Source organism: Dermacentor andersoni, chromosome 6 (genome assembly GCF_023375885.2).
Source record: "Dermacentor andersoni chromosome 6, qqDerAnde1_hic_scaffold, whole genome shotgun sequence".
NCBI classification, from domain to species: Eukaryota; Metazoa; Arthropoda; class Arachnida; order Ixodida; family Ixodidae; genus Dermacentor; species Dermacentor andersoni.
In genome coordinates this window covers 58,624,147-58,768,325 of record NC_092819.1, presented here as the reverse complement: position 1 = coordinate 58,768,325, position 144,179 = coordinate 58,624,147, and the positions used below count along the sequence as shown (strand labels likewise).

Genomic DNA, 144,179 nt, shown 5'->3' with positions numbered 1-144,179 from the left:
CATCCCCGTAGAGGTTGATGCTTATTTTTCTTTCTGTGCAGGCCATGCATTTTCTTTGTTTCTTGCCGCCTTTTCATCGTCAACGCAGACGACGTAAAAAGATTCACGCAATAAAAGTTTTTTTTTTCTCTCTAGCCCTTCTCTTCACATGAAGGGTAGCAAACTGGACAAAGTTTAGTTAACCTACCGGTCATTTGTTCCTTCCCTCTCCCTCTCTCTTTCGCTCTTCACGTTATAGAGTGGCTTAGGCCGCCTTGTAACCAGCGCTACCACGGGGCGAGCACGGAGAGCAATCGCGCTGCCCTGGAGGAAGGAAATAAACTATTAAAAAAAAACTATCAACTACAGAAGGGAAAATTAAGTCACGCAGTCGGCCTTGGCAAGCCAACTCTCCGTGTAGTCGTTCCCTTCACTTTCCCCCCGCGATAAGTCAGCCCGGTTAGCCGGAAAATGCTGGCTTCAATTGAGTTTTGCTCCTCGGTCGCTGTATACGGTGTGCAGGCGCAGACATTGATAATAAGAAAGGGGAAACAATCTGCATGCATACGATCAGTGCGCAGAATATACCTAAAACATACTATACACCATCCATTATACACATGTACAGTCAACAGCAAAAGTTTACGGGATGTGGTTTTCCCTTCAAATGTGAATTCCTGCACTGTTAAGGCATGACACTTCGTATTTAATGAATCACTGTGTAGGTGGCGAAGGCTACTACATGCTGGAACATTTAATTCGAGGCTGTGTGACCACGGTTTGTGAGAATTCAGCTTCTTGGCAGATCCTGCGTCCCGTAAACTTTTGCGGTTGACTGTACATGTGTGTCGCGCACGTAGATTTAGAATGAGAAGAGCCAAGACTATGATGGGGAAAATACAAAACGCGACGATCGTTGTTGACGACGTTGTTTTACGGATATCTATTTCACCTTCCTTTCTTTCTTTCATCTTTTTCTTTCTTTTCTTTTTTTTGTGATTGAGGCAAGCGAAAGGAGTCCGTCTTCATTCCAATCTAATTGCACGAATTGTCTTCCCCTGTAGATGGCGCTCCTCTACTCATGGCTTGCTTCACAGCAACCCACGCATGTGATAGCGAACCGGGTCCACGCCTCGTTCCCTCGCCTGTGCCTCTATCTGCGAGTCTCAAAGGAAGAGTAAACGTACGAACAGAACGAGATTTTTCGCCCACTTGAGTCTGACGGTGGCTGGTAGGTCGTGGTTGTTTACGTGCCAGGCGTTACGAACGCAAGCATGCAATGACGGAGTCGCGTCACCAGACATTACGTGTATCATTTTGAACCAGAGTTACACCTTAACTATCCGCGACGCCGTAATTGATGACTCCAGAATAATGTTGACCAGTCGGAATTCCTTCACGTACATACATATATCCGTGGGATCGATAGACTGACTGACTGACTGGATGATTTATTTATTTATTTATTTATTTATTTATTTGTTGTAATTTCCCATGCAGAGAAGACAAGAAATATGAGAGAAGCGATGCGGGAGGGCACCGCAATAATTTTGACCCCCTGGCGTGTACTGCACGGAACGTCAGCACGCGATGGATTTCACGCCTCGCTGCCATTGGAATACGGCTGTAGCGAGTAGCAGTCGAGACAGTGACCTTTGACTCAGCGTCAGAATGCCATCAACCACTGAGCTACCGCTACTGGTGCAGAATATAAGAACGCCAGCCGAACCGCTGGCATGTAACCGAGCGCATGACAGAAGTCCATTTCGGGGACGATGGGCGACCACTTGCAACTGTGTGACAGTTACACAATGCTATTCCACTATTTGGAACTGCGTTAACTCGTATTTCTACCGACATTTCTGTCGAATCCCGTTTCAAAGCTTAAAGGAACGCGTCAGTCCGCTTACTATAGAGCGTTATTCCTGTTCCTTTCATAAGCGATCGTTATAAAACAAAGTACGAGCTGTTCGGAGCGCGTCAACGCGATTTTCCCCCTACATTCGAACGCTGGTTAACCTTTCCTCGTTTGCACGGCTATAAGGTCGCTTCAGTTCTCGGAAACTCCGCTGCTTGCTCGACTTGCTCTTTAAATGTTTCCTTATGCGTCACCGTCTGCCAATGACGAAAGTGAATCCAGTATTTACGATCAACTAACGCGCTTACCCCTGCACACTTCTCTCTAAGCCTCTAGCTCGTCATCTCTAGGGGACACTGTAGGAAGTTCAAGTGCACGGCCTTTCATTGGACTCATTCCAAATGCACCTTGCGCTTGTCAGTATATACGTGTATGTATGTATGTATGTATGTATGTATGTATGTATGTATGTATGTATGTATGTATGTATGTATGTATGTATGTATGTATGTATGTATGTATGTATGTATGTATGTATGTATGTATGTATGTATGTATGTGTTCTGTCTGTCTGTCTGTCTGTCTGTCTGTCTGTGTATGAGCGCGGGCGTGCGCCCTCTATCTATTGCGTTGCGTCTCGTTCCAGCCAAACTAGCGCGAGGTTCTTGCTGGCTGCAAAACTTCTGATCTCCCAGGACGCCCTTACGGGCATCTTCGACGCACACCTACGTCTCCGCGCCCCGACCGCAAATCTTCAATACCTCCACGCACCACTTTCGTTGATGTTCATCGGGACCGGCGAGCCGTGTTGGCATGCCGCAGGAATTGTGTTAATTCCAAGTTCCTTTCGGTGGGCGTGCGTCACAAAGGCATGCCACGGCCGGCCGGCCGGTTCGTATTCTTCAAGGTGCTCGCGCGCGCGCTCGTACATCGGCCCCTCGCAAAAAAAAAAAAAGAAAAGAGCGGCGGCATCGCAGGCACACACTGGCCCGCCTCTACCCCCCCCTCCACCCCCCTCCCCCTGCTCTTTCCGTGTGAGCCAACGAGGACGATGGGGAGGCAGCCCAGAGCTGCGGTGTTCGGTCCTTCCTTCGTCCCTCCACCGCCTCCCCGTTCGGCCCGCGGCAGCTTTCTCTGTGACAGGTGTTTCCGGTCGCTGCGGCGGGGCGCTTCGCTGTCGGGCTGCTCGCCGGCGCGGACGCCTGATACCTACGTGTACTGGACCCCTATATACTGCGTAAGCCGCAGGGCTCGTCGACGGGATACCGTGTTTTGTCCCGTATCACGCGCATTTGTATTTCGACAGGCTTATAGGAACGGATTACGGGAGACAAAGTACGGTGACTGTGACACGAGGATATTCAGCCCGCTTACGACGGGCTGTCAGGAAAGAAAACTGCAGATCCTGGATAGAGAAGATCGCTCTCGTTGCCGAACGTAACTCTCGGTTTCGCGGCTGGCAGAAATTTCCCAAATATGGGCTTTGAGCACGTTTGTAGACTTCCTCGAAGAAGTGACGATCTCGGAAAATGTTTGGGGAGCCCTGAAATCAGCGGAGGGTATTATTATTAGCCCTAGCTTTTCAATCTTTTTTAACGCATTGCAAACAACTTGTGGTGTATATAGCTGTGTAGGGGTGACTTGTGAACTGTTAGCAATATGGCTTTCTTCATCTGAAGGTGTTGTTTCTGTTTTATCGCACGTCGGAGCAAAAGAGTAACCGGGGCCTCTTCGAGCCACCAACATCTTAAACACACACACTCACACACACGCAAACCCATATATATATATATATATATATATATATATATATATATATATATATATATATATAGAAAGAAACAAATTTGTTACATTGTTTCTTTGTGACGAATGATCTCATCTTGGGTGGGTTTGAGAACCAGAACGACTACCGCTGCCTACCCTCGAAGGTGCGGATTTTACGCACACTGACATTTTACTCACTTGCGTCTTTCGCAAGAAGATCGCAGACACTTTCGACGACTACAGTAGAAAAGAAAAGGAAAGGAAAAAGAAAGACCAGAGCAAAAAGAAACGAATTACTTCCTCGGAGCGTCTGTGAAAGTGAAGCAACAGACGGTGGAGTCAGGTGCACGCGGTGGCACCGGAAGCGCTCCCTTGCCTCTCCGATCTCATCGGCCCGGCCCGTCGCGCATGGCTTGAATGCAGGATGCAGGCGGACGGCGCTAGGCATCGTGGCACCGCAGTGGTCCTGAGAGTGTCTCGATACCGGGGCTTGTCCTTTGGGGTAGGCCATTCATTACGGAGAGCCGGAAAACACGATAATTATGCATAAAAAAAAAAACCCGGTGTAGTAATTTCACCTACAGTAAAAACTCCACTTATAGTGACCCGAAGCTCTGGTGCAGGTCTAATTCTCCAATCCCCCCCCCCTTTTCTTAAGTGTTTTCTTTTTTTTTTTTTGGGGGGGGGGGGGGGGGAGAAGTCGTGGAGCCTTGATACACGCCACGGTTTACTGTGCGGATGTTGCGTCAGCATTAATTATGAACTACACCGAGTCAGATGGCTTCTGCCCGTCGCTTCAAGGGTTACCTGTACGTGTGTGCGTCGACCCCCTAACCAGAGTGGACTTTTCGTGACACTCGTTCGCCTTGCGACTTTATCTCGGCTTTTATTTTGTGCCAGATGTCGTTGGGAGTTGCTTTCGCGAAAGATTATTCAGCACTCATTGGAATGGGTGACAGTTCTTTAACCGATGTCTGCGGCTGCAACGAGAACGTCGACCAGTCGTGCAGCCCCTCCTGGATTCGAAGTTGCAGAGAGACAATGTATCTCCAATGCTTTAAGACGACAGGAGTGCTGCCGACAGTCCGTACAGATATGCTCTATTCGAACGCCGACATCGCTGTTCGTCCGCCGTCAAGGCAGCAATGGCGCGTTTGCGTGTCTTAATTTTCTTATATTCTGGGGTTCCACGCGCCAGAATCGCGATATGATTATGAGTCATGCCATAGCAGGGGGCCCCAGAATAATTTTGGTCAGCTGGGGGGCTCTGTAACGTGCACCCAATGCACGGTACACGAAAGTTTTTTGCGTTCCACCACCATCGGGATGCGGCCGCCCCGGCGGGGATCGAACACGCGACCTCGTACCCGGCGGCGCAACGCCATATATACCGATGGAGCGACGCCGACGGGTATTTTGTGCTTTTTGAGAACGAGCGGCCTGCGTGAACGGTCTTCTTTTCGGTCTCGTACTTCTTTTCTCTTATTCTCCTTCCCCCAGCGAAGGGTAGCCAACCCTTCGCTCGGGAGGGACTTTTTGTTTTTCTGGTTAACGACACAACATCCCTACCTGATATTTGACGACGATCATCCGCTCGCCAAACCTTACCATAACTCCTGCGTTTGCCTCTTCGGCTTTGGAGGCGGAGAAATCATTTCCTTCTGTACATGTTATCCTCCCTTGCCGACTGCCCCTCCTCACCCTCTTCTGGTGCGCGGTAGCAAACCAGGTGTTCTCATTGGTTATTCCACCTGGCAGCAGTCCACAATGCACATGTATGCTCGAGCGTGTACCCCACAACAACCTACATCAGCATGAAGCAACCTCCTGGAGGAGGCTGCAAACAGGAACACACCCAAATCTAAACACACGAAGCAAGATGTTTCCCACCCAGTATAGAGACATTTGCCCCTGGTGCTGCGCCAAGCCCACCTTATATCATATTACATCGGGGTGCGTTCACAATCAACAATTCCTTCAAATAAAACACCCGAGTGCGGAGCAGTGGGAGAGCGTGCTCTCCAGCAGCGACCCGAAAGTCCAGCATGGACTAGTATAAGGCACGCTCACCGAGTAGCCACCTTCAGTGGTGCCCTGGTATAGGAGCATCGACCCTGCGCAGATGAGGAAGAAGACCGTGAAGACGGCCGACCACATCTGCCACCTCTAATTTCTAACCAATTAGAGCAAATAAAGTTTTCCCTCCTCCTCGAGCGTGTACGTGTGTGATAACTGAGGAAAATTATGGTCTGCGCAGGCCATCCTACGACACCGCCAAGACTGTAGTTCCTCCTCAGCATTATATGTCGCACAACTCCCAGTGCTCCATCTCACGCCGCCTGTCTGCAGCCGCCTGCCGACAGCAGCAAGTCGCGTAGTCAACTCTTGTCACTCTCCGGACCACCGCCTTCCGACGCCTCTCATCTCAGCAACGCTATAGCGTGCCACGCCAGTCTCCTCTCCTGGCGCTCTGACTGCCTACCTGCCTGTCTGCGTGTCTGGGTTGTCGGCGTGATGGTTTGCCTCCCCCCCTCTCTTGGCCCCCTGTTGGTCGCTTCGGTGCCTCGTATAGAAGCGAAGCTCGCGAACGACAGCGCCATTGCATCAGAGAGCAATTCCGCGCAGAGGGCTACTCGCATCCTTGCATGATCAAATTTCGCTGAGTGGTCGTGGGTGCGTATCCTAGATAACGAATCAGGCTGTAGTCAGACGAAGGACGCGGTGGCTTACGTGTGACTACAGATGATAGGGTGGATCGGGAAATAGCCGAGTAATATTGACACAGACAGTAAGAAATCTTGAGAAGAGTTACTGTTGAGTGCTCTACATGAACGGGAAAAAGAAGACAATAAAATAACGCTGCAGAGTAATATTATAACTCATTAGATGGGTCAGTGAACTGCGCTTCTGCAGTAGAACGGACACTGTAACCATGAATGGAAGCTTGGTTTCAATGGCTGGAAAGTCTCAAGAACAACATGCGCTTGCAACGCTGCTCTGAAGTCTTCGCGCAAGTCTGCCGTGACGTAATGGATTAGGATGCGTTGGGGTCTAGTATAGTACTAGAAAGTATAGTACCGGAATTACAAAGAAGGCCAATCATCTATCGTCGGCTCTGAAGCAACCGCCCGCTCCTATTACTGCACCAGACGTATCATGACCGCATATATATATATATAATATGGGTCATATTTTGTGTCTCTAAGGCAGCTCTTCCAAGTATCAAGTCTGCATTACATCACAACACCTACGAGCAGATGATATCTGACATCAGGGAAGTACACCACCATGCTCTGGAAACAGGGCACAACATTATCTTTCAATGGATTCCTGCTCACTGTGGCATCGTCGGCAACAACCTTGCTGACAAGGCTGCCTGGTCTGTCCACGAAGACACCTATAGGCGCGTCCAATACCTTTGGCGAGGTCGGACGCTGCCAGGGAAAGTCGCCTACTTGCACGCGAAAAGTCACAAGATTTCTGGAGTTCAAGTGCCTTCGATTGGCGATTGCATAAGCTGGACCCCATGCTACGGCTACAACTGCCATCTAGCCTTTCCCTCGGCGAAACAACCTTGCTGTGCCGCTTGTGGCTGGGAGTGGCGTTCACTAATGCCTACACTCCTATCGTATGGGAATGGCCGAAAGCTCGATGTGCGGCTCCTGGGGTGCGATCGGAGATGGTTGTTCGGCGCGTTCGTTCGGTTACCGGCGCGCGCGATTGGCCTACTCCGCGCCGACGTCGCCAGCCGCGGGGCGCCGCCCCGTTTTTGGTGACGTCAAAATGACGACACGCTCCTGTCAATCATCCGCCCACCGAGCATTTCGTCCGAACGCGACGGGAGTTGAGAAGTTTGGAGCGATCATAAGGCTTCGCATGGCGCGTCTGGTGGATTGGATTGGATCCAACAGGCGGCCTTTTCGGCTGCGGAATGGCACGTTTAATCCAATCCACAGTTTAATTCTAGAAAATGGCGCTTCCGTTGGAAACTTAGGTTGTTGCGCTGGCGTTTCTAGAGGAAGGAGGAGAGCGGGTGGCGGTGCGAAACGCGTTTGAAGAAATGGCAGAAAGTGAATTCCGGCGTCGTTTTTGTTTCTCGAAACAAATAATTCGTTGGTTGTACAGAGAAATCGACAACATCGTCGGTGCCAGCGAGCCACTGGGATGTTGTCGCTGCCTCTTGAAAAGTGCGCCACTCTTCCCGTCGTTTTTTTTTTCTTTTTCCTTCTCGCTGTGCGCGACACCACCTAGGGACGACGCAAAGAACCTAATCGTTATAAATTGCAGTAGTCACACGTACTACTATTTGAAAACGTGTTTGGGCTTGAAAAGAAAAAATACATTCTTTTAGATAAAGATTTCATTCAATTGGAAGACGAGAAACATTTGGCTTTGTAGTATACTCTTTGCAAGCAGACGACAAACGACGGAGGTAAACTTCCGGGGAGGCCCCCGCTTCCTGATTGGCTGCTCTCTCCGCCCCGCTGTCACAAATTTTGCATACTGCAACTTTGTGACGTTGCAGCAACTGAACAGAACGCGTATCGAACAAAATATCTCCGATCGCGCCCCTGTAGGCTCGAAGAAACCATCGAGCGCCTATTGTGTACCTGTCCTCGCTACGACGTACAACGCCTCTCTCTGCGGGCAACTTTAAACCGACTGGACTCAAGACCGTTCTCCGAATCGAAGATACTCGGACCATGGCCACACCCGTCACTGGCACGAAAAGCGATTCGTGCACTAGTACACTACTTGAAGTGCACCGGCTTAAGGGACCGTTTATAGTGTCCCTGTGCATCCTCCCAGACGCACTCAGTGCTTACTCTCTCCCGTTTTCCTCTTTCTATTCCCCTTTCTTCCGCCCCCAGTGAAGGGTAGCAAACCGGTGCTTCTCTGGTTGACCTCCCTGCCTTTCCTGTCCTTGCTCTCTCTCTCTCTCTCCACTAATATATGTGAACAACATTATGATGTTCGGTATTACTGACTACTGTTACAGACTGCTTGGAAATTTAAGGTTTTGCGAGATCCCGTGCTCCGTAAATGTTGACTGTATCAGTCGTAGCTGATAATTTGTCTTTCATAATAGGGAAGTCTGCGAGGAGACTAGTGGAGGACACAAAGAAGGGAAAGGGAAGAAAGGAAGCACAGTAAAAAAAAAATAGAAAATATGTGGTGGCCAGGTCTTTCTTCTATCTGTGACTTGAGGCATTAACAATACCTTAACTAACACGCACCCGGAAAAAGACCAGTTTTAAACGCTTCAAAAGGGTCCCGATTTGCTCGCATTGTGATAGCGCGACGGCTGTTTCTCACTACGTGGACACTCCGTGAAAAGAACACTTTGAGCCCGCGGAACGACCGATGTAATATATCTTTGCAACGAGGCCTGGCTCCTCAAACGACGCAATAAAACGTCGCCTACCCCTAAAGATATATTGCGTCGTGAGAGATAACAGCGAGTACGCCCTAATAAAGAGCGCACGTGGCGCAAGTAATTTACGGAAAGAGTTTTACACACTCGTTGTGACACGTGGAGGCCTTGTGAGTGCAGAATGTGACCTGCTGGTCGAGTACACCGGGGGAATAAAATTATTCGCGTAAACCTGTTAACAAGCGCCAACGGTGCTTCGACACGTAAACTTGCAATTATGATAGCCCTGGTGTTTATTAAAAGAAAAGACAAAAAAGGCATGATTGCACGAACACTGGGGAACGTTAAGTTAGGCGGTATCAATAAGTTTCGCTGCTAAAAGGCAAACTGTAAGCCTGATGTATCCGCACGAGCTTGCCGCGACGTCACAGATGATTTTGAGAGCGTTTGTGGGCGCCTAGTTTATTGTTCATGGAAAAGATGCATCGAGGACTACAGAAACCAAAGAGCCAACTTGTCACCTTTCGACTTTTCAGCGCCAAAACGGCCTTTGCAAATACGAGAAAGTAGGTTGAAATTAGTGACGTCACACTCACGTACCGGAACTCAGTTGTCAGCATTAAATTTAAGAAAGGAAACTATAGCCATAATTTTCCGCGTAGCATTCCTTACTTACTGCCACATCTAATCATTTTACGCAATATGTTAACGGCATAAACTTACGTAGTGTTGTTCCTTACATTATTCTCTAAAGTTAACGTAAGACAAGACCGAATACAGCACAGAATTTCGTTCTCTCTCCTACCTTATCTTCATCTTGCTTTGCGTACTTTGCCTTTCAAAGACAATGCACCTGCTTCGTCAACAACAGACATAGTTCATGGCGTTTGTCGGCTTCTTCTTCTCGTTGAGAATTCGGAAAATACGCGCCGCTCCTTCGCTTAGATTGGGCAATGTTGTCGTTAGACCGACGCGTACGCACTCAAAACCAGCGCACTCAGGTGTAGCTTCCTACAGCGCGTGAGGAGTACGTGCACGGACACCACATGCACTAGTGGGCGTGCCTGCGCTTGTCTGTTCTCTGAGTTACGAGCGAAAAATACGCGAGAGATTTTGCAACGAGAAACGCAACTGGAGGTGACTGTGCCACGACCACGACTCGTCCAGGCACTGCTGACGGGAGAGCGACCAGCGAAAGCAGTAACGGAAAACCAAGAGCAAAAGATCGTAGTACGGGAAAAGAAGGACTACGCTCTAACGCCAGAGGCGGCCAGCATTGCATTGGCTCTGGGCGCCCGATAGAGCGAGGAATGTAGATAGGAAAGAAAGTCGGGGTGAGCGAAGAGGTTACGAAAGAGAGAAACGGGCGCCTATCTCTGGGCGGGCAGCGAGCGCGCTATAGCTGTGCGCGGGGAGGGAGTGCGACGCCGAAAGAAGCGACGGCCGAGGGATAAAGGATTCTTATGTGTTTTTTCCTCCGTTGAGCCCTTCTCAAATCCCTCCGGAGCCCCAAGGGTGGGGAAAGGAAGGGAGCCTGGACGGAAAGCTACGGCGGCAGTGGCGGGCGCAGCGCACCGCCGAGGCTTGCGCCTTCCCCCTCCTCCCCTTCTTACTGCTGCTGTCGGAAGGGAGGGGCTAGCCGGAGGCCCCGGCAATTTATCATGGAGGCTTACTCCGTTTTGTACAGCGCCGCGCAGGAAGCAGCTATGGGGAGGGGGAGCCCCGGTCTACTGCTGGCGGGAGGGGAGGGTGGGGGCCTAGGGCTCCAGCTTGTGTGCGCGCTCCTCGCTGGCGAGCTCGGGGCTGTGGGGATGCGTTGCGTTGCGCCGGGCAGGGTTCGCGCTCTCCACCCCCCCGCTCTCTGTCGTCCCACATTCTCCTCAACCTTCCCGGCTTTGAGGAGCAGCCTCTCCCTAGGCTGACCCTCCTTGCGGAGGGTACGGCAACGACTGCGGCCGCTGCTCGCCCCTCCCCAGCTCGAAGCCGTTTCCGAATGGGAGGTGGAGGGCTGGAAAGGGGGGGGGGGGGGTCCCGAGAACTATCACCGCGTGGGTTTGCGACGGGGACGAAGGGGGGCGAAAGAGGAAAAGAAGGAACGAATAGTTTGGGTGTGGTAATGAAATAAAGGGGAAAAGAATTTCGCAGTGCTACTGGGAAAGGGGCCACGTCCGAAAAAGAAAACATATACGTATAAAAATTTGTACGTGTGCGCGTAAACGCGCGATGGAGGAGTGGGGTGATGGCGCAAAGCCGTCGGTGGCGGGAGCTTCCCGGGCGCCAGAGTCCAAACATGCGATACGAACGAACCGAACACAAACATCGAGAGGAGGGAGCCCTGCGGGTGTTTCCTAGAGAATAGCAGGCAAACACTGCTTGGCAGCTTTGCTTCCTTGTTGCTTTTTTCTCACTTCCGGTCTTGCCCTGCATGTCTGCTTACCTTTGTTTTCTAGTTTAATTTCTTTTTAGTGGAATTATTCGTTAGTATCTGCGTTTCCTCCTGCACCGTACGCTGCCCGTCAGTGACGTCTGGCAGCCAAATGCAGCGGAAGGCGTTGGCTGCATATGTCAAGGGATTTCTTTCGTTATTTTTTTACCCTATCCGTGCGTCTGCAGTACGACGTTAAGAAGCTGTACTTCGCGCTGCCACTCAAGTAAAAATAGAAATAAGTGGGACGAGAAATTAGAGACATGGCTTGCCTACGCTACACATGTCCCGTCTTTTTTTAAAGGTGTCCTGCGCGTTAAAGAAAAGAAACAAGCATCAAAGCAAATCGGGATCATGATGTAGGCTATCTAGCTTTTCTAGCTAAATGAGGTTCTGACACAGAGGCCGAATATGCGACCAAGCTAAATTCGATTCCACGTACAGTGCCACCAACAAAGCGATTCGGGGCTTTCATCTAGAAATCCTAGATATTGATGCACATACAGTAAAAAAACTTACAGTAAGAAAGAGGATTATGTTAAACCGCATGATTTCGGAGTTTTATTGATGATATCGGAGCCAAGCAATCACACTGCCGAGCGAAACTGTCAAACATGTTTAGCATAGAAGCGCAAATTTGCCTACACTACAAGCGCTGAGCAATACGTTAACAAACTGTTTCATTTCAAAAGTCACCTGTAAAAGAGAATTTCAATATGTATTTCTGCTGGAATATCTTGAGCAGACTCTCTTCCTGACAACTAATACGTTCTTTCTATGTTGTTACTCAATACCCGCATGTCAGTGCCTCCTACATGGTACGCGACTTGTACAACGAACTGAGCCGGTGGCAGGAAATCGGAATCACCCAACCGGCTATCACGAATGAAAATATGTGTACACCTGGATAACGAATGAGTTCCACTCACCAGCTTCTTCATCGCCGCTCAATGGCATCACAAACGACTTTTCGGACGATCTATACACAACGTCGAAGTGGGCCGGCGCCATTAGCAATGCTGCAGGATTGGACATCTAGCTTTAGGCAACCCTCTAAATTTTCCCCCATCCTCCGTAACCCCTGATATTTCTTTTCCTGCGCAGAACAGCAGGCTACACAACTTTGGCTCACGCCGACCTCTCTGCCTTTGTTGGTGTAAATTCCTTGAGACACGCCGTTTCTTCGTCACCGTTACCCATCACAACCACGTCGGACAAAGCGGAGACTTTGTCGTCACGTGTGCACTGTGGTGTCTTCACAATCAGCGCTATGTCATACGTGGTTGACAGTTCGTCTTCAATTTAAAGGTCACCGGTATCGCAACAGTGGCACCGTGGTTGAGCGTCCGCCCCGACTGCGAGAGGGCGTTGGTTCAAAGCCCCGCTGTCTCCGGTAAGCCACCGCCTACAAATACACAGCTCTCCCCAGGGCCACCACTGGAGTTTCTTCGCGGTGAACAGTCCTGGTAATGGAGCCTGCACCACGCAAATTCCGTCGAACCCTGTGAGCACAACAAAGCCCTGTTGCCAAAACACCATTCGTTGCCTAAGAGCGTGATATTTGGTAAGGTAACTTAGAAATTAGAAGGATATGCGACGAAGTAGCACCGACGTTGTAAATTGTTTGTCCAGGCAAAGAGAGCGAAGGTACACGAGTGTCTGAGCTTTCAACTTCAGCACCATCATTTGAACCCCTGTACAATCAGTGCGTAGTGACCATTGTGTTGTAGGCCTGCGGGTGACGTGGCTGCGGCGCCGTAGAGGGAGAAATAGGAGGCGATCGAGGCTCAGTGGACGGCAGAAAAAGAACATTGCCTACATGATACCGCGCAGCGGAGACCCACCTCCACGCTGACGGTGCCAGGGGAACGCAGTTGAAATAATAGAGGGCATTCCTACCTGGACACAACGAATGTGTCGGTCACTCACTGTGCGCTGCATGAACGCTAACATTCCAATCGCTACCGCCACTTGCTTGTATCGCGTCGTATACGGTGTGTAAAACCCTTTCCGCACCAATAAACTGGTTGGTTACCTTCCCCGTTCGTCCCGTCTCCGCGACACTCGGGCCTGCATTGTCTTAGTCTTTCTTCGGCCTCTCCGATGGGTGTCCTTCGACATCAGAGAAAGCGGCTTTGAGAAAAGTTATTTCTGTTGTTACATTAGTACCGGTCAAATGAACGCATCCTCTGTTAAAAAAAATTGCAGCTTGCACCTTCCGCGCATGAACTTGCAGTTTGCAGACTCCAAAAGCCGCGCCCCATTTGGAACGTTTTGCAAGCACGTCCAGCGAATAAGCATGCTTACAGGCCGATTGCCGCGATTGCGTGGCACAACGGATGAGACCATGCATGCCGTAAAACGCAATGAACCAGTGATCGTGTGGATGGCATGCAAGGTAGCGACGCTGAATGGATGCAGCAACCGGTCATTACGGGTAGCTCTCATCACATGTGGTTTTCGAGCGCACTTATAAGTAATAGCACTTCCCACTGTCGGGTCGGCTACATGGGAGGTTTGACCCACACTGCAGAGGCGGAGGCCTTGTGGCGCAGAAGAAAGCCTTACTACAAGCATTCGATAAAGCATAGTTACCAGTGCCCCAAACAGGCCCCGAGTTTCCCCGAATTCGTGCTTTGACATTAACGTCATGTATCGGCCCGCCCGTCACAAAGCGCAAACCCAATTGTGGCCTTGTTTTCACGGATGTTGTAGGGGGGGGGGGGGGGGGGGGGCGGACCTTCGGGCGCAGCTGACAGACGTCCGGCGCCTCGTAAATTAAGCTCCCAAAGACGCCAACCATCGTACGCATTCCATCCACGGCGGCCACGACTCGACGGCCGCAGCGGCAGCAGCAGCGGAGACTTGGCGCATGGACCGCAGATTTCTTTTCCGTCCAGGAGACAGGTCGCTGCCGGGCAAGCGAAAGCAAGACGGATGCCCGCGTCCCCAAGTGGGCCAACAATGCAAAGCGCGCCGTAGCCGTGGCGCCCGCCCGGCGAATCCGACATGATGGAAGGCTCGCACGCGCCGCATTATGGGGCGCCGTGGCGCGCGACACGGGCTCGCGGGACCGGGTGTCTCGGCGAAAGTCTCCCGCCGGGTCCCGTGGCAGCAGCTCGGCACAGGGCGTCTTGCGGGTCTACACTGAAGAGGCGAGCCTGCCAAGACCGCTGGGAAGCCGCCGCCGCGCCCTGGGCGTTTCGGAGAAATCGGCCCTCAGCTTCCCCACCCTCGCTCTCTGTTTCACGTCTGCGCGCGCCAAAGTATGTATACATACCTACATGTAATCCTCCGCCGTGTTGTCTAGACGCGTGCCGTACGAGAATCGCGCGCACCGGGAATCGGCCGCTGTCCCTCGCTTTCAAAAGAAACCTGTTCCACCGCGCGCGCGCGCATCGTTTTGTTCCTGTATAATACATATGCCTCCTCCTCGGAGGCGCTATGCCGTTGTTGGTATCCGTTGCGCCTGTCTTTCTTCCTAGACAGCGTCACCACGCGGTACTCTCGCTCTTTCTCGCGTTCGTTTGTTGCGCTCCTCGTTCTTTCTTTCTCCCTTTGGCTTTCTCTGTCTGCAGTGTAGCTTGCCGCGTGCCGCGATCCATTGAGCAGTGAGGGCAGCGCTGCCGCGCTGAGGAACTCGACACCCCAACAAGATGGCCTGGATACGCTTCGCTGGTTTCCGGGGGGCTGGCCTGGTATGGCTTGGCTAGCTGCCTCTCGCCCTCTCGCTCGCGAGCCGGCGTTATTGCGCCCGTCGCGTGCTACTCGATACCTTTTTCCCTCATTCCTTTCGCTCTCGGCTTCCCACCCACCAGGCCGAGTCATGCACTCTTCTTTCTTATTCCTATTCTTTCTTTCCTGTTCTTTCTTTTATTCTTTCTTTCTTTCCTCCGAGCACGGCATTTGTACACGTACACGCGAGCGTGGAATCATCCTTTGCGCCGACGCAGCGGACGCGGCGGCGGAAACGCGTTTTTTCAGTTTCGCGAGCGACGGCTGATTTCGCGCCCAATTCTTCTCTGATTCTCACTGTTGCATTTGATCTTTTCTCTCTTTTTTTTTCACCCGTGATACGGAGAGAAATACTGGGCGGTGTAGGCGTCGTCTCTGTTGCGTCATAAAGCGGGCGGTGCCACCCGTATAACCTGCCGGGCTAGTTGCGACTGCATGTCACTACTCCCTGCCTTGACTGGCAAATGTCAGAGCTCACGCACTCGCGGTCGCATGTCAAATGTGCAGCGACAAGACTGCACCGAAAAGCTTGCGCGTTCACGTTGCGCTTCGCGCTCATACAGACTGAACCTCGGTATAACGAAGTCGCAAGAGGAACAGAGTTTTTGTTCGCTATATCCGAAATTTGTTACAGATGCGCGCGATAGAGATAGTGCTGGCGGCATGGTTTTTTTTTTTCCCGCAGGTAATAAACAGCTTCATTCATTCTGAAGGGAATCATTGTATCGCAAAGTGCCAAGCCATGGCTATATTATACCGCATATATCATACTTGCTTCCTGTGCATAGACGGTGCAAGGAACCGACCCATGTATTTTTGTGCATAACATGTTTCATATCAACTACAGAGTGTACTTGCAGCATACCTAGCGTTTCGACGTTGATCTGCTAGTTCACCCATTTTGAGATGCATGCATATCAATTTCGCTTCGCTATAGCCGATGCGTCCTTAGTACCTGTAGTTTCGTTTTTGTCGTAGCAATAGAACGTTGAAGGAAAGTACGACCAATGACGTTTTCGATGTAGTTCGTTAATTAACGTTACTAATTTATATCAGCGTTTACTGTGTGAAGGTGCGATATTTTAGTACTATAGTTCGGGCGACTCGGTGCCAGAAATTATTCAGCCATGTCGAGAGAAACTAAGGTAAATCAAATCTAAGTTATAGCTTGGCTTGATTGCTCTCGTTTATGCTGTGCCAGTTCTTACTGGCGTTGTTGCAAGGGAGTTCCGCTTCCCTTATAAATTTGTCAAGCTCCTCAACCTTTTTCACGGCAACCTGCATTCTGTTTCTCGTACCAGTCATGTCGCGGCATTATTGAGTCATTTTCTGCAAAGCAAGACAATTTCCTTATTGTTATTCCACCATTGTCCTTAGATGTGCTATGGTATCGAATAAATTTACCTTTATTTATTGTCTATTGCGCGATGATGTATTCACGCGATTAAACTGGAATGTATAAAGTGATACATGTGTAAATAGCAGACAGACTTCACCTGTGAGTTCAAGGTCGACGACCTAGGACTGTGCTTTGCGTTAACGTCGTGATTGATTTAATGTTACTTAATCGTCTTTCCGGGCACAAGTTCCCCTATAAAGAGTCCGATGAGCTCATACTTTTGACAACATTTGCTTCTTCACCATCCCGACAACGTGAGGTTATGTCACTGTCCTTCAAATGACGATCACGTAGCCTCCATGTGTGGCACTCAGCAATGAGTCGATAACATGGTACATGCCGAGATCCTAGAAACGGAAGTTCTGTAGGCAGAAAGCAAGTACACCTGTGCTTCAACTCGGAGACTCTATCGGTCTTCGCCGTCGCACATGTTTTTGTAGGGATGGCGCATTTATTGACCCTTTATAGTTTTCCGTTTTACTGCGACAGCGACTTAAGAGCTCGAAACCGGGTTTTCTTTGTCCATCCTTTCCGTTACATGTTAGGCTGTCACTGTCGACAGGACATACAATTCATGCTGAGCTTCGCCCTCCACCACACAGCCAAGATAAACTAAGCATTGCCCACCTGCCCTACTGGATATCGAACTCATGCCCTTATGGCAATGTGTAGTTGGGAGCCAGGCGCAGGTTTTTTTTCTGCGCAGGTTTTTTTTTTTGTGCTGGACGCAGGCACCGAAGGGGGTGAAATCTGTGCACGCATTTCGGCGGTCACAGCAGGCAGTGCTGCATATAGCGGACCATGACGACGTGCGCATCGCAAAGTAGGTGTTCTGGAGAGGGTCGGTGCTGTTCGCTGTGACAGCCTGTCACTGTGGCAAGAGCCTGGTTTCACTGATGAGATGGGAATCGGTGAAGTGTGCTTTTTTTTTTCCCCACTCTGTTTACATTCCTTTTCGTGTCTCTTTTCCCCTGCAGTTGGGTAGCCAGCCGAGCGTTCTTTGATTAACCTCCCTGCCGTTCGTTCCCCAACACACACACACACACACACACACACACACACACACACACACACACACACACACACACACACACACACACACACACACACACACACACACACACACACACGCACGCACACACACACACACACACACACACACACACACACACACACACACACACACACACACACACGCACGCACGCACGTACGCACGCACGCACGCACGCACGCACGCACGCACGCACGCACACACACACACACACACACACACACACACGCACACACGCACACACACACACACACACACACACACACACACACACACACACACACTCTCTCTCTCTCTCTCGAGCCCAATCTGATGGGAGTGACCACGAGGCACTCATTATCTGAATATTGAGAAGTTGCTGACACGTGAAGAAATACTGAACATACTATAAAGGCTGACGCATAACCGAGATACGAGAGTTCACTCGAGCGACAACGCTACTCAACCACTAAAGTCATCCAGACCCCTAGTCAGACACACATACACACACCGACCGAAAAACGTACACAACACTCGAATAGTCGGCGCGAAGTACTTTAAACTTTGACGCGTCACTATCTGCGCGCCAGATCTCGCGTCGCGTGCACTCGTTGCGGTATAGCCCCGGACATCCTCCAAGCTTGCCCACTGGCCGGCTGCAGCACTCCAGGCCGCGGCCCACTCGAAAAAACACCGTCCGCACCACTTGCCGCAACGAAGCACGACCCCGCCGCACGGGTGCCTGTGTACAGACACGCAGCCAGCCACCAGACAGTTCTCGGCTCTCGGTCCGCTCATGCATATGCGCGCGTTCGGCCCCCGCCGGGCATACACCGCATACGCACACCCAGGACGGCCCAGATCGGCATCTATAGTTGGCCCCTGCGGAGGGGAAGCCGCAGCATCACGGCAAGCGCAATCGATGCTTTCCAACGCTTGGCGGCGGTTGCGTCTTGCATCCCGCGCGTTTTTCCACGCAAGCTGCAAGTGAGCGCGAGTGTCCGTGTGCCACTACAGACGCGGGGCCCCGGACACCGCATGGGGAGGGCTGGGAAGCAGCACTTGGCGGCTATTAATTTATGCCTTATGGACTCGCGCACGGGATGCGTGACCCGACGCGGCCGCCGCCACGGATGGCTGACCGCGGCACGCAGGCAAGCAGACGGACAGCGGCAGGAGAGAGGGAGAGAGAGAGAGCATCGTGGTGTGGCGGCGCCGACGGCGTGACGCGCCTCTGGAGACGCCGCGCCGCGTTCGGCACCGCCGCCGCTGCTGCTGCCTTGCCACCTTGTCCCTCGCACGCAGCACAGCGAGATCCCCTCCGTCTGAGCTCTTCCTCCCGCTTTCGTTACGTCCTGGAGGGGGGGGGGGGGGGGGGAACCTCCCGTCTCCACCTTCCGTGCCGTCATTATACACGCACCGCAGCGCTATCTCGGATAAGATCCGCAGCGTCCGTCGACGACGACACGCTCTGGACGAATCACGCGACGTCCGAGAGACATGGATATGAGGACAATGTCATTTCCTCTGCCACTGGAGGCGCGAGTGTCGCTGAGAAAAAGAAAAATTTGGTTGCATCACGTCGCGCGTCCGTGAAGCTTACGATCCTGTCGCTACAGCTCCTGCCCGCAGCTGACTCCCCTCGTCACGAGGATATGCTGCGCCCGATCCGAAATGTCAGTCGGGAGTCGCCTACTGCGACTGGCACGCAGCGCGTGCAGTCGATTGAGCAGGGATCGATTACCTGTGATGTGACCGCACTCGATTTGAAGAGCAATGACAATCGCTATCCTACACACCATAATTAGGCGGTCGGCCTTTAGTATGCAGACAGGATCGTAGAACACAGACCTCACCATTCATCGGCACACGAGGCTCAAGAGGCACTAACGTGTGTCTGTGTTTTCTTTCGAAGATCTAAAGTCCGTTGTGAAATCCTTTGACTACGTGACATTTTCCTTGTGAAAGGGAATTTTGCATGTTCTCACTCAAGTCTCTTGGGTTACACAGTAGGAGGCTGACTGCAGATCCTACGTTTACATGAACCCGATAAAGTCGGGACGATTAGGCTTGTCGGGTCCAAAACCGATCGTAGGTTTTTCAGATACCCTATAAGGGCGTCAGCGTGTCGTGACGCACGAGCACCAAGGCGAGTTCGCTCAACGCAACGTGAAAGGGCTTGGTTGACTACTTTTACCCGCTTGGAGAAGATGCGCGCAAACGCAGGCGGGTCAGGTCGGGCTTGGTCAACTCGACTTCTGACTCGACCCGTTCGCGCCCAGCTCATGTAAACCAAGATATAGAGACGTCCCAGAGTCAGCTGTGGTGCCCATGCAGGCGAGTAGCTTCGTTCGGCTTTGAGAAGGCTTGCACTTGGGCTATTTAATCCTCTCTTTCGCTACGCCGCCGCGGTGGCTTAGCGGATGCGGTGTTGCGCTGCTAAGCGCGAGGTCGCCAGACCGAATGTCGGCCGCGGAGTCCGCATTTCGATGAGGGCGAAATACAAAAACGCATGTGTCCCGCGCGTCGGGGCAACGTTAAAGATCCCCTGGCAGTCTAAACTAAACCGGAGTGCCACACTAGCTACGGCGTGCCTCATAATCAAATCGTGGTTTTGGCACATAAAACCCCAGGGTTCATTCATTCATTCTCTTTCTCTCGTGTGGTCACGTATACGGCCGCGTGAGAAGCGACGTTCGTAGCATCTGCGCTGGGGCCGTGTCCCACCTCGACTGCGTAATAACCCGCGTATGCGCGCACCTACGCGAGCACGCGGGCGACCGCGGGATTCGGTGCGGACGTTCCCGCCTTGGGCGCCCTTGGAGCTCGGGGTGCGGGGGTGGGCTCGCGCCCGGCGTTGCGGCAGCGTGGGCGTGGTTGCGTGGCGTGACGTGTGCGCCCACCGCCACCGCCCGCTCGCCCAGCGGTCGCCCTAACGCGAGTCGCTCGGCCAAGCGCCGCTTGACCTCTCCCGGCCAGTCGCCAGATGGGAAACGCAAACAGCCGGCGTGGAGGCGAGCACGCTTGGCGTGTGAGCGACTACTCGGCTGCCCCTCATATGCGTGCTCGGAAACGCGGCTACGCACCGCTACAGAGCGGTAGCTGCGGGAAAATCACGCGTGCAGCACGTGACGATGTGATACGCCATGTGAAAGCGCCGTCCGACGTGTGTCGCCTTGGGAAAGCAGGACAAGTCGTTCGGAGGTCACTCTCACTGGGCATTGTTGTAGATTGCTCTTGACGTTGGTGGAACAAAAAAAAAAAAAAAAAAAGAGGGAGGGCAATGTTGGAGAACACAGCCTTAAACCTTATTGGATGTTTATGGGACTGCTCTTGCGTCATTGTAATCGCTAGTAATTTGTGAAAGTTGCACACGTTCAAAGTTGCGCCAATCAAAAGCAGGCCCGCGTTTCAAGACTTGAGTTTCGTAAGGCGCTGCGGTTGCTTTGCCTGTTGTTTTGTTATTTCCTCATTCGGTGAGCCAATGACTGAACGCAATCGCGCAAGAAGTTTTTTGGATGCAGATGCGCCACACGTAGGCCATGTGATCTCGGCACATTTTATTCCCAGCCATGCGGGGGTCTTCAAATTTTAACGCCTGGAGCAATGTTTCGTAACGCGCCATCATCGGCGAACTCTCCTCTCGTGCACGAAGCCTTCGCTCCCTCATATGAAGCACTCCTCCTACACCCATCCGGGCAGGAAAGAACAACGACGATCCCTACCGCGTTTTCTCTTCAGAAGCACGCAACGCCGACGAGACACAATTCTACAAAACGAGCAGTCGTGCCACCCACACGCGAACAGTATACGTCGTGCCACATCTGCCAGCCTGAGGGATCTACTATAACGCCTCGCCCCCCCCCCCCCCCGCCCCTTTCCCCGCGATTCTCCTCGAGTAACAGTGTCCAGCGTTTCATCCCGGCAGCGGCACACGGTGGCGTTCACAACACGGCCAGACCGAGGGCCATACATACCATGACGGGCTTTCGTAAGTGCGACGGGAAAAGGGATGCCTGCAGCCGCCTCTGGCCTAATTCTCCCCTACAGCAGGCGGGGAACGGAGGAAGCGCCGGGAGAGGGGGGTTTGAATGAGGCAAAGTGCGACGCCACGAAGGCGAGCGTTCGGTGCCACGTGTCGGTGCGCGCGCACGGGGTCCAAGCCCCGAGGCTTAAGTCCCCGGCGGAAACATGTGCGCCGTGCCAGCGGCGCCGCCGCCCATCGCGTCACGCGTTTAGCGCGGTGTGGGGAGAGCGCCCAGTGGCATCATGCAGCCCCCATCTGCAGCTCCCTCGGTCGTGCTCACACTTTCATTCCGCCTCTCGCTGGACCGTGCCAGGCTCGGGGGAAAAAGAAGGCGAAAGTGTTACGAAGATATTGGATTTTTTTACTGAATGTCCTCAGTCTTACATATGACGGCACCCAGCAGTCGCCGTGTTACGGGGTCAGCTATCTATCTATCTATCTATCTATCTATCTATCTATCTATCTATCTATCTATCTATCTATCTATCTATCTATCTATCTATCTATCTATCTATCTATCTATCTATCTATCTATCTATCTATCTATCTATCTATCTATCTATCTCGTGACACTGTGAACTGACGAAAACGTGCAGTAGTATCGGCTGTTTAGTGTCATGCTGGCAAACTGGGTACGGCTGTACATGGACTGGTACCCCCTTACTTTCGAAGTTTACGGGGCACAGGACTCCGAAAGGAGAAAAAAAAGACTCAGTGCCCTTCCACTCTATGAAGAAGGATGACCAGCGAAGCTGTGTATGTGGGCCCCTTAATGGCGAACTGCACCTCCGCCACGGTTCGGCCCGGCATTGCACTATGTTAGAGATCGGCCCACGTATGGGGACTTTTTTTTTGCTTACGACACGAAAATTTCCTTGGACGGTAGAGGTATACGGCATGGCTGCAAAAAAGAAGAAAGAATGAAAAATGATCGAGAAGCGGAAGAAACAAGATAAACGAAAACTTGGGAATTTTCTCGCGGCTAATGCACCTGCCTTCCAATTGAAAGTAGCAGTTGACACTTCCCCGTACCAGTAACACACTGCTAAGAGGAATTCCAGGCTGAGTGTGCGAAACAACGAACAAATTTCACTTTATTCGCGAAATACCGCGATTTCCAAGTTTTCTCAGCGAGCGGCAACCCAATTTTACAGTTGACCAACACGCAGCGCGTTGGGTCTTATGGCCGGGTCTGTCGTCGTCGCCGCGCATACACTTGTCCTTGCCGTTTTTTCCAGGGCCCGTCATTGGCAAATAAACGCCACGCGCTAGACGCGTTCCTAACCTTAGCCACTCGTATTGTTGTGTACGTACGGCAAACAGCAATTTCGAGCGACAAAAGCTTTGGGGGAATAACTCGGCCCCAAGGTTCTAACGAACGATGGTGAATTCATCTCCCGGGCTTCCAGAAGAGGCAGAGAGGGCGTGGCCGTGGCTCCACGCCAGCGAGCGAGGTCGCGCCGCAGCGGGCGAGCGGTCGGATCGCCGCGGCACTTCCTGTGAGCGCGCCTCTGTGCTTCCGCCCTCGCACAAGGTGGGGGGAGGGGTGCGTCCCGCCGCAGGCCTCGACCGTCAGGCCGGGTAGGCGTGGGAGCGGGCGCGCGGCGCGGCGTGGCATTCTCCGGCCGTGTCCACGCTTCACCGAGCAGGCCCGGCGGCGCGAGCGCACGCACGTTCTGGCGACCCCGGTGTGCAGCCATCCGTCGGAGTCCCCGAGCCCGTGGCGCGAGCGGCACGCAGCAGTCACTCCGGGGCCTCGCGAGCACGCGAACACTCGGATGCACGCGGGCGCCCAGCGGTTGCTGCTTCGATTCGGGAAAAAAAACAAAAGGAAAGTTGGAGCGAGCGTCAGCGGCGGTCCAAACGGCGAAGCTCTGGCGCTGGGTGAAATACTCATGGGACGTTGGGGCTGTAGCCGTGGGTTATCACCTGCCGGTTAGCGGTGGGAGATGCGATACTCGGGCATCCCATGCGAGCCGAAATGAAAATAGTGGGGCCAAACAAACAGTTCACGCAGGAGCCGCATAGCGTTTTTTTGAAACTCTGAAATCTGGAACTCTACGACATAAAACTTCGTGGACTCCTCGTCTGTCGCCCACGTTTGTGATGCAAGCAAGACGTCCACGCCTACGCTTTCGATTTCGAGGTAGATTCGAAAGGCTATTGTTGTCAAGCTTGCCATGCCTCTTCGCTTTCAAGGTTCAATATACGACTTCGCTCGCACCCGTCCTCTGAGTGTGCATGCCGGGACCTGTGGGCCGGCTTCCCAAAGTCGATGGATTATCAATTGACGGCGTGTGGACTTGTGGTTTTAGCATGTCAGCTACCATCTATAGATTGCCTCAGCCTCCTGCTCAGCGAGAGAAAGAGGGTGAAATAAAAGAGAACGGAAGGCAGGAAGTTGAACTAGAACGACCTGTGTCTAAACTGTGCTGACCCAACGCACGCTCGATTTGCTATCCTACACACGGAGAAGCGGCGAAAAAAGTAATACAACGGAAAGAAGTCAAGAGAAAAGAGATGATGCCGCTTCACCTTTCAGTGCACAAGGAAAAGTAACGTCTATCAACCCCAACATACCAAAAATAAAACAGACTTGTTAACGACCTTAGTGAATAGAATGTAAGTTTATATTAGCTAGAAAGACAAGCGTTCACAACAAGGCAGAGTGGCTTACAATAAACACATAGGCAGTTCGTGTACACTCTCCCTACCTTTTCGTCTTCGCTCCTCTCTCTCTCTCTCTCTCTCTCTGCAAGTTCATTTTTGTAAAAGGCTGGCTATACGTGCTCTTCTCAGAGATCTGACTCCTGTCTGTATAACGTATTAATTACCCTTTACGAAATACCGGAGACGTAGATGTAAGTAACATCTCCAATGGCGCCACACTGTGACGTTCAAATCAATCAAAGCGCATGAAACTGTTATTGCAACGATGATATATGTGTTACGTAGCCACTGGTGTAAAGACGTCGGAAACAATAGAATAATGAAATTAACGCAAACTCTGGAGTTTCACGTGCCATAAGCACGATCCAATTATGAGGCAAGCCATAGTGGCGAACTGTGGGTTAATTTTGACCACGGGTGGTTCTAATGTGCAGCTAAAGAGAAGTACGTGAGCGGTTTTTTTTTGTTTGTTTTTTGCATTTCGCTCCTATCGAAATGCGGCCGCCGCGGCTGGGGTCGAACCTGCGACCTGTAGCTCAGCAGCGCAACGCCATAAGCAATGCAATCATGTGCATTTGCAGCGACTCTTTTCTCCGCCTTAAGATAATCATGGAACATAAAAAGCTTTTCTAGCCCAGTGTGGTTTAACAGATGGCCGCAAGATATCGCTACCAACGCTCCGGCTGTCGTTCACGTCTACTATGTGTTCGGGCTGGTACTCCGCAAACTGAAACACCTTATAAGGCCTGCTGAAACTCTCTTTTTGATGCTGCAGTGAGCAAAAGGAATTTGATAACTTGCTGCAGCAAGTGGGTTTTCATGTTCGAAACTGATGGCGCCGCCAAGCGTCGACGTGTCTCCCGCTGCGCGGACTCCGACCCCTCACTGGATGCGCAGTGTAGGCCGCGAGTTCGGGTGGGCTGCTTCAATGGGGCTCCAATTTGTAACCTTCCCTCCGTCCCTTCCTCCTTTTTCTTTCTTTCTGTCGCGGTTCCGCCCCTCAATCCTGGCGTTGGTGGCAGCTCGTCGCCTCACTTGTGCGGTCCGTGACAGAAAGGGATAAAGCGGAAGCCTCCAGTGCGGGCCGCACTCAAAGCGACCGCACTCGCCGGCTGCATCCTGATTGAATCTTCCTGTCCCAAACCTCGACCCCCCCCCCCCTCCACCCACCCCCTTTCTACCCCTCATTTCTGCGCATTCAAGTTGTCTTCCGTGGAGAAGTTGAGTTATGTACGCTTCCCATGCGCTCTGCACGTATATCTGCGATTCGGCCAACTCTATTTCCATTCTGAAGTTGCAGGTACATCGTCTGAAGCAGTGAGGTCGAGCGTACACCCTTGAAATTGGTGGTGTAACTTCGAAATTGGTGGTGTAAGCCATTGTTGTGAACTAAAGTCAGGGGCACAATCTTAAAGGTTTTGTTTATGGCCGTTGACTAGTGGGAAAAGGCCGACAGTGCGTGCGCCGCGCACGTGCGCGTGCAGCCTGCCTCAAAATTTTATCGAAGGCTCTCTGCGCTTTGTCAAGTTTATGAAACTGCTCGCGAGTCAAGCATTCCACCGGGAGGTTGCGTAAGCATTTCGAAGCGGTCGATAGCGTCTACTAAAGCCAAAAACTTCTCGGAGAGCCAGCTAATTGAGGTGCGTCAACTAGGAGAAGTGTCGCTATTTCCAGTGAATATTTGTGCCTCGTCCCTCCCGTTTCTAGGACGCTGATCACGTTATGCTAAACTGTGTCCCTTTCCCCTTATTGTTGTTCATTGCTCAGTGATCGAAGGTGAACATGTTGTTGCGTTATCTTGCGACGAAGAGCTCGGTCAAAGGCGTTTTTTGGGCCACCTCACTGGAGGGACCTGACACTACCCGTATTCCTGGTTAGGGATCTATGGATGAGAGACGGTATTTAAGCGGACATGCTGGGTGTTTCGAGTGCGCTCTGACAACACGTAAGGCGTTCCCATGATGATGTAGATGTACGCTTCGATGCAGTCATGTATCAACTGCTCATACATATAACCTGCTACTATTATAGCCCCAGTATAATCATGTAAATATGCGTGCTCCAACGCCTCCTGTACACATGTAAATAAACCAGTCTATGTAAATTCAACCTCCCGATCTCAACTCATCACCAGCATGCAACTGTCGGTATTAGAAACGGACCACAGCGTTGGTCCGCTTAGCTAGTGTATAGTGTCAACTTGTGAAGTTCCGCTAGCGCAGATCAGCTACCACGTTTTCAGGCGCTCTGACGACATAAGCAAGCGACCCTTTGAAGCGACGCTCGACTCCGGAAAACGAAATCCTCCAATAATCCTAACGCCGTCGTAAAGGTTTAATTTGCTTCGTAGTACCAGATATTTCGAAAAGCAGAGTTCGTCCCTCTCTGAAACTCGCTTCTCACTAGCTTGGGGTGACCCGCCGTGCATGACGTATAAGTGGCTTTGGTGTTGCGCCGTTAACCCCGCGGGGGCGCGGGATAGAATCCTGGCCGCATTTCGATGAGGGTGAATTGCAAGGATGCCCGTGTACCGTGCATTGGGGGCACGTTGAAGTACGCCAGGCGGTTGGAATTAACCCGGAGTCCCCCAGCTACGGCGTGCCTCGTAATCACATCGTAGTTTTGGCACGTAAAACCACCGAATCTGATCTTTGTGTGCTACGAGACCTGAAGGACCCGGCGGTAGTTCCGTGTTATTCGCGCAGCGAATCCGAAGCGTTTGGCAATGACCGCAAAGGCCAATCCCCGCGATAAATGAAACCATCCGCCCCATAGCTCTCATATTCTTATTACAAATGGAAGTATTGGATATAGGGTCTGGGACACATATGTTTATAAAAAAGAAAAGGGAAATCGACGACGGCTGCGTTGCGGGCTTGTTGGCTGACCTTGTCAAAAACGAGTTATGGCGAAAGAAAAAAAAAAGCGGGGGGGGAGGGGAGGCGGGGGGGCCCAAGATTATACGCACACTGAGCAGACAAGCACAACGCTATTTTTTAACAACAGTTGTGCTACTACAGCGAAACTGTTGTAGTAGCAGAACTGTTGTAAAGAGCAGCTCCACCTACGGGTGCATAGCCGCCACTGTTAGCCATTATTGCGACTCGGGGTCGAAGGTGAGAGACGGACTCTTGGAGCAGACGAAGAGGGGATGAAAAGCTTTATACAATATGTACATATAGCAGGTAATAGCTTAGAAGTAGCGGTGCCCAAGAGCGCACCAGACTGACGGGGTAGCTGGTGGCGACTCTCTCTTCTAACAATGGGCCGGCTCTGCCTTAAATCCCTTTGGGTGTCCCATCGTCGCCAGAATCGAGGAAGGACCGGTGCTGACGTCAACCGCATCGCTCTCCTCTTTCGTCGAAGGAGTAGTCCAAGCTGCACAAACCGGTCTCCACGGCAAGGGCTCAGCAGTTCTGTGGAATTCTGAAGGCTGCCAGTGGATTCGTCGAGGTGCTCTGTGTCCCCGCACTCGTCAGTTCAACCTACGGAAAAGGTTCGGCAGTTTTCTATAACTTTGCAGGTTATCACCGAGGGCAACCACTTCGGAAGAACGAGGTGGGCAGGGGGAAGCGTGCGCTGCCTCGATGTAGGCAGGCAGGGTTGGCACAACACCATATAATTCGACAGCGGTTATCCTTTCTCAGGCTGTGGCTGGCACACGCTACTGAGCAGTTTTCGGAGCAGTTTCCCGCTTCTTACTTTCTTCGCACCACTGACAACACCCGTAAGGGCCAGATGACAGTCCTGGCTCGAAAAAGAGAACTAAAGACATGATAGAAAACAAAGAAATAAAATAAAAAATACATACAGCAAGCGAATGCATTGCTGGAGCCTCGCGTCACAGCTCCCGATAAGCAGAAACGGTCACCTTGATGATTTTCCGGAACCGCAGGTAAGCGCCGTTAACGCGAGGGGAAAAATACATAGTACACCCACACGTCGAAAACCGCCAGCTGTATGCATACCGTGTCACTGCTGTAGACATGCCGCGGCAACGTGAGACAGTGGCACGCAATTCGTGACGTTGAACGCTTCCCATGCTTTCTTTTTTTCATTCTCATCTTTCCTTATAAAAAAAAAAGAAGGCGTTTAATGCTCTCCAATCATATTACGCGCCAAGCTCATTTATCTTTTCCGTGCCGCGAGGCTCCATTCTTTGGTCCATTTTTCATTTCTACGTGAATCATTCAAGGAAAGGAGCACAATAAACCAAGCTTTACACGGGGTATAGGACGCGTCTCATCTCTTTTGTTGCTTTCCTCACTCGTTTTCCTCACCACCTTCTTCTCCATCATCCCGGAGCATCATCCCGCGGGCGCTCAGCGCAGCGAAGATGGACAGGGCTGTGGAGGATCAAATTTGCGGTCTCTCGCTCCAACGTCCGTTCCGGGAGAAGCGTCATCTTCAGCTCTCTCCGGCGTGCTTCGTTTCTATTTTTGTTCTATCCTTCATTCTTTTTTTGACATTTTTATCGCTTATTCCTTTTTTCTAGTGCTCATAAAGTTTCTCGTTTCCTGAGAGGCAGCGCGCGGCAGACAGAAGAAAGAAAGGAACAAAGAAAAGGAAGAGACGGAGCGATATGGAGAAGACGCAAAAAGAGAGAGCCAGGAAACAAAAGGAGTTGGGAACCGAAGGGTGGGAAGGGAACGCCGAGAAGTGGATACGGAGGGGGAAGTGGGGCGGTATTGCATTGTGAGCCACGTTTCTACTACTCGTCGTATTTCCCTCGCCCCCTTCCCCTTCTCACCCCCCCCCCCCCCCGCGCTCTTCCTGTCGATTGAGGCGCGCTTCGATCGATGCTGCGGCTCGTCCTCCCCATCCCTTTTCTCTTTCTCCCTATTTTGCTTCCTTTTCTTCCCCACCTCACAGTACCGTTATTTCCGGACTACAGTCCACTGATCGTGGACCTTCCGCGATGTGCCGGGTGATCTGCGCTTTGCCCAGCAAACACACGCGGACGTTCCCTTTATTTTGTATTTCATTTTCGTCGTATGCAGTGGAGCCTTGGTGAAGGAGGTATTGGTGGGCTCGTTCGTTTGCCATTGTTTTAAAAGCAGCGCACTGTACGAACAGTGAATTGCTGTAGCCTTGTAAATTGACGAACAGGACATACAGGAGGAAACTTGACGCATGGCTGACTAGCAGCTGTCTCCTATAGTAATCATGAATCAGCATAAGAAACCGTTGCTGACGAACACAGACGAACACGAATCTTGATGCAATACTCGTAAATCTTGAATGTTAATTGAGCTCATGTGGTTGTTTGTTTGCTTGTTTGTTTCTTTGTTTGTTTGTTTGTTTGTTCTACCCGCCGTGGTTGCTTAGTGGCTATGGCGTTGGGCCGCTAAGTACGAGGTGGCGGGATCGAATCCCGGCCACGACGGCCGCATTTCTATGGGGGCGAAAACGCGCGTGTGCTTAAATTTAGGTGCACGTTAAAGAAGCCCAGGTGGTTCAAATTATTCCGGAGTCCCTCCACCACGGCGTGCCTCATAATCAGATCGTGGTCTTGGCACGTAAAACCCCCTAATTTTTTTCGTTCGTTTGTTCGCATATGTGTCTAAATCGGATTGCAGAACATCATTCCACACTCTCAGGCCCAATGAGACTCTGAATGTGTCGACATTTTCTAAGTTCACACCAAAACTGCGAGCGATTGATATTGCGCTAGTTACATGGGTGCGTCAATAGGGTCTGGGCAACGATTACTGTCTCGGGATTCAAGCATGTAATCCACGGCGTATATGAAGCGAAAATAAAATAAAATACGGGAAATGCGTTTTGTAACGATTTATTGCATGTTCTACTCTTCCTGTCCTTTGAAGCAACGTCAGGTGCCGCCACTTCGCCGATACCACGGGACTCCACCCTTTGGCACGAACGGGTTGTAAGAAGGAAAGGTGAAATCGATCGTTGCAAAATACGGCCCCTGGGCCAGTGTTTTGTAACTATCCATTTCGTTTTTTTTTTTTACTTTGTACACGTCCTACGTCATTTGAGCGGCCTCCGCTGTAGTATCGCAATGAGTGGCCGGTCTTGACTGTCGTCAGGACCGGCCACTGAGAGCGAGAGGTGATAAGGAAGGTAGAATGGGAAATAAAATGGCTCGTTACCAAATACCATCTTTCGTTGCCGAAAAACCAGCTCCTGAGACTACAGCAGCGCGTGCGAATGCCTCTGTTGATAGCGCATTCAGATAAGAAAGGGAGGCACGGACAACGCTCGTCCGTGTGTTTATCGGATAAGTGTGAACCACTACCGGTATGAACCAGTACCAACCCGCCCAGCTTTACGTCCTTCTGCAAGTTTGTTTCATCTATAAAGGTTACGTGGAACACGATGCGTGCAATATGAGTAGCAGATTTTCTACCTGCAATTGACACACGTGGAATTATCTCACACCGTGTGCGGGCTGTAGCCCGTAAACTCTGTCTGTCCTTCCCCGGTACACTCGCACAGGCTCGTCGGAACGGTGGGCGTTCGTTCGAGGAGGACGCAACGTTGGCAAGCCAGCGCGTTCCCCTGAAAGAGTGGCTTCCCCTCGCGGCGCCGTCGTCCGTTGAAGTGCGCGAAGGGAGAGCGCGCGGATGTTGGCGGGCGACGCAGCGTCCCGTGGCGGCGTTGTGCGGTGAAGCGCGCCGCACTGGGGAGAAAGGGGATAGAAGGGATGCGGAGGGGGCGGGGGTAGAGGGGGTCATCCTGGCCTTCTCCCGCTGTTCGTGCTGCTGCTGCTTCCGCCGCTGCTGCCGTCACACTGCTCTTCCTATACCGTCCGCTCTTGCCATCTTTCGGCTCCTTGAGCACTCCCCTCAGTTTGTCTCGCGCTTGTCCTTTCTCTCGTCCTCTCCGCTCTCGTATTCGCAGACGTGTCTACTCTTTTTGACAGGAAAGCGAGAAAGCAGAAAGTTCTTTTTTTTCCCTCAGCGACTCCTCTTCGTCCCGTCTCCGTTTGTCGTCCTCCTGGCATGGTCGACCTTGTTTGTTCGGTTTCCTTCTCTTTCCATTCTTTACTTTTTTTATATTTCGATCCTTTGACGCTGTCTCCCAAAGCTTTTTTTTTCTCTCATTAATTCTTACGTTTGAAAGCAGAGCTTGCAGCACCAACGACATTGATTGTTCGTGGACGGGGGAGCCCGTCGGTCACAATTAGGACGTCAAACTTTCCCGCAGAACCCGTGCTACCGCTGTGCCGAAATAACCATCTCGTTACTATTTTATTTTAACCCGAGACAGCTGGGGAATGCGTGCGGCTCCAGAAGACATACGGCTCAGTATAATTCTTCCAGCATATAAGCCTCCCGAGAAGTTAACTAAGTTAATTCTGATGTTTTACGTGCTAGGACCACGATCTCATTATGAGGCACACCAATAGTGGGGTACTCCGCATTGACAACGTGACAACATTGACAACATTGACAACGTGCAACGTGCAACATTGACAACGTGCAACATTGACAACGTGCAACATTGACAACATGCAACATTGACAACGTGCAACATTGACAACGTGCAACATTGACAACATTGCAACATTGACAACATTGACAACGTGCACAGATTCCGGCAAAATGTATACACAGATGGTTCAGTAAAACTCAACAGCTATGCTGCTGCAGTCATCATCCCGGCACAATCTGAGGAAATCAAATTAAGAACTTCATGTGTGACCACATCGACGGGTGCAGAACTCGCGGCGCTCCGTGCTGCACTTGATTTCATTAAGCAGAGGCCACCGCAACAATGGACAGTCTTTAGTGACTCCAAGGCAGCCCTTCAGTGCATACGAAGCCCAATGCGCCACGGACCCAATGAACAACTGGCCTCAGAAATTCGGCACATATATCATCAAAGCTATGACAAGGGACACAACATAATCTTTCAGTGGCTTCCAGGACATTGTAACATCAGCGGGAATGACCACGCCGACGAAGCCGCCCGATCTGCACATGAAAGTGGTCAACGAGTCTTCATTCCGCTTTCGCGAACAGACGCTGCGGCTCAGCTGCGATTGATGTCCCGTGAGTGTACTTTGCCCCTGTGGGACTCAAATGTTTTCACCATGTGTCGGTTGCGTTCGTTGTCTCTGGACATACGGATGCACCTCCCGCCTGGATTACCACGACGTGAACAGACCATGCTCTACCGTCTGTGGCTAGGCGTTGCCTTTACAAACGCCTGTGCTTTCCTCATAGGAATGGCCAACAGCCCCACATGCGACACATGTAACATCGACGAGACGCTCGCACACATTATCTGTGCCTGCCCGCGATACAGTGCTGAGAGACAAGTGATGTGCAGAGTACTGGACCAGTTGGACAATCGTCCAATTTCAGAACTAAAAGCTTTAGGCCAATGCTCCGAAAGAACATCCGCGTTGAAGCCCTTACTCGCGCTATTAAGGTTCTTGCGGTCTACGGGCCTTCACGACAGACTCTAAGAATGCCGCCCCCTACCGCTCTGTAGTGTACGCGCTTTGTTCGTGCTTGTCTCCCTTTCTGACTATCTCCCCCTTCCACTCTGTTTCTCTTTTCATCACCCTTAACCCTTCCCCCTGCGCAGGGTAGCCAACCGGAACTACCTCTGGTTAACCTCCCTGCCTTTCTCTGCATTATTTTCTCTCTCTCTCTACTCTGCATTCCTTCCGACCACGTGGTGTTCTTTGCCGTGCACCTAAATCTAGATACACAAGTGTTTTTTTTTTTTTTTTTTCATTTCGCTCCCGTCGAAATGCGGCCACTGTGGCGAGATAAACGCATTCAGCGGTGCAATCGCATAGCTGCTAAGCTACAGCGGAAGGTAAGCATGTTCAACCGTGCATATGCAAAACTGATATTCAGGTAGCTGCCAAGAGCGTCCCTGCATTTGAGTGGCTGGGCATGCTTCGGGAACCGCAGACGTGACAGACAAAGTAATACAATGGTCGGTTCTTTCTTTTCCCCCCACAACGGGCTTCTCGACAGCTGTCTTAGCATTTCTAGTATCACTGAAAATCAAATATCCGAAACAAAATTTAACATTTTCCTGACCGTGCTTCGCATAGTGGCGGCGGATATAAGAATTTGCGCGATTATTACTAGTACCATGATCCCGCCCCCCCAAAAAAATGAAAGAAATCGTAGGTGATGAACTTTCAACTACATGATTTAATGGGAACGTTGTCACTCGCATGTTTGACTAATAACTGAGTACCACAAGTATAATCTCTCACTGTGAGGCCTATATAGCCCCAGTTTCAAGAAGTACAAACTCGGAATTCTGCAGTAAGAGGCATTGTTGTTTCCCTCTAGAAGTCGTTACAACGTCCTGCATTTTATTTTATTTTTTTACGCGGTGCCGAAATGTGGGCTTGTGTTGCTCAATAAACAGCTGCGCATCCGCGAATGTTTCGGAGGGGAAGCGCATAGAACAGAGCTTCAGTTGCGAAATGGTAATTAACGAACATCGGCCGTTGAATCTTACCCTCCCGAGACAGTTTATTTCGCCAGCGCACATTTTCAAAGGCGCGCGCACGCGTGATGATGCATGAAAACGCATACAGAATGGCAATGAAAGCACCTCACACAGAGAGAAGTGATTAGAATTACGAAAGGAGCGGCACAAGATGCTCGAACTGTCGTCGGAATTTTTTTCGCAGCGGTGTATATGTGCTGAACGTTCGCATAGTCACCGAGAGAGAACTGCAAGGATCTCGGCGTAACGAGCATGTCGTAATTAAGACGGTATTACTTCCAGAGAATTATTTCGTCCACTATACCTGCAGATCATCTACAACGAGCCGCGCCTTCTTTCGCCGTAATTAATGAGCGATGCAGCGCATTTATTTAGTTCATATTTTTAACGTACATTCGTGAACTGTGATTCGGATTTAATCGGCAGCCGGCTAGTCACGGACCAGAACTCGTATAGTCATGTAATAATAATAATAATAATAATAATAATAATAGTAATAATAATAATAAAGTTGATGTGAAATCACTGCGCCGTCTGCATGTAACTGTACCTCTAAAGATTCATTATTACACATTTATCTTCGTTTTTGGGTGAGAGCAAAAAAAGAAAGTTCTTCACAAAAAGGCAGAGTGGTCGACCTTAGCTACAGCTTTCTCTTCCCTGCTACTTTACAATGAGGAAACGGGACGGGGAGGAAAAGGGCTAATAAATTATAACGATTATTATTATTATTATTATTATTATTATTATTATTATTATTATTATTATTATTATTATTATTATTATTATTATTATTTTGGCAGTAGGTGTGCGTATACAAGTCCACAACGTTGTGACATCTCTAAAGCCGTGCGTCTTTGGCCCAGTGGCTTGTGTAAAAGCTATAGCGGTACTTGTAATCAAGGCAGCGCTGCCATGAATTAAGCCAAGGATCCAAAAGAAACTCGTATCACAGCGGCCGCTTAAATCGACGCTTGCGGTGGATGTTTCTGTCGTTCTTGCGCGCGTACGCGGGACAAATGCAAAATATGTGATCAGGCCTCTCTGGCACCTGACAGTGTCCACAATTTGGGCTAGTGTCACTGCAACCTATAGGGTGTCTGCAACGCGTGCTGAGTGATACACCAAGGCCAATCCGGGACACCATGCTTGTTTGGCTTCGTTTGAGTTTGTGAGGCATACAGAAGGGGGGGGGGGGGGGGGGGTAGGGATTTCGTGTCTGGGTCCAACTTATGCACTTCTGTGGCTAAACACAACGCAGATTTTGTCTCAATAACGTACAGGGAACTGTCGCGGAAGTGAAGTGAAGGCCACTCTACCTAACGTGCACAATACACAGTCCACGCGCGTCATTACACTATTGTTAAGACGCTTCTACGTACACGCGCTTGTCCTTTGTCCCACAAACTGTCTCGGCAGCAGACGAAGAAGGATGAACGAAGGGTTAACAAAGACGCTGATTTCACCGCACACAAGTTATAGTTAGTCATGAGCATCTCTGTTTCAGTTGCCTCATGTTTTCGCACAACGACTGTGCCTTTCTAAACGGCGGCGATATCGTTCGAAGACTGTAAGAAAAAGCGACATGTAGACGTTCTTGTGTCTCTTAAGACGAAAACAAAACAGAAGATGAAGGAAACCTTGCTCGCCCGACCTATTGGACGCACTGACGGCCTTGGACTGTTCAAATCAATTTATGTTAGTTTATTTTGGATCAGGCAGCATGATATCCTAGCTCTTGCACAGCTTGTCAATGTCCAGGAAACCATAAACAACTCGTGCAGAATCAGTCTACGCTAGAACATCGTGATACAATCAAATCATGACGTTTAGTGCAAGATATCCACATAAAATGTTTCTAGTTCTTTATTTATTTATTTATTTATTTATTTATTTATTTATTTATTTATTTATTTATTTATTTATTTATTTATTCAGTTACGAGGTGTACTTGAATACATGAAAGTGTGCCGACAAGTCTGAGCTCGGTCGCAGAACGACTCGAAACAGCGTGTGCTTTGACTTCTCCCGGAAAGTGTGCCCAAACATAAAGATACGTGCATAAATTACGGAAGGAAGTGAGACGGCAAGCTTCGTACGCTTTTCAATTCAGTTCAGTTTAATTCAACTTATTTCGCCATCACATCAATACATGATAGCCGAGGAGCTCCCGGCAAACGCTATCTCTCGATAGCCATGGACACCTATGACGCAGCCGCCTGAAATCAGGCAAGATATAAATAAGATGAACATTCGCACAGAGTTACACATTCACACAGCAACGATACAAAGCTCAGTATGATATAAACAGATATGCATGATTAGTAAGCAAAATGAAATTGAGGTAGAGTCCGTGATGTGTTTCGCGGAAAAAGAAAAAGAAAGAAAGAAATGACCTGGAAATGCACACTAGTGGCAAGAAATGATGGAATAATAGTACCCACATATGTCAGTTAACACTGTAATTGAAAAGCAATTAAACATTTAGCCAATAATCGTAAACATCTCGGTAAGTAAAATATTCGACAATTCTTTTGTAAGTCTTTGTCTGGATTCTTTTGGCTTCAATAACAATGTTGTTTGCGCACAAATTGTTCAGGAGCCATGGCAAATTATTTTCTTGTAACTACCGGCCATATTGTTCTTTATGTGTTAGAACGAACCATTTATCGGTTTGTCAAGCTGCGTATAGGCCTGTTCACATGTTGATGACTGAGAATCTTGTCAAAATAAAGATGTTTTCTTTTTGTTATTTCGCGTATCGAGGCAATGGATAGGTGGTAATCATACAATTTTTGAATGGGAAGTTCTTTGTATCTTAGAAAACGCTCGTTAGTATGATGCAAGCTAGGGAAATTTGCGACAGTTCGAAGAAAATTCTTTTGCAGAATATGTAACATTGCTTAATTTTGCTCTGACGCGTTTCCCCAAATTAGATGGCAATAGTTAAGTCAAGGTTGCAAAAAAGTGAGTTGCACAATCACATCATGGTGCTACAGGGAAGGGGTATACTGACCGCGGGAAAGGACACCAATGATTTGTGATAGTTTGGTAGTGACGTGACTGACGCGATCATTCCAGGACATTTTTTCGCTAAAATGGACACCCAGACTTCTAAACGTAAGAACAATATCTGATGAAGTAAAAAGCTGAAATAGATTTCTTTGCCCCAATCGAATAGTTTCATCTCTTGCTCTAAGCATAACAACTTTCGTTTTTGCAACATTTACAGGCAAACCATTGTTTCTCAGTCCATTCGTATACTTATTCAAGTGCGGGATTCGCAGTGCCCACTATGACGTCTAAATCATTCCCGGCGAAAGAACATGCAATTTTGCAGGCGATGTGCGTATTATATCATTAATAAAAATATTGCTGAAACGTCAAGTTTGCTACCCTGCACTGCGGTAAAGGAATATAGGGATGCAGAGAGACAGAGAGAGATAGCGTAGTTTCGCGCACATTTGAAGGTGCGCACCCAGCCTATAAACGGTTGTCAATGTACAATATAACTAATGCGCAGACACTACATGAGTAATAGACGTGGTTAGTAAGAGAGAGAGAGAGAGGAAGGCAGGAATGTTAACCAGTCAAGGGTCTCGTTAGCTACGCTAGGCTGGGGGTAGGGAGAAGGGAAAGAGAGAGAAGGGGGAGAGAAGGTGTAGATACGTGTGCGGACAGTACTTGAGTTAATGCCGCTGGCGCAAACCAGACGTTCTGAGAAAGCACAAAAGTGCCTTCACTGCCTTCTGAGCCCATGATCGGTGGGGACGGTGCTCTAGTACTGTCTGTTCACTGAGAGGACGATCATCTAATTTCCTCAATGTGTTGGACAAGGATTGTCTTTGTGCTTGAATTGAGGACGTGGTTCGTAAAAGTTCTTATATCCTAATGTTACGTATATACGAAATAACAATAATGGCTAGTAATGGATGGACCAGCTAGTACGCGTTACCTGTAGGGCCCACGCGAGCTTTTAGAAGAGCTGCGGGCCGGTTCGTCTATATATACTATAAGCCGCGGGCTGGTGTCGAGCCGAGGACAGCCACGGCTCGAATCGCCAGCAGCGACCCCGTCGACGACGTCGTGCTCGCTTTCCCGTCCGGTGCGCCCACATCGGGGGATTACGTCTTCGTTAACGCTTAATTGAATTCATTAAAGCGGCAGGCCCCGTTCCGCGGATTAGGAGCTTACCGCCGCTATGAGGAAGGGGGGGGGAGGGGGGGGGGCTACGTCCATCGCGGCCGTTCGCCCCCACCTGGCCAGCCATATAAGACCGGCTGATGCATCAATACGCCGCTTGAGAAATTGCATGAGTATACACGCTTTCAGAGCTGCTCATAGAAGCACACGGGCAAAGAAGGGAGGGTAGGAGAGAGGTTATAGAATGTGGCTTCTCCTCTACTGTAAGCGCAGTGAGAGGCGTAGATAGTGTGCATGCGCATGCGGCAGAGCCGGACAACTATAGCACGCAAGGCCGACCAAGCACCAAGCGACGATATATCCTTCTAACCCGCGCATGTATGTGTGTGTGTAAACAGGTGTTTTTTAATACAATAATTCTATTGTTGACGACCCTATACCGTCCCCTTGAGTTTGAATGAGAATGTGTATGCTTCGGTTACTATGTTTTATTTAAAAGTGGAATCCGACAGCTGGATGCAAGCGCTGCCTGAGTCAGCTCGAATGTCTACGCATGGAGGGGGCTTCTGGTGGTGGTTGCGAATCAGGGTCGCATTTAACGTGGGCGGTGAGACGCCGCTATTCCGAAGTAATCGAGATGTAACGAAGTGTTGGGCTTGACGAACGACTGGTTCGCGATGGTTTGTATAGAAATTTCGAGACCGCTGTTATCTGAAGCCGCGCAGTTCTTGAATTTTCATTTCCCTCTTACTGCGGTATCCCGTTATTTAATGCAAGCCCGAATTTCCTGGTTGATTCAAGAAATTAAAGATTATGTTTTGCGATTACGTCGGTTGGAGCGGGCTTTTTAGACTTTACAAAGAACAACGAGAACTCGAAATTCACCTTTCTCTAACGTCAATTCAGAAGTGAGCGCCGAAGATTAGTAATTCTCGTAGGCATTACCTCGACAACAGTGTAGTCGCTTTAGCCCCACCTATTTAGGGCATGAAGAGGGGGGGGGGGGGAGGTGAGGTTGCGAACTTAAACGAGCGACTTTACATGTGACGCGTCCGATGCTCGGTCGGCGTGCTGTTCTTATTGCAGCCCTCTTATCATTGTCACCAGTTATCAGAAGGGAGCGTACTGTCAGTTTTGTTTTGTGCACCAACAAATTAGAGGCTATCGTGAAGCATTTACCTCGGCCGGTGGAACTTTCGTATTCGACAAGAATGGCCTAGCCTATATATACGCAGCAACAACACCGCGCTGTAACTTCAATTTATACCTTACCTTTTTTTACGCAATCTGTGTAAACACAACGACAACGTCCTTGCGTTACATGACTCTTCTTGAAGGAGCACAGATCAACCGTCAACTAAATAACTCATTCATGCTGGTATCGTTGCTGCCAGAACTTTCTCGCCAGCAAAGAAATTCAACACAGGCGCTCATGGTTGTAGAGGTGTCTCGCTATAGGTACTTGCCTGGCTGAGCGTGCCTCGTTGAGCGTGCATGGCTGGCTAGATGGAAGTGCCTGAAGACAGCCTGCCTCATACGATGTTTACACCAACGCTGTTGTCGTCATTCTGACATCACGGGACACGTGACGTCACATACTGTCCACCCCAGGGTGGACAGCACAAACTATATGTTCGAGCGCGCTTGGGTCTGCAGTGCAGCCACCAATGTTAGAACGCGCACATTTGGAAAGTATAAACAACACTCCGCCACGCGGTTTAACGCCGGTGACCAAAAGAGACCCTTCAGTTGTTGAGGAAAACGTGCGATACGAATTTAGTTGAGATTTACAAGCTAGAAAATTCGTCGAAGTTGCCCTTCACTGAAACTTGAAGGAGCTCAAACGAGAAGCATTATAAGAAATTTTTGCTGCGTTGGAAATAGTGATGCTTATCAAGCACGCTTAATAAAAATGACTAGTCTGCACGCTTTGAATCATCTATACCTTGAGCTATGCAAAATCTGATATACTTGATTTTATTAGCCTTTTTATTTAATTGCAACGACTGTTTCGCATTCGGTAGCGAAGAGCTGAATAGCTCTGCCTATCATCCTCCCTAATTTATTAATTTGCTGAGAAGCCTGGAACACACCGTACTTGTCAATATTCCCCATCATCCCCATCAATATTCCACATCAGTTATATCAATTAAAATCAGCCAATAAACGTATACTGAAAGCAGTTCAGTCTTTAAGTTCTTCTTTCTGTAACAAGGTAACCCTCAAAGACAATATTCCCGAGTCCTGTCAGTGCTGAGACAGCTTAATTTGCATAGAAATGCAAATGCGCCGAGGCAAATACATAGTTATGCTTTGCCGCTCGTACACTCCCGTGCCTTCTTGCCGACTTCTAGTATCTCTTCTCCAAAATACGTGTGCCTCCCATCAGATTAGCAGGCAGCCCTGGCGCCCACACTGCAGCTCCGTATGTCTTCCTTCCCGCTCAAAACTTCTCCCCGTTTCACGCGTGCACGCTTCGACGGGATAGCAGAACCATTCCCGAAACTCGGAACGCGCCTTTAGCCGACAGAGCGCGACAGCTAGGGGAACCCTCTGTTTGATATGGGCTCCTCTAAGTGTCTGGCTATTCTTTCATTTTCCATCGTTCTCTTCCGCCCCTCCTTTCTCATTTGCTGGCAGTCGGTGCATAAGTACACAAAGACGCGTCTTGGTACACGGCGCTTCGTGTCCCTCTCTGTAGTTCCTTTTTCTCCCTCTTGTGTCCCGTGCGTCCCGGACACTTCTTCCCGTACGCGAAACTCGAAATAACGCCCCTGCCTGGCACAGCTACTCTAAGCAAGGGTTAAAGGATGAGGGAACGAGGGGATGGGCGATGCCTGTACACGAGGAAGCAGTGCGGGTACCGTGAGAGAGAGAGAGAGAACAGGGAGGGAGAGGAGGTGGTTGGAGCGCAGGACCGTGCCGTGCATCTGCCGAGGCGCATGCGCTCAGGTAGACGCGTGGACAAATATTTACTCAAGAGCGGCGCCTCTGTTTACACAATAAATCGATGTGTTATCATTAGCGGAGCAGGAATTCCTCCCCCCTCCCCGCGCCCTGTCCCTTCGCCGATCCCGTTTCCAGCGCTCTTCTTCGTTTCCCCACTTCCTCCTTTCCCTCTGTCCACACCGAAGACGACGTCGACAACGACGCGAGCGGCGAGGCGCCAACGCGAAGGGCGGAAATTCGGGAAAGAGGGAGCAGCGTTGCTCGTGAGGGCTGCGCAAGAAGAGAGGGAGAGAGTTGTTGAGAACGTGCTCCCGCGCTTTCAGAAAAGCTTGTCCCAATGCCATGTTATTTCTATTCGTTCCTTTTTATTTTCTTTTTCTTTTTTTCGTTTCTTCGCAACGTTCCCTATAGGCTAAAACGATCGGGAACCGCTTTCGGGAGTTCGCAGCAGCGGAATCGCATACATTCGCCGGGTCCCGATTTGGAGCGCGTCACGCCGAGTACACTCGAATACGGCGTCTGTGATACGACGGTGCCATCTTTAGCATCACTAGCGCGAGCACTGTCTGTAGCATAAGTATCAAAAAAGAAAGGTGTTTGCAACTTGTAAAAAAAAAGGCGACTTGGAAAACACGAATCCGGTGCTTCAGAGATCCCCTTCCTGCGCCGCAGTTGAACTCAGCTGAGCTCACATCCTCCCCCAGCCCGCAAATGTATCGCGCTGACGCCTAGTGAAGTGGAGTAAGGGTCCTTTGCTCTCAGCAGAATTGATTCTCTTCTTAGGTTAGATAAAGAAACACAACCTAATAAAAGAACACAGAAAGAATCTCTGCTAGGATGCGAGTGTTTCCTCATTCTTTATTTATTTATCCGTCTATCTATTTATTTATTTTTTGTTTAGGTTTTTCCTATCACAGTTCCCTCGCGAACGGCATGCACATTATATATATAAAAAAAATCATGAGCTATTCCACTATGTGAAGGTGAATGACCAGCGAAGCTGTTTAGCATACGACACAGAGGTGAGTGAGTGAGTGAGTGAGTGAGTGAGTGAGTGAGTGAGTGAGTGAGTGAGTGAGTGAGTGAGTGAGTGAGTGAGTGAGTGAGTGAGTGAGTGAGTGAACAAACCTTTATCTGGTCCAGCAAAACGCGATAATACGCGGTGAGAAAAAATTTTCGACAACCGGTATGGACTGATTTACCGTGATTTTTGTGTACATTCGCGTGGATGACGGGACCGCCGCCCGAGGAGCCGGAGGAAACTAGACGCGCCTGACGATTCGACAGGATCGCCACCACGGGAGAGCGGAAGGAAAGGAAAAGAGATATGCAAGCGCTTGGAACGCCGACAAAGAGAGGACAGTGCGAACGTAGACAGTGCCGACGCGGGTCTGTTCTTAACAGCTAAATATTTGATGCGGGTTGTATTTGGAACCCAGATATCAAGCATATTTTTGAAAGTTGGGGGAGTGCTTGAAGCCTGCTTCATCTTCGCCGCGGGTCGGCCCGGTAATGCAATCTCTTCGGGATCGGCCCACGGTTCTTGGTTTATGGACATCGATCCGCTGGAAAGTAGCCATATACAGCTTCGCTGTAAAAGTGCATTAGAAATGTTCGACACAAAAGCTTTATTGTTCATCTGTATTCTAAGTTTTCTCAGGAGAACCTTAGAACCAGGAACAATAGGTGTGAGACCAGTACTCAAGTGGACCCCTCGACTTATAACTAAGTTTCTTGAGAACTTATTTCGCCAAAGGACAAGCATCGGGTTCTGCACACACTGTTTTCACTCGAGTGATACTGCATGCAGTGGCAAGTTATACAGCTGACGTCATGCAGTCGATAGCTAGCATGGTTATAACGCGAACTCGCCTGTGCCCTGTGCCGCTTTGTGCCTCCCAACTTCAACGCGTACGTCGCGAGCCCTATAGTCTCCACAGTCTCGGCGCTCAGAGTACGCCTCGATACGGTTTTCACTTCACTGTCTCGTTATTACACAAGACACAATAAGTGTCCAGCCATAAGCCTTCCGGGGCATGAGGTATACTTTCGGTGGCTTAAGGGCTATCAACCCGTCAAGTGGCGCCGGCGTCCCGCTTCAAGAATGAGCCTGCTGTCGCATTCATTGTCAGGACGCGTGGCCCGAATGCCTGAAGTTCTTATATAGGAAGGGCTGGCTGAACGCGGAGCGCCGTGGTGTCGGGAACACTCGCGCCGCATGCGTCAAGCTAATGAACTCTCAGGACGGGTTAATCTTGGGATGGACGGGGCGCGGTGGCCATGATAGAAGATCGCACACTAGAAAACGTCCACGGGCATCGTCTGCAACTGCTGAGTATAGTGTGTTCTGATGCAGCGGCAGTTGAATCGGAATTAATTTGCTAACGATGTTCGTAAATGTATAAGCTTGAAGTTCGCCTGTGAGCTACCTGCACGGTCGCAAGTCGGCCTTAATTTATTTCTATAGATATCTTTTCCTCATAATTTTACCCGTGCGCGGCCAAAGAGACACTTTGTAATGTCGTGCTTTATTCATCGCTCGATATAATGCTCCTTTTTTTCATTTTTTCTTGCAGTCATGCGACAGGTAGCTACTGTTTTGGTAATGCGCAATGTGACTGGCCGTTCGCTACTTGCTGACACATCGCGTTCTGAATGCGCATATAGTATATTTCTACAGTATTTGCTTTCGTCTTACCGTCTTCGACCAGCCGTTTCAAGGTATCGTATATGGTTAAATCGTACTTATATAAACTGATCGCCGAGACTGAGAACGTGCCAGTTGCCGTGAAAGCACGTGCCTTCTGTGTTGACGATGCGCCGGCCGGCCCGCAATGCTCAGCGTGTGGAGCCACGAAAGCACAAGAAATGGGAAACCCATACACATTGAAAGGGCGGAGGACCGGCGAACGGGGGACTTACGGGAGAAAACGCGCACATTTCCAGGAAAAAAAAATTGTCTCCGGGGCAACAGCTGCCCACGTGCGGCTTTCTTTCTTTTTTTTTTTGTTCTTTTTGTACCAGGCACGGCGAAGAGCCGAGCGCAGAACGCGCGAGGGCGCGGTATAGCGGGGGTATGAGGCTGAAGCCCGAGGCTTTCTCCTCCCACGGCGTCGTCGGGTTTCCTCTCGCGTACATTGTTTCGACCCTGCGTCCGGGATGCGTCTATTTTAGCGCCAGTCCCCGCGAGCCTGGTTCGTCGGCCTCCAACGTGGAACTCGTGCGTGCGCTATAGCGTGCGTGCGTGGGTTGTGCGTGTTCCGTTTCCATGTGCGTACGCGCGTATTTGTACGCCTGCGCGGGTCTGTGCGCACGGGTGATTATATTCTTGCGCGCTTAAATGTAGTGCGTGTGCGTGCGTGTGTGCGCGATGCAATGCACTCGCATCCCTCCGACGGGAGCCCGTAGTGGTATAGGTGCTCTGGGTGGCCCGATGCACGCGTCAGGCTTGATCTCAAGCTCGCGCGATGTCATATGTACGTCGCCCGGTGGGAAGGCGTGGTGCCATTTCGTTCTCCTCCTTCAGTTCTCCTTTGTTTTTCGCTGGACCTGCTTGAGTACCGGAATTTGTTGCTGGCATCAGTGATATGCCACCGCGGGCCGAGAGAACCCCCGACATGAGCATAGAAACCTAGAATAGTTGTTGGCCTCCAACAATTGTTGCTCTGTGCACCTTACCAAAGTGAATAGTGGAAGAGTGTGTTTATGGTCTGAGAGAGAGAGAGAGAGAGAGAGAAAGAGAGAGAGAGGGCTTGCCACACTGCACGATGCATTGACAGACGGAGGGATAGGTGCAGGGAAGGGTTACATAGATGAAAGGTGAGAAAAAAGCAAGAAAAAAAAAGCAGGAGTTAATACAAGCGGTCACACAGACCGGTGGATCGCAAGAAAGCGCAGTAATGCTCACGATGAGTCCTGTTGATGTTGCGGAATCGTGTCTTCCGACAGGTTCAGCAGAGCAAAAGAGTCACGCTGTCCGCAGAGAGCAATTGTACACCGTGGGCACGTGACACAGAATATGACGGATATAAGTGTTGCCTTGTCACCGCCCTGTGGTGTGGGGTACTTTCGTACTTTCGGCGTGGTGTTGTACTCGCATCTCGTTCCTTGTACGGCCACCGCGTACTCTACCACGTATACCAAGTACTCCCTTGCCTCTGTTTATGTGCTTTTAAGGACCATTGCCACGCCAGTTAAGATTGTTTGGTTTGTTGGTACTCAGGTCACCTGGCTCAACCCACCAATGGGGATAGGCCACCAATTCGGTTGTAGCAGGAAAAAAGAACAAAGAAACTAAAAAGGAATTTTGTGAACTAAATAGAACTTGTTAAAGGGATATAATCGTGTGCGTTAATGCATAGTCGTAGTAAAGCAGCTTAATACACTGAACTATTGTATTGTAAACATTAAGGATTTATTAAAGAACAGATGCTACGAATACCATTAGTCAATTATGATAAAAGCGAGCGAAAGAAAATGTGAAAATTAGCGTGGCAGTTTCTGTTTTGCTTCTATAATTAAATATGGCCTCACACACGCTCTTGTTGCAGCAAGCTAGTACTGACACCCCTAGGGTGAGAGAGAGAGAGGGGAGGGCAGCGCAAACTGGCAAAGGGGACGTACCAGAATTCGTTGCCCTTGAATTCTGTACCTGCGGCTCCAAAAAGGAAATCTTCTATAACTTTATGTTCACTGCAATAATAACAATGAGGGGAATGAGCCAAATCAGACACCTCTTTGAATAAAAAGTAAACTAGTATCGGGCAACGGCCGTCTGGTAAACGAAACTTCAAAATTGCTCAAGGCCTGTATCACATCTGAAGCATGCAATGTTTTGAACTGCTGTTGAGGCCAATTTGCCATTTCTAGAGTCGGCGACCACTGCCGCAAACTATGTACTTGCCAAAGGTCTGCCAACCACTCCGTGTTCACGAGCTCGGTTACAGCAGGTGAGCTTCACCACAACGCACCGGGGACACAAGCAACAGGTTGCCCGGCCTCGCTCGGTTGTAAAAAAACACGTACCTGCCCATTCGAGACTGGGTGACTTGAGAGAGAATTACTAAGAATGACCCGATTGATAGGTCATTTATTCAGGGTTGTCCAGCTAACGTTAGTCAAGCTCTTAAAAAATAAAATATAGAATATACGAGGGCTCAACGAATGGTGTTCTGTCAGCAGTGAAGTACCGCACCAAGACGATTTCTTTTTTCTTTTTCTCATAACTGAACTATCGATAATTAAATGAGGTTAATTAGCGAACTCTAATTACTGAATTGAGGGCGCGAATTCTGATAGAGAACTAATAATTGTGTTTTAAGACACCCGATTCAGTTGTTTTTAGTGTGCTATGTCTTTATTAATTATTTTTTTCCGTGTAGCAAAGAAAACGCGGGAAACATGAAAAATAGTCGCATGATTACGCGTCCGCGCGCCGCGACACCAGCGGTGCCAGGCGTTACTCGGAAGAACTAACGCTGCTCAGTAATGGCCTCCGAGATTTGCACGCGCCGGCTGCGCGAATCTCGAAGGCCATGGCTCGATGCCTGGCTCGGCTGTCGAGTGGCGAGACATCGGCATTGGCGTTGGTCACCGCGAATTGAGAGCTGCGTTTTTATGCGTGAAGCGAGAAGCCGATTGCAGTGCGCAGCGGCATTGAGAAATGGCAATGACATCGAGCAGAGTTGATTCTTCGCAGTTACGCCTGGGACCGCTGGCGCGGATGCCGTAATCATCTGGATATTTTTCATATTTCGCGTCTCTTCTCTACAACGCGAAAAAAAATAAAATAGTTACGCGAGACATAGCACACTGAAAACAACCGAATCGGGTGTTTTCAAACACAGTTATTACTTTTATATCAATATTCGCGCCCTCAATTCAGGGATTAAAGGTTTTGTAAATTAATATAATTGAATTATAGATAGTTCAATTCTGGAAAAAGGAATTCTCCCATTGCGCTACGTCACTGTTGCCAGAATACCATTTTGCGTCCTCGTATATGCTATATTTTTATTTTTAAGAGCGTCGATAACGCTAGCTGGGTCACCCCGTTTAAGAAACTGTGTTCTTCCTTGGTTCTTCTTTGGATGGTTTGGTTATTTTAATTGGTCTTCGGGTGGCGGCCACTACAGAAACCCATTGACGTCGTAGTCGCAGGCGAAGGAAGGCCTACATTAAGCTTTACAGCGTGATACAGCGAAACTATATAGTGCAGTGCAGTGTCATGTAGTGATGACATATGTGGTGTCTTTGTCACATCCACTCCTAAAGTCTTGGTGTTTGTACCGTTATTTCAGTACAGATTGTACATAAAACAAATGAAAAATCGTTTTATTCCGTGCACAAGAGTATCAGTAGCGGTTTAGCCCGTGTTGCCAGATGAATATGCGTTGGCATAACGTCGCGCACCGTCTTCGAGGTCGCGGATCCGCGATCCCACGATTTTAAACCGAGTTCCCTCCAATGCAAAGCGTTTGTTTCAGGAGCTCACTGGACACACGTCCTGCCTCTTCGATGAGCAAAGTGCAGCTGACGGTGGTTGATCGGTTGATCGTATTGCGTGCTGTATATAGGGTGTGGCTGCGGTCAGTATATTCGCCGTATGCTTTGCGGCATGCTCGGCGCGGTCGTAATATTAGTGCGTGCGGTCAGTGCGGACCTTGTTGTAGGCTTTTATACGCCAGCATATGACACGCAGTGGTTATATCGAGAAGAAATGGGCCAGCGTCGACAGTTTAATAACTCGTGTTCTTCTTTTTTTGGAGGGGGGGGGGGACGGGAGGTGGGGGGTGGCGACGGTGGCGTGCCATGACATTGGTGCGCGCTGTTCATCTTGGACGCTCGCTATCGAAACAGCGATCAGAGAGTTGTGATTAAGCGATAAAGTTCCAAACAAGACAAAACTGCGGGAACAACTCTATAAATGACTGGGTCAACGCGAAAAAAAGAGTATCCTGCTAAAAGTAACAAACCTACTGCTAAACATGCATGACAACAGTTGTGGAAACACTGACTCCATACTGTACGCTTGATTTCTTTAAAAATCTACGTTGACCGTATTTTCCAAGCTTAGCAAGAACCACGACGCTTTAGAGTCTTCGGTCAACGTATGTCAGTTGTAAATATTCAATTACAACTCGCCAAGAAGTGCTCCTCTATAGGGCGACATTGGACTCGGTCATGTTCTGAACAGCAATGGTAAAAAAAAAAAAAAAAAAAAAATCTCGCAGTAACTGGACGATAATGTGACTTGTCTCCTGTACCTGACCTACACGTATTACAAGCACGGGATGATGTCGTCACTCGAAACGCAACTGCCTTACTTTTCGTGTTTAGAGTGCCTTTCCCGTTAAAGTTGCTTGCGGAAACTAAAACATGCAGTACGTCTGCGCTCTGAAACCTGGAATATCGTGCCAAGCTTAAAGTTTAACCGGAGACGCGACGTCGTTCTCCGCATTGGCAAAGCAAAATATGAAGTAAAGAAGGGAGCAAATGGAGATGGCTGCTCCAGCCGGCCGTCCACTGACCTGACTGACGGTGGTTTTAAATCCATTGCCAACACGTGTACAAATTGAGCGGTATTAATACGCATGTCCTCAAAATAGATCCTAAGACGTTGTCACATACTCCTTTCTTATGATCTGTTCCTGTGGATAAATATATGTTAGCGTTATTCTAACAAAACGTTGCTCCGACTTTCCCCGGTCTTTTGTTTTTTTTCGTGAGCGATGCACAAATTACTGAAATAATTATTGATTCACCTGTTTATTCCAGTTTCTACGAAACTGAAGCTGGCGAGCAAAATGTACCGCCGCAGCGCCGGTTTAGCAGCCTCGCACAAGCGGTATGCCAGGAGTAGTAAATAACACAAGAAATATTCGCGACACATGCTTACGAATACACACGATTAAGTACAATAACAACGGGGAAACGCATAACATTATAACGGTACTTTCGGTAACACTTGGTCATATTTATTTGTGGGACATTTACGGATTAAGGTAGCTTTAGTATTGTATGTTTAAACGTTGCAAAACAACAGTTAGTTCTGAGTTGGGGCAACGGGAAGGCGTCTAGGATTCTAGCGAAATGAAGCTCATTTTATTTTTTTTTTTTTTACGCGTTCTAGCGTTTAAGGATACTACGAGAATGGATCATCTTTGGCGATTGTATTTTGATGGTAACGCTTTAGAAGCACTCTGCCCTCTCTCTCGCTCTCTCTCTTTGCATATACAAACGCACCATATTGTAATAGCTAACATTCAACGTTTAAATATACTACACGAGTGAATCATCTTTAGCAATTGTCTTTTGATGGAACCGCTTTAGAAGCTCACTGTCCTCTCTCTCTTTTTGCATATACAAGCGCACACATAATAAGATGGAGCATACATCCTATCCACACACGAAGACAGCGAGCTACGGTGCAAGCAAGCACCGCGGGGCGCAAGTTCTCGCCGCACCATGCGTTTGCCTCCCAAATGAAGACGGCCCGACGCAGTGCCCAACTTCCTTCAGGTGCACAACGCGTATAGACTTTCGGCGTGAGCCGACAGCATCGCCTTCCGATGTACACAGCCCGCCCCCGCCTTGGTTGGCTCCAGGACTGCCATCGCGCTGCAGGCGAGCTGCAGTTTACTTTGATCCGCGGAGCAAATCCGATCGAATAAGCTTCTCGCCAGGACTGCAACTGCTGCGAGGCAGTCTCGATTATTAATGACGCTGTCGATAGACTTCACAAAGTAAGCCGTGAGTGAGTGGCGCCGGCGCGTTCGCGAGGCATACGGCCCGAAGAACCGCGCGAGTCGGGTTCCGAGGCCGCGGGGCCTCCGTGAATAAACAAGGCGAAGGGGGAGAGAAGGAGGAGGAGGGGCAGCGAACCGAAGGCAACGCACCACGCAGGCGGCGCCACGAGCGCCGAGCGCGCATCAAAGTTTAACGCGGGAAGCTCGTCATTTATTAAAAAAAGCGAAGCTGAAATTTACGCGAATTTACCCGGTCTTTTTTCGTTCTTTTTTTTTGTTGTTGCTCTCGTAGCTCCTTCCTTCCCTCCGTCCGCAACCAGCATACCGCCACAGAGTCGCTGTAGGCATGCGGCACAGAGTAGGTGGCTTCGGTTTCGGTAGCGCGTTTACACACACACGCCCACGCACACACGCACACGCAAACCTACGCCCACATCGGAGAACGTTTGCTTCAACGCGGCAGGTACGATGCATGCCAGATTCGCACGCGAGCTAAGACGCTCTTGATATTTCTCAAGTAAGCGGCAGGAGGGGAGGGGGGAGGGGGCTAAGATCCAGAGAGAGCTCTCTCTTTTTTTTTTTTTTTTTTTGTCTAGAACCGCGCTTAATAGTAAAGATGGTATACTGAATCGTGACTTCAAACATTGTTAGCTAAGGTGGCCGACCATAGCAAAGAAACACTACGAACGAATACTTAATGTCATTAACTCTTGCCCAGTTTCATATATATCGCGTTGTCTTCGGATGCACATCCAGTCCACAAATACGGAAGAAAGCACCTAAATTTGCATTCAAGAGGCCGTAAGGGCTCAGCATCTCTGCCGAACGAAAAAAAGAAAAGCTTGCTGCATGGAAATGTGGGCATGTTGGTTTTGCGTCTTTAGGTAAGAGGCGTGAAGACGACGACGCACAGATGGGCCGACACACGCAAAGCGGAACACAGGCTAGACACACAAGACCAGTCTTGGTTCTTACTCTTTGCTTCCCTGCATTTCCCTTTTTGCTACTGGCTTCATTTAATCACAAACATGTTCGTTATAGTAAGAACCGGTTCTCACTGACAGGCCTTACTTTCTAAGATCGTTTTAGCTCCTTCGGTTGGAAGGTACCGCCAAACTGCATTCTTGCCCAGGGAGTGGACAAATCGGGTCTTGATAGCAAAAATGTTGCTAGCAAAGGCAACCGAATAACGATTTTGGCCCGCAAGGCACGTATACTCAGAACAGCTCGCGCCGTAGCTAGGTTTGCAAGGACATCAGCGCCAGTAATATTGCGATACCCGTCTTATCAGAACTAACGAAGTCATTGCTGCAATACGAAAAAAGTAAAACGTCACTCACTGACCATCTTGTACGTAGTTCTCTTCTAGAAGAACAGTTAAGACCTCACCAAGATTCTCTTTCCTATCTTTTTTCTGCATTGTTTACTTTGATGAATTTAGGTTCAAGCTAAGTCTGCATCCACCACACGAAAGGCAGACAACTTCGTGCACCAGAATGGTGCACAAACGATAACAGAGACCGGTATCGACCCGTGTCCTTAAAGAAATCAATTAAGGAAACGCAAGCCATTTGATCAATGGAGGAAACTTGAGAGGTGCGCCTTAGGTGCCTCCCCCCATTCCCCCCTTTTTTACGCCTCCTTATTCGATTGGAGGCCTCTACAGCAACGCATATGTTTTCCGTGTCTTTTCGCCGTCATGGGGGCACTCCTCTGCATGGCACTTTGTAAAACAATTTTATGAATTATTGATAACATTGACGGTCGCAACTGCGAATCGTTGTGGCGAGTCGGTAGGGATGAAATGCCATAAATCTGCCCGCGAAAACTTAACAGTCCGTCCAAACACACCCTGCTTCCCGTGCCTTTCCCCGGCTCCCTTTCCCCCACACGTGCAAACGTAACGTTAAAAAAACTTTACCATTCGGGATTCTGCACTTTGGGGTCGGACTCGTCCAAGTTTACACAGCTGCGGGGAAAGCGAAGCTTTTCTCCAAGCAAACCCAGAGATAAAAGGGTCTCTCTCTCCCGCGAGGAGAATATCACGTTGCACGTTCGATCCTACCGAACGAACCTCTCCCGCGCTTCTGTCCCTAGCTGAGTGTCCGTCTCCTCCCAGCGCTGAGCGCGATCGTACGCGCGCGCAACCGCGCGCATGTGCTCGCATAACGGCTCTTTGTAGCTGACAAGCCGATGCCGATGCCTCGTCGCCCCTTCGCATGCCTCCCTCGCTCTCTATCTCCCCAGGGGTGCTCTCGCTCTCTCTTTCTTCTTGGCTTCGAGCGGCGGATAATCCGCTGGGCGAGCGAGCGGCCTACCCTCGAGCCGGCGTGGTTGCGCTCCCCGGGAGAGAGCGGGAAAACAGCGCCCTCCTCTCGCCTCGCGGCGACCCGGAGAGGCCCGCTCGTCGGCAAAATATTCCCAACCAAGGGCAGGCCGACCCCACTGCCCAGCCGGAGGGGAGCACGGCCAAAGAAGGGCCGCCGCGTCGCGCCGCGCCGCGCCGCGCCGGATGAAACGACTTTCCTCTTCCCAGATTATCCTTCTCGTTCTTCTCGATTTCTTCTTTTCTACGCCTCTCCTGTACTTTGTCTTTCTCAATTCTTCTTGCCCGGGCTCTCCCCTTCCTGTCTTTCGCGACCTGCTCTTTCTCCGTTCCGCGAGCGAGCGGCCTCTTCAGCGTCAGCTTTTTCGTCCACAAGTGCTCTTTCTGTCGCTCCTTCGCCAGCGCTCCTTCTCCGTGACGCTCTCACGCTCGCTCTCCCCAGCGGCTCTCGACGGTGGATTCTTTTCCGTCCCATGCGTGCGTGTGCGTGTGTTTGTGTGTGCGCGGTTGCTGCCTGCTGCTAGCCGCTCCAGCTGGCGTTTCCCCTTCTGTCGCCTTTGGTTGCTGTCCCGGTCTTTCTTTCTGTCTTTCTTTGCGCCGGCTTTTCTTTTTCGTTCTTTCTCCGAGGTCGGACTGTTTGGGTGGACGCGACAGTCGGCTTCTGCAACTGCCTCTGTCTCTCTTTCTCTCGGCCTCTCTCTCTTATTCTAATTTGTAGGTAGGTACCTGTAGTGCGCCGCTTCGTCTTACCGGTGTTCTTTTCTTCTCTTTCCCACCTGCTTTGCATTCAGTTTGCTCTACTGTTCTTAACTTCAACGCCGCTTCTTCCTGCTGCACTGCAGTGAAATCGTCGCCCCGACCCTCTCTCCCCGCTGTCCTCGCGCCCGCTTTGTTTTTTATTGGGCCTCCCGCGTAACCTGTAGCTGGGAACAGTTCATTGCTACTTTTGTGCCAACATCTCATCTCGCCTGGGTCTTCCACTGCACCTGAGATCGCGCTGGTGGTTATTTAAACCCTTTGAGTTCTGTTCTCTCTGTATCTTTCTATATGAAATACTCAAATTCTTGGAAACTACTTGTCTGGACGGACAATTAAATCTATTTTTCTTGATGATCAGTACTAAATTTTGTTGCGCTCCCTTGCTAACTTATGCGACGGCGCAACAGAAAGTTCGACCACTAAAAACTTCCACTGTTAGCGCGTTGCAGCTCTAACCGCTGGGGTTTCTGAGCAACGAAAGTTCCACGGGCTGATAAGCATTGCCTAACTACTAATCGCGCGCCTCCAGCAACAGTGTGGACCTTGTTTAAAACCCTACAAAATTAATGCGAGCGAGCCATTCGAAACTCTATAAGCTCCTTTCAACGACCAGAGAGCGCCACGACTTTTCCATTTGTCAGCCCAGCGTCTCCGACACCGGTCGTTAGGGATGCTAAGATATTAGGATGCCATTCCACACGACGACGACTCAGACATCAACGCTATAACAATGAGACGATCTTCTCACTGTTAAGCACCGCGTTTTGCCGAGCTCGACTTCACGAATGTTGTTCCTCTGATATCCATCGGAAACATGCCTAGTGACATGCGGAGCATGCATGCGTGGATATTTTAGCATCTCGGACACTATTGCCTCGTGATAAGCGATCGGGAGTGTATCGGCGAACGTGCAACGCGTGGTTTCTGTATATTGCTTTCAACAATCGCTAGGCTGTGTTGTGGCGCTGCTGTCAGCGCCAAGGTGCCAATGTACCACTGCTGACCAAATAAAACAGACTTCATGAAGACCCAAGACAGTGCACAGGCTTTTACAGACTGGCCCGATCATGGTGCTCCCATACGACGTCCGTGACGCCCGCATGCGTGAAGTGTTCGCTTCCTCCCTTATTTTTTCTCTCTTCGTCCCCCTTTCCTCGCATGTATGATGGTAATTTCAGTAGGAATCAACTTTCAAGCGATAAGCAGCGCTCGTCCCATATTCTTTCCTTGTCCTAGTCTGTTTGCGCGCTGCATGCTTAGAATGGAAAATCGGTTGTTTGTTTAATCTCCATGCATTTCAGCACTTTTCCTTATACCTCGTTTTCTTTGAAGCAGGCTCGACATGAGCATTACTGGCACTAATACAGTGTCATAGTCCACCAAGAGCTGGTGCGACGAACCGGCAATACGGCTGTGTCACATCTGTAGTGGTTGCCCTACCCTTTCGACGTGTGACCGGTAACAAGTGCAAGGTTACTCTCCCGCCATGCATCTGTTCCTGCTTTTTCAGTGCACTTTCTTTTTTCACCCATGAAAATTGCAGAAAGAAGAAAGTAAGGAACATTCATGAGGCGTCTAGCTTTTCTTTAGTATTCATTTCAGCTTCGCGGAAAAGGCGGAACCTTAGTGGGATCAGACGATGAGGACGCAATGTATACTATGCAACCTACTTCACTGCAAGGGCTTGATCAATAATCTCGTCCGACACTGCGTATAGATTCAAAACGAGCGCTATACTTCTGACATGACTTCTGGATGTGACAATGGAAGACCTATGGTTGGCATGATTTTTCACGCGAATGCGAGCACCTCACTCCGCGCCACAGTGCCGAAAGTCAGAGCCCCCTTCACAGATTTCGCTCCACTGCAGTGGCACATTTTCGTTATACTTGAAGAATACCCAAGTACACTTTTCTCCTAATGACAACAGGCAAACAGTGACAAATAAAACATAGGTAGCTAGCCATCGGAAAACGCTGTCCCCGGATTAAGACCGATTTTGGCCACCTTCACTTCTCCATCCGAGTTTAAAGTACTTGCTGTGACACTTACCAGCGCTAACAAGACTAACCACAAGACTAAGTACGTCTGAGCACATGCATCCGCGCTTAGTTTGTGCGCGTCTGCGCGTGCCTGTTTACTGGCCGTCCACGAAGAGAGCGCGCTCTGGAGCACGTACGCACGGGTAACACATAAACACACACACGCACACGCGGACGCGCATACGCGCATTGCTGAGCACGCACTACCCCCAGCCTGAAAAGAAAACGCACCTCGGCCCTGAAGTCTTTGAGTGACAGCTCGCGAGGTGAGGGCACCCCCACTCAACCCCCTTTTTCTCCTCTCTCCTTTCGAACAGCTCCAGACACCCTCTCTCCTCCGCGAGCTTTCCAACTGCTACCCACTACCGCGCCGCTCCGCAAACGCACATTTTGGACGCCTCCTTCGGTATGTGTCTCTTGCCTTCTTTCGTTCTCTTTCGCCTCGGGATCACCGCTCCGCGTGTCGTGTTTCTCTCGGGCTGCATCTTTTGTTTTCTTTTTCTCCGCTCATCTCTCGCTCTCTCGCCTTTATTCGTTATTATTCCTTTCTCCTCTTCCTCATCCCGCACCGCTGCAGCGACTGATGCCGGTTCCCTCGTTCCTCCGTTCCTTCCTTCACCGCGGCTTCTCTCAGGGAGCCTCCACTCATTTCTTTCTTTTTTCTCCGAGGATTGCCTCCCTCCACCATATCTCGCGGCCCCTTTCTCGCCGTCCCGTCTCCTTTGCTTCGACGTCTCCTGCTTTCCTTTACGCCCCCCAACCTACCCCTCCGTTCGACGTCTCAGGCTGCTCCTTTTGTCTTTCGCCCGTTCCCCTCACGCCCTCTTCCCTCATCCGCTTCGCTCGCCCCTAGAGGGAACGCCGCTCTGTGACGCATTTCTCTCTTTGTTTTCCTTTTCCCCACGCATCTCCTCGTTCTTTTCTTTCTTTATTTTCCCCTCCCTCTTTCTCTTTCTTTTTTATCTCGACGTGTTTGCAGTTTCGTGGCGCCCGCCCTTTCTCGGCGTCCGTAATCCCCAGTGGGGCTCTCCGGGTCTGTCCCATTTCGTTTCTCTCTCTCTCTTTCTATTTTTCCCCGTCGTCGTCTTCCTTTTGATCCTTTCTGTAGTGTCTGCGTTTCATCATCGCTCCACGTCCGAATTCGTTCGCTTCTTCTCGCCTGATTCGTTCCACTTTCTGGTCCCCTCCTCCCATCTCCACCTTCTCTTCCCGGTCTTCCCGATCTTCCTTTATTTGATATTCTTCTGGACGTTGCTTTGTCTGTGCTTGCGCAGCAGCCGAGCTACGGGCAAGTTTCTCCTTTCATGAGCAGCCAGCATTTGTTTCTTGCTCGTTTGCGTGTTTTTGTCTGGCGGCGATTTTTGTTTTAGACCTCGTCTTTCTGTCCAAGCCTCGGGTCTATTTCGTGTGCGATATTACGGGCTGCCTTTTATGTGTATGTGCGTGCGTTTTTCACCTGCCTAGACTTTTGTATCGCATGTGCTCGCTCAAGACCATCTCCCTTTTTTTCCCCTCCCTTCCCCTGGAGAGTCATGTGACGTTAGGTCTATCTTACATCATCCTAGTTTTCGACCCAAGTGGGTCTGGGTTCCAGAAGGGACGTGCTTCTTCGTGGAAGTCTGCCGCCGTCAGCCGTACGCAAAACTCGATCCGAGAGAGCATAAATTACCAAGCTATCAGGGCGAGTTTGCGTCAAACCAAGCGTACAGCCTCCCGGACCGCGCTAATTCGATTTATTTGAGGAATCAGCGTTTTTCTTTTTTTTCCCGCATGGTAAGTTGTTTTTAAGCTCGAACCATCTTCTTTTGTTTAGTATCGCTGACTCCACGCGTGTGCCAAGCTATTAAGTGCTACATGTTTGATCAGCCCTATTTGGGTTTCAGGCCCGTCGTGCGTCGATGCGGCAGTACAGGTAGATTACGCGTGAACCTGACAGTTATAGACAAATGTAACCGGTTTCACCGACGATGATTTTTCATAATTAACGATATGGAAATCTAGATATGAAAAGTTTTCCTGAACAATATTCATATAGCAGCCGGGAAAATAATGCAACAATTGCAAATTAACTTGATAAACCATAACAAAATTACACAAAATGCAAGACGCCTATGGCCATGCTTTGTTTAGGCATGTTTTTCGTTAAACCAACCAAATGAAAGTATATTTCGCGGACTCCAAATAACTTACGAACTTAAGGTTTCACACCACGGGATTGCAGCAGCGACTTAGTGAGAGAAGTGGCCAATGACGATGCAGAGGCCTGACCTCATGGAATAGAGAGTGATGTTATACTCTCGCAGGATGCTAAACTACACCTTGAGTCGTCGCGTATTTATGTGGTTGTCGCGCTACCCGAAGTGTTCCTTGCTTACATAGTGAAGTAGCTACTACATTTGATAGATAGATAGATAGATAGATAGATAGATAGATAGATAGATAGATAGATAGATAGATAGATAGATAGATAGATAGATAGATAGATAGATAGATAGATAGATAGATAGATAGATAGATAGATAGATAGATAGATAGATAGATAGATAGATAGATAGATAGATAGATAGAAGAGAAGAGAGAGAGAGAGCGCGCGAGAGAGAGAACACTTTTTTCTGAAACGGCAGGGGGATCAGCCTCAACTACTACGGCCATCCCGAAGTTTTGTATCCGCCATTCAAAATGTATGGTCTTAACACGTCATCCTTTTCGCTGTATGTTATTTTGCTCTGTATATTTTCGCCTGTTAACCCCCTCCTGCTATAGCGCTTATTGGGCTGTAGTATACACAAATAAATAAATAAATAAATAAATAAATAAATAAATAAATAAATAAATAAATAAATAAATAAATAAATAAATAAACCTGTTCTGAGCGAGAAGTGAGGAAAGGCAGGAAGGTTATAACCAGATGCACGTCCTGTTTGCTACCCTGCACTGGAGAAAGGGGATATAAGGACGGAATGAGAGAAGGGGGACGAGAAAGGACCTGGCCTGTTAAGTGCGAGAGAGGCGGTACGGCAAACCAAAGGAGAGATGAAGTTGAAGGGAAAGGTATACGAGTATATATATAGTCCCAGTTGAAAAAGGCAACAGAAATTTCTGTCGCCACTACAGAAATTTCTGTCGTGCGACAGTAGTTCCCGACGTTTCTGTAGTTGCGACCTACATTTCTCACGTATACGACAGAAATTCTGACGTCGCAACAGAAACATTCTGTCGCGAAGACCAAGCGTTTTGAAGTCGCAACAGAAAAGTTCTGTCACGACAACAAGAGTTCTGAAGTCGCAACAACAACTTTCTAGCGCGGCAGCGATTTTGACGTCGCAATAGGAACTCTCTGTCACGACGACAGACACTTTCTGTCGTTGCGATAGAAATGTGCCACTTTCTATCGCAACAAGTTCTGACGTCGCCTATACAGAAGCGCTTTCCGTGGCGACGCTTTAAAATTGTATGTCAGTTTCACATCGGTGGTGTACATTGTACTTCTATCTTGAGCAGTATTCTATGGTGAGTTCTCTGAATCCGGCAATGCTGATAGCACCACAGCAGTATTAAAGTCGACGTGGCCAATAGTCTTAATTATGCCGTGAAGACGAGGCACCAGCAATGCCTTACCGGCCTCCTCAAAATCGGCCGCGGATCAAAATCATAGCATCTGCGGGAACGGCTGCGTATCCATTTTGTTTTGTTTGGTATAGATGCGGCACACAGGCCTGTGGACTTACACGTGCCGTTACGTTGACACATCAGTTAATTTCCCAAAAATATTGCATAAGCTTTTGCGAAGCGAAAAAGAAGTTTTGGGTTGTTCCACAAAGTTGCGTGAAAAGCTGTCTCGCTCGGGTGTCAGTATTCTGGCACAGCGCTGCCGTGAGAAACCTGTATGCTGTCTAAATGAAAACTCACCCACGAATGTTTATGTAGCTGTTTTGCACTGAACAAATGAATTATATGCGCGCTGAAAAGTGTAAAGGGCGAGAGACAGCTGTAGAAATTAGCAGTAACAACCTTAACAGTGTCTCCGGTCACCGTTGTCTGTTTCTGAATTTCTGAACTGATATAGACATTGCAAAGAAAAATCGGTGTTCCACCACTACACGATGTGCTTGTCGATGGTAACAGCACTTTTGCTCTTCTAGAGAGGCACAAGTTGACGCGGCGGAGTTGAAGCGCACCTTTTCTCTCAACATACAGATGTGAACATCAACGCAGGCAGAGATTCTTACTACCCGCCGTGGTTGCTCAGTGGCTATGGTATTAGGCTGCTGAGCACGAGGTCGCGGGATCGAATCCCGGCCACGGCGGCCGCATTTCGATGGGGGCGAAATGCGAAAACACCCGTGTACTTAGATTTAGGTGCACGTTAAAGAACCCCAGGTGGTCAAAATTTCCGGAGTCCCCCACTACGGCGTGCCTCATAATCAGAAAGTGGTTTTGGCACGTAAAAACCCATAAAAAAAAAAGAGATTCTTACTGTTGACATGGCCAAAATGTGCACTTTCAGTCACATTCGGCGCGGTGCAGTCATTATTTAACCCTTTTGAGGACCTCTCCTGGGCCTCCACGGTTTGACATACGGTAAATCGGTACAGGGAGCATAGGGTCAATTGGGCCCTTATACAGTTTTTTTCCTGGTAATGTTGGCGATATACTGCATTGAAAACCGCACATGGAACATTCTGTACGCAAACACGACTTCTCGTACATAACCTTTAACGGCACCATGCATCGCTTCACACGAGCATGCGACAAATCCTGGAAGGTGACGACATAAAAGCACTTGCATGAGTGTGCGATAGGAACCCGCCATTCTGATCGCGAAAGTACATAAAGCGCGACACAACTTGTTTCACAAATAAATGTGCCAACCCAGGCCCCCCTTTTTTACGGGCAAGGACAAGTTTGTGCGGCTGGTTCTTTCCCAAGTCGACGCCCATATGAAAACGACGAAGACACGGTGGATTTTTTGGGATGTTGATCCGCGAAGCACGCAGCACATTCACGACATACCATATCTTGGAGGTATGAAATAGGTTACAGGCTGTGGCACGCGAGAACATTGACAGCTGTCGCTCTTGCCATGCGTTAGCCTTTGCCTTTGCTCTCGCCACTTGTTCATTCCAGTATACGGCTCAGGGTCGCGATAAGAATCGAGAGTCACGCCTAGATACGTTGTTGCAGTGGTTGACCACCGAAGTCGTCTGGCGCTTCATCCCAGTAACCATGCCAAAACCCCAAACACTTCTCCCAGTTTATTTGCACACCGGTGCATGTGCAGAAGGTTTTAACAACCGTCACGGCCTCACAAATTCTATCTCTATTTGAACAGAATGTGGCGTTCTCATCGACATACGCTAATGTTTTCACATGTGTTGGCTGCAACCTCCCATAAAAACAACTTATTTCTTTAAACTACAGACTAATACATTATCAGTTAAACAATGGATGCATAACAATAGTATTTTTGTCCAGTGGTCTATTAACGGCTTCTTATGCAAGAAATCTGAAACGATAGAGCACGCGTTTCTAAATTGCTGGGATCCCATCTTTTTCTGGGATGTGCTACAAAGGACGTTAAAGAAAGAGTTACCTTTAGATCCACATGGAATAAGATTCTTACCGGTAGTAATAGAGGGTTTTCCGTATGTCGCTATAATGCTCCTGGACCTTCACAGTTTGTGGAAAGCTAGAACGCAGTTGAACAACGCCGATGCCAATTTGCGACCTACACACGATCACTTCATTGAAACTGTAGTACGGTTCAGGGATGTCTATCGGGCACTCCCTGAACAGCCAACATAGACTGACATGCTAGATCAACTGGCAGCATAGGAAAAAATTTAATATGTCGTGCCAGCAAAATCCTTGTTGACATGTTTTATCGTTTTTGTATTGTTTGTGTACAATGTCACAAGCTGGCACTAAAGAAAAAAGAATCAGCGTGGTGCAGTTGTAAGGTACTGGGTTCGGAGGTCGCAAATTCGAATCCTTGGCGGAAAAGTTATATTTTTCTTACTTATCACTTTTTACTTCTTTGCACTAACAAATTTACAGAGCCATAAACAGGTCTGTGTCAATTTTTAATTAAATATTGATCAAGAGCTACAGAACGTCCGAGTACAGGACGTCACACTGCAGACAACAGAACGTCAGAAACAGAAGGTCACAAAACACGAAAGACTGAAATCTCCTCTTGTGTTTTTCAACAGGGGCAGTATCTATCAATAGTAGTTTTATTAGTAGTAGCAGTATAGCAGAAGTATTAGTAGTAATAGCCGTAATAGTAGTACAAGAAGGAGGAGGAGGAGAATATTGTGTTTTTCAGACTCCCGCAATAGTGGATATGAACCGTATGCGGCTCATACCCACTATGCACATGGGACTGCTGTCGATAGTAAAAAAAAAAAAAGAACGCTGTAGATTCTTTTATGTTTTTGGCTATCAACAGCAGTCTCTGGTGGGTCATCTTCGTTTCTATATTCAACGACATCAGGCGCTACGAGATCTCGCGAAGAATGAAACCGACGGAAAAAGGCGAACAGGTGGCTTGTTCGGCGTGCATATATATATATATATATATATATATATATATATATATATATATATATATATATATATATATATATATATATATATATATACAAGCAAGCTAGCTATAGCGTGTGGCGCGGTATCGTTGAGAACGAGTCCATGAACAAGGAACCCAGCGATGATGAAGGCAGCAAGAACACGCGTAGTGCCGGCGTGTGACAGCGTCGTTGTCGTAGTCGTCGCGTAAGTGGCTTCGACGTTTCGCATTGCCAGCGGAGCGTGGCCCGCGCGACCGAGCTGGCCGCGGCGCTGAAGGCAGCAACAACTCTCGCGTGCGCAGCGCCGATTCTGGCCGAGTCGCCGGGCGACGGGACTCGTCCGCGAGGCAAAACCGTTAGCCTGAAATATTAATCGGCGCGAGCTCGGGGACGTCCCACGTGATCCATCGAAGTGTACGCTCCTTCGCGCCGTGGCACGCACCGGTCGGTCCCTCCCCCCCCCCCCCTCCCTACACCGGTTGGGGGGGGGGGGGGGCGCCGCGACGACCGAAGCACGCGACGCGCAGAAGCGATGTCACGCGAGTTACATGTATACGAGTCAGTCATCGTTAAAAAACGCGTGGAGACGTGAAAAATGTATCTCACCGCTTCCTGCCCTTCCTCGCTTTTCTCTTCTTCCTTGTTTTTTTTTTCTTTTCGCTCGCATTGAATAAATAAATTTGCGCGTCGTGAAACTGTAAGTAAATTTCCTGCCGACAATCCACATTTTATTGTACTTTCAAGCTCCTCCGAATAACTGTGACGGTGCATCTATGCATACAAGCAACGCTCACTGTTGCAAGCCCACTGTTGCAACTCTCAGTCTAGGAGTGTCGATTTACTTTGCGGATTACGGAGTGTGCAGAGTTGTACTTTGATTGTCCTATTTTTTTTTTTTTCATTTCTATCTAGTTTTTTATGTCGGGTATTCCAGTCTGGCGTGCTGCGCAGTCTTTTTCGTAAGTTCATTCTAGCATGGATCCGTGGTCAGTTGGGATGCTCGCATCGAAAGGGATATTGCAAAGTTGGAAAACATTCAGGGGAAAGCTGTAAGATTTATTTTCGGCAAGCATAAAACGTATAATTCGTCATCTTCACTCGTGCAACAACGTGGTACTTCCACATTGCAGGCCCGTCTAAAAGTTGCTCGCGTAGCTTTTTTGTGCAAGATTTTTCAAGGAACGTAAACGTTATTCTGCCTGATTATGTTAAACCATCCGTAATAACGAGAACAATGCGATTTCACGGACAGTTATTAGCTCCTACAGTTGCACCCATTGAAGGGCTTATTCACAAAATTCCAATCAGCAACAATTCCCCAGGACTGTTGACAACTGCACTTTTTTGCCAGCTGAAGTGTTTGACTGAGGAAATCTTGTCAGGGATAGAAACCCTTCTGTTGTAGGTCTGTTTCAATATTTACTCTTTCTTTTTGTATTTTTGTGCGGCTACTTCTTATGCTCGACTTTGTTGCAGATGTTGATGTATTTGTTTAATTCTACTGTAGATTGCTTATTTTTGATGTTTGCAGACTTGGTACGTTGGGCTTGCTTAAATTTTTAAGCTCATTATTGCATTCAGTTGGCACATTTTTAGACAAACCTGCTCTCGTGTTGTGTATAGACCCTCCAGCTTGGGCCAGATCTATGGCTCGCAGTATTTGTAAATTAAGTAAGTGAATTACTATGTAGCCACTGGCAAAGGATCCGGAAAACACAGAATCTGTCAAGCACAACGCAACACGCAGAACGAGCTGGCACCAAACCGTATACGTATAGAGGCGCTATGTGCGCGAAGATCTCGGGGGATTGAAGTGCGCATGCGCCGAACGTAGATAGCTCCGTCGCGCCTCACGTACGTGAAGAAGGGCTCTGCGAGCTGCTCGCGCGAGATCTCGAAACAGCTGAGAGCCGTTCAAAGATGACATCCGACCATGCCCGACGGCGCGTCTGGGGCTGCGCGTTTGCGCTTTCCGAAGTCGGACGAACTCGACTTAACTTCGCGAAGTGCGAGACTTGGATCCGTTTGACACGACTACTGGATGAAATGGGTTGGATCGCAGACATTGTCAGCTCCTGACTGGAAGCTTACCATTATCATTGAAAAGGAAGGTGTACAATCAGTGCATTTTACCAGTGCTGACATATGGGGCAGAGACTTGGAGACTGACAAAGAAGCTTGAGAACAAGTTAAGGACCGCGCAAAGAGTGATGGAACGAAGAGTGTTAGGCATAACGTTAAGAGACAGAAAGAGAGCGGTTTGGATCAGACAGAAAACGGGTATAGACGATATTCTAATTAACATCAAGAGAAAAAAATTTAGCTGGGCAGGTCATGTAATGAATGCTCCGGTTAGATAACCGTTGGACCATTAGGGTTACAGAATGGATACCAAGAGAAGGGAAACGCAGTTGAGGGCGGCAGAAGACTAGGTGGAGCGATGAAATTAGGAAATTCGCGGGCGCTAGTTGGAATCGGTTGGCTCAGGACAGGGGTAATTGGAGATCGCAGGGGGAGGCCTTCCTCCTGCAGTGGACATAAAACAGGGTGCTACTGCTGCTGCTGCTGCTGCTGCTGCTGATGATGATAATGATGATGCTGATGACTGGAAGAGGGCGCCAGTGTACATGCGGAAGCAACTACCTAAACGTGTGCGAGGCCGACACCCACAGATTGTTGCATATATACGCAAAACTATATGCGTCCCATGCATGAGGCACGTAGCGCGCGTAGAACTCTCACGTTTGCTTGTGCAGAGCTTCTCCGTACGCGTAATTAAAATTGTCTGCAATGCGGCCGCGTTAAACCGTGCTCGGCAGACTGGGGAACGAGCGGGCTGGCAACAGCGGGTGCGGACCGCGGGGCTGACGCAAAGAGCGGCGGCCCAACAGCCAGCCCAATTGCCACACGCCGCACTTGCGCATTTATTCGGCTTGGTGCACGGATTCAGAGAGGCAGAGAGTGCCTGACTGTCGGAAAGGCGTTCGCCATCCGTAGGATTGCAAGGCATATCACTGTGGGGGTCTTCACCTCCAAGCGATGTCATTTACGTTAACGTGATACAGAAGTTAGCGGTTTCCCGGAAATGCGCCCTGCGGTGGTGCTCGACTGTTTATACCGACGAGGGTTCCGAAGTCTGAACACGAAGACCCTGTGTGCGGTCACTTGTTATGAGAGCGAACAACAACACCGGCACAATTGCTGTTCCAATGCTGCGGACGAAGGTGGGAGCTATCTGTTACCTATACCAGAAACAACGATTGTCGTGGTCGTGCCGTGGGAGAGATCGCCGCTAAGTGTGAGACTAATGAACAAGTTCTGGGAAAGACTGTACCCAAGCTCAAGACCAATAAACTGCTGTTGGGAAAGACTACTGCCAGATTCTGGACCAATGGACAATTTCTGGGGAAGGATAACTGTCGGTTGGTTGGACATTACTGTGCACCGTAGTACGAAATGATATTTAAAGAAAGGATCCAAGTTTTGTGGACACAAGGAGAACGAAGATCTGGCCAATTTCCACTGCCTGTCTGTAAATATCTTCTAAACGTAGCACAACACAACCAGGTTGCGAATAGGATTCTCGGAGCGTAAACTGAATTACGTGTAAGACCGCCTAATAACAGTCACATCAAGCTTCACGAATTTAACTGTCTCTATAATATGTAAATTAAAGAAATGACAAAAAACAATTCTGATTTTTGCACCAAATTGTTCGTTCCTCAATCAAGCAACCATAGCGACATTACAATCCGCATTTGGCAGAGCACGTTGTACTCTGTTACGTCACAAGTAGGAGGCGGCGTTAGGGTTGACGCCACCAGCTGGCAGTGGCACGGCACGCTACCTGTCTTTGTGACGTCAGAAGCTGGTGGAGACACGGTGGGACCCGTTGGCTCTGACGTCACTCTGCGGCGGTGGCATGCCTAAATATCGCGAATAATTTTTTAGGCGAAACACTTCTGCAGGCTGGCTCCTTCATTCGCATCTCCTCCCTCATAACTCCATTAGTCTGCAATAACCTGAGTCGTGCATCTCTAGTAACTGTACAGGGTGTGTATATATACCGCACATTAGACTGATCACTAACATTCACTGTAGTTTTGCCATCGTCACCTCATTTCTCCCTTTTCGTTTCCCTGTCTCTCAGTATCCCTTAATTCTAGTTGTGGAGCAGCAGGCCAGAGACAAGCTTCTCAGGCCGACTTGCCCAACTTTTCCTATCATTAAATTTTTCTCTCCGTCTCTTCTCTTCTTCGGGCACCATTCAAATTTAACACCGCCACGCTGCCACCTCATCATTTGGAGAGTTCCCAATAGCATAGCGAGTTCCAAGCGATGCAGCCACTTTACTACATAGCCAGTAAAAAATAAGATAAATGAGAATACTACACGCGTAAACGTCGAGATTCCTAAATTTACTGCGCAGATGCACGGGCGCTGAGAAATGGTGGCAATTTCATGCTAGAAATCGCAGCGCGCGCCGCGCACCAGGAGAGGCAATCTTCATGTACAAACAAGCCGGATGGACGCTACTGCCAGTCGCAAACGCAAAGTGCATTCGTATGTATGTATAAACCATCCGCGGCCCCTTCTTGCCTTGCGCTTGCCAACGCGTGCTGTATGCGCTATTCATTTCGCGGGGTCGCGCCCGGCGTAAGCGTTTCGGGACGCCGAATGGCCCCGAGCGCGCGCGCGCCCGTCTTCAAACCCGGCGACCCCGTGAGGGCAGCAGAATGAGATTCGGGACCGGAATGCGGAAACTAATTGTAAATAATTCTGCGCAATAATAAAGGTCTCGACCAGAGAGAGAATAAAAGCAAGAAGCGGTGGCGAATGTTTCTTCGACCCTGCAGTGGTATAGAAGCTCGGCGCGCCCGAACAGAAAGAGAACCGTGGTGGGTTGCGGGTCGCGGGGAAGGTGGGGCCAGCGGGAGGTAATGTAAGGCAAAGAAAAGCAAGAGCGAGCGTAACAGCAAAAGGGCACGCGAAGAAGAGTTGAATCGGGGAAAGAAATGTAGAAACCTGGAATGCCGGGTCGGGAATAACTTGTGTGCGGGAAAGAGAGCGGGACACGGGGAAAGGAACTATCGGACGAAGAAAGAAAAAAAAAGCGACGATGTACTAGGGCACAGTAAAAGCAAGAAAAACTTTGAAAATGACGAGAACATAATAGGGAAGAGAGGAATGAACAGCGGGGAAAGGAGGGACGAATGTACTACACGGCGAAGTCCCAGGCGGAGTATAGCCAATGCAAGAACTAATCAAAACGTGCGCACAACTTCTTTCAAGATAAGAGTGCGGGAGGGGGAGGGCGAAGGGGTAGGGGAGAACGGCGCTAAGAGGAAACAGATCATGGACTTGCCAGTGAGGTGTTTGCGTATGCTTGTATCTCCCTTTTTTCCCTCTCTCTCTGTTTGTGCATGTGTATGTTTACGTATGTCTGTGTACATATACTATATGTATGCGCTTTGCATTTGTGTGGGCATGATTACATGATTACGTGATGTGTGCGCATGATTATAGCGCGTGCATGTTGTCCCGTCGGAACGCCGCGCCTGTGCGGTCGTCAAGGAAAAGAGTTTGATAAACCATAGCCTCAAGGATCGGGCGGCGCGCCTTGCGCGCTTCACGATCTCTGAGGCTATGGGTAAACTAGGAGGAACATCGAGCCGCGCCTGATCCACGAGTGGTCAGTTCAATGGAGAAAAAAAGTAACACATTTCAGAAGGTCTTCTTTTTATATCATGAGTCGTCGGGAGTTGTGTATGTCTGCCTTTGCAATTTAGAAACACCTCTTAAGGACACACGCGAACAGAAACAACTGTAACCCCTCTTGCGTATTCTGTGATGTTGTGGCCTTTTGTTACCTTGTCTCTTCGCGCATCCATACGTCTATATGACTATTAGTACAACTGCTATTAGACCACACGCGTCAGCGAACTCACCGTTTATTTTCTTCTTTCCTTCCCTCCTCTCTCTCCCTGTCCTCTTTGTTTCCCCTTTCCCATTGCCCCGGTGTAGGGTAGCCAACCGGATGTTATTCTCCCTCCCTGCCTACTGCTTTTCTCTTTTCTTCCTTCCTTCCACATGTCTCGAACTGATTGCGAACACTGCCAGACGCATGAAACGCTGGAACATATATGTGAACACCCAGCATATAAGTTTGAGCGAAGGACGTTGGGTATTTCCCTAACCAGCGTTGGCAGGCAACCACTGTCGGAGGACGCTGTATTTTCGGCTCATGGCCTGACTGCAACTCCCATGCGGGCAGGTAAAGCGCCGTTGAAGTTTCTGCATGACACGAAACTAGACCGAGCAACTCTATAGTAGGGCCATCATCTAATGTACGCAAGCACTCACCACTTCCCACATTATCATCCATCCTGGCACTTTCTTTCCCCTTCCCTCTTCCCCAGTGCAGGTTAGCAGACTAGAGCGCTCTAGCTGAGGTCGACTTCTCTGTCTTTCGCACCAATAAAATCCCTCTCTCACACGTCTCGAACACGTTGTTGGCACACGTTCCGGCTATCGTATAGACCTTTTCATCGGGCGCGGAGGATAGGGCGCGCGGAGAGCCTTTCCTCCTCTCTGGCTTGGGCGATCCGGCGCGGCGCTGCTTGAAAGTATTGCTGTCGCGTGCTGCGGAACGATTTCGAGATGTTTTAGATCTTACTTTGTGAAATTTACGCCATGTTCGTTCATATAAGGTCGTCAGGGAAGCCTTTCGGTGCATCGGTAACTACTGTAGGCAGAAATATGTCTTGGGGGTGCAAAAATGTGCCGCGCACAATCAGCCGCGGTGCGCGTATGTGTTGTTTACTATTTTGCTTATATCGATTTTCATTCAATAAAAAAAACCGGCGTCTCTGTATTACCAGCATTAAATGGTAAATCAGCTCACTGTCTGATCGATTGGCGTAGGGAGTAAAACATAAAACATAAGAGCGCATGCTCGTGCACGGCCAACCTCAGAAGGCAACCACGAAACATCTGAGCGGCAGGCGCTATCAAATATTTGTGATACACTGGCATCGTTCTCACGCATCTCAAGTCTAGTATGCTTGAAATTACCATATGTCTACGCTAGCCTTGCTGCATGAAGCGCATGGCGCTGCTCAACACAGCGATCACTGCGCTTGGTGAGCCAGCACGATACATATATAAGCTGTGTGCTTCGGCATTGCCTCTTTGGCCTGTATACAGCCATAATATATGAGAGGGTTCGCACAAAAAGAATGCGATGGCTATTTTTGAGCGCAAGATTTCCGTAATACGTGTGAGTGTGTCGTAGAGAACTGAACGAACACAACCAGAAAAAAAAATTCTGTTATCATCCTCTTTCTCTAAAAAGCATCAGAAAACGGGCTAACGTCGCTCAACGTTTATAAATATATAACCGCTGATGCCGTATGCTTGGACCATGCGCTGTAGCGAACAAAGATATCTGTAATCCAGCACCTACTACTGCTTAGGACACTCGCGCAGTTCATAAACCGTCGCTTTGCTGGACAAGCTTAATTCAGACTGTAAGGTATGCTGCTATTAATAGCCAAAACTATTTTATTCGTGGGTGGAAACCTCATCCATCCAACCAAGTAGTCACGCAATGTAACCTGCAGCGAACATTTTCAACGCTTGTCAAAGTATAACAGCACAGCTCCTATCGTAGCAGAACGGTACCCATGTGCACGCTGTTACGATCGTCGCGTATGTTTCATGGCTCCTAAACCGCAGCTTAGAAATAGGGGATAATATTGCAATAGGTCGCATTAGTGATAGGAACATTCGGAAATACACAAATGATCCCCGAGGCTGATTGTAGGCTCAAATATGCGCGCACACATCGCGCTGCGTGTTCCATCCACCTCAACGCCAGCAGAAATTCCGGCCATGACGCATTAAACCACTTCAGCGCGTCTCACAGAACCGTTTACTACGTAGAAGATGCACGTCATACTAAACATACCACACGGCCGCGAAAACAAACGCCAAAACCTACCGCCGAGCGTATACCTGCCGTGCAAAAGACCGCTTTCACCCAAGCCAGTATGGCGCTGCTCATAGGCGGCGCCACTGCGTTCACAATATGGCGGCGCCTACGAAAAAACGGTCTATACTGGGAAGAGACTGAGACTTTCTACCGATTTTCCCACGTAACTTGAGCCGAAGTTTGAAAATATGCAAGAGCCACGTGGCTGGACAGAATCAACGTAATGTTGTTGGTCGTCGCTTGGAGATAGTCAGGCTATTCTTAGCATACCATTTAATTACACAATTAGTCTTAATTAATAAACCTCTAGAATATTATAGTTAGTTGAAAAGTGTCAATGAGAAAATTGTAGCGCGCTATAGGAAGAGCTTCCGATTCAGATTTGTATTGCTCAATACACTGTACATAAAAGCGTTTTTCCAAGCATGAGAGCTCGCAAATGATCTCGCGAATACACGCAAGTGCCGCGAGCGGCCAGCCACGCGACAAATTTTTGGGTACTCGCGGGCTTCCTTCTTCGTCCTATTGCGCTGGCCCTTCAAGATGTTCAACCAGTACCAACTCGCCCAAATGTCGATCATTCCTTCATGCTCGGAAAAACACTTTTATGTAGCACGTGTTGAGCAACATAAAGCTGGATCGGGAGTTTTTCATGCCACTCTAGAATTGTTTCATTTACATTTTCATCCAATTATACTATACGATAACTTGATTAATTAATTAAAACTAAATTAGTAAAGGTGGAATGCAGAAAGTGGTCGAGTATCTCCAAGCGACGGCCAACAACATCACCTTTGTTCTGTGCAGCTATGTGGCACTTGCATATTTTTAAAGTTTGGCTCAAGTTACGTGGGACAACCGTTATATATGATAGGGCTTTTGAATTAGTTGCAACGGCCACTTAGGGTTTTCTCTGACGCCAGAGTGTGTGTGTGCGTGTGCGCGCGCGCGTGTGTTTTTCATCTGATAGACTTTAAAGCAATCTCATGTCGCGAGAATGCGGCAGCGTGGTGGTGACGTAGTGGCTGCGTTATATTACAAAGTGGCTACAGAAGTACTTGAAAAAGCGTAACACCACACCAAGGCATCTTCTGCATCTTTCTAACGGTCACTTTCCGTTACCCTTGTCTCACTTTTAAACTCAAGGTATCATAAGCGCGCCTGCGCCAATTTCCACTTACTGAAGAGACGTACACACCTGCTTCCACACTTAGAGGCACCTTGAATACTCTTTGTTGTTGCAGGATCGAATCCCGACCACGGCAGCCGCATTTCGATGGAGGCGAATCGCGAAAACACCCGTGTATACTTACATTTGGGTGCACGTTAAAGAGCCCGAGGTGGTCAAAATTTCCGGAGTCCTCCGCTACGGCGTGCCTCATAATCAGAAGGCGGTTTTGGCACGTAATACCCCATAATTAAAAAAAATTACTCTTTGTTGCATACATCTTTGACGTTATCTGTATAGAGTTCATACACAGTGTTTAAATAGCTAGAGGTCGCTTCCGTGGCGGAGATGACGTTAACGACACGTTGTTGAAAAACAGCTGACGAAGAGGGGCATTCTATCCATCAGTTTACATGGGTTGAAAATTCGCAATGGCGCATTTGCCGCCTGCGGCGCACCTTTGGCGTTATAAAAGGGTGACAGCGAAGTACGCCTGTAGTTTGGAAGTGGTTTATACAATGGACACGATTGCGCTACAATCAGCGTTCCAGACATTGTGTACTATCGTCCCGCGTCGCCTTCTGCTATAGCGATCGTGTGACGCAGTGCCAACGGTCTAAAAGCGCATCCGGCAGATACTACTTCCCTCACATGATGTCCCTGCAAGGGAGTGTGAAAATGCGTATCGTGTGATGGCGGTCGCCCGCATTTAATAAACACGCGCGTGCACACACACATACACACGAACACACGCAACTGAAAGAAGGTCCCTCGAGTTCTTTACGACTGCCCTCGCGACCACGTATATGCATAGCGTTGCGAGGTTGTTACGCATCGCGCTGTGTACGGACGAGCTGCGGATGCGACCCGAGGACGACATAATATTACGGATAGAAAGCAAACGAGTTGGAAAGGATCGAGAGAGAGAGAGAGAGAGAGAGAGAGAGCCGTTCACAACGTGCGTCCTCGACTCTGCCGCGCAGCAGCCAGCAGCAACAGCAAGCAGCTGTGTACAGCAAAGGCGCAGAGAGAGGAGGGGGGGGGGGGGGGGGGGGGCTGCCGGCGCGCATGGCCATGAACGCGTTCACACAACCACGGACGAGCGGCCGACCGACCGGCAGCCGGTCGGCTTTATATGTGTGTGCGACGGCTGCGACGCGTTTGCTCGGTGGCGGCGCGCGCAGTTTGCGTTTGCCCAGTTTGCGTTTGCCCGCACACCGTGAAACCGTGGCGAAGATTCTCTTTCGCCTTCACACGTTGCTCCCACTGCTCCACTGCCTTCCACATCCTTTTCTACCCCCCTTTCCCCTCCTCCTCCCTTCTTTCATCTTTCGTCTCCTCGGTTCCAGCAGCGAGCAGTCGCGAGGTGCGCTGTGTGCGTGTGTGTGTGTGTATGTGAACTCATGCGCGCGGGCACGTGGCGCGAGCCCTGGGAGATCCCTATGCAAATTTGCGCAGCGGCTGGGAAAGAAAAGAAAGAAAGAGGAACAAATAAAGGAGGATGGAGCAACGGATGCAAAGCGGCGGGCTTTCGGATGTGCAGCAAGCGACCAAGTAAGCAGACAGGCAAGCAAGCAGCCAGGCAGGGCTGTCTCTCTTTCTTTTTTGTTTTCCCCCACTCTCTCGCGCACTCCAACGTCAACGAAGAAGGAGCTATCCGCGCGCAGAACGTACGGGGATGCTCTTGGGCATACACGTCGCGCTGTGGGCGACGTCGTTCATTACTCCGGCTCACGAAAAAAAAAAGAAAAAGAAAGAAGGAAAATAGAAAAGAGAAGGAAAGAAAGCGTGCAGCAATCCTGGAAGCTGGAGCTGCGCCACCTCCAGAGTCGGGACAAAACAAACCCCGCATTCAAAAAAAAAAAAAAAAAAAAGAGGAAAGTGATGTCAGAGAAGATGGACGCTAACAGCGACGTTGGTCATATAGTTAGTGAAGGTGGCCGGCCAATGGCAAACAGCTCTTGCAAGCGAAAAGCTTTGTTAAGTTGGCCCCGGCACAGTCATGCATGGGCCAAATCGGAGCGGCGACAGCTTGTCACTTCCTATGAGCTGAGCCCAACCAAGATGGCGGAAGATGCGATGCTGGTGATGGCGCTGAGTCATCGCAGTCAACGAAACAAAGCCATTACGTTTCCTAAGGAGGTGCAGATCACGATAAATCGTCCAGACTCCCCTGAGCCAGTACTTTTTGCCGTATTCAAATACTTGAACGTCGTTGCGCGCCGAACAATTGGAAAACCTGACACTCGCTTTACAAGGGCTGGGAAATTATAGAAATGGTAGGTTTCTGTAAACTTCAGTAGGCTCTAATCTTGACCTGGCACAGTGGCTTAACAATATAGCAGTTTTTTTTTCTCGCTCTCTGGATAAGGAGCCTTGCAAAGGTTCGATTCGCACTTCTGGTGTAGACTACGACTTGAAGCGGGATTATATACGATGCCGTTTATATTATGCAGGTGGTCAACGTTAAACAGAAGGCCCCCACCCTGTATAATGTATCTCGTAGCTCTGGAATGTATAACTTTGGAACGTGAGACACCATCGATGTATGGACCAATCAATCTATAACACAAGCAATGAATCATTAATCAATCACACAGATTGAAAAGCGTTAAATTATTTCAATGAGCACTTGCATACTTCTTTTTACACTGCAAAAAGAAAAACACGGACGGACGGGTGGACGGACGGACGTGAACATAGAGACGAATGGACGGAAACATTCAAGGGAAAGAAAGAAAGAAAGAAAGAAAGAAAGAAAGAAAGAAAGAAAGAAAGAAAGAAAGAAAGAAAGAAAGAAAGAAAGAAAGAAAATTAACTCGCCATCCCGGCCCTGCGAAAGTGGATGTCCCAGCGAAGCTGTTGAAATCCACCACTATACAACTGCTGAAGGGAGTATGCAATGCTTTATGGCTTTAGAGTAATGGCAGTAATGCTATTTTAGAGTTACGGGTAGTAATGGGAGTAATGGATAACTTTGAAAGCACGTCTCCCCCCATAGCGCTGCTGCAACAACATTGAAATCAGTTGCTAGGCTGCTTATTTTATGAAGGAAAAGCTAGGAACGTCACACCCCACGTTGCAAGCTGCCGTCGCCGCGGCAGCTTGCCCAACAGTAATTTTTAGCGAGAAACGTACTCAGGGAGTGCTACGTACTTCGCAATGTTATCAGGAGCGCCTTATCATCAATTATGTGGCTCGGATGCTTGTTCTGTCCTTATTCTTTATTAAGAGTACGCTGTTTTGTATGCTGTACGCGTGGTCGCAAAGAATGTATGCACTGTTCGCTTCACTTTGCTGAGTGCCTTTGCCTCAAGGGGGTATGATCCACTAGTCTGCCCTGTATTGCCGCCGGGATAGGCCCACCATTGTTTTCTGTCGACGTTATGCGCCACGGAGAAATGCCGGGATCCTAGCCATACAGACAGCTTCGGGAAGTTATACGGGAAGTTATACATATTGGGTATCGTAAAATAATAGTAATAAAATATCTGTCATTATAAGCAACACAAATGGCATTCGTCGCATGCTGTAGCTGCATGCCGCCAGAAGAAAACATAAGTATATATGCCAGTCCGCGGCACAGTTGTCCGTATACTCGCGGCAATCGTCTCATGTTCAGGACAATCTGGCGGGCTTCGTCCCCGGCCAATGAGCAAACGCTGTTATAGCAATGACTAGTTTCGTGAACACGGCAGCGAGTTCACGCACGCTTTTGTTCAAAAGAACTGTTTGGCAGCGGAGGGCCACACCAGCTAATAATGTGTTCGACGTCCTGATTGGCCAGGACTTGTCTTTACGAGCCGCTACGTCGGTACACACTGCTTCGTGGGTACGGGGCCTGGGCCTGAATTATAAACGAAACACTTCGAACGATCAAGTATATGCAGTTGGCAAGGATAGTCACAGGCCAATAATATGACAAAATACTAAACAGCTAGCAGCGTGCGCAAGTGCTCGCAAAGACCGTATGTGTGTGAATAAACAGCGTTTTCTTCATTGCGCGCTCTCTGTGCGTTGTTGGATTGCGTATACGTAGATGGTTCTCATGATGTAAATGCTCGTGACGGAATGTTTTCACTCGATTCAGTTCTTTAATTATCGTCCACCATTTACAACCGGCCGATGCCGTTGGTAAGTAGGCCGGAGCGCCACTCTGAGCACACGACGTAGTGCGAGGAGACATAGCATTGGAATATTATACAGTTAGGTACATTATCCCGCCCCGATGAATACAGGGCCGGCATAACGCACGGTAATTCAAGCTCTCACTCGATTTTATTCATTTCTTACTATCCACTGCTTACGAACGGCTGATTCTGCATGATAAGGAAGGCCTGGCGCCGCTCCGACGTAGCGCGAAAAAGGAATAGCATTTGGAGGGACTGGTCACATTATCGCGGCCCAGATTAATGTAGGGTCAGTACAAAATATAGCGATTCCTTTCACCTGATTCCATTCCTTTCGCATCACCCACCACTCAAGGCAGGTGATTTGACAACCTAGACGGAATGCCTCTCGGTTTGAGCGCGAAAAGGACGAAAAAACAAACGAATTGGAATAGAATCGTTAAATTACACCGGCATAGCTCGATACAGCTTTCCGCAGCACTGCACGCATTTCCCATTTCCTCTTTCCAACCCCGCCGTTCTCGTTCTATACGGGCTGTCCGTCGTCGTTACAGCTGCAGCGGGCCCTGCTGCTGCTGCTGCGCCTCCATGAGAACGCGCGCAAAGGGGCTGCCTGCCTCCCTCCGGCGTCTTCATGAATCAATTGCCGCCTCGAGCGCTGTTGGACAGCAGGACTCTTCCCCCTCCCCCCCTCCCCCGAGGGACCGGACGCGAGGCAACCGCTTCCGCTGAGAAAGCCCGCGGGCGGCGCTTCGAGCGCCCACCTTTCACGGTAAGCATTTGGAGACAGTAGAGCTGGAGATAAACGATTAAAAAAAAAAACAACCTATTTTTATTGAATTTATTTCTGACGAAGCTTCCAATGTTTCTCATTGCCGGAATATACCACAAAGGTGGATGCATGCATGGACAGTCGTTGCTACATGGAGGACTCGCGGCAAATAAATAAATAAATAAATAAATAAATAAATAAATAAATAAATAAATAACCGTCGACAGATGGATCTAACTGAACATTCACCAAATTTTCGTAAGTGCAGCACCGTATTAAGTGCATTCTTCTGTAAGGCATATTATATCTTGAACTTATCGCATGTTTCACGCACGACTGTATCATCTGTACTGTCTACCGTTTCAGAGAGCTACTAATCGACTGTTTCACTGATGAATGTCTGATATACATAAATTATTCGAGATAGCTACGGCCTAGTAAATTTTGCTAAACATGTACTAGATTGTATACTAACTGAGCCAAATAGTGAACATGGCAAGTTTCGAGAGCTCTTCCTACGCCACACAAATGTCCCCCCCCCCCCCCCCCAACCCCCCCATCCCCCCCCCCCAAAAAAAATAAAAGGTATCCATGATGTACCATGGTCGTACTGGCGCTTAAGTTCCGGCGCTTAATATTAAATATTTCACATTCCATGGTAATAATCGACCTATTACCTCAAAACTAACGAAAAAAGAGCTTTCAAGGTGTACTTTATCGGTTTAAGCTTACACAAATAGTTTCCAGCGGAACGTATTACACGGATAGTAATGGACGACGACATACGCTGGACATACGACATACCACATACGACATGCCGGCGCGTATCGTCGTCCATTTTCGTACGCGTTCTGCTGGAAACCATTTGTGCAATGTATACAACCCACGAGCTCAGGAACACACTATTCTGAAGTTTAAACTGAGTTTGTGGTTCTCTTAATAGTCCCTTCAAGGCATCCGTACAAGGTACCGATGTGTGTCTGCGACGGATGAAGAAGCGCTTTTTTTTTCTTCTTCCAAACAGGCCCTAGATTTACGCCAGTCGAGCGAGCTGTTCGAAATTTATGTGTTTTCGATGAATTTCACTTTTTTGCTGCACGGTCCTTGTTTCGTCACCTCGGACGTTGTATCGTCTGTCAGGCCTCCCTTCCGGCGATCGCCTTAACATTTCTTCTCCATGGTGAATTCGCTCAGCTGTTCTAAACGATTCACATTGCTGTGTTCTGTGTACCTCTCTCTCTTGGACTTTCTCTTCTTTTAATCTTTCCGTCCCCCTTTCCCTTTGCCCAGTGTAGGGTAGCCAACCGGGCTTAGTCCTGGTTAACCTCCCTACCTTTCATTTATCATTTTCTCTCTCTCTCTCTCTCTCTCTCTTGCGTCGTGACTTGGCCCAACTGTTTGGCCACGGCGAGGTTCATAATATACGCCTTATTGAGGCGGGCAAGTTAGAACTCTCGATATCTCTCATTTCGTATCGTGTTCCTGCTATAAGACATACGGCCATCCGCTGCACTATACCGCATAGTAACACTGCAGCCCCCAGTTAGCTACCCTGCAATGTACACCTGTTTTATTCTCACTTGCGTAAGAAATCAAACAAAGCATTGCTATGGGGTGTTTAGACCGATATGTAGTTATAGCTTTAAATTAATTAAATTAAATTACGGGGCATTACGCGCCAAAACCACGATATGATTATGAGGCACGCTGTAGTTGGGGACTCCGGATTAGTTTTGACCATCTGGGGTTCTTTAACGTGCACCTAAATCTAACTACACGGTTGTTCTTGCATTTCACCCCCATCGAAATGCGGCCGCGGTGGCCGCGGGATGTGATCCCGGGACCTCGTCCTTAGCATATAGTTATGGTTTTTATGTAATAGTGAGGTGTGCTTGTATGTGCAGCACGATACAGAGAACACACTGCCGAAGTACAGACTGTCTTCAACGTATACGGTGTTTCTATGTCTTTTTGAAGAAAAGAAAACGTGACATAAATAATAAGTACAAGCGCAGTGTTTGGATAGACGGAGCACCGACAAAACGGCTACAGTTGTTCCTTCCTATAACACGAGCTCAGGTGCGACGATCGTATCCTGGCTGACGGCACCCTGCTTTGCAAGCGTACGCCTTTGTACCCTGGCCCCTAACTTACAGCTTCGTATCCCGTCCGGCAGATATTAGGCTTTCGAAGCTTGCGCCCCTTCATACGCAATGCCTCCCGACTTCAAGTGTGCCAGAGAGCTGGAAGAATACCAACACTATAATAGTACATAACAAGAGAAACGCCAAGAATTGAAGAGTTTTAGGCCCATTTGCTTGCTTTTAGCATTGTATAAAATATCCACCAAGATAATTTCCAATAGCATCAGGGCAGCACTTGACTCCATTCAACTAAGAGAACAGGCTGGCTTCAGGAAGGGATATTCTACAATGGATCTCGTCCACGTCATCAATCACGTAATCGAGAAATCGTCGGAGTACAATCGACATCTCCATATGGCTTTCATAGCTTATGAAAATGCATTTGATTCAATGGAGATACAAGCTGTCATGGAGGCACAACTTAATCAAGGAGTACAGGAGGCACACGTAGATATATGGAAATATCTACAGAGATTCCACAGCTACCTTGCTTCTCCACAAAAGAAGGAGAAAATTACCTATCAAGACAGGGGTCAGGGAAGGAGGCAAAATCTCTCCAGTACTATTCCCAGCATGCTTAGAAGCATTCAAGCTATTATGCTCCGAAGACTAAGGAGTGAGGATCAACGATGAGTACTTCAACAACCTTCGGTTTGCAAATGATAATGTCCTGTTCAGCAACACTGATGAACTGCAACAAGTGATTAAGAATCTTAAACGAGAAAGTGTTGGAATGAGGTTGAAGATTAATGTGCAGACGACAAAGGTAATATGCTCAATAGCCTGGCAAGGGAACAAGAATTTATGATCGCCAGTCAGCCTCTAGAGTCTGTGCAGCAGTTCGTTTATTTAGGTCAATCGCTCCCAGGGAACCCTGATCATGACAAGGAAATTTACAGATGAATAAATATGGGTTGGAATTCATACGGCAAGCTTTACCAAATCCTGGTTTGGAGCTTACCGCTGTCGTTGAAAAAAAAAGAGTGCACAATTATTGCATTCTATTGGTGCTAACATATGGGGAAGAAACTTGGAGGTTAATAAAGAAGCAAAGAGCGATGGAACAAAAAAAAAAAAATGTTAGGCGTAACGTTAAGAGGCAGGGAGATAGCAGTGTGGATCAGAGAGCTAACGGGGTAGGTGATATTCTAGTTGACATTAAGAGGAAAAAATGGTGCTTGGCAGACCATCTAATGCATGCATAGGGCAGATAACCAGGAACAAAATGGGTGCCAAAGTAAGGGAAGCGCAGTCGAGGACGGCAGGAAATTAGGTAGGGTGTAGAAATGAGGAAATTTGCAGGCGCAAGTTGGAATCAGCTAGCACAAGACAGGGGTAATTGGAGATCGCTGGGGGAGGCCTTCGTCCTGGCTATGGACATGAAAAGATGATGATGATGATGATGATGATGATGATGATGATGATGATGATGATGATGATGATCCGATCCGGCCTCCCACGGCGTGACTGCCCCTTCTAGCCAGTCTATGGCTTGGAGTAGCACTTTCAAATGTGCACAGATGGTACACACTTGACTGCACATGTACACAGAGGGCATGCCTTCGCCACGAACTTGACCAACTGGACGACCAAGCTCTATCCGAAAAAAGAATTCTACAACATCGAAAGGACCTACCGTCACAGAAGAAGGCCGTGCAAGCGCTATTGCGCTTTTTGTGATCTACCGGCCTGTGTGAACGACTTTAACTGGAACGCCTTTTGTGTGTGTGTGCCTCCATGTGTGCGTGTTTTTTTCCCTTTTTTTGCGTTTTCCTCTCTGTCATCTTTCTAACCCCTATCCCCCATCCCCAGTGTAGGGTAGCAAACCGGAGACTCATATCTGGTTAACCTCCCTGCCTTTCCTCTTCATTCTCTCTCTCTCTCAAATGTGCACTCAGTTATCATTAAAATATCCACTAGACCACTTTGTGGCTTCTGCGGGTGTAGCGAAGCAATCGCGCCCAATTGTCTGCGACTGCCCTCGTTTGAACCTGCAAGGAAGCGCAGCGCTGTCGGCCACGCTAGACGAGCTGCACAAGCGACCACTTACGCAAAGTAAAATTCTGGGACAGTGACCCGCGCGGACGTCAGCGCGAACCGCTATGAAGGCGCTGCTGCGTTTCTTGACCGATACAAGACCGTGTGACAAAGTTCGACTGAGCGATGTGTGATGTTCAATGTATTAGTGGGACGTTTGCACTCTATATGCAACGCCTTCGCACACTGTGTGACAGAGTATCAGGAGACAGTTCTGCAATGGTTACTTTTTCTTTTATTTAGTTTTCTCTCATCTTTCGCAACTGTTTCCCCCTTGCCTGGTACAGGGTAGGCAACTGGAGATATTCCCTGGTTAACCTTAGTTTGTTTCCATTGCTTTTCTCTCTCTCTCTTTGTTATTGTAGCTCCTCTCCTCTGTACCCAGTACTTCCCACTGAACCCCTGGTGGTTTTCCAAATAAATAAATAAATAAATAAATAAATAAATAAATAAATAAATAAATAAATAAATAAATAATGTAGAAGAACAAATGTGGGAGTGTGCAAGAACTGAAATAGATTTGAAGAACTTGCGGAAAGTTATAAGGACCGCAGAGGATTAGAAAACGTTTGCCTAAGTATAAACAAGACTTGAAAGAATGTTGCATGCACAGCGCTGCGGCTGACTTTATCTATGCCTGAAGTCGCAGTCAGTGGTGATCTGTGGTATATATGCGAGTATGAACGAATTGAGAAGGACACGGACAGGCACGAGTTTGTAGCTGCTCTATGTTTGTCAGATACAGTCAAATACGTTGACTTCCGACAGAAAAACACTGCATGGAATAAAGGGTCCGATGTAGATGAAACGTATAAGAAACATGAGGACTTCGGACAGAGAGAAAATCTTTTGAAAGTTTGCGCCATTTCCATGCCTGTCTCTTCATTCCTCCATGCTTATGTAGCGCTGAATCTTACCATCAACATAATCAACAAGTATTGTTCAACAAGCCGGAATAGAAGTCTTATTAAAATATGAATCTTGGTCAGCTAAAACGAGGGTTTTAGCTGAAGGACATGTAGAGGGAATAGTCACAAAAACGCGAGGTATAGAAGAGCTGCTCTTTGTGTAAAGACATCACCGCATTTGAGGCCAGGCTTCCGCGGCACTTGCTTTCCTATTGTGACGCATTTCGCGCTATTAAGTGCAACGAATGTCTGCCGAAAAGACCAACCAAATTGCGATCAGCACCACTAAACGCGAGGGGTCGAATTGACAAAGCTTTTCTTGCGTAAATGCGCCTCACCATTGGGTGGACACCTTCGTTAATAGTACGTCCAGCATCAGCATTGGCTGGGATCTGCTCTTGCGAATAATTCTAGTGTAAGAAGGTTTTTTTCGAATCAGGGCTAACCCACAGCAAACGAAGTACCGCAGGAAACGTTCTGACCAGAGTGATCTAGCTGTAGCCCAAATCGACATGCTTCTGTAACGTGCAAGTGTGCTTCTGCATGATCGCCATCCGGAGGGGCTGAAACAGTCTGAGAGGGACCCGAACGGGCGCCGCTTTTGTTCCTTGCAAGGGCTCAGCCTATGGAAGGTAGAACCGGAGTTCGAAGGACCTCGGGCGTAAACTTCGTGCAGGCAACGGCGACGCGGTCCACGCCCGTATATACAGCCTGATCTGCGAGAACGAAGCTGTTTTGCGGCTACAGCTCTCGTCACGAAACGCGGGGTCCGTAAAACAGTCGCAGGCCACCGCCGCCCACGGCTGGCCGTTCGGCTCCGGGGTTTCGCGGCTGCAAGTCATGCCGGCGTGTGCGATGCCTCTTACTGCTTCCCGAGTCCTGGCGCGAAGCGTGAGTAAAAACTCAAGGGCTTTACGAACGCCCATCGCTGTTCGAAGTCGCAGAGCCTGGATAAGGCTATAGCACTCGCCGTGGCCCTTGAACTTGCGCCCCATATATTGTCTGCTCTGCCTCCTTTTTTTTCTTCTTCGAATCGTATCGCGTTTTCACCGCGATTTTGCTTTGAAATTTAGTGAGACACATAGCAATGCGCGTGTGGAACTGTACGGATGAAATCGCGCAAACAGTGTCTGGGATACGTGACTACACGTGCGAATTCCGGCACGGGGAAACCAGATACCTCTAACTTGAAAGAACGCACTGGAATAGATCGTAGCTTTGGCCACGAGTTCCCGCTTTGAGGCATAGAGATAGAGAAACATCATCCTTATTACGGTGGACGTATCTTCGTCATAAGGTGAAACCCCTTAGTTGTTTTGCATCTCTGTTTGCGCGCAGCGCTGATTGAACGCAAGTGTTTCGATGTGTCTGGGATATGAGTACGTCTACGTCCGAACTTCGACACGGAGTGTCGAAACGCACGCGTTCCAAATTAAAGAAAGGGAGCTAGCTCTCGAAGACTTTTCCAGAGAACTAAGGAAATAAAATAAAGATGAAATGAACTACCAAAATTTCACCCCACCATGTTATCGCGCAGTTTCATTTCCCCATGATGGTTGCGCAAATCGACCAGTTTCTTTCGTTCCTGTTTTGCTTCATCGACGACAGCTGAAAGTGACAAGGCTCGAGACTCACGTCGAAAGTGCAAGCTTTCGAAATGTTGTTCAGGTGTCCGCGTGCTCGGCTCATAATGACCTGTCACGGCTCCCAGGGCTGAAATGCCGCGGCCCACCAGACGTGTGCGGCTTTTGGCACGGTGGTGAACAACCATGGAGCGTCTAAAAAACGGCTTGTCGTGTCTACGCGACAGCGGGCCAAACGAGTGGTGGACCACTGATAGATTGTAGCCGAAAAACAGTAACTCTCCGACCTCCCACTTGCTTTATGTTGCTAGGTTGTTTGTCACATGTTCGCAGTATTGCCGGTTCCCTTTCGCAGTCCTTACATTGTGCTCCCCATGGGTAGGGTAGCCAATCGCAGAAAGTCTAGTTAGCCACCCTGCCTTCGTTTTCTCCGTGTCTCTATCTCTTTGGGCGGCGAGGTCCTGCGACAAAGCGTAAAGCCTGAAATGCCTCCGAAAAGACGTGCGACCAACGCATAGCTATAGATGAAAACAAAACTAAACAAAACAGTGCTCAGGTCGTAAGTGCCTGGAAGACGGCGAATGAAAAGCAGTGGGGGAAGAAAAGAGAAGGAAACACTGAGCAAACCAAAGAATGGAAAGAGTGTAGCGCTACCATGAAAAAGACCTCGGGAGAAATAAAGGGAAGGTGGGGAAGCAGCGGGCGGGCGGGAGCGCTGGGCGCGCGGTGGGAGCGGCGCGAGCGAAAGTCTAATGAATCTGACGTCACATGCTGCGGGCGTGTCACGTGATTCGAGCCTCGTGCCGCCGTTGGCAAAGAGGAGGGGCCCGTTTGCTCTAGCTTTCTCCCTCTTTATCCTCCTCTGCTTTCCCTCCCTCCCGTTTCTTTCCCTACTTCGTTACTCTTTCCGCTTTTACCGCAGCCAGCCTCCCCCCCCCCACCCTTGCGTCGATGTAATCAACAGCGCCCAAAAAGAAAAATTCTCCCCATTTGCTCCTCCTCCCCGCAGGATCTCGGGCCTTTCCGTTTCCCTACGTTTGTGTCGCGTTCGTGTGGGTAGTAGAAGCGGGCGCCGAAGAAGAAGAAGAAGGATCCCCCCCTCCACCACTAGGCTTCCCTTGGACGTTCTAGGCTTTCTCTCTCGTACCTCTGAGCCTCGTTGGCAGATCCTCTTTTCCTTTCCCCTATTTCTGCGCTCCTAGCTGAAGCAGGAGACGAAGGAAATGAAGAAATGAAGCGTAAAAGAAAAACGCTGGTCGTATGTTTCAGGGCTGCTTTCTCTTTTTTTTTTTTGAAGCCGGTGTGCGCTAGAAAGGCGGAGAAGAAATGGAGGGAAGATGCCAACGCCGAAAGCGAGCTTCCAATGAGAGCGAGAGAGAGACCTGCTTCGAGGCGAGGTTAGAAGAAAGTGCGTCGCCGAGTCCAGCACAGGCGGCCTGGTAAAGTCCAGAAGGAATTCAAAACAACTGGCGTACACGTATTACAGCGCGTGGTGATGGGAAAGGGTCAGGGAGACGTGAGAGGAGAGGTGGAGGGAGGAAAGGGAAAGAAGCGCACTAACTTACAAGCACGTAGGCGTACGTTCGTGCGCGCACTTACTCGGTGCGGTTCTGCTAGCGTCGTGCTTCTTGCATCGGCCGACTCGTCAGCTTCTTTTTGATGGGGAGCGGCCGTAGGGAAGTAGGCAGGGAGGTGGGGAAATGGGGGACTGGGCGTCTTTTTCTTTTCCCGTCCTCTTCGTTCTTTTTTCATTCAGTGCATCCTTTCTTTCTCGTCTTCCTTTCTCTCTTTGTTCCTCCTGCTCGGGCTCTCTTATCTTTCGGCCCTCGTTCTCACACGGCAAACTGTGCTGCACTCAGCTCTGGTCTGTTCTTGTTTCGATGACCGGCTCTCACGGAGAGAGAGAGAGAGAGAGAGCAAAAACCAGTCTCGTTCTCTCTCTTTCCTTTTCGTTTCTTAGTCGGCTGGCGGGCTTGACGCTGTAGTTATTTGATGCTTTTTTTTTTTTTGCTCTTTCTCGCTCTTCGTGCTTGCGTGGGGAGCGTCGTGTTTACTTTATCGATGCTTTTCAGGGCTCGCGCCGGACGGACGCTTTGATCTCTCTTTCCTCAGAGTTCGCTCCTTCTTTGTTTTAGTCTCGCCGAGAAGTGAAATATAGAAATTTCTAACGATATAGAGGAGGACGGACGGGAGATGAACCGCGGTGCCATATAGGACACGTGTTAACGCACGGGCAGACACGAATGAGCGTAAAAACTAAATGTCGAACTACAGCAGAGCGCAATGGTTCCCGCAGTATTTGGCGAAGGCGAGAAAGCGGAGTCGGCACCTGCGTGCGTAGTTCGAACATGCCATGGTGCAAAAAATTTGATATCGACAATAAAGTAAAGGAGGAGTTAGGAGGGGCTCGGGGGCAATTGAATAAAAAGTAAGATCTAAAAAAGAAAATGGAACAAGAAGGAGTCCGTGAAACTGGGATAAAACCTAACTGTGAAAAAGTGGAGTCAAACCAGTGGAAGGCGCCGATTTATTGGGTTAAATTGGGCTTACACTGCCCAATTGTCTCTTTCTTCTTTCTTATGTTCGAACCCTATACATCCCACTGATACGAACGTCGTGTGTTCAACGTATTTGTGTTTGTGTGTGTGTGTGTTTCTGTGCGTGTATGCGTGTGCGTGTGTGTGTTGCTTGTGTTCTTCGCTTATGCATATAATTTTCAACTATTTCTTGCTGGGCCATTCGCTCCTTTGTGTTGGAAGCGTGGAAGCTGACAAAATATGTCAGCATTGCTCGAACGGAAGCAATCACTTCTGAATGATGAGTTCGGTCTTAGTGAAAAGGGCTAATTATTGGCGCACCTTTGTCGTTGTCACCTTCTTGGCGATTTGCCGAGTACGCAGCACACACGTCTCGCAAGGCACACCTTATTTGTTGCTTGGGCCTTTGACATTTCGTTCAAGAGTTGTCTGCGCAGTCTTGAATACTACTGAAAGATGTACGAAGTTCTACTAAGCGGGAGTGTTCACACTACAAAACTTTTTCAGCTGACCTAACTATACTGCTAGTGAATGTTGCATGCCCTTTATTACCTGTTGCTTTAGCTGCAGTCATGTTATTCTTTTTTTTTTTTTGGTTCACTCTAAATATGTTGTTTTCCGTTTTTAAACTGCTTTGTTAGGGATAGAAAGAAAAAAAATGGCCAGAAAGTTACGCTTGCTGCACCGTGTCCAAATGCGCAATAATAATAAAGTAAGTGGCAAGGACGCATTGAGCTTGAGCTCTGCGGATGCGTATTACCGTGGGCACTACTCCTCTAAGATCATATCTGTTGTATGTGAGCTACTTTTGTCAGCTGCTTGAAATACTATCGTTTAAAATGAACGACCAGCTTTATATATATTTTTTTAATTTCCCCCCTCCACCCTGGTTTAGTCTCCAGCGTTATTATACCGTTACAGCATGTTATGTAATATGCAACGTTATTATAACGATGCACCTTAAGTTAGTTACGTCTCTCCCCACGTCCTCGGCGGCATGCCCCCATCCTCTTCAGAACTATCACAGCGAGAATGTTATTTTTCCTTTCATCCTCGTTCGCTCTCTTCTTCCTGCACGGCCCGCAGTTCTTGAAAGACGGGGAAACGTGCAGCCCGCGCAGCTGTCGATCGATATGTAGCATCAAAAACAAATAGCAAGCCTTCTTCAGCCCAAGTCGAAGCCGACGCTCTCATTTCCCCGAGAAACGTTAATTCGCCACACGCGAAGGAACCATGGCGTCCTAACATGGCGCCTAGCAGGGGCGTCGACGTCTTTTCCTGTGGATAAAGGATAAAGATAAAACTGTCACAATGATAACTATAGACAGAGGAAAAAAAATAGAGAAAAAAATGTCTTCAGATCATTGTTTTCATTTTAAATAACTCTGAAGGCATTTCTTCTTAATACATGATCTCGGTCTGAGTTTCGTTGTGTGTATTCATATATTATGCACAGATATATCTGCAGCTGATCATTATAGGTTTGTTATCTGGTTATTTTGATGCGAAAGAATCAAACGGCTCGTTGAGCGAAAAAAAAAGAAAGCCGGTGTCTGTAGCAGGGAAACGGCACCTAAATTCCCATTGGCTGCGACGGCACGTCACGTGCGCGCCTCGACGGAGCAGAGTGGGCGAAAAGGCACATCTGCTGCCGCGCTGGCGCGCCACGTGTTCCGTGAGGGGAAAGGGCATCGCCGCGACGCCACGTCACCCTCGCTCTCGGCAGCCTGCGTTGTCCACGCGTTCCTTGCCCGCTCAAGCTCTCGCCCGCGTTATAACTTCGCCACGGTAATCGCTATAAAGAAATTAATGTATATGTATAAAGAAAACAGAATAAATTCGAAAAATATATTTTGGCGGTAGTGATCTTCCAATCTATGACTTCACGCTCAGAAGCTGAGTGTCTTACCCACTGGGCTAAACAGCCAAGCGTCTGAACGCGCTCGCTTGCCTGCAAGGAGTTCAGAACTCGAAGGACCACTCGGTGGCGTTCAACTGGACATTAATGTTTTAGCATTCACAATTCATAAGAAGTGGTTAGGTGTCCTCGGATACTCCAGGCGTCCGAGGATCATCTTCACCACTCTGCCCACACAGCTCGCCAATGCAATCGGACGATACGATGAAAGCTCCAACGGAGACTTCGCAGGTTTCAGTAGTGGGACTACGCGACTAGTCTTCCAGCTTGTGCGAAGTGTGCCAGTTAGCTAGGGTTCGTTATACACTTTAAGCAGACCACTCCTCGCACGCTCACCCACATGACACAGAGCTCTGTCAAAGTTCCGTCAGGTCCTGTCGAAGACGTGGGTCTGCACAAAGTTAGCACCGCCTTCAGTTCATGGATGGTAAATGGTAGATCCGTGCGGGAGTCACGTCGTGGCTGGAAGGTGATAGAATGTGATAAGGTTTTGGAAGCTGTGAGTTGCCCGGATAATCTCACACAGAAGTCTCCTGCGACATCAACATCTCGTCGCTGTTGGAAGAGGGCCAGGGCCTTGAATGGAGACCGCTGTACGGGTGGTGTCCTGAGCCCTCGCACCGTCCTCCATAAGTGCGATGGGGGCTTACGAAGGTCTAGCGATTCACAGAAAGCAGTCCATTGTTGTATGGTATGGTATGACGAAACTTTAATGAAGTCCTGCAGATCGTGAGTCTTCACGAAACCGGCCGCTCCCATGTGGGAACCGGAAGGCCGAGCCTCTCGGCCGCATCGTGGGCCTGCTGGACAGCCCAGAGTTGGTCAGCCAGAAGAGGGCTGCGGAGAACAGCCTCTCATCTGGCCGAGCTGTTAGTGACGATAGAGCGTGACCGAGCACACCGCCAGAGCATGTGGTCTAACGTGGCTATTTCTCCACAATCGTGGCAGGTATACCATTGATGTAAGTATCCGGATAGATTTCATTTAAGAGAGACGGATTGGGATACGTGTGGCTCCAGTTTATCTCACCGGCGCTGGATATTCTTTTGTAGGCGTCTAACAGTCCGTCGGTCGCTCACTGACATCGTGTGTCGGTATCTATGCTCGGCACCTCACCGGATTGCTCGAAGTCGCTCTAATTCTATATCAAATTCAGGGTATTTCGAAGAGCACATTAGAGTACGCATGTTGTCTTTCACTGTGCTCTTGATTGTGTCTTCCAAATTACGTAGTAAATTACCCTGACAGAGGTCTTCCATAACGAACTGGAATTCGGGCCAGTCCACTCTTCGGATTGTATCACTTGACATGGAACAGGACAGTCCTCTGATCTTGACATACGTGGTAATATGGTCGCTCCCGTGCCTTTCCATGTCCGTAAACCATCCAGTGCGCCTGACGAGGCTTCGTGAGACGAAGGCCAAGTCAAGACAGCTGCTTTATGTCGAGCCGTGTAGAAATGTAGGACTGCCCTCATTTAAAAAACAGAGTTTGCTGTCGGAGCCGAAAATTACAAGTATCTGCCTTTCGCGTTGATTTTCGTACTTCCCCAGAGTGTACGATGAGCGTTGAAGTTCTCGATGATAATCCTTGAAGCCGGAGACGTTGACAGGATGCCTCGTAATATTTTGTAATCAAATCTACTTGATGGTGATAAGCAGGCACCCACAACGGCAACGGTAAGTATTCTTCTTTACTGTTAACCATATATGCATTGGTTATCGTCATGAGGCGGTACAGGCTGAAGAATGTAAGTGAGGTCACGCGAATAAACACCATAACCTTGCTGTTTTCACCAATAGTTGGCGACATACATGATTCATAGCCGGGCGGCCTGATTGAGTTCGATAAGTTCGGCTCGCAGATGATGATGATGGGAAGCATGTCATCGGAAATCGGAGATGCGCGATCGGAGCCCCCGGGCCTTCCACTGCAAAATTGCTGCTTCTCGGACCTCCTCCCGAAAATATAGTTGCTGGTGAGCCATGGTTTACTCAAGGGCTGCCAGCACCGGACTTAGTGTGCCCCGTACTTGCACTGCACTTCTTGCTGACGTTGTGTGCACGTTGTTGAGCAACACGCGAATGGCATTCATTAAGGATCGCAGTATGGACAAGTTTTATGTCGTGATGCAATGTGTGAGTACACAGAACATAGGCGCGTGCAGTGGCGCTACATTGTCGGTCAAGTTTTGGAGTTACATGAGACGGATCATACGGTGTGGGGCATACGCAGTTGAGCAAGAAACGGACATAGTCCAAATAAAGGAAAAGTAGAGGTGGGCGAATGTCAAGTTTCCCGAATTTAAATACTAAGTATCGAATATCGAATCAAATATCGAATAGGTAAATGCAGACGCATATATCCAGACACAGTGCCTGCGCTGGCCCGCGCAAAAAGAAATGAGGTAAAATAGAAACATAGTTTACTATCAAGGACAAAAGGAAACATTTTTAACACGATATGACCAATTATTTTATTTAAAAAAGGCACAAATAGCCTGTCAACAACGTCAGAGCTTGTTTACAAGCAAGCTTTTCAAGAAAAGACGGCTGCTGCATGCATGACTGGCTTTATAAACACGCTGAATAAATGATTTCCGAAGAAACATGAGAAACTGTGGAAAAAAGAAAGCTGTTGGACAATTTGTGTGCCGAACACGCATGTAAGACTGCTCATTGCAATGATAACATCACAAGTTGTAGCTTCTAAATGACTACATATAGACTACCAAAATCACTAAATGACAGACTATGCATGCCTGCATTACAGTTTGTAATCCAGGCTTCTACCGCGAAACCGAAAACAAAGCTTGCACTACTCATTTTGTTTTTGCATTGCTTTGAAAACAGTGTCGTTGCATCACTTCTAATAATTTGTGATAAACTGTTTAGCAGATGGAGGAACAATAACCAGGCTAACATTCGGTTGTTGCGAAATACTCGGTTAGTTTCAAATATACAAAAATACCGAACACACCGAATAGTTCGGTTTCGAATACGAATAGTTATTGTGCAGTATTCGATTCGCATTTGGAACTTCGGATATTCGGCGACCTCTAGGGAAAAGCAAAGGACGTCGTTAAATGTGATCTGCCATTTCATTAAGAAATCCGTGTGTTTTAGAGATACCCACGACCAGGCATTGTATGCATACGTTTATTTCGCGATTACTTGTTTCATTACGCATAACACTTGTGCGCTCACTGGCAAGGTCAACATTCACGGCTATACTAGCTGCCTTTTCGGTGAGAAGCGTTGCGTATACGTACACCAGGAGGAAATAGCTAATAAAGCCGCACTTTAAAGCAAACCAAGCGGCGTCCCCGTAGTTCCGAGGATTAATGTAAAGGAAACTAAGGTGGATGTTAGCAAGAGAACCATAAATCGGGATGGCCAGTCAGCCTCTACAATCGGTGGAAGCGCCCGTTTATCTTCTTGAGAGCTTGCAGAAGCAGGTCCTTCCTTATTCGTGCCTACAACACCTTGTGCTCCCTGAAGGGTCACATGTACCCCATAACGTAGTTTCACGCCTTTTTGCCTTTTTAAGAGAGACTAGCTCGATGAACACCTGGTGATATACCACGGTAACGTTGTAAGAGACGCTCGGACGCAGGAATTGCCGGAATCAATCGTCAGGCTAGACCCACCTGTTGCTGCAAATCTCACACCATCACCTCGTCCCAGGCCGATTCTGTCACAGAGAACGCAGATTTATTCATTCAGATAACTTTCTTGAGTGCCCTGCAATTTCGTGGCGTAGGCCTGGGTTTGGTGGGGTGGGCCTGGGCCTAGAGAACCCAGATCATGCAAAGGAAATCTACAGAAGAATAAAAATGGTTTGTAACTCTTATACGGCAGTAATTATCAGGCCATAGCCGGTACCTTACCGTTATCCTAGAAAACGATGTACAATCATTGTATCTACCGGTGCATGTATAGGGCAGCAACTTATAAAGGTTAACGAAGAAGCTTAAGAAGATACTAAGCACCGCGTAGCGAGAAAATGTAAGTAAAAATGTTAAGCGTAGCCTTAACGGAATGGAAGATAGCGGTGTTGATTAGAGAACAGAGTGGGGTATCCCATATTCTAGCTCAGATTAGGAGGAAGAAATTAAATTAAACTGGGCGGGCCATGCAATGTGCAGGGCAGATAACCGTGGGTCCCTTAGAGCTACAGAACGGGTGCCAAGGGAAGGCAATCGCAGTCGTGGACGGCAGAATGATAGGCGGTAGGATGAAATTGATGGCGTTAGGAAATCAGGAAAAGTTGCAGTTGGCTGACTTAAGGCCGGGGGTAATTTAATATCGCTAGGAGAGGCTTTCATTCCTGCAGTTTACGCAACATGGGTGTACACAGTATGGGTGTACACAATATGGTGATGGTGAAACTGCGATTTTACGCGCAAAACGTACGTAAACGGGGAGAGTTTTCGCTAGAACCACATCTTGAATCTCAGCGGTCCTGCGTCGGTCCTACAGGTTCGAAAGAGCGCTAAGCATTGGCCTTCGCCGTAGCACGCGCGGGTCAACAAGTACAGAGAGAGAGAGAGAGAGAGAGAGAGAGATACATGTCACAGGGACGACACTCGCTGCACGAGAGGAAAACGTCTATCTAAGCGCGAATGAAGACGTTGGCCGTGATGCGACCGGGTTTGGCTACATCTTAGCCATCGTTTGGCACACTGCAGCACAGGGAAGGCTTCGTCGCCCGTGCACTACGTGGTACCGAAATAAGAAGAAAGGCAGAGAGAAACAAGCAACAAAGTCAACTGGAGTTTAGAGCTCGGCCTCGTGTCGGCCCTGCTGGCGTACGGCGTTCCGCAGGAACGAGCCTACTTCGTGGGATGGACGACGAACCCCGGCCGCCCCTCCTGCAGCAGCCAAAGCTGGCCCGGAATGCGAGGAATGCGGGCTCTGTCGTCTAGCCTTTTACGAGCTTTCTTAACGGGCGAGGAAGCTGGGGCACCTTTTTTTCTTCCTTTTACCCTAATCTTCTCCCCCCTTCCGTTATACATCTGCTGGCTGTATATAGGGTAAAGCTTTGAGCTCGCGCTTGCATTGTTTCTCATTTCCGAAAAAAGAAAATTACTCGGCTTTTTTTGTTTTCCAACATTTTTCACCACAGCTTCGTTTACAATGTTTCGTTTTATTATATGTCCCTTATTTGTACGTTCTAGATTCTAGCACCCCTTCTTCTCATGACAGGCCACCTATTCCTTCCCCCTCCCCCCCTGCCCAACTGCAGCTTTCACTGGAGTTTCCAAGTTTCGCACGCGTAGAAAACGAAGCAAGAACAAGTAGATGGAAAGAGATACACAGAAATAAAGAGAAAGAGAGAAAAGGACAAGCAACACAAAGGCACCGAATAGTTCCCCCCCCCCCCGCTCCCCTCGCGGTACAGTGTACAGCGCGCGCGCGCTACGCGCCTCCTTACCCGAGTGCCGGACTCCCTCCACCCTTGTCCCCCATTTTCATTTCCCTCGACATGTCGCGGGAAGGAGATTTCTTCTATATTTCACAACCTTCCGCCGCGGACGCCGAACGCTACGCGCTCGCTCTTTGTCTCAACGTTTTCTTTCTCCTCTCCGCCGATCCCCTCATTCCTCGCATCCTTCGTTTTTTGGCGATGAATGCGTTTTTCGGGCCGAATTTCCCATGCCTGTGGCGCCCTCCTGCGGGGTTTCCAGGAACTCAAGCCTCCCTCCCCCCCCCCTTTTTTTTTTACAAGAGTAAGAAATACAAAACGGAGAATCGGCAAAAGATCCGAAGCAAACCACAAAAGCATAAAAAGGCCGTAAGCGGCCTGCTTTGAGAAAACAGTAAAAAGAAAGAAAATGTTTCTAGAGGAAGGTTTCTGAAGGATAAGGAAGAGGGGAGGCGGCGGGATGCTGGCGGAATGGGGAGGGGGCAGGAACGCGGGGAAGCCGCATCGACGCGCGGAGAATTTGTGCCCCCTCGTCTCCCTGCACGTCCCCCTCATCCACGCCGCATCTTCCTTACGTAGCTACAGCCTTCCCCACAGCACACTCTCCTCCTCGGCTCTTGCCGCCCCTCCCTTAGCTCCCTCCGTGCTTCGCCCCTTTCCCTTCTTTCTTCCTTTTTCTCTTGCGCGAGTCTTCGCTTTACTCCCTTTTGTGCGTATTTCACGAGCGGCGCCCCCGCTTTGTCGCGTCCTTCTTTCTCTCGGTTTATCTCTCGGACGTCTCCTCCGTACAATTTTTCTTTTCCTTTGCCGGCCTTCCCGCCCGCACCGCGTCGCTGCTTTCGGGAGTGCACACGACGGCGCCTTTTATTTTGCCGTTTCCACAGCACAGCCGGGCGCGGCGGCCGCCTCTCCTTTTTCCCCGTTTTCCTCCATTTTTTTTTTGTGTGTGTGCGCGCGCGCGCTTTGTGCACCGCCACTGGCGCTGCGTGTTTTTGTTGCCCAGCGCCGTTCCCCCTCCCCTTGCGTGCCGCTCCCCCTCCCCTTCGGTGGCCTGGGCACGCTTGACTGGACTCCGGGGCTCCGGCCCACCGCCCTTGCTCCGCATCGCCGCGTGCTCGCCGGCGACTAGACTTTTCTTTTTCTTTCCTTCTTTTTTGTTTGTTTCCTCGCGTGCTTGCGACCGAAAGGAGCGAAGTCCCCAGCGTGAGCGCGGGGCGAGGCGTTGCGGTGCGCTTGCCTCCAAGGCGGGACAGAAGTGTTTTGGAACGAAGTTCGACTGCAAGACGGAATATGCAAGAACGTCGGCCCCTTTCTGCACGTGAGGATGCTGGCTCTAGGCAGGACATTCGGTTGAAGCGATAAGATAACAGAGCCGTTCGTTTGTCTGTCTTTTACTGAAATGGGACTGGTTCCGCGGGAAACGGGCAGTAACCTAGCCCAACGACCACGTTCTCCAAGTTACGTTTTGTTTGGTTTACTTCCCTGAATTCATGTGTGTTTGCATAGTTAGTAAGCTAGATGCCTATGTGTTTGTGTGTCACCTTAAAAGAAGAAAACGTTCGACTTGCGACCCAGCTTGTTTGGTTAGGGCTGGTTGGAGTACGGGCATACCTTATAGTGCTCAGTTAGCTTGCCAAGGAGTTTTATATAATGCTCGCTGTGCCATTACACAGGGATTCCTTCACCGCGTGAGCACTTTCTTTTAGTTCTCGTGGCTGTACACGCTATCTCCGCATGGCAAGAGCTGGCTGTGCGGCTGCGACGTCTGTTATCGTTGGCCATCCTTATCAGATAGCCTAGGTAATGTGCGAACGAATCCATGTACAGTCTAGCGCGTTTTGAACGTTATCGCGAGAGCGTCGACCAACAGTAAGGACAGCGCCACGGCCCAGAATCATCTTCCGACGAGATGGAGGTGTCAGGGCAGCTTCCCTCGTTCTTTTTGCTGTTACTTAAGCTGCGGTCACTCCCGTCCGAGGAAGGCGCTTTTTTATTTTATTTTAATGAATATTAAACCTGTTATTATTACTATTATGTTGCTTTAGGGAGCCGGCAGTGATGGTCTTGTGCGCAACGTATTCTTCGGTATTATCAGGAACAGGACGCTCTTAAACGGCATCTGGCGTATGTAATGTCGTTGCTGACGAGGCAGAAAAGATGGCTCACCCAACGCCTCCTAGATAACACAAGGCCGGTGCACTCCGATTTGTGACATCATGCTACTTGGACCGAAATTTCCATTGCCAAGCCCGGCGTGATGAAGACGATGACGCCAAAACCACCGCGGCTCGATCGGGAGCGTCCCCATTAGATACTATGGCAGTCGGGCAAGGTAGCATGACGTCACGGATCGAAGTGCACCGGCCTTGTGTTATCTAGGAGGCGTTGGCTCACCCCAAGCTGTCATCGCGATGGTTATTATTGTAGCACGGAACAGCCAACGAGGGAGAGAAGAGTGGGAAATCTTGATTGTTCACCGTTCCGAAACGGGCCGCTAGGCACCCGGTATGCTATAGGCCAGTCGACGCTCGTCGCGATAACCTTCAAATCGCGATATAGACTGCACTATCCATCATTCCTATGGTGGCTGAACGATCAAGCGCCAGATTTCCCTCTAGTAATTCCAGGAAACTCTGCAGTGGCCCAATATACTCAAACGAAGGGATCGACTTCCCGTTTCACTGCAGCGCACTGACAACGGCGCTACACGGCTTCTACAAATGGCCTTCACAGCTGCCGCTGTGAAACGGATGTCGCTGAGGTACGTAGCCACCTGTTTCTATGCGCATATGCCCACACGCAGGGCAACGCGCGCTCGTCGCTTCACATTCATGTACATCCGCGTACACATTGCCGCTGCTCGGCTTTCACTTACCATGAACGTGACCACCACACACACACACACACAAAAAGCGCCCTGCTCTGTACGTGAGCCGTCTGCAACACAACTTCGCCGCCGCTCGCGGGAATAGACACGCGCGAGACTGACTCTGACGTGAAGTATATGTTAAGTAAATTATACGTGCTTTCGCGCGGACAACGTGGACTTGTTTCCTTGTACTCGGGACAGGGGCAGATCCTGTCACGTTTACCTGCTCCTCCATCTTTCTTGGCGTACGTGAATATTTTCCCCCACAAACCGTGAGGAACACATGCTTAAGGCTCGGTAACAAGGCCACCCGAAGCAGCAATGGGTGGCTTTATTTGCTGTCGTTTTTTTTAAATCTTACTTATCCTTCAATCGACCCTGGTCATCACAGCCGACGTCAGCCCGGTGTGCGCTGAAAGTTTTGAAAGGAACTTCATGACTTCGTGAAACGATGAATGTAGGAAGCTGAGAAACGACTAAGAATGCCGGGAATGCTCAGCTACAAGGAAAATTGTGCGCATGATATGCACAGCAGAAAGCGGCCGTAAGGAACCAGCAGACGACAAGCCGAGGAAAACAATAGGAAAATTGCCGTCTTCTTGCCTTTCGCAATTCATACAGGTACGTACAAGAGCACATTTCAATATTTCAATGTTAGACCAATTGGTATGGTCAACAAAAAGAAAGGAAAACAGCACACAGGAACAGTGAACCATCTTTCTTTTTCTTTTTCTTTTCCTTTACTCTGTGTTTTCAAGAGCTGCAAGGTAACTGCGCGTACGAAATACGTCTGCAGTGGAACCGAGTTATACTCGAACAGGTATAGTGCGATAAAAATAGTCCGATAATATCAGTTTGTTCGAAATAGCCAGACGCCCTTATAACAAATTTAAACAAACTTATGGGATGCGTTCATTACGTGCAGATGTCAACCTGTAGTGAAGGAAAGAAGACAGGAAAGTGTGCACTTTTTGGAAAGAAAACTGCTATGTACGTCGGAGTGCCTATAGCTGTTTCTGAGCCTCAGTAAATATGACGACTCGATAGGAGCGCGCTTCGATATCATTCTGGCGCGCTTTCTAGCAGTCTAACACTATTGCTTGATAAAAAAAAAAATAAGGAAGAAGGAAAGAATGCCAAGAACATTTAAAGGAAAATGCCCAGCAAGAGGCTTTACTGCGACGTCAGCGGACGCCCGAGTTCGGTATATGCAACGGGCACTTCGTTATGAGCGAGTTATATTACGCGAGTCTCGGCCAGTATAGTTTCGCGTATTCGATATAGCGAATAGTTCGCTTCAACAGGGTTCACTATATTCTGTTTCGGCTCCAGTAGCACTAAGGGAGGTTCTACATTATAAGAATATTTAGGCGAAAGACGTTGGATATTCTGCGTCCAGTCGGTCAAGTCACGAGTAACGCGCGCACCACACAGACGCGGATGCGAACGCACCTCTACGCAAGGATGCCATCCCCCCCCCCCCCCACCCCCCCCCGTAGATGCGGGTCTCCTCTTTGGTCTGTCAGCCCAGGCCTGACTAGCCATGCCCCACGTGTACTCGCTGCTGCCGGCGTTCATCGTCAGAGGAACGAGAGGGGGGGGGGGGGGGGGGGGGGCGTTCCCATGCGGCACCAGCAAGACGGATCGTATAGTTTCTCCCCAAGGTTGCCGAGTCGCGGCGGGGCTCCGCTGGCATCCCGTTGGCCGCTCGCCAGGCTCGCCGGGGGCTTGCGAAACGGAGGGGCTCATTTCTCTGCGAGCCAGCCACGGACAGTCGGGCAAAAGGGCCGCGCGGAAGAGAAGGAGGCGGCGATCCGACAGGCGTCTGTCTGTATACGGCTGCGCTTCGTGTACGGCTGTGGCTTCGTCGCCGGCGGCGCCCGTGCAAGGCGCCTGGCTACGACAGGCTTGCGCGTCGGACACCGTTGTCGGAGAGAGTCGCCACTCTGCACTGAACAACTCCGTTTCGTATGCTCGCACTCGCGGATCGCTTTCTGTGGCAATGAAGCAAAAGCTGCAAGAGACCAAAGCGCGCGCTAGCATACGAGAGGGTTCCTGGAAATAGTCCCACATTCTCAGCAGCGTTCGCTTAAGCTGGGAAAGCGAAGACGCAGGCAACTTGTTTACAGCAGCGAGATAAGAAAACGTGTGCAGCGCTAGGGGGGTGGGGGAGGAGTGGGGGTTTGCTTATTTCTCTCGTGTTCTCTTTCGCGCTTGGGCAAATGCGAAACCGTTGAAGCTATACGCCGGTTCCACTATCCGCTCCAATAACCCGCAAGCACTGCCAAACGCTGCCGGACTACTTGGCGCCGTAACACATGTGCCGATTGATTTATTCCAATTATTTTGTTTTTCTTCATTGCCACAGAAACTAGCCCTCGAGTATAGTATAGGCAACGCTGCTGAAGCTAAGCAAGTACTGCGACAAGTCCACTCCTGAACTTACACTCCTGAAGTCAGTAATAAATGAGCCCGTGGTCCCGGAATGTGCCTTGGCTCTCTATTTAAAGACACATCGCGACCCACCGAGATGTTCGCGCACTAGTTACCCGTAAGCACAGCCTTGGATATCGGAGGGCGCGAAGACCGTGCCGTGCAGAGATGACCACAGGAAAAACGGAAGCATGAAGTGATTAAACAAACTTGTATTCCGGACAAAGGCAAGTCGTGTTGTCGAAAGGTTGGCTCCAGAGCCGTTCCTTTTTCGACTTCTTGGTTAACTACCCGTGGCGTCATAAATGCTGACAGCTGTCGTTTCTCCGAGGACAATGCTGTAGAATCGTGTTTACACTGCGCTAGAACCGCACTTAAGGGACAGCAAAGAGTTGGATTAAGATTAGTCGGCACTGTAGCCACAGTGGCTCACTGGATGTGGCGTTCTTCTGCTGAGCTCGAGGTATCGGGTTCGATTCCCGATAACGGTAGTCACATTTCGATGGGCCCCGATGCAGAAAGAAAAAACTCTCGCGTACACTTGGAGATTTAAGCACACGTTCAAGAACGCCGGGAGGGTAGAAATTAATGCGGCAGTCATTATTAGCCCGCGCGCTTTTTTGGAACGTTAGAATTTAAAACAAAGTCGATTAATCTTTCTACTGTGAAATAGAAACGTTTCCAGGTTTCGCACGAATCCTTACTTTAAATGGGCAGTAATGTCCGTGTGTAAAGTTGAGCCGTTTTTCCCACGATGCACTTATAACAGCTCGCCCAAATGTTAGCTGCCATGGGCTAGTGATGTGTCCGATGTTCGCGCGCCTTTGCGAATGCAGTCTACGCTCACTACAACGGACCCGTGTACAACAGACTTTCGGATATAACGCACCATATTTCAGCCTTAGTATATTCTACCTATTTTATTAATGCAACGAAGTTCGCTTTTAACGGACCGCGCTACAACTGACTATCGGCTACAGCGGAGGAAATTAGCGGCAATTTTTGTCAAAATCGGGGGTATAGAACGGACTTCTGCCGTGTCGACACGGGCTGGCAACTGACTTGCGAAAGTCAGCTGACGATCGCGGCTCAATGTCTTGCGCGCGAGGGAGGGAGGAAAGCGGGGCGGAAGCGCGCCGTCTTTGGCGCGCGAGGCACAGGGTGGAGGCGAGGGAAAGAGGTTGGGCGGGCGTTCTTCTCCGGTGGCCGTAATGGTGCGGCCGCGCGGGTGCCGCATCTTGAAAGCGATCTGCGATGTGGACAACGTGCGCCCAGTGCCGGTAGCTTCGTGTGTGCTGTACTTTCGACGTTTAGTTCGCGTTGAAGCGAGGGAGAGCACGAAGGTCAATTCGCTCGCTGCTGCTGCCTCGCTTATCTTGTTTAATTTGCTATCGCAACGACGCTTCGCCTTTCGGGCGAAACTGCGACTTTTTTTTTTTTTTTACTTTGGACGTTCGTCACTCACTATTTGTAATAAAGTTGTTAGACATCGCGATGAAAGTTTCGGAAGTGAGGCGTTTCGGATATGACGGACTTCAGATAAAACGGGCGTTTTTTTGTCGTATTAGTAGGGTCCGTTGTAACGAGAGTCGGGTGTATTTATTATAGAACGGTTTCATCGATCTGACAGTCTTGGCACGTTGGTATTCCATAAGCACATGTGTGCGTGTGTGTGTGTGTTTCGTCCGTGCTTTCCACCCATTTTATGTTTACATACACAGGTCCAAAATGACTTTCGGTTAAGCCCTTTAGAGAAACACAAGTTGCAGTAGCCTACAGATAGATAGAACTCGCCAACTGCTACCAGCTTCGTTGTTTAGTTAGAACGTCTGAAAACTAAATTTTACTGCTAACCACAATAAGAAAGCTATATACATGAACTCGACGCATTGGACACGTTCATTATATTTGAACACATCGAGAACATGTTCCTGCAGTAAACTATATGGCACAAAAGACTTATTTTTTCTCAGCTAGCCTGGTTTTCAAATATGCATGATTGGAAGCTTTCTGGGGTTATGAACACACGGCTGCCACATCGTGGTTACAAAAGTCCATACTGCTGTCGATACAACCTGAGACATCGGGAATCGTGCTACGCGTACTGACGTTCCGCTATCACTGTTCGGCGCTAACTCGCATAGGGCCCTCTGCTTCGGGCAGTCGTGATGTGAGAAGAACTGGTATAAAACAAGGCGACGCTAAACAAATACTTATTTTACTGCTTCAAGCACTGGAAATATTTCACATTCCTTGCAAATATATGTTATCAATAGCTTAAAGAAAAATTGAGCAACTACGGTGGTTGCAGAAATTGGCATGTAGTATACTGCGATGGCTGGATGGTGAGATTTAGAAAATATGTATGTAACTGACCAGAATGTACGAGAGAGTATATGTAAGTGCGTATTTATTGCTTCGTACTTCGAATATGTTATCGTCTTGGTGAAATTACGCCGTCATTGCGACTGAAAACATTCGCACCGTCTCTTGTTGAATTAAACTTGTTGTCTAAACAACGTGCCAAGCGCGCTATACCATTTCTTGGCTAAGATTTATAGTTACAATATCAGCTTGTCGCAATGACTAGTATTTGAAACGAGCATGAAATAGTCGCTATAGCATGTATGTGTAACCTGTTTCTGTTACAATGAGGAATAGTCGAACGAGGAATTCTATCTGTCTTTGAACTTCTGGCTTGTTTGTTTACGTTAAGGTGTATTTGTATAAATAAACTTCCGTTTTACAGTGCATTCATCCTTGCAGCGTTCTTCTGCTGAGCTCGAGGTATCGGGTTCGATTCCCGATCACGGTAGCCGCATTTCGATGGGCGCCGATGCAGAAAAAAAGAAAACAACAACAACGCTCGCGTATACTTGGAGATTTAAGCACACGTTTAAGAACGCCGGGAGGGTAAGGAGGGAGAGTGCTAGTCGGGGGAAACCCGCGCCAGAAATTAGAAACACACTGTGAAGACCAATTTCCTCGCTGGTGCTCAACGAGCTCCATCTTAGTGCGAAATGGATAGACTAGAAATGATTTTGCTACCACACAAGCCTAACGTCTCCAGCACCGCACACTCTTTATGTTTTATTTCTTTTCCGTTTACGATTGCGAGCTTATCAGCCAATGCAACGCCTGTTTACTCATGTTATATTATGTTCCAAGAGTACGGTTAGCTTATGTAACTGTTTGTGCTTTATTATTGTACAACGAGGAACGAGATTATCTGCATACGTACCAGAGGGAGAGAGAGAAAGCTTCTTATTGGAAAGGAGAGATTTCTGCGGGCGTGTGCAAAGCAGGAAGGTCGATATAGCGCGACACAGTGCAAGCTATGCCACTACAGTGCCGTCTGTTTCGGCACGTCGTCGTGCGCCTGGAAAGCAGACGACACAAAAGTGACTCACACCGCCGCACGGATCCCTGACGACCGAACCAGGTTGTTTCCTCCGACGATGTGGACGCCAGCTTACCGGCAGCTCAACGTCCGCCACCTGAGGACGCGTTTTCAGAGTGTAGCTTCAGTAACATAATTTTGTTGCATCACGAAAGCACGAAGTCGTAGGCGAGATACACAGCAAGAGTGCTGTGTATCTCGTCAAGGTCTTCGCTTCGCGCTGCAACAAAATTATGTTGCCGTAGCAACTCGACTATCGAGCCTATATATACAAGTAGACTCAGCTAACCTTAGTCATAGTTCAAAAATATGCGAATGCCACGTAGCTGGACCGAACCAAGGTAATGTTGTTTGCCGTCGCTTGGAGATACTCAAATTGTTTTTTTTTTTTCATTCTGCCTAATCAGATAATTTGCCTCAGTTAATGAATCAACTTCGCAAAATTTTAATTAGATCAAAAGTGTCAACGAGAAAATTGTAGAGCGACGTGAAAAACTCCCGATATGGCACTCTGATGCTCAATACGTGCTACATAAAAGTGTTTTTCCGAGCGTGAAAGAAGCCCGTAAATGCACGCAAAATTGCCCCGCGATTGGCTGCGCCAGTAGCGACGTCGTTGCTCTGCGTCGCAACCGAGCGCGCGCGCAGCAGTTTCTTTCCGGTTCCTAAATGGGAAGGCCACGCGTCATACGTACTCCTGAGGAGCAGGCAGCTTTCGATCAGCAAAGCCGCGAGCAGAACCGGGAACGAGCTCGCCTACACCGTCCCAATGCTGCATCCCGGGCACAAGTACACGCTCGTGCAGCCGAGAGCAAACAGCAACTGGGTATACCGGGGATCCGGCAGCCTACCAAGCCGTCGTTTAATGAACCGTCGGGATTAACCCAGTGATAAGCACCCGAGTCGCACGTTTCAGCTTCGTTGGTTAACCATCTGCACGAAGTGCTTGGGCAGTGTTTTTTTTTTTTTTTTTTTTTTAAGTAGGGCTCGTGCTGGGGGGGGGGGGGGGGGGGGGCAAATCTTAACGTTTTGTGCCTGCAGGAAACAAATTTCTTTTCTCTTACTGATGTTCTTGCTGTCAAACATCGGTTTAATCTTGATCGTAATTTTTGTTTCCCGACTGCTCGCGTTACAGGCGTAGGCATTATTGTAGGTGCTTAATCGGGCCATCTCCGCAGACGACTGTCTTTTACGATGGTGCAGCAAGGCCATTGGCTTTAGACTGCTTGTATTCTTCTTTTAGGTGGCGTTGCCTGCGTGCGTGGACCATCGCAAGCCGCGCAGTTTAAGTATCTTTATCGAGACCCACATGTGAATTTTCTTTACGGTCGTGCCGTTATCCTGGTCGGAAACAATTTAACTGCGGATTAGATGCGCGCATACTCAAGGTCCGGGCTAGGGGTCGGCGTGATTGGAACTCCCGTGACCTGTGTAGCCGTGCCCGGCACTTTTCATTGCTAGAACGTTCGCACTTCGGTGCGCGGAAACCATATTGTTTGGACATGTGGATGGCGTGACTGAAGTGGCTAGAATTATGTTGCCCCCCCCATTTTTTTTTTTTACTTTAGCAATTATGTAAATGGAGGCGACAGCAAGCTTGTTCGTGTTCACTATTATTCACGGAATTTAGAATATTGGGAGTACACTGCAACTGTACGACTGACTACGCCTTAAAAGCGATCGGCTACGCGGAAAGCGGATCCTCTTTAGGCTCGACCAACTCCGTCCCGGCACTGGCCTGTTACTTCAGAGGTGCTCCGTCAGCAGCGCAACTGCTCATCGGTTGCGATGCAAATAGTCGAGCGTGGGCCTGACATTTCTATACGAGGCCCCGCGTGCGTCGTTGGTTATCAATCATCGAGAATTCGTGACACAGGGGCGCTCGGCTTCTTCAAAATTGGCTCGGCGCTTGTAGGGTGCTGGTGTTATCGGGCCTGCTCTGGAGTTTCGTGTTTAGTATGTCACGACAAAAAAAAAAAAAAAAAACACAATGAAACGAATTGAGTGGACGGGTGGAATTTTTCAAGTTGGCCTAGCTGGACGCCTCTCTTTATCTCTTCCCGTCCACTTTGCTGTGCTAAACCTTCGGTCATGGTGAGAAGGATGCGTTTAGAATTCCAGAAGTGCGATCGGTGAACCTTGTATAGCGCAGCGGAATATTTTCTTTTCTTATTTTCTTAAAGACCAAATGAAACATCTTCATTCGGTTAACGTGTTCATAAATGAGTAGTGTAGGGGCGAAATGCCAATGCCAATCCCTGATGTATCGTAAAGCGAAATAAGTCTGTACTGTGTTACGTAGTATATCTTCCACTGCAGCAATTTTATCGAAGCTCTAGAGCTAGTAAAATTTACCTTATTTTCTCACTAACAGTCTTTAAATAGGGCCCAAGCAAACAATTCGCGCACTTGGTTTTAGCATGCATGTAAGACTCAAATCCCAGGCCATGTACAGCCTCCGAGATTTCCAGCGCTCCACGTCACGGAGGTCATGCGGGGGAAAGATATGCGCACGCTTCTTAACGTTCCGAGTCTGCGTCGTCGTCTGCGAGCGCGGTAACAGTGGGATTCTTTTTTTTTTCAGTTTTGGCATTGAAATGTATATTTAAGCGCCGTTTTTCGTGATGCATCCACTAATACTCCAGACGCAAAATTTTCTACCAAGTCTGATCTGTATCTAGAATCTAAAACGTGTTGGGCTTTTTTTTTTTTTTTTTTACCAAGCTTTCCTTGCAGTTGGTCTACTGCTGGCTTCGTGTTCACTTCTGCCCGATCTGTTACCCTCCTAGCGAATACCACACGCCATTACACGCCCGGCAGCAGCATTTCGCGTTCCAACAATTGAGGAATTGTCTTCGTAGTGGTCCTTTAGCATTTGTCATCCCGTATTGATCATCGAATGAAGGTTTGGGTGCCTCAGTGTAAAAGCAATGTATACCTCGAAGCCTTCATCCCGAAAACAAGTCAAGACTGGAATCGCCTTCCCGCCTCCATCGTTACTATCACTGATCATGATGTGTTCAAGTCAGATATATGTGACCATGTGCTGCCTCATTGGCCTTTCTTTTTCTTGTTCTATTGCCACTTCTCTCTGCAATGCCTGTATGGCCTTGAGAGTAAATAAATGAAATAAATGAAATGAAATGTCGGTTAAATCCGCTCATTGTACAGGGTGACCACTATTTAAGTTTCCCGGAATGTTTAAAAATCACCATATAGTACAGACAACATAATTCCAGTCATTGAGCTGGTTTAGTCAGAGAGGCGGACATTATTTGCACGAGAAAATGAAAACCATACTCAACTAATTACCAAAAGTTCTCTAATTATCTTCTTAACGAATTTCTTTGCCGCATGTATACTGCAATTTACAAATAGTAGCCTATGATCTCGCAAGGCGTATCCACTTGAAATTAATCTCCGCAATGGCACCAGTTTAGAGATATAAGCCATCAAACACGCCCTGAAAATGCACTGTTTCTCCACTTACTTCTTTAACAAAACGCCCTTTTATGTATTGCAGCACAAAAGTAAGTGGAACATCTACGTATTTCTTCCCGCACTTTGGGAAATAATAGCTCGAAACTGGTGTCATACTGGAGATGAATTTCAAGTAGATACATCTCGCAAACTCACTGGCTACTATTTGTAAGTTACAAGATGTGCCATAAAGTAAATAATATAGCAGTTAATTAGTAAATTTTCGTTGATTGTTTCAATGCGTGTTTCGATTTCTCGTGCCACTAATGCCCGCCTCTTCGAATAATCCAGAGGCGACTTGCACGAACATTTAATAACCAAAATAATAACGAATTTAAGAACGCGTTCTTAAATGTTCCCTATACAACGCTTAGTCCACACCAGAGCGCGTTCCTAAATTCGTTATTATTTTCGTTATTGAATGTTCGTGCAAGCCGCTGGACGAACGATTCTTGCAAGAACGAATGTTTGTGCAGGAATTACGCTATCTGCCACAGACGATATTTAAAAATTCCGTAAAACTTAAGAATGATCACCCCGTATGTTTTCAAGCCGCTGCGATGATTATGTTGTCCTTGAGTGAGTGAGTGAGTGAGATATTTATTTATTTATTTATTTATTTTAGTGCCCTAAGGGCCCGCTGGGCATTACATAGAGGGAGGGCTGTGGAAGGTCAAGCGCAAGTGCAACGTGTACGATCTAAACAATATAGGAAAACATTAGGTACAATAAAAGAATGATATAAACGTAGAACAGAAACAAAGAAAAACATAAAAATACAGAAAACAATGGATTTTCTACCATATCTGGTAGCGTAAAAAACGCAAAAGAACTCGGAGCGCGATGGAGGCGACCATGCAGTCCCCATCATAACGTGAGTTCAACACTACAATCTAATGAAATAGGTTAACAACCTACAAAAATACAAATGAAATGAAACGATTAAGAAAGAGGTTATACAGTACTAACCCCATGAAAACACTGTTAAATAAATATTCAAGCATATGTGGGTTATGACAGTCGATACACTCTAAACATGCTAACAGTGCTGCGTGCAATGATGACGATTCCGTACGTGAGACAATGTTTGAAGGTAAGGATTTCCATTCGGGAATAGATAAAACTAGCGGCGAATTTCGATAAGCGTTAGTCCTGGCACACATAGGTTATATTTACTTGAAGGGCAGACCGGTCGGTCGGACAGAAACAGCGTGTTATGGCCAGCTACTGAGGGTTTGGATGAACAAAGGAAAATGAATGGAACAACAATAATGACACTAAGGACAGAAAAGCTGGCGCGCACGACTAGAAAAATAAAGAACAAGAACTGGAAGCAATTCTTGCAGTTGTCATTCTCTTTCAGAAAATCCACAATGTGCTTCACGGCCTGACAAGTAGAGTTTTTCGGCCACAAGTTTACAGTAACAATCTTGGAAAGTGGTTGGTTGTTGTTGGTGTAAGGGGGGGGAGGTGCGCCAACGACGTCGACATTGAGTCTGACTGTCTCTTTAGCGAATGTAGAGGGACAAATCATGTAATCAAGCTTCAGATCTCCAGAGGTTTCCATGCAGCTAAAACATTATCTCACAATGCTCTGCACTGAGATCCGAAAGAATTGCGTCTTCGTCTGGCACAATGAGTCTACATCATACCCCGGGAGCAGGGCCCCAATTTCGTTCACGCTGTAGCAGTAAAGAGCTGAGTTATAAACCGCCCGAAATCTATCTGGTCTTCAGATATACACGTGCGCCGATAATTCCAATCAGAATTCTAACTATTCCGTGGAGAGTGTAGAAAAGAGTATAGCTTTCACTCGACGTGTCGTATCAGCTGCGCGTACAACAGGAACAGTGTACGCGCCCGCTGCGTCCGCATTTCTTGCACACGTTGCTTCAGGCGTGTTTCGCCTTTCATGCAGCCGTGCTTACTGGCGCTGTTAGGAGGCAGCGTTTCGCCGCGAGGCTCGACCTCCTCGCCTGGCAAGGGCCTCTGGCAAAGCGTCACGCGATCCAGTGCATTCCTCAGGTGCAGGGAGGCACGCCAAGTTTTCGAGGAAAGTAACCAAGAAGAAAAAAAAACCCAAACGAGAAGAGACACAAGAGGGAGAGACTGAAGAAGAAAAAAAGAAGTTATTGCCCCGAAGGCGCTGAGCCTTTTGCGTTGCCGCCGCCTTCCTTATTTTACTTCTTTTTTTTTTTTTTTCGCAGTGGGCCGTCAAGATCTGTCAGAAACAGAAATTAAACAGGCGCCGCCGCCACCGCGCCGCCAGCCTGTGCTTGCGAGGAGGAGCGGGAGATCTGCAGAACTAGGCGGCCTGGGTCGCCATGGCAACGCGCGTCGTTTTAGCCGGTCGACAAGGGGGAGGGGTGGGAGTATGGAGAGGACCGCGCAGCTCTGAACGATAGATGAGGGATGACGGGAAAGTATAATTACAGAAAAAAAAATAAAGTGTGGATGCAACACGAGGACGGACGCTGGTTGGGCTCCGGCACCTGTTGGACGTGGCCGACTCTCCAGCGCAGGAAAAACGCGTATGCTAGCTTAGACTCCAAACGCGTGATCTTACTGCGGCTCGAATGGATAGCAGCGGCTATTCGGTTTCAGTTTATTTCACCTTAACTTGTTTGTTAACAATATTTATTGTATACTCATATTGAAAACAGACAAGCATAAGACAAAGGAAAAGTTATCCGCCTCCATCTCACCCTGTGAAAGTGGATGTACAGAGAAGCCGGAGCGGGCGTTGGACGACGTTGCACAAGCACCATCACCACAATCGACGTACGTAGATCACGCGCGCAAGCAGGTGTGCGGAAGTGCAGCGTACATTCTCATTCTTCTAGGCCATTCTAAGTAGGCATTCTAGGCATTCTAAAGAAACCAAAGCAGAAAAAAGTCAGAGCCATTCTACTATGCGAAGATGGATGACCAGCGGAGCTGTATATAAATATAAAGAAAAGAAATGAAACCAACAAAACAACATTGCTCAAGTATGCACTTCTTAATGTTTATTTGTATTAACGTTTATCTCGTGACCACAGTAATTATTGTTTTATGGTCGCTGTGATAAAAGGCCATGGACTCTGTGACGACACTGGAGATGTTCTTAGTGAACGTTAGGTCTATGCACGACCGATTGTGCATCGTGGAGACGTTGGTCTTGGTCTAACATTGGAGGCCGAACCTTCCAAAGAGAAACGCCAAGAACCACTTTCCGTCGGGACGAGACACATCGACGTTCAAGTCACCCCGGTGACAATGACGATGGGATTGGGGCCCATCCGGATGATCCACCCAAATGTGTCGTTCATAAATTCTTAAAGGTCCCTCTTTGACGTTCCGGGATGAACGTATACGGTGGCGACAACGATTTCGTCCCCAGTCTGTACAGTGACCGCACTAGCTTGAACCACCGGAAACTACCTTCGTTGGCAACTCAGTCCAGTCTTTCTATCCAGGGTGAGAGTGAAGGTACGCAACTCGATGGGCACCCAATCAGCCATGATCTTGATCCCCCGTCTCCGAGCAGCATGCACGAGGGGCTTTGCTTTGATCTGAGCCAGACAGCCAGTATGTGGGCACATCAAATTTCACACAAATTCGCACTGCATCGAGCGCATCGCCTTCTCTGTACTCGATCTCTCGAAGTACACTGATGGCACCATTCACGAGTTTGCTTCCCTACCCGCCGCGGTCTTAGAGGATATATGGCATCGCACTGCTGAGCTCGAGGTCGCTGGTTCGATCCCCACAGCGGCGGTCGCATTTTAATGCGGGAGAAACGCAAAATAAAGTCCTGTTCTGCTTTGGTTTAGGTGCACGTTAAAAAATCACAGGTGCTCAAACTGAATCCGCAGTCCCCCACTACCGGGTACCTCTCAGAGCGTGATTCTGGCACGTAAAAAAAAAAAAAAACGGAATTTATTCTTTAATGCGAAGCGTTGTTGGGCCCTTTTCCGGATTTCTGGCGCCCGTCGTCGTTTCCTCGCCGGATATATATTCGTGGATAGTCTTACGGTGAGGTGAAGAAAATAACCACGACTGCTCCGAAGACGCCGAAAAGTCAAACGCCGTCTGACTGGGCTCTCTTTCGTCTCCGTCAACGTTCTGTATCTTCGTACATAAAACCTACAAATACTTTTATACGCACATAACGTTCGGTGGTAACGTTGCGTAATATAAATAACTTAGCCCTCTGGGTACATGCCGGATGCTGTCGTGCCGCGTAGACAAAACACGGCCACAAACAAATTGCTGCTTAATGCTGTCTTTAGTAAACAACTCTGGTCTGGCCTTAAGGGCTTTGCTGAAGTTTTTAAGGACATGCGAATTGTGCGATCGCCTTTGAGTGTTGTATCGGGTACTATCGCGTTACTGCGTGAATTTTTCGATTTCTCTCGTTTTTTGTCTCCTCTTCTTCTTCTTTCTCCTTTTATTCCCTTTACCCCTTTCCCCAGCACAGGGTAGCCAGCCGGTACTTACACTGGCTAACCTCCCTGTCTTTCCTCCTCTTTGTCTCTCCTCCTCTCCTGGTCACGGGACGTGCAGTGCCGATAATCGGCCACACCCTCGGAACGGACTTGCCACTATCACTAAAGGAGCGTGAATACTTAAATGACAACTTCGGGACTGGGACAACTTCGGACCCGTCACTGGCTCGAAGAGCAATTCGTGCACTATAGTGCAGTACTTGAAGTGCACGGGCTTAAGAGACCGTTTATAGTGTCCTTGTGTATGGTGTCCCTCCCTCACGTACTCAGTGCTTACTCTCTCCATTTCTTCTTCTTTCTATTCCCCTTTCCCCCACCCCCAGTGTAGGGTAGTAAACCGGATGCTGTTCTGGTCGACCTCCCTGCCTTTCCTACCCTTGTTTTATCTCTCTCTCTCTCTCTCTCTCTCTCTCGGGACTGGGTATGCCCCACTGGGTACGTGCGCCCATTCTAGGTCAGTCGCCCAGAATGGATGCGACACAAGGTGCACGAAGACTGAAACGGGTAATGAAATGAAGCTTTGCTTGGTCTCCTTCCCGAGGTTTCGGCACTCGTCGACGTTCTATAGTAAGTCGTTCCGGTCGTCGAGGACAGCTTCGCTATAGCACACGTCTGCATTGGTCAGTCTCTAGGGTTTAGTACTGGGTGCGTGGTCACGGGACTGAAGCGCATTCTAATTGTCCGTGAAACGAAAGCCAAGAAGAGGCGTTCTCGCCGAACAGGGCGCGTGAACGTTATGCCGAGAAACACGAAGTTTACTGTTGCGCGAAAAAAAGAAGAAGAAGAAGAATTAAGCAGATCCAAGGCACCACGTTGGAATCTGCGCGAACTTCACGTACACAACCCGTGTACTCATTCCGTGACGATCGAGCTTTGTTTGCTGCGTACGAATGGCGCGCTGGCCTGATTCCATATGTGCAACGACGTTAGCGCGAACGTCGATAAACGTAACACAAACATAATACAAAAGTTCCCTTCACATAGATCTCAACATGTGCGTAGGGTGCGTTCTTTTATTTTTCTCTAGTTCTTGCTCCCCACGACGATATGTCATGTGTGCTGCTGCTTGCAGAATTTACTCGCAAAAAGAAAAGAGAAATAAAATCGCAACGAAATAACTTCCGCAATGCGCGATGCGTCTGCTTTCACAGGCTGCATTACAGCTGGGCCAAACCCTCTGCCGTAACTTCGCCTAGCACATACAAACTCTCCCACGTAACTTGCGCCAAAATTAAAAAAAAAAAAAATACTCGAATGTCATGCATCGCTGGTCAGAACCAAGGTAACTTTGTCAGCCGCCGTTTGGCGCAAGTGAGGCTATATATTTTGTATTTCGCCTAATTACGCAATTAGTGAAAATGGGACCCGCGGCACTTTTTTATGGGCTTTTGCGGCTTTGGTTCAGGCTTGGAAAAAAAATGACTTTTACGTAGCACGTATTGATCAACAGAAACCTGGATCGGGAAGTTTTCGCAGGATGGCCTACAATTTTTCTCATTGACACTTTCGCTCTGAATATCGTACTTAATGAAGTCGATTAATCAATAACTAATTACGTAACCAGGCGAAATAAAAAAGAAACATGTCTGACTTGCTCCTAGCGACGGCAAACAACATTACCTTGGTTCTGACCAGCTCCGTGGCACTTGCATATGTTTAAATTTGGGCACAAGTTACGCCGATTTCAAAAAATGGAAACATCACTTACAGCGAGTACATATACAGGGACCAAAATAACGACGAAGACAAGCGCTGACTTCCAACTGCTCTTTATTTTGACTAACATGAACATATATATATACATATATATATATATATATAAACACAGTATCTTAGCTGGGCATCCTAATAAAAACACTAGACATCATCGAAGCAGCAGTGATTGCTGAAGGTGACTGGGTTAGTAAGCCGTCAATTGCATAAAAAGATAAAGAACTTGCTTTCCTGAGGTCGCACATACGCGCTCGTTCGTCTTAAGGAGGCGGTGATGGTTCCTTTGAATTTGAATGCACATTCATGTCGCTTTTGTGCTTTTGGGGGGAGGGGGGGGGGTGTCTTGGTGTCTCGGTATATATGCGTGTTACTCAAAATTGAAACCGCTTGGAAGTCAGCGCTTGTCTTCGTCGTTCTTTTGGTGGTCCCTGTCTATGTATACGCTCTGTATAGGTGGTGTTTGCAATGGAATACCAACTAGCCCGTACCCAAAGCCTGCAGCAAAACAAAATGAACTGCCGCGGGCCGGGACAGCTGAAACGGAAGGCAGCGCACTGTCACGGTGCAGCGACTTTCGAAACCTGCAGGCCACGGCGCCTGCCCCGCAGACGCGGTACTCTGCATACGCATACATAGTTGGGAAGCGCGGCGCCGGATATATCGGATCAGTGGACACGCTTGTGCCGGCCGTCACGGCTCAAGTGCATCCTGCCGCATGAAGCGATAGCAGCAGTAGCCTCGGCGTGTACGCACGCGTACTCGCTTATCCTTTGGAACTGCATAAGCGGTCAGCTGCATCACCAGCTGCGAAGGTATACATACAGATAGCAACTGTGTTGCCCGCAAGAATTACAGTATCTTCCTTTCACCTGCCCCAATCTCCTAATAGGCTTATCGAGCCCCGCGGTGAAACAAAGTAAAACAGCGCGACCTCCCGAAAGTGGACAAAAACACCAAAGAACGCAAGACAGACAACTGCTGTGAATCGCTACCGTGAGAGAAAGATAAGACGAAATCCGGCGTATATATACTTCAGTAAGCGGGTAACCACGGCAGGCAAACGGCCGCGGACATAAACATGTCCGAGCAAGGTGTAAGCCTGATAGGCTGGAAGGATTTGCTGCGGGAGCTATAGCGGCCCCGGAAACGCTATATGTATACCGCGGCCGCCGTTGCATATATTCCAGGTGGCGCGCGGGCGGGCATTGATCTCGACGGGGTTGGCATGATACGCAGTTGGCGTGGATGGGGATTCCTGCGGTGGTCACATGCGAATGACCGTGAAGCGATATATATATATATTGTATATGCACATATACGGAATGAATATAATCCCAATTATCGAGCGAAATAATGCCGAGGCTTGGAATTGTCGCTTCGTCGTTCTCTTGTGCGGAAGAGGCGTCTTGCGACGCCGCGCAACTGGCTCGCATCTGAGAAATCCGTTCCTCACGCTTTACCATAATTAATCGCGGTCAAACCTTCTTGGACATTTTCAAAGCTTTTTCTCGTAGTTGCGCGTGACCAGGCTTAATTCGTATAATTCCTGCACATTTCTAACGTCTTTCGAGAAGTCTGCTCAGTCCCAAGTGGTAAGTCGTTCCTACGGGACCTTCTAGCTACATACCTTTTTTCACTTCCTATTAAAGTGCCATCCCTTAGGCAATGGCGACCGATCGCACCTGAACGAATCCGCCGTGCTGAGTTAACGGCTACACGGCGTTGCGCTGTCGCGCGAGTACCAGGTCGCGAGATCGACTCCCGGCCGCTCCCTTAATGGGCGGGATATGTAAAAAAACGCTCGCGTACCTTGCTTTAGATGCGCGTTCAAGAACTCCGGGCTGTCGAGATTACATCGGAACATTCCGCTGTACGACGTCCCTCTTAGGCACTGCGCAACTTCGTTAACGTTAATCCCCACAATTTATACATTTGATTTAATTACATGTACCTCAATGGGACACATACAGTTAGCCCACGGTGTGGGTGCCATTACTAAAGAGAGAGGTAGCCGCCCATGTACAGAAATCCGAGAAACGCCGAAACTTTTCATAAATGCTGCCGCGTCTAGACCTACGAGCTTGCGTGCGCGTCGTCGCCCGGCCGAGTCGCTGCAGGGACCGCGCGGCGAGGCTGGCGCGGCGCCCGCGACGGAAGCGCGGCTTGTCTCCTCGCCCCAGCAGCGTGTGGGTAGCCCGCGCTGGTGCTCAGCCACCGTCGCCTGACCCGCTTTGGCGCGTCGGCAAAGCGCTGCTGCTGGGGCTGGTGCACAGTCACCGGCGCCGCCGCCGCCACGCTCGGGCTGGCGCAAGGTGTTTCCTCGGCGCTTGCCGCCTCGAGCCGGAGGAGAGCGAACCGTGACCTCGGCGAGAAAGTGCCAGGCGGCGGTCATGCCACGCTGAGCGCCGGTCGCCACCGTTGCCACCGCTTGCTGCTGCTGCTGCTGCTTGCTCCCGTGCGCGCTCTCTCCTCTCTCTCTCCCTTTAAAAGCGTGCAGTGTTTGCGAATGCAGCAGAGCTGCCTTCTGTCAAGCGAGGACGGCATCTTGAATTTCCGGTCACATCTATCTATCTATCTATCTATCTATCTATCTATCTATCTATCTATCTATCTATCTATCTATCTATCTATCTATCTATCTATCTATCTATCTATCTATCTATCTATCTATCTATCTATCTATCTATCTATCTATGACAATCACTCCTTTAATCAATCGATATATCTGCTGCATTCTATTACTATTGGCAAGCTTGCAAACGGCGCTGTTAAATCAGAGGACAGCTAGAACTTTCGGACACAAGCAATGGGGATCACTTGAGCCGTGATGTCGCGCGCTAAATTGTACGTTTACACGCAATTGCGGATGACGTTAAACTGGGTCGTTCCTTTATATGTATCCCCCACCTATATGTATCCCCCACATTAGCGCTGTGTGTGTCCCTATGTGTCTTCTTTTGTCCCGTCTTTTAATCGCGCTACCGTACACCCCCCTCCCCCACGATACACGGTTGTAACTAGGAGAGCCGGCCTTCCGATTATGGCGTCACACTCCGAGACTTTAGTGTATAGACCTGCAGAAACTTCTTTTACTCGCAACGAAAGCAGCAGATTTGACCCTTAGCTGCACTCTTCTAGCGAGACAACAGAGCGATGTTGCTGCTAAAGCTGTTCCTTGAGCGCTCCACGCGCTCGTCGGCTGCTCCACGCCTCGGTGCAGCGAGGGGCCCGTACACTTCCATTGCGCGCGAGTCATGGTTGCCACGCAGGACAACTGTGTACGCTTATAACTCGGGAAAAGGTTAAAGCTCAAAGACACCCTTCACCGAGTTTTGATGAGCAGGGACACAGCCTCCGAGCATTGCGCAAGGGTGTAGGACCTCGCGCGCCGGCGTCTGTTAACAAAAATTAAAAAAAAAAGAGGGGGGGGGGGATCGTTCTTTGGCGGGTTTACGATTTTGTATGCAGAGCGCACGGTACATTTATGCTAGCTCAGGACAGAAGGGTCGTTCACATTGCCTCGCCAAACCAGCAAGTTTAGGGGACTCATGCTATCAGGCAGGTGAACGAGCTACAATATCCTTGTGCACACTATAAAAAAAGAGAGAAAGTTACACCCTTTGGTGCTTATCTTGTATCACAGCCATTGTCGCACTCAATACATACGCTTCCTTTATTTAACAGTCTTCGTTTGCTACTTTCCTATAGCGAACGCTACGCCACGCTGATACGCGCATGATGTTCGTGACATTAACGTGTCGGTGGCTTAGTGTTACACAACGGCAATGCACGCGTGATAGTTGTCGATTGTTGTTAAGAGAACAATATAAGCTCCAAAGTGCGCACATTTTTTTTTCCACGAGTGCAACGCGGTGGTGGCAACTTGTTTATGGTGCAGCAACTTAATTGCCTGGTCCTGGGTTTGATTTTATAGTGAGTTCGTTTACTCTCTGTTTGCAAATCGTGGTGATGGACTCCTTCGAAGGGTAAGAGAACTTCTCCGAAAAATCGAAGCTAACTATATCGCGCAGGCAGTAACTACCTCAAACGGAGAGCTGCGAACACTCTCTTTTGTTACCCGCCGTGGTTGCTCAGTGGCTATGGTGTTAGGCTGCTGAGCCCGAGGTCGCGGGATCGAATCCCGGCCACGGCGGCCGCATTTCGATGGGGGCGAAATGCGAAAACACCCGTGTACTTAGATTTAGGTGCATGTTAAAGAACCCCAGGTGGTCGAAATTTCCGGAGTCCTCCACTACGGCGTGCCTCATAATCAGAAAGTGGTTTTGGCACGTAAAACCCCATAATTTTAATAAATTAAACTCTCTTTTGTTATTAGGGCGTGCTGTGTGCCAGCGAAACGGAACCGGCGCGGGAAGAAGAAGAAGCGAGCTGATGGGGGCGAAGCCGTAGCCAGCATTGCGAGCAGCCCCGTTTTCACAAATCGCGACGCGACGGTGCCTGTCATTCCTCCCCCGACCCCTCGACCCCTCCCAACGCGCTACCGCGCCTTTGCCTCGCTGCACTCGAGGTTCCTGTTTTCGTTTCTCGGAAAGGTCTCGCCAAAACATCCCAGGCGGCAACGAGAAGTCGAAGGAAAACAAAAGTCTCTGGGCAGCACACACACGCAAACACACAAAGGAGAGAGAGAGAAAAGAAAGGCGAGAGTTGGACGAGCTGGCCAGCCTAAGGAGTGGAAGTTGCGCTGATATTCCACTTCTTTTCTGTCTTCTTTTCTTGGAACGAGAAAACAAAAAGAGCCCCGCTGGGGGAGGAAGGGGGGCGTGCAGGCTCTTGCGCACAAGGCCACGACGGTCTGGCCGAGAAAGCAGGCTCGATGTGTGTGCCTACGCCGCGCAACAAGCCCCGGATTACATCGAAAGGCGCGCTCGAAAAAAAACAAAAAACAAAGAGGGAGTTGAGGAGGAGCCGGAGGAGAGTCGAGTCAGTGCAGCGGCGACTGGGCCGGCATCAACGAGCAACCAACAGATCAGCAGCAGTGCCAGGCCGAAAACTTCCCGGCAAAAAAAAGCTAGTGTCTAGTTTCCGTTTGACGCGCGGGGAGAGCGGGCGGGAGGCTCTAGCTGCGAAGGGCAGCAGGCGGCGGCACGTCAGAAGGAGCAGCGGAGAGAGAGAGAGAGAGCATCGGCGCAAGGGGCCGTTCCTAGTTCCCTCCCTAATGATAGGTCCGCTAACAACGCCTGCCTCGCGCGTTCCCGCCGGTCCAGGACTGGGCCCCTTCCCCCTCTGGCCAACAGCACCGTGGCAGCAGCCGTTGGCCTGGCCTGCAGCGCCCGCCAACAGATCCCGCTGCAACAGGGCCACTGCTGAAGCCGTTGCGTGCTGCGTCTTCTGGCCCCCGACGTGGCCTCTTCGCCTTCCGAGGGTCTGGAGTTCTTGACTCGTGCCGCGCCTATGTATTCTATACGTTCCACTCGCCGGCATGCAGCCATCGCGAAGCGCTCATTTGTTTGACCGCCACCGCCGCTTTGGCAGTGGCGAGAAGCGTTTTGCGACTCGTAACAGGAACGAGGGAGTGAGGAGTAAAATGCAGGGGGAAAGTGGTTAGGGGTGGGGAGGAGGGGGGTTGCAGTTTGCTCCGTCTACGTGTGCTCCCAGCGTGTGGGCTTTCCTGCTGGTTACAGGTTTCATTTCTTTTTTTTTTTTTCTCTCTCTCTCTCTCTCTATCTCTTTTGTCGGCTGCCCTGGAACTGCCGGACATAATAGAGTGTGCTGCAGGTGTATAGGTCAGTGCGCATTCTAGAGCGATTTCTAGCGGTTGCGCGCGGAAAGCGACCCGCTGGAACTGTGCGGGCGCAATATTGCTGCTCGGCAATATTGCGAAAGCAGTAGCATAAACACCAGTTGAAAGTTGTGTTGCTGATAGTGCAGTAACGTATGGTCTACTTGAATGTTGTTCAAGAATGAACGAAAGAGGTGCTTTCTTGTTATGGGAGGCCTATCGGGAGTATGTCTTCCAGCGTATTACAAAAGTTTTGCGTGCGCGGCGGTGTTGTCTGTACAGCAGTAACCCACCCATAGGTACATTTTAAGACATGCTGAAACACATATAGTGCTGTTACTTATATTTAGATGTTACGTAGGTGTACCACGCATTATATTCAAGGTTGCAGATTGGCCCACTAGCTCTGACTTTCGGTCTCGAATTTCTTTTATAATATAAGGTATGTGAATTCGCCGAAAATACTCTCCCTCGAAATTTGAGCAGTAGATTGCAATAGAATGTTTCGAATAGGGGCGTGCGAATCTTCGAAACGTTCGAATAACGAATCGAATGGTCACTATTCGTAAGTACGAATATTTTTCTGATATATTCCGAATAAACGAACCTCGCTTAAACGGAAATTCCGTATAAACGGAACCAGGGTAGCAACTTGGGTTGGTCGGCCACAGGCGCAATATTAAGAAACTTAGCTTACACGGAACGCCCTCTCTTTTTTTTTTTTTTTTCGAAGTCCGGTTAAATGGAACTGGAACCGAAACGACATCGTACTTCAGGGGCTGTTGTGCCACACACAAAGCAGAAGCGGCCCGGCATCCATGTAAAATGGTGATCTTAAACAGTGCATAGTTTTTTACGTTTCGCGACTCATGATGGCGCCACTCAAGATGCACGAGCACACTAGCTATACCAAAAATGGACGTCATCGAAGACGTGAAACAAGGCAGTGTTTTTTGCATTTTGAAGTCCTTGCTGTCAGTGGTAACCAAAGACGAAGTGGACACACATGGTGCCTTGAATTTGCAGCTTTTGGAAGGACCGGAATGGAATGCGTGCATCTCAACACGAACAAATGAAAAAGGTGCTGTTCCGTGCAGCGTCAGTTTTTTCTTTCCGTTGTCCCATTTCGAAAGAGAGGGCAGTAGAGATTGCATCTGAGACGGGCATTAATGGCTTACACGCTAGCGACGATATTCGATGCAGAGCAAGAATAATTGACGTCGGTTTGTTCACCACAGTCTAATTCAAACATTCCAAGCTTTTCAAGTAAAACGATAGTTCGTGATTTTTCACCTTACTCGCTTAAACGAAACTTCGCATAAACGGAGCAATTTCTTCTGTCTCTTTAGAATTCCGTTTCAGCAAATTCCGCTGTATTTCAATTCAGCTACGGGGTGCGGTCAACCATAGAATTGTAGAAAGATTGAGATACATTTTAATCCTGGTAGCCATAGTAGACATAAAACACGAGGAGTTATGCACGGTGCAGTATATGCTGCGTCGTTCAGGGAGCCATAGAGTTCGGCTTGAGCGTGCAAATAAGCTGCATTTCTACACCCAATTATGTTATTGGGGCTATTAATAAACAACGTTTCATAACGCGCAAGATAATGACAGAAACTAGCTAACGTTAGGAATATACTGTTAATTGAAGATCGTTTTATATGAATCACGAAAGACGGCTCTTCCAAAACTATTCAAGAATTAATCGAAATTCGGTTCGCTTCTGGGATTTTTTTCCGATTCGTCTTAAATTCGGTCTCGAAGCTTATACTATTCGCATACCTCTAGTCTTAAATGTTGCAGTGCCATGAAGAAGGAAATGCATGAAAAAGAGATGGTTTATTCTGCCCGCCTGGTCACATAAATGAATATCCGCTATTGCTTTCCTATTTCGCTCATCGGAATCCAGGTGCCTTGAATAAGACACGAATCCGCATCCTTGTGTTCAGCAATAAGTAACATATGCTACACAGTCGAACCTGGTTATAACGGAGTTGCGTCCAACGAAATAATACCTTCGTTATATCCGATATTTGTTATAAGCATGTATTTGTTACATGCTGATTTTGGCAAGAAACGTTTTAGATTGACTTTGTTATATGCGATAATCTGTTATATTGAGCTTTGATTGTGTAACCATAGAGCCACTGCAGTATAGATCTAAGGGCGAGATAATGATGGGGCCGCCCACGTACGTCCCCTCCTTATCTTTAGGCATATAGTATTCTTTGTTATCACGCTTTTGTTGTTCAGCTTTATTTCTTGCTTCCGAGCAATTACACGCTGTTCTGTGATTAACGTGTGACGCACGATCGACATCCCTTGAATGGCATACGTTGCGTTTGAGATTCGCACGTGCCTTCGGCGTGTTGCAGCGGATCTCTGAGGCAACGCGACAAAAATGGACGCAGCCTTCGCGGGTATCTTACAGCTTGGAATAACCACAGCGTCGAGCTTCTGTGGAGCACTCATTTCTGTTATTTAAACATTGCCGGCAGCAAAACAAACACGCAGTCGCAACTTTGGAACTGCAAGAACACTACAAAACCGTAACAAGATCCTGTAAGAAGACAAAATTTGTGAGAAGGTGCAATAGACGGAGTAATCTGTGTAGGATGAAGAATAAACAAGTTATCAATAAAAATATCAATGTACCAGAACTTATCTCGTATCAATGCACGCACGCTAACCCTCCTTCCACGCGGCGACTTCGCCGATGGTAATGATAATTTCTCGCTTTCTTCTTTTTATTTTTTTCCGTCCTAAATAATTATACATTGCCCTTGCCCTTCTTGTTTATCTTAAACCCAAGCCTCTCATACTCTGTAAATTGAAGTGACCTGGCTTCTCTGCCGGGTTGCTTGTAGCCTTCACCAAGAAGCGGCAGCCGCTGTAGTTGTTGACGTGAAGGAAATGCTGCTTAATACACGAACTTTACAAAACGGAATGCAGTTCTTCAATCCTTACGAAATAATTAGCACTACTGGTTCCTGCTATACTGGTTCGGTGGCCGATCACCCTTGGCCCCGGCGGGACGAGTGCCATAAGCACGTGCGCTCGCCGAAGGCCATAAGCAGTTTTCCCGCTGGTCCTTCTTGGCGATGGTTTGTGAAGCCTAGCGTACGCTTGATTCATGATGCACAGGAAGCCCACGTGACATATTCGCCACCGTCGTCACTACACCAGCCCGCTTGCTTCATGATGCACGGAAGGCCACGTGACCCATCTGCCACCGGCGTCATTGCACCAAAACACTTGATTCATGATGCACAGAAAGCCCACGTGACCTATTCGCCATCGTCGTCAGTACGCCAGCACACTTGCTTCATGATGCACAGAGGGCCACGTGACCCATCTACCACCGTCGTCATTGCACCAGCACTCTTGATTCATGATGCACAGAAGGCCACGTGACCCATCTGCCACTGTCGTCATTACACCATCGTTGCGAGGCCGTAGCTGCTGATCCATCGCTCCGATTAACAAGGAGCGTTATCTAGGCGATCCTGATCAAAGTACAGGTTACAAGGCACTATTATTTCTGTTATTATACTTTTTCTTCACTATAACGTATGTACTTAGTATACGAAAACGCACGGTAAGAACTAGGTGGTCTAAAAGTCATGTTTAGGAAACAACTTAGGATATATGCTTGGGCGTAATCGCTGCACACTTTGACACCGGAAAGGGTTCCTTAAATTTCAGTCAAGGTTGGTCTCTTGAATGAGCAAGGCGACATTTTCCTAATGCACACTTACTGGTTCTATCCATAGTGTACTATAGTTTAGCGATGCCTGAAACAGAATACTATGTACCTCAAAAAAAAAAAAAAAAAAAAGAGAAATCGAATTATTCACGTTTTTTTTTTTTGTCTAGCCCAGGCAGCGCTCAACCTCCCTTAGTTCCACCGTGAATATATATATAAAGCAATTCATTTGCTTTAATCCTCGCCCCCCCCCCCCCCCCCCCCCGCGCCTCCCCGCCACCGCCTCTCTTTTTTGTGGCAAATCAAAACATTTAAAAAGTCGTTACTATTTCTGTTTCTCCTGGCAGTGAACGGCAATGAGCTTACGTCGGCAGGTTTTGGAGCCGGAATGAGTTTTCTTCCAATTAAATTGATAGATTGATTTCCTCGTGGGTAATAAGATGGAGCACATCTGCTCTCAGTTCATCTGATGAAAAAAGAAGGAGAATAAAGAAGTGGTAATGGCCATTCAATCTCCTTTTCGGACCGGCTCGTAGGTACCCATAGTTTAAATATAGAGCCTCCATTTTAGCGCAAAAGAAAACGTTGGTAACTCTGCCACTTCGCCCTCTGCGGGACCTCCGACGGTAGGCCTAAAAACAAGCTTATTTTTTCTGCTCATACGAAGTTGCTATGTGGCCCAGGAACTTTAGGATCCTTATTTTTTGAATGGTCGAAGGCTTTCATCCTTTTTTGTGTTGCACTTCAACTGAAAGCAAACTTAAAGGGACAGTATAAACAGCCTTAAGTTGGGCTGGGTCACTAAACTATCTCGCGACAACGGAATAGCTACTGTTAACGTTACAAAAGGAAAAAAAAAAGGGGGGAAAAGAAATCGGAAAACGGAAAGGCAGCCGGTGACGCCGCCGTGAAGCTTCCACATGAAGTCACCATGGCGTCGTTGTAGATATTGAAGTTGTCTGCGCCGCTTTAGTTATTCGTTTAGTCGTAAAAAAATGGCTTTATTTGATTCTAAAGCAACAAAAGACTTGGCCTGGTGCGCTTCGAGAACTTTTCCTGCTAGGAAGTTAAGCAAGGGACGTATGGAGGTTGCTAACGTCAGTAATAGGCACCCTCATTCCTACAAACGAATCGCAAATGGAGTTTAGCAAGAACGCCATATCAGCATAAACTGATTTAGTGTCGCTATTTAGGTCATTTGAATGATGGGTTGTATCACCGCAAGTTAGTAACAACTAATTAACTATCGGGACTCGCCGTAGTCGCTCGGTGCCTTCGGCGTTGCGCTGCTGAGCTCGAAGGTCGCGGGTTCGATCCAGACCTCGGCGGTCGTACTACGACGGGGAAGGAATCCAAAAGACGCTCGTGTATACGTTGAATTGGGTACGTGTTAGGTTAATACGGAACCCCTCCGATACGGCGTCCCTCAAAGCCGACAGTGCAGTTTCGGGCCGTTAAACTCCACAATTTCTAAAGAATTTGCGTGCGAGCCGGCATTTTCTGGGCCAATGCTGCACCGCTCATTGCTGTAGCTTGCTTTCCTCCTCACACCCTGTCTTTGTTAATCCCCCAAAGCCTTTCCCCAGCGTGGAGTAGCAGGCTAGATGCGCTTCACTTAGGCCAACCTCTCCATATTTCTGCCATTAAATATACTCTCTCTGCTCTCCTGCGATGTCACTGCAGCTGTCTTGAATGGAACCGCTCGTGACAGGGGCGACGCTATGTCCACATACTGCCCCGTCTTCGATTACGTCGCTGTCTTCCGGTGAAACGCCGCTACGCGGCGCGGCACCTCACCTGCTAAGTCAGTGCTTCCTGGTATACACGAAGTAGGTTTCTTAGCGCGTAGCTACAGTTAACGTATATTTAAAGCAACGTATCGGTGCGAGGGAACGCTCGCGTACAGAAAACACACTGCGCGCTGTCGCTTGTGCGCTCACTATGGCATAGTTGCGACGTATCTTGACACCGCCGCAAAGCCTGCCTATATTATGCACTGAGGCTCAAGCAGAGTTGGTTAGTAGTCTCAGTTCACCACTTGTGGAGAGTTGAGAACAAGTTCTAGACTGCACTGAAAACGTTTACCTCGTGGCCCCATCCCACCGGACATTCCGGACAAAGGAGAAAAATTTGGCCTCCTCTGATCCCAATTCAGTAAGTTGAAAGCAGTAGCAGGTGGCCGTCCGCTGCCCATGGTATATGTATACGCTTTCTTTTTTGTTGTAAGTTCTCGTTACCGGTGCTCATTGCTGTCTTTCTAAGCCATTTACTAAAGCCGTTTATTAAAGATGTAACGAACTTAGTCGATGTCCAGTACTCGTCCCGTCTATTTCGTTTTTTTTCTGTGGGTGTGCTCAAGTTCGCGCTGCAAATTTAGCGAAACAAACAGTAAGGCCCTTATGAACACTATGAAGATAAGGCAAGCTGTCATGATTTCCACAGCTGCACTTCCGAGTAAACAGCATGCTTATATCATCCCCCATTTATTTATTCTGCTTACCGATTCGTATAATATGTATCGGAAAGCCGAAGATTAATGGCAACGTAGAAAAAAAAAAAAACAATGAAAGAAGACTGTCGATAGAGCGAAACAGCGCACATGTAACATGTCCTATTCATGACAGCTTCCCCTATACCAATCATTAACGAAAGCGAGAAGAGGGAATGCGTACGCAGCTACTTAATTCTTTTCAGGGTTGATTAGTTAGCTGCCATGCTAGCGGTCGTTCGAACGTGTTATACTTTGTTAGTGAACTGTCATCCACTCGGCGTCGTGGGCAGGTAAACTAGCAGGGAGTCGATTAGAGCTTCGCCCTCATTGCCTCAGTACAACGTGAGAGACAGAACAGAAAATTACTAAAAAGAAAGAAGGAGAAGTGAAAAAAAGGACAGGCCTATATTGTAAGGAACGTCAGGAACAAGCGTAACCCGGGGTTTTAGATATGCTTACTGTTCCTTCTCAATGAACTAACGAGTGAGTCATTGAAGTGTCAGCTCGTATTCATACAATTAAAATGCGAAAAATTTTTTTTTTCAAGTAAGCATTAAAAAAAAAAAAAAAGAGAACTCGCCATCCCGGCCCTGCGAAAGTGGACGTCTAGCGAAGCTGTCGAAAACCGCCACTACAACTGCTGAGGGGATGTGCTATGCTTTATGGCTTTAGAGTAAAAGTAGTACTGCTATTTTAGAGTAATGGTAGAAATGGAAGTAATGGTAACTTTGACAGCACGCCGCCGCCCATAGCGGTGCTGCAACAACGTTGAAATCAGTTGCTAGGCTGGTTATTTGGTGCACGAAAGGCTAAGGACGTCACGCCCCACGTCGCCAGCTGGCGTCACCGCGGCAGCTTGCCCAACAGTAATCTTTACCGGGAAACGTGCGCGGGTGGCGCGCTACGTGTTTCGCATTGCTCTGACGAGCACATTATCATCAATTATGTGGCTCGGATTCCTCTTCTGTGCTTCTTCTTTGTCGAAACTTATGCTGTTCTGTAAGCTGTATGTGTGATCCCTGTATGTACTGTTCGCTTCACTTTGCTGAGTGCTTGTAGCCCCTGCCTTACGGGACTATGAGCCCTTGCATTTTTTGCTTGCTTACGGGGGTATGAGCGCTTAGTGCTTACGGGGGTATGAGCCATTGATGATGATAGTTTTCTGTCGACCGACGCGAAAGAATCCCGGGATCCTAGCCCCATACAGCTCCCCTGTAAAACAAAGACTTATGTCTTAACAATGGCAAACAAAGGTACTGAAGATGAAAGTGGGCTTGTTGGTAGGCTATGTTCTGATTTGTTGTAGCATTAGCACTGCGGCACGGATATAGAAGGTACATGAGGCATACGCACAGCGCTGTGTATTGTCTCGTGTGCCTTCTACATCAGTGTTTTCGTGCCCGCGCTACAGCAAATTATAAGAGGTATGGAAAAATACATTTTATAGGCATTTTTTTTTTGTGAATCTGGCAGACACGAGAATTTCCTCCGGACATACACCTGTATGGAAGGGCAGAATTCTTGTCGCGGACAATTAGACGACAAGCCTTTCACAGAGAAGAGATTCTGGTACTTCCGGCTGCGATGCACAAAGCCACCAAAACGCTGTAGCCCATTTGACCATTTGTGATTGAATGGACGACGAACACTTGCGCACCTTGAAGTAAAACCAGGAACGCGAAAGCTGACAGCCTCCAACCTCGCACTCTCAGCCCTGCACTATATATGTATATATACGGGTATGTTTGTGTGTGTGTGTGCGTGTGTGCGTGTGTGCGTGTGTGTGCGTGTGCGTGTGTGCGTGTGTGTGCGTGTGCGTGTGCGTGTGTGTGTGTGTGTGTGTGTGTGTGTGTGTGTGTGTGTGTGCGTGTGTGTGTGTGTGTGTGTGTGTGTGTAGTTATAGTGCAACCTATCACTACGAAGTTTCTAGCGTACAATACTGCGGCAAAAATTGGAGACACTGGCCTGTTGAGAGTCTCCCCGTCCTTTGCTGCTAAAAGAATAAAAAAGACAGAGGGAGACCAAAACTGAAAAGCAAGAGCGGGGGTGATGGCGGCATGGACGGGGAAGTTATGAAAGCGTGGGCTGGGAACGGCCGCGCTGCTGGATTCGGTGGCCTTTTTAAAGGTAGGAATAAGCGGACGGGCAGAACAGGTACGGCTCCAGTGACGAAAACAAGAGCGATCAGATGGCAGCAGCACACGTGCCGTCGGCCCCGAAAGGAAGGAAGGGGGGGGGGGGGGGACGGGCATCGCCGTCGCGCGTCGCCGTCCGTTGCATTCAACGCCCCCGCGCACCCACGCACGCACGCACGAACAACACCACGCGTCACAGCGCTCGTCTCCGGCGCTTCGCATCCAGAGGAGAGCACTCTCCTTCGACCTGAAAAGATAGTGTCATCCCAACCTCCCCTCCTACCTTCCCCATTGCCCTCTCGAACCCGCTTCTTCCTCTTCACCCACCCGCCGAGCTTCCTCATTATGTGAAGCCCCTCTTCCCCACTTGCGCCCCCCCCCCCCCAAGCCCCTTTTACCATCGCCGTCGTTGTCGCGTCGGCTGTCGTTCACCATCCCCTCATCCTCGCAAACCCCTCCTCGCCCCCCCTTTTTTTTTCTCTCTTCAGGCCTGCGTGTAGTACGCGTGTGTGCGCGTCCCGCTAGTCGTCGACTAGCGGCATCCAAGCAGCGTCGGCGGTGGCAGCGGATCAGCCTACCCACACGCGCGCGCGCTGGCTCCGGGGCTCCTCAAGTTTCGGAGCGACCGCGTCGCATGGCGAGCCGGCGCGGTGCGGCTCAAATTTCGGCCCGTTTCTCGTACTCCGTCGTCGTCGTCGGCGTCCTTTCTGTTCTATTTTCCCCCTCCCTCCTCTCCCCAGCGCCCTTTATCTCACTCACTCTCTTTCTCTCTCCATCCCTCTTGGCGACGTCGTCTCTGCATTTCCTTTTCTTCGTGGTATTTTGTCCTACGGGCGCGATGCTTTAGGGTGAAACAGTACCGAGCTTCTCAGTTTCTGTCCGCTTTTATTTTATTTTTCACCTTGGAGCTTCATTCCGCCCCCCCCCCCACTTCTTTGTCTTTTCCCGACAAGTTTTCGTCTTCATATGGGTTCAATTTCAGTCGACCCGCAGTCAAGCTACAGTTCACGTAAAGAAAAAGTAAAAAAAAAAACACCTTCGCATCGTCATCCCCTCCTCTACCCCCTCCTTCTCCCTCTTCAAAGAGAGGAAACTTAGTTTCGCATGTTTAACCCCCGTGAGCCCCGTGTGCATGTTCTTGTGCCCTGGAGAAATGAGGTGTGACGCAACTACGAAGCACGTTCTCAAAGAGGCACGTGTTTGTACTTAGTTCTGCATGACCCAGTCTTTGGCGTTCTTGTGTCTGAAGAAGCTGCCTCCCCTCACCTTCCCCAATAAAGAAAGAAGGAAAAAAAGGAGTCTTTAACACATGCACAGCTGCAGCGTTTACTACGTAGAATCAGTAACCGACGCTCTGGTATGCGAAGTGACACATTAATTATGATTTATCGTATGTATGTACGACCGATTCTAGAATTTGGTTGTGTTTTGTTCTCCGGAAGTGCAAAATATAAATTAAGGCCCCTTGTTCTGTTAGAAAGAGAAGCTCTTCGATTATGTTTAGGTCTTCCTAAATTCGTCGCTAATAATGTATTATACCAGGAAGCGCGCCTACCTACTCTTCACACACGATTCCGCATGCTTACGGTTCAAACCTACTTAAGAGCCTATGATTCTTCGCTACGACGTGGACAATATGCATTTATTAGTGAACCAGGTCCATTTTTTGAGACCACGTGGTCACGGTTCCATACCCCGCAAGTTGTATTTGTGCAAGCGCAATTAGCACCTTTAAATGTTCGCCTTAGAGAAATAATTCCGCTCCATAGGTCTCCGGGGTCACTGAAAATTGAATTCGCAGACATTTTTCCACACAATGCGAAATTTCTGCCCTCAACATATTTGAATGACCGTTTACAAGATTATTTGGCCCGTTTCAAAATAAACGTAATTGCGACCGATGCTTCTTCGTGTGAAGAGAAGGCAGGTGTGGGTATCTACTCACCATCCCTCAATTGGTCTTTTTCACTTCGCCTACCAGATTACACATCAGTTTTTCATGCCGAACTTCTGGCAATAGTTCTTGCCTTGCGGAAATTACCCATTCATATTACTAGAGTTATTATCGTCACAGATTCTCTATCCGTATGCAGCGCACTTACTGCGTCTACAAAGTCGCCAACCGGAAACACGTTTTATTCATTAGCTCCACCTCACTTAAGTTTAGTGCATATAGTATGGGTCCCTGGCCACCGAGACATTCATATTAATGAAAAAGCCGATTCCTTAGCAAGAGCTTCTTTAGTAGGTCCTGTGCTATTTGTGCTGCCGGCAACTGCGCACATTACTGCAGCCAGATATCGGAAATTTTCTTTGAGCGAGGACAAAAAAGCTCTGTCATTAGCAAAATCTTCAGATTTCTTACACTTAAATTATTCTTGGAACCGGCAATGGTGTCCTAACCGGAAATTTGAAGTTTCATTAACTAGGCTGCGTTGCCGTATTCCAACACTTAATTTTTACTTGCACAGATGTGGTCTGGCGGTATCCCCTCTATGCTACCTCTGTAATGAACCAGAAACTATAGATCATTTTTTATTATCATGCCGGCGGTTTTCAAATCATCGAAAACTATGTCTAGAAATTCCACTTCAAAATTTAGGATTACCTTTAAGCAGCACTGTTATACTCTCCCTTGGAGCAACAGTTTTGGGATATAGCCACAGGAACGTTTGCCTAGCCATTTATAATTTCCTATGTGGCACAAAAAGAATGCCTTGTTAATAGTTTTTAGTTTGAAGAATTGATTTATTTCTACTGCAGTTTAGAAAATTCAAAAAGTAAAAGCACAAATTCACAGTTCAAATCTTACTATTACTATTCATAATTTAACTTACTCAAGTTTAAGTATATCCTTTTTTTTTTTTTTTTTTAACATTCCTATCAACGCCAGGCTTACCATAGTATTGATCAATACTTCATCTCATGTATTCATAGTTCATTTTATATCTTGGATTATTTGTTTTCCTTTCTTTTTTCGAGCTATTTATTTATTAACCAATTTATTTTATTTTATGTATTGAGTCATATTACCACCCGATTCGTGGCCTATCCCCCTCAGTGGGTTTGTGCCATTACCTGAGGCTTCATCATCATCATCACCAACTGCAATGCTGCGTCACTAAGGTTCCGACGATGATCCACCCAGTGACAGGGCTCCGTAATTCTATCGTTGGGCGGGGATATCTATTACGCGTTGCATCTTTCGTACTGACTGAAGAAGCCTTCCTTACTCGTCTCTTATGCCTTAATATCATAAACAATCTTTTAATAAAGGTAATAATTAAATTATGGGGTTTTACGTGCCAAAACCACTTTCTGATTATGAGGCACGCCGTAGTGGAGGACTCCGGAAATTTTGACCACCTGGGGTTCTTTAACGTGCACCTAAATCTAAGAACACGGGTGTTTTCGCATTTCGCCCGCATCGAAATGCGGCCGCCGTGGCCGGGATTCGATCCCGCGACCTCGTGCTCAGCAGCCTAACACCATAGCCACTGAGCAACCACGGCGGGTGCAAAGGTGATAATAAAGTGATAAGCATAATAATAATAAACAGGTGTGCCAGAACTGCTGCTCATTTGTGGAGAGTTAACGAAAGCAATTAGCGTAGCATTGAGCGCAGTGCACCCTATGTTGAGATCTCTTCCTGAATTTTATTTATTTAATTGTTATCGCTAATCATTTGCACATCCTTAATTTTAATTTATCACGCTGCATATTCGTTCTCTTTTGTTGGCCAGTGCGTTTACGAGCACTGTCCTCTCTTTTACGCTATCGGAGATGAAGTGCTGTCCTCGTATTGCCCGGGAGTCAATGTATGATGTCACCCTCACGATTACACGGCCAAGGCTGGCATCAAGATTATGCTGCTGAGGGAAGAGCTTAATTCTGCATTCTCGTTGTGAGCTGCGTCAAGGCGTTCGATCACATGGAACACCATGGTTATGGGAGGTGGTGCGGGAGGGGGGGGGAGGGGCGGACAGGGCAGGAGCTAATATTGGAGGTTGGTCGTACTCTTTTTCAGCCGCTCATGCAGACAGCCCGACATGAAAGTTAACACAGCAGTTCGACCTCCTCAGCTTGTATTTATTCCACTAATTAGTAAGAGTTAGCGACTGTACAACGTAACGTTGTGTGCGGCCGTGCATCCAAACGAAAACAACGCACCACGCTGCTCCGCCATTCCTCCTCTTTATTTCGTCATTAATTACGTATACCCGCCGCCAACTTTCTCCCGCCTGCGAACGGACTACACACGGGCACGTTCAGCAGTATGTGTCTTCCTTCTCCTCCTTCAAACAACCTTCTCCTCCACCCCTGCTCTAGCCTCGGTGTCGAACTTCCTACAGCGCAACCTCTACGACGGCCGGCTTCAGCGCTTCAAACAAAAACAACCGCCAAGCCACAGCACGTCAATGTCTGAGACAGTGGCGTCATCTAGACTCACTCGAAAGAAGCAAAGTAACTGACGCACAGCCTTCGAGACCCTGCAGCACCGCCAATCTCGGAGGTTACTGCCGCCGTTTTTGTGCGCCACACCTCGTGGGAACGGGGAACCTTGTTCTTTCACTACGGCGATTCTCACGCTACTGGAGCGGCAGTCGGCCTTCAAGACAAATCGGAGGCGGTGAGAAAACATCCGGCCTCGATTGCCAGAACAAGCAGAACACCACCACCCACTATCGCCAACACAAATCAACGCGACGTGTAGAAGACAGTGGGACCACTACATGTAGGTCAGATGCACACTTCAAAGCGGGCGAGTGGTTTGATGGTCTTAATTTTCAGTAGAAAACTATAAAGGAAAGGAGAAACATTTCACCTTAACACGCAGCCATTGGTGGTACTACATGCAATAAGTTTCAAACGTTATCTTTGAGGCATGCGGGTGGGTGGATGTCTGTTTTTCCCTTTATTCAACACTGCGAACTTATACGAAATCTGTCGTCCACGTATCAAGAATGAGTGAATGGACGCACTCTAGGATCAATGCGCCGAAGTGGGGGCGATGGCCTGCACCGACAGCACACTACTTTTCGACGCTGAACGTTACGTGTGGTCCACAGGGTAAGCGAGTGACTAGCGATAACACGTCTTTGCCAAAGCTATATATTACAAAGTACAAAACATTTACGTTCCCAGCCTTGTGGGCAGCAAGAACAACTGTAACGCAACTGAGCACACCCGCGAGTGATTAGGCAGAAAATAAACAGATTGGCACCGCACCGAGGTCTGAGTCAGAAGCATGACAAGTCGCTGCTTCAAAGTGCCAAATAAAGAACGAAAAGCAAATAACACCGACCCTGATTAAGTTCAGGACTTGAATGTTTGAACCGCTTGGAATACATTTCTAGCTCCGCTTCTAGAACAAACACCGCGTATACGCTGCTTGCGCCGTTTGGACAAGGCGTGATGAGCCCCGAAAGCACTTACATGTCCTCTGAAGCTGTGGCCAAAGCTTTGTGTTACCCACCCAGTCATCGTCCACGATATATCCGCCAAAGCAGGTTTGCCGAGCTACACCGCCATCATGCATATTCGTTGACTCCGTGTTGGAGGCAGCGAGGCGGATGAGGCAAGCAATGGACGCGACGCCACGTGACCAAACATGGCGGCACCCACGGGATTGCCATGAAAAACGTCTATACCTTACTGGTGAGCTTCATTGTTCGTTTCCTCCTCTGTGAGTCAACATTTTTCATGTGCGAACACTTCAACAGTCTCGCAGCCCATTTACTTTCTTTCATATCTGAGCAGCCGCGCTGCTGGTGCCGTTTAGCGCTGCTGAGCTCAACAAGAGCACACAGTGCTGTCACTCCAATTAATAACCGTATTCTACTTGGCTGCTGGCGACAATAACAATAGGGTAGTAGAAACGTAAGAATTAACACCTAGTGCCTTTGTTTAGGTTTGTTTAACAGCAACGCTCATGCCACACAAAAACGTTGTAAAGCACTGGTTAAAAAAATTGTTTGGTTAAACAAAGCGTCACATGATGTTACTAGCGTCGTTATTGCGATCAACGTTGTTACAGCATTCTGTAAATGTAGTACTTATGGAAAAGTTAAAACTCTCTAATAAAAGATCACCACCCAAGCACTCCGTACAGATGGTTAAACAGCGAATGTGAAATGTGCGGTCTCGGTGTTTATCACTGGGTTAATTCCAACGGTTCATTAAACGACGGCTTTGAGGGCTGCCACATCCTCGGTACGCAGTTGCTGCTTGCGTTCGGCTGCACGAGCCTGTTCTTGTGCCCGGGCTGCAGCATCGGCACGGCGTAGACGAGGTCCTTCCCGGTTCTGCTCGCGGTGTCGCTGATCGAAAGCTGCATGCTCCTAAGGAGTACGTATGACGCGTGGCCTACCCATTTCGGAGCCGGAGAGAAACTGCTGCGCGCGCGCTTGGTTGCGACGGAGAGCAATGACGCCACTACTGGCGCAAGCTAATCCAACACGACCTAGATAGCACAAGGCCTTTTCACTCCGATCCATGACGTCACGTTACCTGGCCCGACTGCCATAAAATTTAATGGGGATGCCCCCGAGTAGGCAACAGTGGTTTTGACGTCAACGCTTTCATCACACCAGCTTTGTGAATGGAAATTTCGGGCCAGATAGCGTGACGTCGTGGAACGGAGTAAAAAGGCCTTGTGCTATCTAGCTGGTGTTGACTAACGGCGCGCTTCTCTTTCTTTCTCTCTTCTTCTCGCGCATGCGCATGTGGTTGCGCCTGAGAAGTTTTCGGCTTACAGGAGACCGACAGACGGACGGACGAATCGGCTAGCCATATACAGCTTTGCTATAAAAAGAATCCTCGCGTTCCGTACGACTACTGACGGTTGCCTCTAACTGAAATGCAGCCGTCAACAATCGTACATTTTTGTCTTGTGTTCTACTTCAACTATGACGCCGCGCTCCGCTTGTCATATCACTATATCACTAACGGGTGCTGCAATCACCATTGTGAGGCTTAGGAGCACATAGTGTAGGCAAATATTCTATAGTAGCAACGGCTGATCATCGGCGTCACAATGTCGTAATTCGTCCTTCGTTCATTTATAACGACCTGACTGTTTCCATGATGACATTATGCATATTCAGGTGCACATGAGGGCTCTAGATACGTAAGTTTCCTTCTGGATGACAAAGTGTCATTGGTAAAAGCTTATTTCATTATATATATATATATATAAAAAGAAGAAAGAAGAGAATGACAAAGTGCGCGAAGTAAGCTTTACCCAACAAGAACCCTTACTGTGGTGAAGCAAGCTTTCAAGAGCGCTTAACACTGAGCTACGCACGCACGCAGGGCTAACGCATGATACGCAGTGCGCGCGCGCGCGCGTGTGTTTGTGAAAAATAGTAGCTGCCACATATATGCGGAATTCACATCCTTACAAAGAGACCATCATTCGTTGTAATTGAGAATGTTCGCAATCAACCAGAACGGAATTCCAGCTCATATTCGTCGTCTAAAGAGTTCTCTCAATCTACTTTGATAGCGCGTTCTCTTGCGCGACGTGCAAAAACGAAACAAATTGTCAACGGAGGATGCCATATCTTGGGCAATCAGTAGGACAAACATAATGGACACAAAACAGAAACAATTCAGCGATACGCCGTCAACAGACACTCTTGTACCTTCTAACATTTGCTCCCGAAAGAATAGAGCGGCAAGCGCGTGCTAGAAATTGGTCAGAGGTGAGCGAGAACAATGATTGGTGAGGCCAAAAGAAAACAATTATTCAGACGCATCGTCTACAGGGTACTATCAAAGTATATTCAAAAGTCGGGTTGCTAATCAGAGCGTAGAAACCTAAATTTTCCGAACAGCTACCTATCACGAATGAGATACTACAATGTTTACTAGCTTTATTCCTCAGTATATTCGAACCCTCTGAACTATGAGAGCGAATTAAAAGACTGACACACGTTCCCCTCCATGCAGGCCAATCGGGCCAGGAAGGTCAGGAAGGAAGGCTGCGGTGAAGGTCTATCTTGTGACGGTCATAGAAATCGGGGGAGCAATTGAATCCGAGCGGTCCATACGTTTTGTTGAGGCCTGGATAACAGCTACGACATCGTAACAAAGCAGAGCCTTCGAACATTCGAGTGCGGTCGGTGCAGTCACCGCCACCCATGCTTCGCCGCAATGATTCTAGTATGCGCCCGTTCAATTATTATTGATACGTTGGCGATAGAGTGGGCATAAGTTTGCTCGTACAGTGTTACATTGACGTCACGCTTTTCGATACTTTCTTATATCGATGCACACCTTTGAGACACGTAAATGGTCGGTAAATTTAGCACAACTGCTTTCACCAGCGCATCTCACTTCAATCTTCGTCTTTACAAAAAACTTGTCTTCTTTAACTTTTGAAATTTCGTTCGCGTTTTGCGCTGCGCTCGTGTTTTGGGTGCCGAATCAGGGTTCGTTGCCTTCAGTACTCTCAGTCTTGTAAGTCTACCCTCAGTCGAAACCGGCTATTTGCGCTCCATGATGCCCTTCTCTTTACCCGTGGCACGAAGACTTGTAACGTTCCCACTCAGCTAGCGCCTGCCGCTGATTCAGTGGAGGTCACAGAACCTTCAACTTGGCATCGCTATCCGCTCTGTTTTTAGGATCGCGTGCCGCGGTGGCTCTTAGCAGGGACAATGGCGACCATAAATGATGTCGAGGCCACCAGAGTAATGGTGGAAGAGAATTAAAGTGTGTATGCGCGTGTGTGTGTGCGTGCGTGCGTGTGTGCATGTGTGCGTGCAGGCTTGTGTGATCGGGGTGGGAGGGGGGTTGTGGGCTGAGTAGGAGGCGAGGGCTGCTGCGCCTCCCACTACCCCGACGTTAGTAGCTGCGGACTCCGTGATAAGGCAGCGCGGTGATGTTTGCGCAGCACTGCACGAACCACCGCGAACCGCCGTGCCGACGACCGACCGCGCTTCCAGACGTCTACTTATTTGCTAGAGCCTCGCTACACGGAGTAGTTATACACGTATGCTCCTTGAAAGCGTGCGGTGCGCTGGGCCGGTGTACGTGCTATGCGCTCGCCACCTCGCGCTGGAGGTGGCGCGACCCAGCATAAATTACGGCGGCGCACTTTCGGCATAGTGACGCGCCGGTGCTGCGGCCACGATAAGGACCGGGAGCATGGGCTTCCTGGCGTCGGCAGCGCCAGGGAGCCTATGCGTGCAAGCGCTTGAAAGGTAGGCTCCCTGATAGTGTGCATGCTACATTCCTCCACCTTCACACTACGTGCGCGTGTTTTGAAATCCACGCCGGCAATGGAATTGCCCCTATTTCGGAATCCCCAGTCGCAAACGGTTGCGTTATGTAACAGGCCCGCATATAATAAACGTGCAAAATACCCTTCACGACTTCACTTAACTGGCTTAACTGACTTCACTTCACTTAACTGTTAAGTCATGGCATGACTTAACAGGCGAGAAGAACCGAATAGAGTAAAAACACCATGAGAGGATAAAAAGGAATAAAAAGCAGAACATAGCAACACCACTGGCGGTAAAGGTTGGAGATTTGGCGCTGGTGAGAAGAGGACTGTCAAACTCGGGCTCTGTTCAGATATGTGCCGCAGGGATGGGCATGTGCCACGGTGACGCAACGGCTATGGAAGTGTTGAAATTAATTTAAGATATCCCTTGTGAAATATCTCTGCGTATTCTTGGTTGTAGTGACGGTAAAAAAATCAGACCGTAGCACAAATTGGAGCAAAAAAAGAAAAATGAACTCTTCATTGGGCGACATTGTGGCTAGAAAGACTAGTTAACTCAGACGCTATGCTAGTGGCGAGAAAAGCCGGCTATTGTAGAAAATCTGATCTGCTGGTCGACTGCGTCGACTATTTATACACGACTCGTCGAAGATGCCAGAGTAGTCGCTTCGCTGGTGCTTGCGCGCCTTCCGAGAATGAACATACAACATCATTCGCGTTGTGTATGCAGTCTGATTAAACAAGGCTCGGCGACAACGTTGGACAACAGAGAGAATCGGGTAGAGCAATCGAGAATGTCATGATACATGGGCGGGCGCGAGGGGAACCGGGCTATAACGTACAACTTATCCTAGCCGGTGACCGGAATAAGATACCCAACGACGCTTGTCAATATTCATCTCAGCAACGTTCATCCCTTGACAAGCTTTCTGAATCAACACTTCTAGTAATAGAGAAGGCTAACAGCGACAGGTTGTGCTAGTGCTAGTGCGGCTACCTCACTAGCTCAATAACACGCTTCGCGTAATTTAGTTTCCAACATTACGTTAGACCTACGTGTCCTCTTATTTCTTCCTTTAACTGTGCCTTTCCAACAGCTTAACTGATGGCCATGATCTTGGGTGACGGGTCTCAAACGAAGTAAAGACTTATGTCTACCTTCACAATGCATGTACAGAAAACTTCCTACCTAATTGAATAAAAAAATAATAAGTAAAGCGAATAAAAGGGGATAAGGATGTAGAAAAGCACCCCACAGAGACCAAAACACCATCGTTCATAATTTTAAACGGTCGTACTAAATGCATCAAAATATTACTTAACGTGTTCTCAGACGGCGTGATTCACTCGCTATCTTCGCACCTTCGTGTGTTATCAGAGCAGTAACCTACGTGGCGTCTATCGCCATAAACATCCCGATGCATAACACAGCCCTGTACAAAGGGAGCATTTTGTCTGTCCTGCCGTAATAGCTCCCCCCCCCCCCCCTACCCTCTCATCCACTCGAATGATAGAAAATAAAAAAATAAGCTAAAATCTTTGCGCGATATTCGACCTCCCTGTCACGTGCCAAATAGTCGTATATAACGGAGATGTTTCAAACTTGCTTCTTCTGCTGCTTGCGGAAAACAGAAAATAGGGCTCGCTTTGTTCGCATAGAGATGTTGTCGGAGCCGTCGGGGCCTGATTCATGGTGGCGCCAGCTCCCCACATGTGCGGGGGGCGTCTGCGCGCTTTTGGCGACGAATAGTTGCTATACACTCTGTCGAGCTTACGCTGTTTCGTCTACGCGAGGGCCGAAAAAGCCTCTGATTTACGAGTAAGCAAATCATCATCTTAGAACATGCACAACCTTGGCGCTCGCGTGCTGGTCTTTGTTCCTTCAGAGGCCCTATTTACTCATGGCCTAAAAACCTCATCGCCTCAGCCAACTTGCCCGTCACCTCGCCTTCCCGCTCCCCCTCCCTTTCTTTTCTTCTTTTCTTCTGTTCGTACTCGTCGAGGAGTCAGTGCGACGGTGTATAAACGTTTCACATCGACCCTTGCGATCATAATAGCGTGCAGTACGGAAATTAAGCGGGAGAGGGAAATTCGCTTTTTATTTCTTTCTCTATTATTTTCTCTGTCTTCAGGCGCGACTCCCTACAAGCGTTTTTACATTAGTTCTTGTTACCACACAGCTCAACCGTGAAATTAAGCAGGGAAGGGAAGCGATACTCTTTCTTTTCTTTTTTTTCATTCAGCGTTGTCGATGCCACCCGCGCGCGCCGCCCGAGTTTCGCTCGCAGTTGTACACAAACTCCGCGCGACCTACACCGCGCTTGCGTAGTGCGTACTGCAAACGAGGCTGCAGTGCGCCGTCGCGTGGTTCTCATCCGCGAACGAAAAAAGGTCCGCTGTGTTCAGCTCACCCTCCTCTCCTAGGCGCCGAAAACAGCCGCGGAAGAATGGGGAAGAACCAGCACGCTGTTTCTGAGCGTACGTAACGCAGGCATGACACACGGGCCCCGCTTTGTTTCGTCAGCGAGCCTGCTAGGGGTCGCCGCGTAAACAGTCGCAACTCACGGCAAGACCACAACCCCCTCCACCCCAACTTTCGTCGTCCTCTTTAGCATCGGGTGCGGTGGACTCCTTTTGTTTCTGGGGCGCTTGGCGCACGCGATCGTACAAGTATATCGACGTCGTGTTCGCGGCTAGCGCGCATTTTTTCCCAAGCCCGCCCAGCAGATGTCGGGCTTAGCGCGACCGTGCCTCGTGGCTTTTCCAAACATCGCTGCCGCCTCTGCTCACTTCCGCCTCCTGGAGCCACGTAGTCTAATCAACCGTATAGGGGGCGCCACCGTCAGCCTCCGGGTTCGACTACAGGCCCGCGAGTGTTTCGGTGTGCGGGCCCGTCCATCTTCCGCAGACCGCAGTGCATAGCAGTATGCTAGACGCTCATACCGTGGTTAAAGAAAAATAAAGAAAACAAATTGAAATTGTTTGTCGCTGGAAGCTCTCACGTCCACTTATTTTGCTAACGGCGTGCGTTTGGAGAAAAGGATGCATATATAAGCAAAGAGAGAGAAAGCTGAGAGAAAGCTGAGAGAAAGCCGCAAAGCTGATTCAGTTTATGATTGATTAAGTTAAAGTATAGGGTTTTGCGCGCCCAAAACCACGGTTTCATTATGAGGCACGCCGTAGTCGGGGACCCCAGAAATTTGGACCACTTGCGGTTCTTTAATGTGCGCCTAAATCTAAACGCTCGGGTGTTTTCGCATTTCGCCCGCATCGAAATGCCCCCACCGTGGCCGGGATTCGATCCCGCGACCTCCTGATTAGCATCCATAGCCATTAAGCAACCACGGCGGGTGATCGATTGACTGAAAACCGCCAAGCCGCCAAAGTAGCAATGATGGCTTTCGTATTATGTTGATCAGCTCCATGGCGTCCTTTAACGCAGAACGAACAAGAATATTTACTCTGCGCATAAAACTATGACCGAAAGCACCAGTGGTAGCGCATCGGGCAAGTACATGATTGCTCTGTAAGCAGGAACTAATATTCCAACTAGCCTGGCAAAAACTTCTTCCATAAACAAGTCCGCGGCTTTTGGAACGTGCGGTGGCCGAGCGCATCGATGTACTTCAGGTTATCGGAGAAATTCCTTTCATTGCGACTGCAATGAAAGGAAAAACGAACGCCTCTACAGCGAAATGACTTCATTGTATAGCGGAGGAATATTGATGTCCCGGTTCTACTGTGAGCTGTGCGGTGCGCGACCTCTACAACGAACTGACCTGTGCAACGAATGATTTCGAAGGCGCAGAGCACTTCGTTGTAAAGGCGTTCGACAGTACAAGCTCGAGGTGCATTCACGCTGTCGTCGTCACCGCCGCCATTGTTTTGGTGTCTCCAGGCGCCGGTCACGCGCGGAGGGCTTATAAACGGTATCCAGCGACGAGGATAGCATTTGGCGGCCAATACGATGAAACGAAATCATCGCATCGTCAACGCTCCGGTCAGCCGGCTCGACGGCGGAGTCGGGACAGCGTTCTATACATTCCACTGCGGGCATGATGCGTTGTGCGGCTGCATGCGATAAGCACATCAGCGTTCCCGCTGAGTCGCTGTGGGTACTTATGAACATGCTCTGAGCGGAATGGCGACTAGACGTTGAGCTAACGTTATCTAAAATTTCACTGGGCGTTGACTAAGGCCGACTATTTCCAGTCGGCCTCATTCCGTACACCATCGAGGCGCCTGGAACGCCACCTGGCGCCATCACGCCAACGTTACGAGATGCCTGGAAGCTGTCGGGGCGCTGTTCCTTCTGCCTAGCAGCGGTTGCCTTGCGTTCTTCCTCGCACCAGCATGTCCCACGCGGGTGCAGTTAGAACACCGTACGAGGGGTTCACGCGCAACACTAAGCATTGCTATCGCTGTCAACGTTTCGCTCTTCGTGCGAAACAGCCAAGTTTTTTGTACTCAAGGTCTTCTTAGCTGACTTCAGACGGGTTTGACGTATCTGAGAACTGTCTGTCTTGTAACCGCTTTAAGAGAGAAATGTCGCTGTTTCGCTCGAAAGGCGATGAATTGATTGCGATAGCAAATTATTCTAGATCTGCACGTAGCAAGGATATCAGTTTCATCGGCTGTATAAACTTGTAAAAGCTCACTTACTAACTAAATTAACGAGAATGTTGTCACGCGCGCACAGGCAAACATGAACACGTCTCACTCGATGACTGCGGACATTTGCTGTCAAAACGCTGGCGTGAGGAAGAGCGGCAGTAGCAGCGAGCAAATTGACCTTCGTTCTGCGTCTTACTACAAGGCGAACTAAGCGGCGAGAACACAGCGCACACGAAGCTATCAGCCGTCGAGGCGCCTAGACTTTGTAGCCATCGCAGATCGCTTTCAAGACAAGGCCCGCGCGGCCACGCTCAGCCGCGCATTCGTAGCCGCTGCCGAAATAGAACGCTCCCCCCTCCCCTCCCGGTTCCTTGCGTGCGATGGAAGACAGTGCGCTTCCTCTTCGCCTTCCTCCCTTGCGCGCCAGATAGAGCCACCAACCTCGGCTCACTTTCGCACGCTTTTACTCGCACCCACAGCATACAGCGCGCGGCCACGACGTTATCGCACTTGGACTTTATGCGGAACACTACGGCGACGGCGACGACGGAAATGTGTATAGTGTTCATATAATTGATATCGCAATAAAACGGTCGGTTAGGTGACTTGTACGTGTATGCACATGAAAATGTGTATCAAATGATACCTCTCTAGGGCCAAGAAGGCGTAGTAATAGTCAACCTCTAAGTGTACGGTATAATAAAAAAATTGTATAATTTGCCGTAAACGAGGTGGAATGTGGGTGGCTGTGTCGCTGTCGCGTTCAGCCGTGTTATGTCTCTAGCCACCATAGCCGTGTTGCCACAAAGTGTCATTGAACTTAACTGCTGCACCCTCCACCAGATGGCGCAAAGTTAGCAAGTTCGGGATGGAGGGGGGCTGTGTCGGAGAAGCAGGCAGAGTGTAGAGCCGCCTGCCACGCAAGTGCGTCGCTCGAGCCATGGGCGTGTCTGTGGAGAAGCCACAGAGCATAAACTGACTCCGTATAGGAAAGACTGGTCTAGAAAAGTGGCAGCCACACTGAAAACACCACACATTGCTACCTCCCATTTTTGTACGCCAAACATAATCAAAATATGATGCGAAAACAAGCATTTACACATAGCACGTACGTATGGACAACATGTACAGTTAATTCCGTGATTTTTTTTTTTTCAGAAAGATCCGGTGGCTATTTATGAAATTTTGATGTAAACTTACGGTGCGTACCAGCGTGCGATTCGAGGCACCTGAACTAGATGGCACCAGCATACCGAAGGAGACTCGGGATCGCGTTGACTGCGCAGAGCCGCCGTGGTTGCTTAGTGGCTATGGTGTTGGGCACAAGGTCGCGAGATCGAATCCCGGCCATGGCAGCCGCATTTCGGTGGGGGCGTAATGCACAAACCCTGGTGTACTTAGATTTAGGTGCACGTTAAAGAGCCCTAGGTGATCAAAATTTCGCAAGTGCCCCCGCTGCGGCATGCCTCATAATCAGGAAGTGGTTTTGCCACGTAAAACCCCAGAATCTTTTCTTATAGCGCGTTTCGTCTGATTCGCATATTGTCGCCTGCGCCTGCGCGCTTGCCCAGCGACGCAACATGGCGGCGCACTCGTGGTTACCGATTTCAATGCATGGGTGCTGTGAGGAGCTTTGTCTCTAGAGTTCGCCATATCAACTCTACGGAGGAAGCCGTAAACACTCGAGGCTAATAGGTCCTCTACCTCGACGTGGCGTGAAAGAACAATTCGATCACCGAGGCAAAGGGAGCATTACAGAGCACCAAACGCTGAAGAAAGGAAAGGGCCAACCAAGTGTCGACGCTAAAGAAGACAAGATGTACGTAATTGCGCGCGAAATACGATACGAATAAGATACGAAATGATTGAGCGATATACTTGAACAAGAATCAGAATAACAGAATAGGGAAACGTAATCAACATTCAGTCATCGAATCATTTGAACCATCGTGTGCGTTGACCTTGTTTCCTTTAGCGTCGACATTTGGTTCAGCATTATTTTTGTCTTCTTCTTTTGGAATTTATCCTTACACACGTTGCCGCTGACGTGCGCTCTCTTTAGCAAAAGTATGTGGACCAGGCCGATTTTATTATCCTGTGCACGCAACTTACAGTTGAGGACTGCCGTTCAAGCTTGTCATTGCGAACTTTTCAGTGCACTGGTCAATTTTAGTTTGTGCGTCTGTATTACCAATAAACTCACTCGTTTTCGGCGAGCTTGAAGTCCGTATACTTGTGCTAAGGGGTGTTCGTGGTCTTGCTCGTCAATCACCGTTTCATCTGCACGTTGGTGAACTTGCGCTAACAAGGTGCAGGAATTTCGGGAATTGGTGAATCCCCTGTGTTTGCTATACTGGGCAGAATATATCTAGCATGCATTCTGTGAATGACGGCTGTTGTCTCCGGATTTCTGCGCATGCCGTTAGGTCCTTATGCGCTTTTTTTGCACGGTCGGACATATAACACGCAACTAAATAAATTAAATAAATTTTGGAATTTTCGTGCCAAAACAAGGATCTGATTATGCGGGGCATCTTAGTACGCGGGGAACACCGGATTAATTTCCACCACCTGGGCTTCTTCAACGTACACCCAACGAGGAGTACACACGGCGTTTTTTTGCATTTCGCCCCCATCGAAATGCGGCCACCGCGGCCGGGATTCAATCCCGCGGCCTCGTGCTTTACAGCAAAGCACACAAGAGGCTTGAGACAACTGCTTCACAAACCGGTGGGAACGTCAAGTACAACCACTGGGTGGGCAGCTGGGCTATAGTTGTGGTGTCTGGCAAATAGCGGCACCATGTTTCTAGTGGTCAACTGAAAGTTAAATACATTTTGCATATGTAACCTACGAATAATTAAAGTATTATCACGTAATTATGTGCAGAAGAAATTTGTTTCTTCATATTCTTTTTTCTTTTTGACATACTTCATTTCTCTCTTTCTTTTTATTTGGTCGCTTCATTCGTAGCGCAACGGGCGTTATCGCTTCGGTAGTCATGCTGTTCTGCCGTTGCTGTTGTTCTCTGCGCACGTGCACGTCTCTGCCGTCTGCTGCGCGCTGCAAGATTTTGTTTCTCTGTCGGCCAGTGTTCCAGCAAAGTGAGGAAAACAGACGAAAGGCCAGAAGGCGTTCTGCGCGGCTCTATGCTGGGCCAACAAATGAAGGGACAGCAGGGCCACCTTTTTTGCGCTTCCAAGGAACCGATAGGCAGACACGCTTTTCTACAGTCAGTCTGTATGTAGCGAATAGCCGCTGACCTTATGGAAACGGCTATGTATACGACGACGGGAAGGGTCTTCCCTACCTACGTTTGTCTGGTGTGTAAATGCACTGAGGCTACCGGCTGACAGCAGCTCCCGAGTCTGGTGAATGCTAGCTAACCCGCTGACGGAAATCGCGCTTCGGTATATCTCGGCGACTGCTGTTCGTTATCTTGAAGAATAAATAAAGAAAAATAAAACTGATAGTTTCTCTTTGCTGAAGATGTTTGAATGTTTGCTACACGGACGAAGGGGTCAGGTTAGAGAACACCGTGTGCTTGCCGGTTGTTCTTGGTTAGGTATGGCAAGCCACCTGCAGTTTCGCGAGGAGCGGATGTCAATTGAAGGAGCGCTGCGTAGGCGCAAAAAAGCACTGCAAACGCGGTTTCTTCTGCGTCGTCTGCTACGCCGCCGGGCGCATTTTACGTTGCGAAACGATTTTTGTGTGCCTCTATGTGTGTGTGTGTGTGCCGCTAGAAAACAGCCTGCTTGTCTGTTCTTCTTTATCATATATTCATCTGGGATGTGCAATGTTTGCGGTTGTTAACTGAGAAGTAAGCCGCCGAGCAGGTTTTGCTGAGAGCGAACGAATTTACCTTCGTTACAAGTCGCGCCGCCACGCATTCCGCAATGTGCTTACGTCGACGCTTAGTGGGCCACGCACTCCGGTGATTTGCCGCAAAGTTTTGTTTCCCATGTGCTACACAAATTCTTCTAGAGTAGGAAATGCTCATAGATAGTTGAACAGTGCCTTAGAATTTTCGTAAGCTAGTCTTCCTGTAATAGGCATTCGGCAGAACAAGGCAGACGAGGAGCAAATAAAAGGTTCAGGAAACTAATACCTCAGTGCCTTATTACAGCGATGCTGTCAATGTCTACGATCACGGGATTTCTTCGTGGCGTGACGTCGACAGAAAACTATCATCATCAATGGCTCATGCCCCTCCGAATGCAATGGCTTGTACTCGCGTAAGGCAAGAGGCTACAAGCACTCAGCAAAGTGAATCGAACAGTGCATCCGTTCTTTGGAATCCCGCACAACACATAAAGAACAGCATAGGTTTCAAGAAAGAACAAGCTCAAGACAAGCATTCGAACCACATAATTGATGATAAGACGCTGGTGCACCTACATGCAACGCCAAGCACGTCGCGCTCCCCGCATAGGATTCTGGGTAAAGATTACTGTTGCGCAAGCCACCGCGGCGACGGCAGCTTGACTGTAGCATACGAAGCAGGGAGTGACGTAACCACACTTTCGTATGTAAAACAATAACCCGCCTAGCACGTTATTTGTGTTGTGACATTGCTACGGGAAGGCCACGTATGATGAGGACACCTGAAGAGCAGCGTGCATATGAGGCACGGCGACTTTCTCTTCTGACATGTTCCACTCTTCATAGGTGCACGAAGGAGCGGAGCAAGCCAAGTCGCAGGCCGTCGAAACGCCTTAGGCTAATAATTAGGTAAACTGCATGTTAATTTCGCAGGGTGAATGATTTCAACACACGTCGCAATGGGTAACGCCCGCTCTGGTTGCCCTTTACAGCTTCTCTGTGCAACTACCTTTCCAGCGTGGATTGGAGAACATTTTTTGTACACTTGAATAAGAAACTCATGGATTAGGATAAATTAGCTGCCAGAAATTGATCCGTATTTTCTGGCAGCTGTTGAAGAAGCAGCCTTACCAACGCTGTTATTTCAATATATAGTAGCAGTTGAAATAAGAATTTGGCTTGTTAAATTGTTGGAACATGTTTTTAGCATTAACTCCACAATAAAAATAAGAGACTTAACTTACATGAATTGAAAGCACTGTTTTGCAAAAACAGTACTGAATCTTTTTCCAGCAATTCTGTTGCGCGTAAGCATATAGCTTGTTACCTCTATTTATTTCTTAATTTTTTTGTTTTTGCAGGCCACAAACCCAGAACGGACAACTCCACCTACCCTGAATCTCTGTGTCGTGCGTCTGGGTGTGCTCAATGTGCTGTCTTCAGCCTTTCAACCGGTCTTGCTCACTGATAACCTTTTTGTATAACTAATCACAAATACCTGTTCCGACAAACGATTTGCTTTTGTAAGCTTGTCACATGCAAAGCAAAAGAAAATTACTTTTGCTATTCACAAATTGTAAGAAGCTATGATACGTAACTGATGCACCTATATACTGTGCATGTTGTACTGTAGGTACGAGATACTCTGCTCTCTAATATTGTTTTGTGCATTTTGTCTCTTGCTGTGCAAATTTGCTAATAAAGACGCCAAATAAAAGCCAGTTTCACAAAAGCCACTTTCAGCAATCCGTTTATCCAGCGCGTAAATCAGTGTGAACGCTTGCTTTATTATGGAGACTAATGTATAAGCTACGAACCAAAGATTTCCAGAGAAGTGCGTGGACATGGCGGCGCCGACATTTTACTGGGCTATAGGCTTACCATTTTTTTCACAAGAGCCAATTTCAGCAATCCGGTCATTCAGCGGGTAAGTAAGTGTAAAAACTTGCATTAACATGGAGACTGATGTATAAGCCACGAACCAAAGATTTTCAGAGAAGTGACTGGACATGGCTGCAGGGACATTTCACTGGGCCAAAGGCTTACCTATTTTTCACATAAGCCAATTTCCGCAGTCCGTCTATTCACCGCGTAAATCAGTGTAAACACTTGCATTAGCATGGAGACTGATGTTTATGGCCTGAATCAGAGCTTTTCCGAAAAGGGGGCAGACATGGC

General features: G+C 48.7%; 1 long non-coding RNA gene and 1 pseudogene across 1 annotated transcript; both read left to right on the top strand.

Moving 5' to 3' along the window:
- Positions 1-42,184: 42,184 nt before the first annotated feature.
- Positions 42,185-42,353, top strand: LOC126523111 (U2 spliceosomal RNA; annotated as a pseudogene).
- A 29,118-nt stretch (positions 42,354-71,471) lies between these two features.
- LOC140218744 (uncharacterized) lies at positions 71,472-143,728 on the top strand. Its single transcript, XR_011894918.1, has 3 exons — positions 71,472-71,971; positions 75,102-75,319; positions 143,363-143,728. It is a non-coding gene; the product is annotated as an uncharacterized lncRNA (long non-coding RNA).
- The last annotated feature ends 451 nt before the right edge of the window (positions 143,729-144,179 follow it).